Source organism: Gobio gobio (assembly GCF_949357685.1).
Source record: "Gobio gobio genome assembly, chromosome: 17".
Lineage (NCBI taxonomy): Eukaryota > Metazoa > Chordata > Actinopteri > Cypriniformes > Gobionidae > Gobio > Gobio gobio.
Window position 1 is genome coordinate 20,185,439 of NC_137110.1, and position 144,179 is coordinate 20,329,617.

The following is a 144,179-nucleotide window of genomic DNA, read 5'->3' on the forward strand; positions in this document are numbered from 1 at the left end:
CTTTCTGTGGCCTCTGATAGCTTGAACACACTCTGGAATGTTGACACACATGTGCAACTGCCATACTATCACCCTCTGAGTCCCACTTCAAAGGAAGTGGAAACACAGACATACCACTTTCACATACACACATTCCTAATGACATTCATTGTAAAAAAAACATCTATATTTCTTTGGATGTTTTGACATTAAGTTGGATTTTGTTAACAATTTAATCAATGAATGGGATACCAAAACCAAGTTTGCCTTTTTACGAGCATGTTTTACTCTTTGGCTAGCAAGTTATCGTAAACGTACTAAAAATGTCACTTTTCTTTTTTTGTGCATGTTTGTTTTTGCAAGCTTCCTTGTCTAGAATGTCTCAGTGTGATCTCGAGGCATCGCTGGGGGAGTTCTCAGCCAGTCAGCTTCATTATACCCACTAATTACAGCAAGAGCAGTTTCCAGAGCAGCTGTTCCACTCGTTCCTCCCTATCTCCCCCCAGCCCTCCGTTCAGCTATGTATCCAACCATCCATCCATCACACTTATGCTCTCTTTATCTCTTTCATTCTCCCATCTGAGTGTACCAAAGTCTCCCCTACAGCTCCTTCCTCCCCCTGCTTTTATGAGATTGGTGCTTGTGCTGAACAGAATTGAATCAGCAATTATCTCTAAGCAATACCGTGCAGTTGTCTGAGTTGCGTCATAAGGCTGTGCTCTATGATACAGGCCTTTTGGATAAACAACTTAACAACAATCACATGCCCTATCTTTTCCACTCCACAGTCCACATATATACTAGTGGTCAGTGTAGTTGGTGTAATATATCTATAGTTGTTGAAACCAACCCGATCTCACGAGAAAACATAACTATTTTACAAGTTGGCGATTTAGTATAAATTTATATAATGTGATTCACAGTGCACACAATTGTGAGATATAAACTCGCAATTCTGAGAGAAAAAAAATCAGTTTTCCTTCAGAATTGGACTTTATATCATGCAATTCTGACTTTATAACTCACAATTGCAAGTTTATATCTCAATTCTGAGAAAATAAGTCAGAATTGTGAGTTATAAAGTCAGAATTGCATGATATAAAGTCAGAATTGCGAGTTGTAAAGTCCAATTCTGAGGGAAGACAGACTTTTTTTCTCAGAATTGCGAGTTATAAAGTCAGAATTGCATGATATAAAGTCAGAATTGCGAGTTATAAAATCACAATTGTGATATATATATAGATATATATATTGTTGATCTGTATTTTTTATTAACTCAGCATAAACAAACCTTTGATTGTCTGAAGTGAATATGAGATTATAGTCTCTCTCCTCCCTTCCTCTTTCCTCTCCCTGTTTGTGTTGGACAGTATAAAATCCACAGGAATTGATTCCACACACACATATATCACGCTGACTTCATACCTCACAATTCTGACTTTATATCTCGCAATTCTGAGAAAAACATCAGAATTGCGAGATGTAAACTCAATTATGAGATAAAAAGTCGCAATTATCTTTTAAAATATTTTATTCCGTGGCGGAAACAAGCTAGAAATCTATGAGACATTAAAATGTCCGTTGTTGAAGAAACACACAAAGCTGCGCTTACTTTTTAGCTTGATATCATTTCTTTACCCGTGTCTTCGTGTCTTGGTTAGCAGATTAGTCTGAGTCTGAACTCACTTTCACTAGTGAGGAAAATTGCACATGAGTGAACTGTTACCTAGTTTGATTGAATGCCTCATAAACTCAACTGGATTAAGCAGAAACTAAATTCTCACTTGCATCTAAACCCTTTTTTTTTCCAGATCTGATGATGTTTTGAAAAACTGCAGCAGTTTTCCAGTGAACCTGTTTACCATCCAGCACTGCTGCTGATCGACGGATATAATAGCATCAGTGCTCCAGACAAAATGGCTTCCACAGTGAGAAAATGTCAGCACCTGTTTTTAGCGCTCATCCTTATCCCTTTGGTAAGCTATGTGAATATTTTATCTTATATAAACAAGGCAGATCCATTGAATTAATAGACCTGAATTGCATGGAAGTAAACGTGATGGAATTGAAAAGCACAATACATTCCTACTTGTAAAATGGAGACATGACTAGCCTAAGAGATATACAAGGCTTCAGGGAAGAAATATTCTGAAGAGCAGGATAGGAAAGGTTTGAAGGAAACAGAGACCGTGTGGGAGAAGGAGGAAGAGAGAGACTGAGCGTGAGTGAGATTTATAGCAGGGTGGGGTCTGGGGGAGAAAAAGAGACCCCTGCACATCCTTTTCTTCATCTTTCTCGTGTTATTGCTTTCTCTAAATAATCCACATGCAATCTGTCAAATTTAGCTGCATTTGTTGTTTCCTGGATGACTGCTCGTTTCATACACATGGTGTCCTCTTGTAACTGAGGGGAGAAGTGCCATCTTTGTTTACATGAAGAACCATTCTCTCTTTAGTCTACTGTCTGCGCCTCCAGCTGAGGAGAAACAAATGTCCAAGGGCAATTTACGTCACATACACACTGGCACTTAGAAGCTTCCTGGCATCCAATGATCATTGGCACCAGACAGGCCAAATGTAAACTGTCCAAGGGCCAAAGCAGTTATGGGACAGTGAGTACTTCAAGCGACAAAGGCCATGCTGTTTTATTTCACTTTATGTTAACACTAAAAGCTGCCAGTGGCATTGCAATGGAACATTTACAAAAGGTTATACTCCTGTTCTGTCTCAGTTATCAGTTTTAAAAATGACCATTACAGGATGAACAATGTTACTTATGATAACAAAAACTGCTGAAAACATATTTGCCAGTTTGTCAACACTTTTTATTAGTGTTGAAAGAAAGTCTAAAACAGATTTGAAAACATTCAAAATGCAAAATGATCCTTCATTATCATTAACAAATGAGTAAAGACAAAAAGATATAGTAGTTATTTTAGTTGATAAAGTTTTGCCGATAACTCGGTTCCTGCAATGCAGCTGTAACAAAATAATTTGTAGTTAAAGAGGCGTATTAAATGTGGAAAGCTTTTAAAATAGACAGGGTAATTTAGAGTTTCTCAAGGTGATTATTGTAGATCCTTGAGCAAGTAACGTGATAAATCAGAATTTAATATATATATATATTTAAACAAAATTCTAAAATACAGATTTAGAAGGTTTAGGTTTGATTTCGATTCCCTTGTTTATGTTATTAGTCATGGTAATAATCGAAGATTAAAAGAAAGGAGTTTCCCTAAAGACATTAACTAATCCCACATTACAGTTAGTTTTTCCCTTCCGATTCAACTAATCTGGGATTACTGAAGTGATACAATGTATGGGATTATTGTTATAGGAGAAAAATAAATAAAACTCACAGTATCTCCTCTTCTCTCCAATTTCCATCTACATTTTCCCAGCATGAAAAGGCATGTGGTGTTTCATTAAAGCTGATGTACGTATGTTAAAACACCTCCTATCAACTTAATTAATTAATTCATTGATTAATTTGTTTGTTTGTGACATTCCCATGCAGCGACATGGAAAAATAAGTTAATTTCACACTTTCAAAAAAAAAAAAAAAAAAAGTCACTGCCAAAGCATAAACAAATTTCAGTTCTATAATAATGAATGTATTCATCTTTTGTAGTGAATGATAGAGGGGACAAAAAGGGAAAGAAAAAATATAGCTTGGCAACAAAAAGAGCTGGAAGAAAAAAAGACAGAAAGAAACATGAACAAGTTTAATGGATTTGCTTATTTGTATTGAATTTTTGTGTTGCTGTCATGATGTAGGAGTGAATTACGTAGTCTCTTTATGATGGAAATCAGCTCTGTGTTGCAGCCAGGGTGAGGGGTGAGAACTTACACAGTCCTCATGAATATTAATGCAGGTGCTCAAGTTTATTAAATTTTGCTCATGTTTGCAAGGCAACACACAAGGAGCATGGTGCTCTGAGACCAGTTATCACACTAACTACAATCTCAGGGGTTTAAAATCAGCAGTAATAGGGAGGGTTTCAACAGTGATTATTTAATTATATATTTATTATAACTTGATTTCATATTCTGTTAAATCCATTGTGTATTTTAGGCAGTTGTTGATGAAGGATATTTTAACATGGGGATTTGTTACGGTTTTTCATAAATACAAAAATCCTTTTGAGAATAAAAAAATTGGGGTCATGCATGCATGATGAAAATTACGTATGAACACTTTTTAGGGTGCTTTCACACTGGCAGTTTAGTCCGAAACAGCACACGGTTCGCAAAAAAATTGGTAATGTGAAGCCTGTCATGCGACCCAGGGTACTGAATCCGAGACCTGTAAGAGGTGGTCTGAGATCAGACTAAATACAGTACTAAATTGTGGTGTAATTCACGTGAATGTGAAAGAAACTCAGACTTGGGTGTGCATTTGTGCAGAAAATAAAGTAACAAGCACATGCATTTTAGCTGATGATGACATCACTTGTTAAAAAAAACACATGTAAGGGATGACAGCAATGATGGTTTATTTTGGATACGAGCGAGAGTGAGCTTGCAATGTAATTGTGAGTGCATAGTGAGTGGACGAAAAAAAGACCATATATTGACCCACATCCTGTATTCTATCATGCGCTGGCAATATCACTAAACGTTCTTTAAATCAACCACTACAATACTCAGGAGAATAACAGGGAACCACAAATACAACTGAAAAAAAAAAAAACAGGGAGTATATATATATATATACAGAGAAGGGTGCAGCCGGAGGCACGGAAGTCTGCTGCGAAACTAGGATGACAAGAGTCCATGGTGGAGCCGAAGGGTTGAGGGAGCCCGGTGGAGCCAGCATGATGGCAGACCACTGGGGAACTGAGGGAGTCCAGAGCCAAGGCAGAGTAGAAGGACTGACAGGCTAAGGTAGAGCAATGGGTCTGGAGGCCCAAGATGAAGTCAGGGGATTCACTTCACAGAGCCATGCTGGTGGTGAAGGGGCCCGAGGCAGAGCCAAAGAGTTGTATGGAGTCAGCGGTGAAGGCAGAGCCGAGGAGCTAGAGCAACAGAGGATCAGGTGGAGGGGACGTGGATGGAGCCAGCAGAGAGGACGGGGACAACAGGGTGGGGAGAGCATCAGGTGGGACCAGATCATCATAAGCATTGACTGAAACTTAGGAGACTTAGGAGGAGAGGTTGGGGACATGGGTTTGAGTTGGCTCCGCAGTGAAATCAATGAGTCAGTGCTCCTCACCTAGCTCTGGGGAAGACTTTGTCTCTGTGGATGAAGGGGACTCTAGCTCTTGGTCTGTGGGGGGAGCTGGCTCAGGCTCTGGGTTCATGGCGGGCATGGGCATCGTCTCTGGGTCTGCTTTGGAAGATCTCTCAGACGTTCTGAGACACTCCAGGCTGAGATGATGTGTGTGGTCTGGAGTGGGCAGAGAGATGCCTGCTGGAGGTGTTGAGTATCCCGGGGAGTCGGAGATGATGGCGTCATCCTTGACGACTCCTACGGTGAGGGAGGATCTGCACACCCACATGGTGAAATCGCCTTGTGGTGTAGCTCCACTCATTCAGCTCTTCAGAGTCTTTTAAAACAACTGACTCAGCTGGGAATGAAACAAGTGACTGATGCTGCATCCGAAATAGCATACTCTCTAAGTAGGCAAGTATAAGTATTTATAAGTACTATGAATTTGGACATACTAGTCTTCTCACATACTATTTTTCGCATACAATATAGTAGGGAAGTAAGTGATTTTGGATGCAGCCTGTGTTCATAAATGGGTTATTGAATCACTGAACCGTTCAAAACCCCGGATTCGTTCACTAACTATGGTTTTCTCGGAGATACTTAAAGGTCCCATGGAATGGATTTTTTTATTTGACAGGGACAATGCAGAAAAGACATTACTATAATTTCAAGCAGCCGATGCTCCACATATAGGCTTCTAGCCAAAATTTGCAGCCCCAGTCCCTGGTTAGGCTTTTTTGAGTTTATATAACTGATATTAGCCCTCTGGCTTGAATGCTCTGTTTGAAGGGGCGTGTCTGCTGTGAGACTTCAGTGAAAACGGCCACTGTTGTGATTGGCTGACATCTTTGCATTTGAAATGAGTATTAGATTATGTGGCGGAGGGGGCGTGGTTTAGCGAGGTCTGCTGCAAGCGCTGCCAGAGGCAGAGAGAGACGGACTGGGCACTTGTGGACCAGAAAGACTGAAAGCTGGGGAAAGATAGCAGGGAGAGTTGTTGAGAGCGCAAGTTTATTTCGCTTGTATCTGAGAGTTCTGAATAAACACGAGTCCCAGTCACGTGACCCTGTCTTCTTCCTCCTTATTCTATGAACTTTGTAACAGGTGGAACCCCTCTTAACCCACTAAACTACGTTTTTTTACCATCTCAGCCGTCGAGATGAAGGAATCGTCAAAGTGTTGATTATAGCATAATTTTTTAGATCTTTTCCCGTCACATGAACGGCTGCAGTGATGAGCAGTCTTGTTGATCGCGTGAATGCAGTGATCTCGTCATTGCAACGTTATTTCTCTCACAAAATGCTTTCACCACAACTAACAGCAAACACGACATCGACAGGAATACAGTAAGAGCTTTGTTGTGCAGCATAACAGCGTCATTCGTTATTATGGCAGTTTGGACAAGTGTGCAGATACACTCGCGACGTGTGATTGACAGATCCGAGCATTATAAGGAGTGTTCTTTGATCGCTCTCTGTAATCATTTAAATAACAGATTTGTTTCAAGCTACTAACAGAAACCATGTGAAGTTTAGTCACTGGCTTGATTCACTGATGCATTACGCTTAGGGCATCAAGACGGCCAGCGGCAGGACTGACAGTATTAAACGATTTATAAAGAAAGTCTGTGTGAACTTGAATGATTAGCTACACATCAGAAATCACTGATCACAGATAAGGCATTAATGAACACTGTCACTCACTGTTTGTGGCGGTGCTATCGAATCCATATGGTAAAAGTCTGTTTGTAAAGCCTGTGCTGACATCGCGACTGATAAACGGAATCCATTTTCTCCAAATTCTCTAGGCGGGCAAAGCAGAGGGGAGGTAACCATAGAGGTAACAGTTCCCTGTATGACGACATAAAGGGAAGATTCCAGATCGGCTCGTCTGAGCTCTCATTTTCTCAATGGCAGAGCAGGACAGCCAGAACTCGGTTTACACCTATCGAAATTTCTAGCCACTTGGGGACCATATACAGGCTAGGGGAACTCATATTAATATTAAAAAACCTCATAAAATTAAAATTGCATGCCATGGGACCTTTAACTCTTTTGTTTTGTTTGGACTTTCTTACGTTGGAGATTGTATGCTCAATTTTGAAGTGTTTATTGTCACAGTTCAGGGTGCATTATCAGCTTCCTCTGGGCAATCAGTGCTGACTTAGCAGTGCAGGTGCATGTGGACCACAGGATGATTGGCCTCACCTGTTGCTTGTTCACTTTTCCCTTATATTCCCTGCTGTGTCTGCCCCTTGTTGTCAGTAGATAATTTGTGCTTCGTCAATGTGTTGTTCGGACTGTTCCCTGTGTGATTTGTGTCTTACTTTTATTTGCTACTGTGCCCAGGACACTTAGACTAGAGCCCTATACGGACGGTAATTGTTTCTCACGTAAAAATACATTTGCATGCCATCTCAGTGATAAAACTCGTGCATTCTGATGGTGATTTATTCACGGTGGAGGAGCGAGTTTTGTGATCCTGCGCACCTGGGAACGCGCTGCTCGTGTGGTCATAATTGTATGCTGTAAATAAAATGTCATATGCTTGACATAATAAGAATAAATGCATATTACATTTAAAAACAGGAAAATAATATAATTATAGCGGAAATTAGTCAATGCAGCCTCTTATTTACAGGAGGTAAACATAATGCTGCTTGGTTATTTTAACATATATAATTGCTGCCATAATAACAGGTTATTTCAAATGTTTACATGCTTTTCTTCTTTTTATTTTTTGAGCGGTGATGAAATATATTGCTCTTGTAAATACTTGCCAGCATTTCAGTAATAAAAGTCTAGATGTTTAAAATGCATCCAAATTACAGCGAAGCGCAACCGTACGGTGCTCTGCAGTGGTCAAAAAGGATACAAAAAGTGAATTCTGAAGCGATATATTCTTGAAAACTCAGAGATGTGGATTCGGACGGCTAAATTATCACACGACCTTGGTGTTTGTCAAAAAAAAACAGTAGGTAATTTGGCCAGGGATTTTTACGTGGGTGGTGGGAGAAAAACACTGACATTCTGGATTTGGACGGCAATAAAATCACTGACTAACCCCTGTCAATGATGAAAATACCTTATGACCCCACGAGAAGCAATTACCGTCCGAATAGGGCTTAGGAGTAACTCAGCAGGTCGCTCTCTCTCTGTTCTCTGTCTTGTCTCTTGCGCCTGGGCGCTGCATCTTGGGTGGCATCCACAGCCTGTGTGTCCACTGGTGGTTGTACACACAGCTCTGAATCTCCCATACTATCCTTTATATTTTTTTCCCACGCGTGTCACTTCGCTTTGAGTGTGTCACTTTGCTCGCTTTTCTAATAAACTTTCTGCATTTGAGTCCTCTGTTCACATACCCTGACAGTTTCTATCAAAAAGAAACAATCTTACTCTGAGAAGAAAAGGTTATAGAACCTTAATGGGACTCATTTTATGAATTTAGTTTTGATTAACTAATTTTGCTAAGATAATGATTTAATTACAGTTGTTATAAAGTCATTGTTGAGTCATGCTGTTTAAGTCTAAGTAGAGTCTTGAGTATTGGTTCTCAAGTAAAAGTCAAGACATTTTCTTCATTTAGTCAAGCAAGTCACAAGTTAGACTTGAGTCAAGTCATATAACTCGAGTCCCTACCTCTGATTACTGCTCGCATTTTGCTTTGACCTTCAATGTTCTCTCAAATTTTGGGTCCAATTCTCGCTATTAACTAGTTGCTTATAAGCATGCATATTACTAGAATATTGGCTGTTTATTAGTACTTATAAAGCACATATTAATGCCTTATTCTGCATGAACATATTTCTGCATCCCTTAATCCTACCGCATACCTAAACTTAAAAACTACCTTACTAGCTTAGACTGGGTAAACACTGCCCAATCTGCCGGCGATTTGATTTGGCCCTGCCGCTCAGACCGGAAACCTGTACATATTTCTATCCTGCTTCTGTTACAATTTTGCGGGGACCAATCACAAACCGGCTTATCCACCTGGCACGCTATTGGCGGGTTTAACACAATGATGGATAGAGAAGTGATGGATCGTTGGTCTGATTGGTTGAAGGACTATTCACTTGCGTACAGAGTCATTTGAACAATTCCCATACATCATGCCTCTTGTGGTCTCATTGGTTGAAGGACTATCCAATTTCGTACAGAGTCATCTAATCAATGCCATTGATCATGCCTCTTGTGCAGTAGAAAATACAGAGCAGACTCCCCAGACCAATGTTCCATCTTAAAAGATTGAGCTTGGTCTGGTGATAGCCAGACAATTACTAGCTATTAATAAGGAGTAATTTGACAGGGTTTTTTGAGTCGTAGTTGATAGTTAGTTAATAGTGAGAAATGAACCCTAAACAAAAGTGTGACCCAAAGTTGTCAAACAATACCTCTAATACATAAACATTTCTAAACGTAGGCCTTAACTACGGTTGCAAACACACAACTGTAACCTAGTTGACAACAACAAACAATGCTGCACACATATCCATCAGCAATGTTTGGATACATGTGTGCGTCAAGATGCACTAAATTAATTTGTATTTGTTGCAAATGTTCAACTGGATGGAGACACTACCTCCTGTGAGAAGAAAAGTATGTAGCCTACTGTAGAACATTACTCAATTTTGTTTTTCTACAAGGATATAAGATGAATGGCCGGGTAATACATGAAGCAGGAAGGAGTGATTTCTTAAAGCATACACTGAGTGGGAGAGATAAGAAGAAGCACACGTTTGGATTGGCTCAGAATGTCATTCGACCCTGGACTGAAGATATTTAATGTCTTGTGTGCTGTGTGTGGGTGTGTGTAATATTGTCTCTATTTGAAAATTGTTTAACTTTAAGATAAGCAATATTCAAGAACTGCTAGGTGTGGGCAGCAGTTTATCTGAATATAATTATAGAATAGTGGTGAGAAAACTGCATCAGCAGCAGCAATGGGAGATTAATCATTATATTAAAATATTTGCAGTTATTTTTTATTTTCCCTCTGAGTTCTTCTAAAAAATCTAGAAATTAAACTGTTTATAATGAATGCTGTCTCTTAAATGCATTTAACTCATTGGGTAGAATAATGTTTATTGTCTGAAATTTTGAAGCATATGTTAAAACATATGGTAATTGAATTAATAACTGCATTTAATTTATTAATTGTGTTTGGCTGCCGTCATTGTTTATTTAGTAACCTTATTGACCTTATATTTATTTGGAACTCTTGACGGATGAAGTGTTGCTTTACAGAGATTTAGACATTAATATGACGAGTCAGGGGCCCGCAAGGTGTGCACTGTGGAAATATATATATATATATCTCCCACGACATACTAGAGGTGTAATGTTGTCGAAATACCTCCGTATAGACGGCTGTCAAGTCTAATTTTGATCCAGTGTAATAAGTCAATGATGAGCTCATCAAACTACAATCCAACACAGTCAGAATCCTTAAACTTTATCTGTTCAGTTGACAAGGGCAAGTGAGCGACTGCCAGGCAAAATTATCATTTAAATGTGCATTTAACAGTTTTTTAATAACAATGGGACTGTAGGATGTAGGAGTTTTCCATCATCTCTAGTAACCATACTACAAGTTGTAGATTTATGCTCTCAAAGAGCCTAAACACTGGCCATGATTACGCAGCAGCAGAATACAGTTGTCAATCCTGTATTTGAGTGCTTAATATTATGTTCACACACACACAAGTCAGTTATGATAGTGATAACCACATTCTTATAAGCAAACTCCCACCCATACATTTTTCAACTCAATCACAACCGTACTATATTTCTTGGCGGTCCCCTGCTGTGTGAACGGAACCATACTGGAAAACTACATCTGAAAGAGTATGCTTCTTTTGAATAAGTACTTACTTTGTTGTGTCTAATATTTCACTCACTCACTCGCATTTCACTTGTGATTTAATCATCTTTCAGATCTACTGCATGCATCCAGACTGTGTCATTCAGTTAGAGAAAGAGAAGTGCATGGAAAGGATGGCCATGGATGACCCCAGCAATGAACCTGAATTCGGTAAGTTTTTGTTTAACCTAATGTTTAACCTAATTGTACAATATATGTATGTGCATTTACTTAGGACAAGCGGCAACCTCCACTAGTTTCTCTTGAAGCCAATAAGGAAGTGACTTAAACTGCAATTCATCGACTGGCCGCTAGAGACAGGCTCAAAAAGGGAGCAGAATCTCATTGAGCTCCATGTTAAAATCAAGCCTGTAGCACTCCTCTCAGAAACTGAAGCCTCCGCGCCATGATCGCCCATCAGTGGTTGGTCCCAGTATAGCTCCTAAACCCCACCTCTCCATGTATTAGAAAGGACGCGAGACACACTAAACAATTCCATTACACTTCAAATAATTGTTTCCTAAAGATGGTTTCTGTCATTTTAGGCAGTTTTTATTATGATGATTTCATTTCAAGTGTTTGTTTTTTAAATAAGTTTAGTTTTAGTTAGTTATTTGATGCTATAAAAAGGGGGGGGGGGGGTTGACGCCATGATTGACAGCTGAGATTGACGTCTTCTCTGAGTGAAGTTGTCACTGAGACACTAACAGACTTTTTTCGGGATTTTTGGAAGGAGATTGGAGCTTTAGCTTTAACTTCTACATTTGTATATCTGTTTATTTCACACCAACATAATGAATTGTTTTGCATGCACGAGAGCGGGCTTTTGATAATCGCGCCTCTACTTCCTGCTCTCTACTGCGCAACTCCGGTCCCGACATCGCTACTGCGCAGACTCGGTCCCAAGATGTCAGCGCCGTGTGCGCGCCTACGAAAGCTTCAACTCTGGTCAGCGGAAGTCAATGAAGTCGCGTCGTCCATATTTTTTTTACGGTCTATGGTTAAAATGGCCAACTTTACAGCAGAAATAAAACATGTTTACAGCCTGGTACAAATTGTGGTTTTGGTCTATACAGCTAATTTTGCCCTTCATGACAACTGTGAGAGGGGTGATTTTTTTTTAATAACTCACTCGTTTACATTATATAAAGCCTTAAAGTTCTGCATAATTAAGGGCGTGGCCACTTTGAGTGACAGGGGAATTGCCGTTTGTCTGCTGTCTGTTAGTCATCACATCACCTCAGCTCCAGCCACGTCCCACCTCATTGCCCATTTTCTGTGGCGCGCGGTGACGCTCTGCCAAGATGGCAACGGCCGACTTTGAGGCTTCAAAAACTGCTCTTCAGAAACCTATGGGTGACGTCACGGACTACGTCCATATTTTTTTTTACAGTTTATGGTTTAGAGACACATTTGTCTCAATATGTCACCCAGGGACATTTTTTGTTAGAAAAATAAAGAAAACTTTTGTTAGCAACATTTCCGTCTACCAAATGTAAAAATTATTCGGGATGAGTCTATTATCTTGAGTGAACTAAACAAGAATGTTCTAAACATGTTGCTAACAAAAGTTGTTTTGTTGACCTTACTTAGATTCTCATGTACAAAACTTGTCCAAATGTTGTCCCAACTATACAAATGATCTGAATTTTACATTCAACAATGTTGTGCCAGTTCCCAGCCAGCATGCATTGCAGCTTGAAAATTGCATTAACTTGGGCATGTTCAACGTTTTGCTACCGTTTCCAGGTTGAACGACATGTTTCCTGGAAACGGTGTGCAACGGGTTTGAGATACGTTTTCTCTTGTCTGGTGGGTGTGTCAAAAATGTCAGCCCAATCAGCAGCAACAAATATATAAACCATGTGGTATTAAAGAGACAGCTCGCACAATGGGTCCATAAAAATACTATACATATTTATATATTTTGCTCTTGCATTGTGGAGTGACACTTTCATAAACTTTTCTATACTCCCCTGATTATATAATGGTAAATATTACAATATCATAGCACAACAGTGATCAGCAATAATGATTAGCCTAATACTTACAATAAAAATATCATAACACAGTCTCGGAGGTAGGAAGTGGATTATCCTCAACCTGAAATCTTTCTTTTCATCCTAAAATGCGAGGCAAATGTTGGATCACAATAATTAGGGATCACAATTTCCACAAATCCCTTCACTCGATTGGGATGTTCTCTTTTATTCTGGATGGAGAGTGCAGTGACTGTAACATCGAGTGTATTTTGCAGTATTAAACACGTATTTATACCGATTTCATCAGGCTCCGAAAATTCTTCAAAAAGAACACAAAAAATGGCCTTCTCAGCTGCCATAGTTACAACTCTTGCGCCATCAGAACAGGGTGTTCAACGCAGCACCGTTTCCGTTTAAAAGAAAACGTTTTGCAACGTTTTGTCAGGGCTAAACGCAGCCCTGGCTTGATTTATGCTGCTGTTGTTGTTGTCAGTTATTTAGCTGTCGTATGGTTCAGAGTTCACATTTTTACTAAATTACAATTGTTGATCATCACCATGTTTGAGATTTGTGTGTGCAAATGCATCTTTTGCTTATTTGCCCGGGTGAAATGGTATGTGTACCTCTAGTTTTAAAAGGGAAATGATGTTCATGTTGTGTAGCTAACTTTGAAAATGATACATAGAGATGAAAAAACAAGGATTGTAGCGGCTTGCATTGCTAAACATTGTTTGGTTGCCTTGACAAAAAGTTCATAAGATTATCTGCTACTCATTTCATGAACAAAAGTGTTCAAGTTGAATTTAACTTGAGAAAATTAGTTGAGTTAACTTAAAAAGTTGAGTGGGATAGGTTGCCTTATTTTTTCAAGTTGGCTCAACATGTTTTTTTTGTGTCTTGACAATAATTTTTTTATTCAGATTACCTGGTACTCGCTAGATGAACAAAAGTATATAAGTTGATTTTATCTGGAGTCATTAGTTGAGTTAACTTAAAAAATTGATAAGTTGCCTTATTTTTTTAAAGTTGGCTTTACAGTACATTATGCATATTTACTATTTCAATCGAAACATTTTTCAATTGTTTTTAAGAGCCACACATAAATGCTGCCTGTTTTGCTAATGCAAAGCTATTAGTGTTTAGCTGTAAATTTAAGCAATCAGAAATCCAGTCATCTAAATATAGCATTCTTGCAGTTATAATAAGAAACCTTAAAATATGTTTTAAAATGAGTTTCAGTTTAGATTATGTAGTTCGCAAGTGTTCTGAAATAAATGGATGACGGAATTAAACCTAATGCTGTCTGACTAAGCTGAAGAATTTAAGACACTGTGACAGTTTGCAGGGATTGGGGGGGAAGATCATAAGCTCAGAGCTCTTCCAGAACTGACTCTGACACCCCTCCAGTGCTGTCTGCATGTGGCATTGATCATAATCCTTTGGACGGTCACAATCACAGTCAGTAATGAAATACTGACATTTTGATTTGACAAGGAGGTGTCCTTAGGGAATGGACTCGTGTGTTAATATGTAACTAGAGCTGCCCACAGTTTTAGGCTATAAGCTGAAACTTAGGGTGCTGAGCACATAATACACAAGATTATAGAGTATTGGGTGGATTGTATAAACTACAGCTTATTTCATCTTTATCCCATTATTTTACCTATAATTTACTCATTTATTTTACCTATTTTAAGCTCCTGAATTGGATCATTGGCTCTTTGAATCATGTATTTCATAAAGCCAAAAATGATCCTACAATATGGAATACGTGCGAAGTGTTGTATTTCTGGAAGATTCTGGAGAACAAAGACAAACAGCCCTGTCTTTTATCTAATCACGCATCTGTGTCTAATTTACGCAAGTAATTAAAGCTGTCCTCAGGAGAGAAATCTTGATTTGTCATTTTGCGTGAGCGTTGCAATGTATTCCTGGAAGAAAAATGTCCTCATTGCATCCCTAAAGAGTTGAACTTGTTTGTGTTCACATAGATATAATGTTTAAATACATTAATTTCTTATAAATAATATAAATATAATATAAACTATAAATAATATATATGTTTGCAGGATTATCTCCCAACAGTATCTTACATCAAACTCTTTACTTGTTAGTCTTGGGACTGTTCTATAGCCAACTAAACATACAAATCATTGGAATATAATTTTGGGCCATTTTTCCATCAATTTCTTTTATTCAGCCATTTTATATGGGCTTTATCCAGTTTCTGGAGCTTGCTCAAGCACAAGCTCCTCTTTTGGGTCTGTGTTTGGCACTGCTACAAAGAAAATGAGATTGATGCTGTTTAAATGCCTAACATGACAGACAATAAAGAGTGTTTTGGACAGTTGTCTGTCTTTAATGGCTTCTCAGTGCCAGATACTGAGTGATGCATGTCAATTTGTTTTTAGCGATGAGATGATAGTGCTGCTGGGGGTCCATAAATTATTTGTCTCAAACAGTTTTCAATTTTTTTTTAATATGCATTAAACAAAAACTCATTTTTAATATAACATCTATCACAAATAAACTAAATAAATAATGCATTTCTTAATTATTTTAATGGATCTGCAATGTAAATAGCATGACAAAGTATAAAGATACAATAATATGATACTAGGCGGTGCCTAGTTTAATACCATATCTAACAGGGGGTCAGTCTTTCTATCCACTAAAGCAGTGATTCTCAAAGATGGGGCTGAGACACACTAGAGCCGGAGCACAGTTCCACAGTGGTCACAAGATAGCTTAAAATAATTTAAAATAATTTCTGTCAACGTGAATGCTATTTTTTTTTTCAGTTTTAACGCGTTAACAATATTTAATCCTCTCGAGTAGGCTGTCGCACCGGCGTGATTGGCTTGCTTTTTTTCTTATCAGTGCCAAAGAGACTCAAATAACTCTGTCGTTTTTTTAACATTCAGGCAAGTGTTATACATGATTATAATCTGTTAAGTTTCAATTTTTTTGGTGTACAGTCACAATAAAAACCAATAGTTGTGCTTTTTGCAAAATAAAGAAATCAAACATGATGCGTGATCTGCAGCCTCTCTGTCAAAGACGTTCATTCAGATAGTCTTCAGAAAATGACTTTTAGCTTAGTGAATACTTGTCTCACAAACATGAGACATATATCTAAAGAAACACTGAAATGTCAGGTTTTAAACACTGTAAACTAAATCAAAAACAAATATTCTGTGTTTATGTAATCTGGTTGAAAGCAGAGCGATGTTAGTTGTTCCTGAGCGGCTCATTAAACACTAATGCGACCACGCCCGCGAAGCGCGCTCTCTATTGAGATTCAAAGACTGAGGCTCCGGGGACGACGCCCACACACACATCATCTCAAACTAACGCATCAAGGACTGCATTTTCCTACTTCAACTGCATTGTTTTGAGACGCGTTTAATAATCCTGGAATAATTTTCCATTACAAGCTGTTCACTTCTGAAAGAAATGATCCACCGCTGTGTGTAAGTAGGCAAAGTTTACTCTGTAAGCATCTGTGAAATGCAAAAACCTGCACGAGGATGCACTGAAGCTTTCTTTGTTTAAATTAGCACAAAATTACTGTCAGATGTAAGTAATTACCTTGACAAACTATACATCATTTAAGACTCAAGCTTCCATTTTTGACCTCTGTTTTATTCTCAAAGTCCTATAGTGACCGTAATTTGTTAATATGTGTCTGGAGTTATGAATATGAAAACCGCGTCGGTACCTTTGATTGTATGAGCGTCAGCTGATCTCATTCATAAAAAACTCCTCTATAGCAATTGACGCAGCATTTGTTTTTTCTATTGTTTTTTTTTTATATGATCACACTCTTATGCATGCAAATGCTTTTAAACCATTCAAGTCAAAAGATGGGCTATCGTGCCCCCACAGACGGCGCGCCAGAATAGAGTTCTCTTTCGCGCTTGAATGAACAACAACACACACAATTATGCCAAAGATTAATGTAAAGAGTTGTGAGAAAATTAGATGCCTGTGAGATCCGCGTCATGAGCAGCAGGCAGGTCTTAAAGTGACAGCAGCCACAAATTCTCTCATTAGTGATAGTTCACCCAAAAATGAAAATAAGCCCAAGATTTACTCACCCTCAAGCCATCCTAGGTGCATATGACATTCTTCTTTCAGACGAATACAATCGAAGTTACATTAAAAAATGTCCTGGCTAATCCAAGCATTATAATGGCAGTAAATGGCAGCCCAAAAAGTGCATCCATCCATTATAAAAGTAATCCATACGGCTCCAGGGTTAATAAAGGCCTTCTGAAGTGAATTGTTGGGTTTTTGTAAGAAAAATATCCATATTTAATACCTTTTAATGTAAAATATCTAGCTTCCAGTGGACTGCCTTCCGTACTCAACTTACGGAAAAAGCGTAACTGCCGCAACGATGACGTCGGAGGTAGTATAAGCGTTTTGAACTGTTAGAGACATTACACTTTCTTCGTAAGTTGAATAGTGAGGGGAAAAAAAGAAATTAATAAAATAAAACCCTGTAATCACAAATTACTAGAAAAGTCATGTAAATTCATTGGTAATAAACCTTGAAAAACGTTCTGTTAAAACGCCCAGAATTAAGAAAGTTTTGAATACTAAATATTAGTATTATAAATATAATATATAACTTTTATATACATATTTAAATATTTATTTTTAACTAATTCTAATTTCTGTAAATAAAAAATTGAGCAAATTAATTATACAGTAGAAATACCAGAAATATATTGAGGGGCCTTCAAATATCATCTTTTACAATAAAGGCCCTCAGAGTCAGAAAGGTTAAGAACCGCTGCACCAAAAGGTCCCATCTCTGAAAAAGATTGAAGACCCGTGTTTTAAATACAAGGACGCTACAGCATCCTTAAAATTGTAGAATTTTCCTTTTATGGAACTACAAAAAACGGAAGAAATAAACTCCACAATTAATTCTGTGAGTGTTGTAAGTATTGTTGGGTTCCTTTGTTGCAGATTGTTATAATTCATGAGACAAAATGTTTGAGAGCTTGGCTTGAAAAGCAGAGTATTTAAAACACTTGCGTGACCTTTTGTTATTATAAATGTTTGACATTTACGCAGACCACCAAGAAGCAAATGTCAACCTTGCGTTGTTTGAATTTATGCATGTAATTTAGAGTAAACACTTAGGCAGTTTATTAGGTTGCAGTGAAGGCTGTTGTGTGGAAGCTTTACTAAAAAGAATGTAAATACTGTAAATAACGGTAACGTTTTTGCAAGAATGTCTGGGTAATATTTTAAAAGCACTGTAAAAACAGTCTAATATTTGCAGCAGAGGAAAAAAACACAGCTGGCAGATGCTGTCCCGCCCAAGTAAATCAAGATCAGCAGTCAAACACACACGCGCGCACACACACACAGACACACACAAACACACACACACACACACACACACACACACACACACACACACACACACACACACACACACACACACACACACACACACACACACACACACACACACACACACACACACACACACACACACACACACACACACACACACACACACACACACACACACACACACACACACACACACACACACACACACTCTCTCTCTCTCTCTTTACTATTCCTCTTGGTGTCCTTAATCCTTGATGGAAAGTAACGATAAGATGCTTTAGCATCACATGATTAGTTTACTGCGAAACTGTCTTTTGTCATTTCTCAATGGAGAGGGATTTATTGAAGAGCATTGGCAAAATAAAAATAGATAAAGGGATAAATAAATAAGCTAGGATGTTCTGCATGCTCATATACACATACACACAATAAAAAAGGCATCACAGAGCGATGCTGACGCTATGAGATTATGTGCAAAGAAAGAAAGAAAGAAAGAAAGAAAGAAAGAAAGAAAGAAAGAAAGAAAGAGAAAAACAAAAATAACAAGATCAAGTTTCAAATTATTCTAATATTTAATTAGATTTTTTTTTATAAATGATTAATTTAATCATTGAAAAAAAAAAACTCTACTTAAAGTGATGGCCAAAATTATTAGAACACCTGACTTTTTGGCTCCAAAACATGATTTAATTTCATAATGTTCATGAAACATGCAGATGGTTGCTCTGAGCATCAAATATCAGATGAAGTGAGTCGTACTGTTTTAATCCACTTTTAAAGCTACACTGTGTAAATTTTTTAGTTTATTCTTAGCTAAAAACACTTAGTTCTTTCAAAAATATATGTGCTCATTAATGTATATTTACTTCTTTCAAGTAATAAAGTATTCTCGTAAGTTTATAATATGCCATTGAAAATACATACGGGTAAGGGGTTCGTATGCGGGTCGCCATGTTGCCCCTCCATCTTGAAAGTACATTAGCCAAAGAGGGACATACCCGTAAATTCAAGCTTCGCCTTTCGCGTTTTAACACTCGATGGCACCGTGTCGAATGTGGACGAGGTCGAACTGGAAGCCATATTAATCTTGGACTAAATCGGCCACCGTAGGAGTTAAAACGAAATCGGAATTGAGAGGAAGAGAAACTAATATTCACTGGATGGTCATATACCTTTTAACCACTAGATGGGGGAAAATATCACACAGTGTAGCTTTAATGTCCACCTTTTGCAGCAATTACAGCAGCACATCGCTCTGACATAGTGTCAATTATTTCCTCTGAGAACTTCAACACTAATGTTATCCCATGCCTTCTGCAACTGAAGCCAAAGGCTTTTCTTTGAATATACAATAGATCTGTCCAGTTTATTTTCCAACTCACCCCAAATGTGCTCGATGGGGGTTGTGGTCCAGGCTTTGAGGTTGTCAGTCCATCATTTTCAATGTTCCAGCAGATTCCTTCTGTCGCAGGTAGTTCCGGCAATAGAATGTTAGTAGAATGTTTCGGGTCATTGTCCTCTTGGAAAATAAATCCAGGCCCAATAAGACGACTTCCATGCAGATGCCAAGTGTTCTAATCATTTTGGTCACCACTGTAATACAGTGACTGTATATGTATTTACTGAATTTGAGCATTTTCTTTAGCATTATAGACCATTTATACATATATTTTTTAATTGTATGCGTGCTAAAATGCTGTGGCATTGTTTTGATTGAATTCCTACAATGTATTTCCTCATTGGAGCAGATGAAAGTCTATTTTTGTCGCTTGTCATTTGCACTGATTTTCACTGAATCATAAGAATGGCTGTCAAGTAGCACGCCTAAATATATCTTAAATAGGCTGTTCTATTCTCAGGTGCCGTAAATACCCCAATAAAAACTGGTTCAGAAGCAGAGTTACCAGAGATTTCAACTAGTTATGATATTCAATGTCTTCTTTTTTAGTCTGCCGAAGGATGTGGGACAACCTTACTTGCTGGGAGCCAGCAAAAATTGGTCAAGTGGTCTGGATGCCCTGTTCTGAGCTATTTGAAGTCATGGATGAAGAAAATAATGGTGAGCATATGAAGGAAACCTCAAATTGTGGGGCTTATTGAGAAGAGTTGTGCTTTTAAATAATCAGGCAGGTTTTTTTAGACTGTTGGAAAATATAATGGGACATGAAATCATACACTGAAGGAGGGAATCAGACCTTATAGAGAACAGAATATCATAAAGACTGGGGGTTGGCCTCTTTTGACTCTTTTGTCTAGTAAGAAACCACCCTAGCAACTCCGTAATGCACAACAAACCGCTTAGAATACCGCTTAACAACCACATTGTCACACTTTGGAAATCATCTACAGTACCACATTTATATATATATATATTTTTTTTGTCATGAAATTAAAATTCTATCATCAATTGCTCACCCTCATATTGTTCCAAACCTTTCTTTATTCTGCTGAACACATGATTGGATATTTTGAAGAATGTTGATAAACAAGGTTTCAGCTCCAATTGACATTGTATTTTTTGTCCATAAAATGGAAGTCAATGGGAACAGAAAATGTTGAGATACCAACATTCTTCAAATTCTCTACTTCATATCCCACAGAAGAAAGAAAGTCATACAGGTTTGGAATGACGTGAGGGTGAGAGAATGATGACAGATTTTTTTGGGGGGTGGACTACCCCTTAAATAGTGTTATTTTAGTTATTTAGTATTCATTGTTTTGAATTAAATAAATATATACTTTTTATATGATCATTTTTAATTTTAGTTAAAGTTTTTGTCCTTTTCTTATGTGCTTTTGACATTTTTATTTGCTTTTTTTTATTTCTATTTAGCTATTCCTAATTTTTTTTTTTCAGTTTGAGTAATTTTAGTACTTCAACTTACAGTAAACTTATTCCATTTCAGTTAGTTGTTTAAGTTTTTAAGTTTAAGTTCCCCTTCGAGGGAACTCGAACTGCGTCGTCGAGTGACAACACTCTGGGAACGCCCACAGCGTTACGCATCTGAAGTATGAATGAAATCAAGCCAATCTGATTGGTGGTGCGTCGTGACGTAGTAGATGACGGCATACCCGGAAGATACAAAAAGGAAGCTGATGCACACACACATTAGCTTTTTTGCTCTTCAGCGAAGCGCTATATGTAAAATTGTCTGTCTATTTGGTGTTGTTTGTCAAATATATATCCAAGTTCAAGATGGCTAGTGAGCAACAGTTCACAAGGTGTGTGCACCCGTGTCCGCGATTCATTTCGGGCACGGACACACACCTTTTGTGTGTACAATGCCTGGGCGTGCAGCACGCTAAGGCAGCTCTCGAGGGAGCCGCCTGTAGCGAGTGTGAGAAGCTGCCGCTCAGGGTGTTGCGCTCACGGCTGGCTGTGTTCGGCGAGACCGGCCAAGCCCGCGAGCCCCAGGGTTCTGGGCCCGCTGTTGCTGAGGCACGGCGGCGCCGTAGATCATGGGGCTCGCAGCGGGACCTCGTGACGGGATATGGGACTGCTGAGGCACCTTCCCTATCCTCGTCCGAGGATTCCGATGTTCTCCCGCCCCGTGCGGAAGCCCGCGATGCGGCTTCTTCCCGCGGGGTGGAGAACCCGATGCTTCAGCTATCTGGCTCTGAGGAGTCGGATGTGCTGAGCGTCGAGGCGGGTACTGTGGAGCCTGAGCCATCGCTTCACGCACCCGCTCAAGAGGAGCTAGTGGAGGTTTTGTCTCGCGCCGTGGCCAAGTTAAACATCCATTGGCCACAGGAAGAACCGGAAATCCAGCCGCCCAGTAAGCTGGATGAACGGTTCTTCAGGCGCAAGCCTCAACCTCCACGCCGGGGTCTGCCTTTTTTCCCGGACCTACACAATGAGTTGTGTAGGTCTTGGGATAAACCCTATTCGGCCAGATTAACCAGCCCTCCAGTACTCGACTTCGGTAACGTGCTGGGGGCGGCCGAACAGGGTTATGGGACACTGCCTAGGGTAGAGGAGGCTCTCGCGAGCTACCTCTCTCCCGAGGCCGCTTCGTCCCTGAAGACCCCGGTATTGCCCGCCAAACCAGCGCGCGATACATCAGCGCTGGTTGGGAGGGCATATATGGCGGCTGGGCGGGCTGGTAGTTGCCTGCACACTATGGCGGTGTTGCAGGCCTACCAGGCCGACCTCCTCAGGGAGCTCGACGAGGGCGGGGGCCCGTCTCCGGACGATATCCTCGAACTCAGGAAGGCCACCGATTTGTCTCTCCGCATCGCCAAGGAGACGGCCCGTTCCATCGGCCGCTCCATGGCAGGTATGGTGTGTGTGGAGAGGCATCTCTGGTTAAACCTGTCGGGGATGAAGGAGAGAGAGAAACACTTTCTCCTGGATTCCCCGGTCTCGCCTTCTGGGCTTTTCGGCGGTGCGGTTAACACGTCGTCGAGAGGTTCCAGGAGGTGAGAAAACAGGCGGCGGCCTTCCAGCAGTATCTCCCTCGACGATCCAGCTCTTCGGGGAAGGCTGTCTCAAAGGGACAGCCTCGGCCGTCTGCTAGCTCCTCGCACCGGCAGGTGCAGAAAGAGAGCGTTGCTTCTCGCGCCCCTCCTGAGGGAGCTTGGCAAAAGAGGCGGCGCTCTCGTGGCAAGCCTTCAGAGCCTAAGGTCGATCTGAGGACCGTCCTTCAGGCGAAGAAGGCTGCCACTAAGCGGTCCTAGCTGCGGCTGGACCGCTCAGAGCTGCCCCCCCCGGGTTGGAACGACCGAGGTCGTCTTCCCCCCGGAGCTCTCGGGAGATCAGTGCTGTGTTCCCGCCGTCACAGACGCTTCGGGCCTCACTGATCTCCCGCACACGCGCGCTGTCTTCGCTGCCTCCAACAGGACTTGCGGCTGGACAGCAAACGTGTGCACCCACCGAAAATCGTTCCCGACTTCTCCCTGCCGGTCAGCCGCTTCAGGGGATCGGGAACGAGGCTCGGTTGACACCCGTGGCCAGCCTCGAGAGGCTGGTTCCCTTAGTAGATTATCTTGGCGCATGGACATGCCTTCCGAGTGTATCTACATGGGTCCTGCAGACTGTAGAGCTGGGTTACAGACTGCAGTTCGGTTCTCCTCCCCCGAAGTTCAACGGGGTGGTCCGGACTGTGGTCGGCCCAGAGCAGGTTCGGGTTATGGAACAAGAAGTACAGGCCCTGTTAGCCAAGGAAGCCATAGAGCGGGTTCCGTTGGCGAACAGGGACTCCGGGTTCTACAGCCGGTACTTCATAGTTCCCAAGAAGGATGGTGGGTTGCGTCCAATAATAGATCTCAGGCTTCTGAATCGGTCTCTGAGGAGATTCAGGTTCAGGATGCTCACTATTCCAGCCATCGTGAGTCAGATCCAGTCCGAGGACTGGTTCGTCACGATAGATCTAAAGGACGCATACTTCCATATTTCCATCCTTCCAACCCACAGGAGGTTCCTGAGGTTCGCTTTCGGGGGCGAAGCGTACCAATATCGGGTTCTTCCCTTCGGCCTGGCACTCTCCCCTCGCACCTTCACCAAGTGTATGGATGCAGCACTGGCTCCGCTGAGACTCCAGGGCATCCGTATACTAAATTACATCGACGACTGGCTCATATTGGCCAGATCGCGCGAGATGGCGGTTCGGCATCGAGATGTCGTTCTGGCCCACATAAGGTGCTTGGGGCTGAGACTCAACACGAAGAAAAGCGTGTTGACGCCCTCCCAGAGGACCACGTTCCTGGGAGTCGTATGGGATTCCACGTCGATGCGGGCACGTATGTCTCCCGCACGCGTGGAATCCATACTGGCGAACGTCTCCAGAGTGAAGTCAGGCCGCAGCCTCACTGTGAAGCAGTTCCAGAGACTGCTGGGGCTCATGGCAGCAGCGTCCAACGTGATACCTTTTGGCCTGCTGCATATGAGACCCCTACAGTGGTGGCTGAGGGCCAAGGGGTTTTCCCCGAGGGGAAATCCGTTTCGTATGATCAGGGTAACGCGCAGATGCCTTCGTTCCCTCGTCATATGGCGGAAACCTTGGTTCCTGTCCCAGGGGCCAGTGCTGGGAGCATCATGTTGCCGGAAGGCCGTTTCAACAGATGCCTCCCTCACTGGTTGGGGCGCGGTCATGGAAGGCCGCTTTGCGAGAGGTCTGTGGGAGACCCGGCATTCTTCATGGCACATCAACTGCCTGGAGATGCTGGCGGTCTACAAGGCTCTGAGGAGCTTTTACCTGGACCTCCGTGGCCACCATGTCCTGATACGCTCAGACAACACTTCGGTTGTCGCGTATCTCAATCACCAGGGGGGTTTGAGGTCGCGCCCTCTATGCAGACTGGCGCATCAAATCCTCCTGTGGTCCCAGGGGAAGTTATCGTCCCTCAGGGCGATTTACATTCCCGGGGACCAAAACCAGGGAGCAGACATCCTGTCGAGGCAGGGGCTGAGGCCCGGGGAGTGGCGACTCCACCCAGAGGTGGTGGAGGCCATGTGCGAGAGATTCGGCCCAGTGGAAGTGGACTTGTTCGCGTCTCGAGAGACGTCCCACTGTCCACTGTGGTTCTCTCTCAGGCATCCAGCCCCGTTGGGACTGGACGCCATGATGCAGACGTGGCCGAGGCTGCGTCTGTACGCATTTCCCCCGATCACTCTGCTCCCGGGAGTTCTGGAGCGGGTCCGCCGGGAGGGCATCAGCCTGCTCTTAGTAGCACCCCGGTGGCCCACTCGAGTATGGTTCTCGGACATCATAGCTCTGCTAGACGGCTCTCCGTGGCAGGTTCCTCTGAGGAGGGATCTGCTCTCTCAGGCAGGGGGCACAATATTTCACCCCCGGCCGGAGTTGTGGAGCCTCTGGGTCTGGCCCCTGAGGGGGCTCGGTACCTAGAGGCAGGCCTGTCAGCAGAGGTAGTCGAGACCTTACTCAGCTCCAGGGCTCCTTCTACCAGGAGACTGTACAGCCTCAAGTGGAATGTATTTTCCACTTGGTGTAGAGAGCGTGAGGTGGATCCAGTTAACTGCCCAGTGGCTTCAGTGCTGGAGTTCCTCCAAGATCGCTTCTCCGCTGGTCTTACCCCGTCCACCCTGAAGGTGTACGTGGCTGCCCTTGGGGCTTTCCACGCACCTCTAGGTGATGGACCTTTGGGGAAGCACCACCTGGTTGTACAGTTCCTCCGTGGGGCTCGGAGGATGAGGCCGGTAGCTCGCTCCAGAGTCCCAACCTGGGACCTGGCGGTGGTTCTGGAAGGGCTGGCTGAGGCCCCCTTCGAGCCACTGGAGCTGGCTGAGCCTAAGAACCTGACCTTGAAGGTGGCCTTTCTACTCGCCATTACCTCTCTGAGGAGAGTGGGAGATCTCCAGGCTTTGGCGGTCACGCCAACCTGCCTGGAGTTTGCCCCTGGCAGAGTAAGGGCCATTCTTCACCCTAGACCGGGTTACATTCCCAAGGTTCCATCTCAGGGAGCCCGGTCTCTGGTTCTTCAGGCTTTCCATCCCCCTCCCCACCTGACGGCGGAAGAGGGGAGACTTCATCTGCTCTGCCCGGTCAGAGCTCTGGGTATTTATCTAGAGAAGTCTTCCCATTGGAGGAGGTCAGACCAGTTGTTGGTGTGCTTTGGCTCACCCAAGAAGGGGCTGCCTGCGTCAACTCAGACGATCAGTAACTGGATCGTCCAGGCTATAGCCACGGCTTATAGGGTGCGCAATTTGCCTTCACCCATGGCCGTGAGGGCCCATTCCACCAGGAGCATGGCTTCTTCAGTGGCCCTCCTTTCTGGCGTCTCGCTTCAAGAGGTATGCGAGGCGGCCGGGTGGGCCACCCCGCACACCTTCATACGTTTTTACAGTCTGCACCTCCCGGTGACGCCTGGTGCTCGAGTTCTTGCGTCCTGAGTGTGCCTGGGTCTCCAGCTTCACACTGGGACGTGGGGTGATTTCGGTGTGGCCTAGTGGGTATTAACGTTCCCAGAGTGTTGTCACTCGACGACGCAGTTCGAGTTCCCTCGAAGGGGAACGTCTCGGGTTATGACTATAACCCTTGTTCCCCGAGAAGGGAACGAGACACTGCGTCTCGTCGCCACACCTATCACGATTAGAGCGCTTGCTTCATCGCAAAAGAGCTAATGTGTGTGTGCATCAGCTTCCTTTTTGTATCTTCCGGGTATGCCGTCATCTACTACGTCACGACGCACCACCAATCAGATTGGCTTGATTTCATTCATACTTCAGATGCGTAACGCTGTGGGCGTTCCCAGAGTGTTGTCACTCGACGACGCAGTGTCTCGTTCCCTTCTCGGGGAACAAGGGTTATAGTCATAACCCGAGACGTTTTCCATATATTTATTTAAGTGTCAATTAACTAAAATGATTTTCATTCATTTTAGCTAACCATAACAACACTGCTTATTAATGTTTGTTTGATTTATTATTATTTGGCATAATTTTCATCCAAAAATGTATTGGATTTTTTTTTTTCACCTTTAGAGTTTGGAAAGGTGAGTCGTAACTGCACTGAGGATGGCTGGTCGGAGATGTTCCCTCACTACCTTGATGTTTGCCCTTTTAATGAAAATGGAACAAGTCTAGTAAGCATCCTTCACCTTTCCTGCTTTCTGCTACTTCTTCTTCTGTATCTCCTCAGTAGATTCCTAACCCTCTCAGCCTCTAAAAAAAATCTCTAAAGAATGTTTTACTGTATTTAGTGTAAAGTATATTCATTATACACTCACCTAAAGGATTATTAGGAACACCTGTTCAATTTCTCATTAATGCAATTATCTAATCAACCAATCACATGGCAGTTGCTTCAATGCATTTAGGAGTGTGGTCCTGGTCAAGACAATCTCCTGAACTCCAAACTGAATGTCAGAATGGGAAAGAAAGGTGATTTAAGAAATTTTGAGCATGGTATGGTTGTTGGTGCCAGACGGGCCGGTCTGAGTATTTCACAATCTGCTCAGTTACTGGGATTTTCACGCACAACCATTTCTAGGGTTTACAAAGAATGGTGTGAAAAGGGAAAACATCCAGTATGCGGCAGTCCTGTGGGCGAAAATGCCTTGTTGATGCTAGAGGTCAGAGGAGAATGGGCCGACTGATTCAAGCTGATAGAAGAGCAACTTTGACTGAAATAACCACTCGTTACAACCGAGGTATGCAGCAAAGCATTTGTTAAGCCACAACACGCACAACCTTGAGGCGGATGGGCTACAACAGTAGAAGACCCCACCGGGTACAACTCATCTCCACTACAAATAGGAAAAAGAGGCTACAATTTCCACGAGCTCACCAAAATTGGACAGTTGAAGACTGGAAAAATGTTGCCTGGTCTGATGAGTCTCGATTTCTGTTGAGACATTCAGATGGTCAGAAGTCAGAATTTGGCGTAAACAGAATGAGAACATGGATCCATCATGCCTTGTTACCACTGTGCAGGCTGGTGGTGGTGGTGTAATGGTGTGGGGGATGTTTTCTTGGCACACTTTAGGCCCCTTAGTGCCAATTGGGCATCGTTTAAATGCCACGGCCTACCTGGGCATTGTTTCTGACCATTTCCATCCCTTTATGACCACCATGTACCCATCCTCTGATGGCTACTTCCAGCAGGATAATGCACCATGTCACAAAGCTCGAATCATTTCAAATTGGTTTCTTGAACATGACAATGAGTTCACTGTACTAAAATGGCCCCCACAGTCACCAGATCTCAACCCAATAGAGCATCTTTGGGATGTGGTGGAACGGGAGCTTCGTGCCCTGGATGTGCATCCAACAAATCTCCATGCAAGATGCTATCCTATCAATATGGGCCAACATTTCTAAAGAATGCTTTCAGCACCTTGTTAAATCAATGCCACGTAGAATTAAGGCAGTTCTGAAGGTGAAAGGGGGTCAGACACAGCATTAGTATGGTGTTCCTAATAATCCTTTAGGTGAGTGTAGAGAGGTTGGCTTTATCATTTACTGTATGATGTTTGAAATAGCTGACAGTACTTCTTCTCTTTGTTTGCAGGACATGTACTATGTGTCTGTAAAGGCTCTGTACACTGTGGGCTACAGCACCTCGCTGGTGTCTCTCACCACTGCCATGGTCATTCTCTGCAGGTTCAGGTGAGAGGTTAGAAAGTGGTCATGAGCTTTCATTCTATTCTTAAAATCGCCAGTTTTTTGGCTTTTAGTATGACTATGTTAGCCTTGCTATTATCTATAAGCTAGTGTGCTCCCAAACAATGACAAAATTCACATTTAGAAGACATAAGCATTCGAAAATTACAGTCTCTCACTTCCGCCAATATCATGGATCAATAATTTTGTTTACATCACTCAGAACTTCAGCTTCTCATCAGATTTTCTGTCCAATCAAATGCTCTCTAGAATCGAAAGCGTCCCACCCCCTACATTATAAATAGACGCTGAAGCTGCAGCTAAAACTGGTCACTTGTTCACACATTTACTATTTTCTACATGGTGAATGGGTGCACTATATAGGGGATAGGGAACGATTCAGACAGTGAAGTCTGGTTCCACGTTAGTGTCTTGCGATCCGCCACAGCAACGCGTTCTCATGAAATGCGTATATATAGCACAAATTGTAGTTATCATGCATGCGATTTATATGCCAAAATTAGTTTTTACGTGCATATGATATGCATTGTCACCCCATTGGGTATGTTTAGTGGTGTGGGGAATGTGCATATAACACGTTATAAAGTGCGTATCGTATGCACGCGAAAACTGCGTAACATATGCACGTAAAAACTCATTTTGGCTTATAAATCGCACGATAATTACAATTTGTGCTATAGATACGCATTTTCATGAGATCAGGATGGCCACAGAGACACGATAGCATAGAGCATATGTGCGAGTCAGCACAGACCACAAAACGAATCGGATCCTTTGAATTCTGCACAGAATTATATATTTTAAAGCAATATGGAGGAGATTAGGAGGAAACTGTGGCTTTACCGAGCTCAACTGCTCTGGCTGAGCTGAACGCCAAAATAAACGCTATTGGCTATTTTAAAAAAGGGGAGGAGCTGTTCAATATGTCCCGCTCTGTCTTCCTGTTTCAGTGGAAATTACATCAGCACATTGAATAATGCTGCTCGTTTCAATGCGCTTCAGTAGGCCTAATTAGTATGCAATTTTTTTGAATATTTCAATAAGTATGTCATAACAAGATATTGAAATAATATACCAAGAAGCACTTAAATCCATACTTTGTTTTTGTTGATAAATCATAGTTAGCAAATTATATTTACATTCTTTTATTTCAAATAGATGCTGTTCTTTTGAACTTTCTTTATATCAAAGAATCCTAAATAAAAGTATTATGGTTTCCACAAAAAGATATTAAGCAGCACGTCTGTTTTTAACTTTGACAATAATAAATCAGCATATTAGAATGATTTCTGAAGGATCATGTGACATCGAAGAATGGAGTAATGATGCTGAAAATTAAACTTTGCAATCACAGGATAAATTATAAAATATACTAAATACATTTTTTGATCAGCCATAAATGCAGCCTTGGTGAGCTTAAGAGATTTCTTTCAAAAACATTAAAAAAAAAACACTTGCCAACCCCAAACATTTGAATGGCAGTGTACATATAGGATGCATTTTTATTACATTTGAATGTAATATTTATTTCTTGCGATCGTCTTTACCCTCAGGAAGCTACATTGCACCAGGAATTTCATTCATATGAACTTGTTTGTGTCCTTCATCCTGAGGGCCGTCTCAGTCTTCATTAAAGACGGCATTTTATATGCAGAGGAGGACAGCGACCATTGCTTTACACACACCGTGAGTCTCAGTCTCTCTCCCCTTCACATCGCACACAAATACCCAAGCAGTCATGGTGATGGGCCCATTAACATCCCGGGTCGCCCATGTCATTTCTTTGTGGAAGGAATTAGTCTCAGAATGACACGTTTGTGTTGCTGTTATGTGCTTTAATTTGCTTCAGATAATGAGGTCTCTGTAGTCACCTCACAGTTGCTTTTTGCATGGCCAACTAGCTAAATGTTCTTTGACTGTTTTCCCTGTGCAAAAGTAGGCTATAGCTCTTCTGTTTTTAAAGGGATAGTTTGATAATGTGGTATTCATCCTGTTTTTCTTTCTGCAGGTGGAGTGTAAAGCGGTGGTGGTATTTTTTCATTACTGTGTTTTGTCAAACTACTTCTGGCTGTTCATCGAGGGCTTATATCTCTTTACTTTGCTCGTTGAGACCTTCTTTCCTGAGAAAAGATACTTCTACTGGTACACCATTATTGGATGGGGTACGACCCAAAATGACACCCGTTAACACCCATTAATAGTGTTGGGTCCGAGTCCACCTTTGTCGAGTTCGAGTCAAGTCCAAGTCTTAAACAATCAAGTCCGAGTCCAAGTCCGAGTCCAAAAGGGGCCGAGTTGGACTCAAGTCCGAGTTCTTATCGACCGAGTCCGAGTCGAGTCCGCCCGAGTCCAGAGTGTAATTAAATTGAAAAAAGATTAGAAATTGCTATTGTAAATTTGTATCTTCTATTAATATTTTAAACTTTCAACCCATTAAACCAATGGCAATATAAAATTAAACAAAAAATACCTCTATAACATCTAGCCATTGCCATTTAACATTTTTATTTTGTCAACAGATCAACTAGTTTCCAATCAAAAATGGTTTCAAACCATTAGAATGGACATAGATATACTGTATGTAGAACTTTTATAATTACAAGTGCAAGAAAAACACAAATTAACCTGTTTTATTGTATTTTAATTGTTTAATGCCTCTGGTATCACCAAATTCTTATGTTTAGGGGTGGGCGATATTAAAATCTTATTTCACGATAATGATATATTTTCTCAAGTAGGATTATTCAAGTAAGAATAAATACTATATAAATTGAATTAAACAATTACATTTAAAATAAAACAAACTTCACTGTATTACATGTACAGTGATTCTTATTAAATTTACTAAAGGGAGTGAGTGAGTGAGTGAGTGAGTGAGTGAGTGAGTGAGTGAGTGAGTGAGTGAGTGAGTGAGTGAGTGAGTGAGTGAGTGAGTGAGTGAGTGATTTTCTCTTTGTCTTTTGTTGTTTTATTAACATTAAAGGGATAGTTCACTCAAAAATTAAAATTCTGTCATCGATTACTCGCGCTCAAGTTGTTTTACACATATTTTGGAGAATGTCGGAAACCAACCAGTTGGTCCCATTGTAGGAAATAATAATATGGATGTCAATGACTACCATTCAACTGTTTGTGTTCAACAGAAGAAATGAATACAGGTTTGGAACAATATTAGAGTGAGTAAATAATGACATAATTTTAGAGGTGAACTGTCCCTTTAAGGACAAGCGACAGCGTGTTCACTGTAGGCTGCGCTGCTGTTAATTTAAGACCTCTACACATCTAATATACAGACACGCCGATTTTACTTTCACTTTAGACATAACTGACTGTGTTTATGTTAACCTTGTGTGTATTTGACAGTATTAGTGCAGTAAGACTACTTAGTCCAGTAATCACGTGTGTTTGACAGGCTTTTAGTGCGCGCGCTCAGCGCATGTTAACACAGTGCACAAGCACGCGAATGAAACGTTTAACCAGCAAGGCTCATATCAGCGCGTAGACTCACAGGCACACTCAAACAGAGCCAAAATAAACTGAGAGAAATATTTCAAAAATGTATTTATTCGAAATTAATTAAATCGAAAACGAAAAGAAAAAAAACGCAATTCCCAAGCGTGTATTCAAGATATTCAACTGTGCCGAACGGTTTAATATTATATTAAGAATTGTGACGTCCATAGTATGCACAGAAGAATCCGATATATATCGTCATATCACCCAGCCCTAAGTTATTTGGATTTAAGTTGGTATTAAAAGTTATAATAAGCAACTTACATTTCTCTAGGTTTTCATTGAACATGTCGGTAGAAAGTCGTGCCAGACACATCAGTTGATTTGCTATCCGCAGAGTGCTTCTTTTTACTGGATTTCTTGCAAAAAATTCTTTATGATTTTCAAAAGCAAAACAAATTATTGCTGACTCTGAAGACATTGTCCTAGCCACGCATTGCATCCGTGTGATGTGTGTATTGTCTGCAAGCATATGATGCTACTGCTGCCTGCCGGTGTGGTGCAGTAAAATCACAAGCGGGGAGACGTTCATTAATTTCTTATCTTAGTTTTATAGCGGTTTTGTTGTTACACATGACTCGGACTCGACTGCACTCGGGATATTTTCCGAGTCCAAAATGTCCAAGTCCGAGTCAAGTCCGAGTACAAATTCACCCGAGTGGGTGACAAGTCCGAGTTCATTCAAAATTGGACTCGAGTCCGGACTCGAGTCCGAGTCCAAGTCCGAGTACCCCAACTCTACCCATTAACATCTACATACTAGTGTTTGCAAGTGAAATGACTGAAGTTTATTTTGTTTGCCCATGTTTTCCCAGGTACTCCAACAATATGTGTGGCTGTCTGGGCAGTCTTAAGAGCTCATTTTGATAACATTGGGTAAGATGAAGGATTTATTTATAATATATATAATAATGTTATTTAATAAATCAATGGGGGAAAACTGGTCAAATTGGATAAACATCTGACATTGCCTGCAGTTGCTGGGATATTCATGACAATGCTGCCATCTGGTGGGTGATCAAGGGTCCTGTTCTCGCCTCTATCATGGTACGGCTAGTAAATATTCCATCTGTAAAGACTGTTGGCTGTAATGTTAAGCTAATGCATTATTGTATTGATGATTCATCATATCTCTTGTCTTTTTTTACTCTCAGATCAACTTTATACTCTTTATTGGCATCATTATAATCCTGGTGCAGAAGCTGCAGTCTCCAGATATTGGAGGGAATGAGTCCAGCATTTATCTGTAAGTCATATACATATTGTTTTTTTATATATATTCCCATTCCTAAGATTAGCACAATTACATTCAGTTGTGGAGTCACATGATTGGTGTGTTGTGTGATTGACAGGCGTCTGGCCCGCTCCACTCTTCTCCTCATTCCTCTATTTGGAATCCACTATACCATATTTGCGTTCACACCGGAAGATGTCAGCAAGAGAGAAAGACTCGTGTTTGAACTTGGACTCGGTTCTTTCCAGGTATAAGCCCCCTTCTACAGACAAGGCTTAAGCCTAGACTGAAATGCATGTTTGAGCTGTTTTAACTGAACGCAACTTGCATTGACATATCTTAAAATGTGTCAGCACCATTGTTTTGTCTCAAGATGCACACCAGTAATGTTTGTTTCTAAGGCACGTTTATAAAAGCTACTTAATTGTCCAAATTAAACGAATCCTGGCTTAATCTAAACCCTGTCAGTGAAACCAGGGGCCTATACCACGAAGCCGGTTTAGCTAGCTAGCTAGATATGTTTAAGCTTAGTTTGTGCCAATCCTGGGTTTTAGGTACCATTAAAGTGGTTTGGCTTTTAGCAGTGCTCATCTCCATAGTAACTCACTCTCCATGGAAAACCTGCTCCAGGGCAGGTTATGTTCTGGATAAGAGATCAAACTGAAATTGGACCAATCAGCTGTGAGCAAAGTGACACACCTCTGATGCAATAAAGTCACTCCCCCTGTTTCTACTCCAAATTAAAGGTCACTAAATAGCAAATGGCTATTAAAGACTAAAGCGTATGGCTTTTAACTATGCTTATTTATAATAATAATAATTTTGAATGATTTAGATATCATTCATGTAATTATTATACCCGTAATCAATTACACATGTATCATTTTAGTTAATCAATCATTAATAGGCACTTAGTTGAAATGAATATAAATACCCTATACAAAGGTAATACAAATAAGCTTTAAAATAAATAAATAAATAAAGCTATAAAAATTACTCCATGCAAGCTCAAATGTTCAATTCTCTATATATCAACTAAACTAACTTTATAACTTTTATTAATTTTACATAATTTTCTTTAAGTTGTACTCTTTTATAGACAGCTCTTTTCTTCTTGCTGTGTAAATGTGTTTAAATTCTTAATATTTTTCAATCATGTAATATTCTGCAGAAGAGAGAAGTGAATCTCAGTTTTACTGATTCACAGCGTGTTATTGGCTGTTCACTACTGATGTCACAGCTAAACTCCTAAACTCAGGATCAAAGCCTGAGTTGACAGAGAAAGCTGATGATCAGCATCATGGGACCAACAAAGCCTGAATAGATTGGTTTGGTTTTGTCAACTCGGAACTAATCCTGTACCCTGAGTTTGTTAAACTACCATCATGGTACAGGCCCCAGGCCTCCAAATAGTGGCCCTGACCGACAACATTATATATTTTGATTTCATGTATATTCTGTACACTGCTGTGTATAGTCTGTTGGTTCATTTTTCTACTTTAATTTATCTGATGTTATATTATTAGATTAAACAAGAATATAATAATTTCAACTTTTGTGTTCACTCTTTTTTCTTTTTTTAAAAACACATTTTAATTTTTCTTTTCAGGGTTTTGTTGTAGCTGTTCTTTACTGCTTTCTCAATGGAGAGGTAAGTCCTTTACAAATGCTATTGAAAAACAATCTATTTCTAATTCTGGTTTAGCACGGGGGATAATTCTGGTTACCACAGTTAGTTCATGTAAATTAAGGTACATTACCAATACATTTTTTGAAAGAAATAACTACAATATGTTCTAATTATTGGAAGTGAGAAATGTTAAATAAATAAATGAATGGAATATTTTCAATAACTACAAAAATAAAAACAATGTTTTCCTCTGTTATAAGCTGCTTTGGATATAAGCATCTGTGAAATGCATAAATGTATATTTTGTGTATTGTGTACACCGATCAGGCATAACATTATGACCTAATATTGTGTTAGTCCCCCTTTTGCTGCCAAAACAGCCCTGACCCATCGAGGCATGGACTCCACTAGACCCCTGAAGGTGTGCTCTGGTATCTGGCATTACCAAGACATTAGCAGCAGACCCTTTAAGTCCTGTGAATTGCAAGGTGGGGCCTCCATGGATCGGACTTGTTTGTTCAGCACACCCCACAGACGCTCGATTGGATTGAGATCTGGGGAATTTCGAGGCCAAGTCAAGGAGGCATGTACGTTGTTGTGCTCCTCTAACCATTCCTGAACCATTTTGCTTTGTGGCAGTGCGCATTATCCTGCTGAAAGAGGCCACAGCCACCAGGGAATACCTTTTCCATGAAAGGGTGTACATGGTCTGCAACAATGCTTAGGTAGGTGGTACGTGTCAAAGTAACATCCACATGGATGGCAGGACCCAAGGTTTCCCAGCAGAACATTGCTCAAAGCATCACACTGTCTCCGCCGGCTTGCCTTCTTTCCAGTACATTCTGGTGCCATGTGTTCCCCAGGTAAGCGACACACACACACACACACACACACACACACACCCGGCCATCCAAGTGATGTAAAAGAAAACGTGATGCATCAGACCAGGCCACCTTCTTCCATTGCTCCATGGCGCTTTTGGCAGTGGACAGGGGTCAGCATGGGCACCCTGACTGGTTTGCGGCTATGTAGCCCCGTACGCAACAAACTGCGATGCACTGTGTATTCTGACACTTTTCTATCAGAACCAGCATTAACTTCTTGAGCAATTTGAGCTACAGTAGCTCATCTATTTGATCGGACCACACGGGCCAGCCTTCACTCCCCACGTGCATTAATGAGCCTTGGCCGTCCATGACCCTGTCACCGGTTCACCACTGTTCCTTCCTTGGACCACTTTTGATAGATACTGACCCCTGCAGACAGGAACACCCCACAAGAGCTGCAGTTTTGGATTAGCCATCACAATTTGGCCCTTGTCAAACCCGCTCAAATCCTCACGTTTGCCCATTTTTCCTGCTTGTGACACATCAACTTTGAGGACAAAATGTTCTCTTGCTGCCTAATATATCCCACCCACTAATAGGTGCCGTGATGAAGAGACAATCAGCATTATTCACTTCACCTGTCAGTGGTCATAATATTATGCCTGATCTGTGTATAATTGTATAAATGCATATTGCAAAATCGAAATATTTTATTATAAAATTATTATTGATTCTAAAATCAGATTTTGTTACAAATTCTAATAAAAAAAGGTATTCTGTTTTCATTAAGAAAGGTCTGTGGAGGCCCTTTCTCGCTGCGGTGCTCATTACACCAGCCTTGCGTGTAAATTATTAACCAGATGATTTAAAATTCAGGCTTGTCCATGACCAGCATGGAAATAGATCTGCAGATGTCCTCCTGTAGGATCCAATCAGTTTCATAACCCACTGAAGTTTCTCCCCAAAGGTGCAGTCAGAAATCAAGCGAAAATGGCGCAGCTGGACGGTGAACCGGTATTTTGCCGTGGATATGAAGCACAGGCATCCGTCCCTGGCCAGCAGTGGTGTGAATGGGGGCACGCAGCTCTCAATCCTCAGCAAGAGCAGCTCACAGATCCGCATGTCCAGCCTGCAGGCTGAAACACCAGCCACATGAGCGCTCACAGGAACACACCGAAGACCAAACTCCTCAGAACTACAGCTACACAATAATCTACGTCAACATCCAAGTCCTGTTTCATCTTCTTTGAAGTCTGTATTGTGTCGGTTGAAGCTGTAATGCCCGTCAACCGTCCCTAGATGACAGGCTTTTGCTATGGCACTCTGAGGAGCTCACAACCAATGATCTATTGTGTGCCAAGCAAACAAGGACGTATTGGATTTGATCTGAACCGAAAGGAATTACCGGCCAAGAAGAGGTCACGAATCCATAGCAATCCAGTGTTTAGGAGTGTCTCCATCCAGCAAGCTGAAGGTCTGGGTGGATATATTTGTACATATCAACATTACAAGAGTCTCATGTTTTCTTATCTCTGTCTGTGAAGATTTGTGACAGTTCGAGATGCTCACTAATTCATCGTCAATAAATAACACAGAAAGACGTCAGTAGCCGGCGTCATCGTAATGGGATGTGCGATATGAAAAAGTCATTTTTGAAGGAGAAGAAACCACTTATTTCCTACAGGAGCTTAATCCGTGACTGATTCCCAGTTTCTAATACTAATTTAATATGTAAATACTTTCATAAGTTGTAATTGTAGAATGAAGGACTGCAGGAAAATCAAGTTTAAAGACAAACGTCGACACATTATTTGCATCGTGGACGCTTCTGTCAATGTCAATTAGAATATAAGAATGAAACAAAGCTCATGCCACAATGTTTGGCATATTAAAATATTACTGGGTAATATGGGTATAATTGTTCTGTCATATACATATTCACCCCCACCCACCCCAAATCCCCCCCAAGTCTCTAATTATTAGCTGTCATAGTGAATTTACAGCAACGAATTATGAATCTTTACACTCATATCAATGAATAAATTAATTTGAACTATGCTAAATTTCTCTTACATCACATTTGAAAGTTGATTATTGTCTTATATATTTTCTGCCTCATAATTTTTGATATTTTGCTCATTTTGTAATTTAATCTCAACCGCATTTACAAATAGAGCACTTTTAAGATTCCAAAGATACATTTTTGGATATTTGACCCCTTAAGACTACTAGTTTGCAATTCTTTGCAACTGATGTCACTGCATACGAAGATGTTTTTTCTTCTTCTTCAAAGTGCCTTTTTTTGCACAAAAGAGACAAAACTGCAAAACATAACTGTATCCATCTGTCAAAGTGCTTTTATTATGCTTCACCAAACCAAGAGGCCTTCAGAGAATTTAAGCTAGGTTTTTCCCTTAGGCGTCACTTTCTACGGGGCTTCAATTTTCTTTTTGTAATGCTAAAACACAAAAGTTTGTGTCCTGTAATTTGATATGAAAAAGCAATTCCAAAAACCGAGAAAAGCTGATTTGGGGAATTTGGGAAAGAAACAAACATCTTGCATATACATGATCATGATACATTACAGATACATTCTCCCCAATTTAAGAAACTGTTTACATTTATATATTCTCCCTTTGTGAAGCATTTTTATTAGTGTTTAAACAGATCTAATGCCTTGTTTTTCAAATGATAACTGCAAAAAGAAAATGCACACAAGGTCAAAAATAATTTAAATGTTTTATATGATCAATATTTATTTATATACAACATAACATTGTATTATAGATTATAATTATTGAACATTTACGTTTAAGTGGGAATTTCAGTGTTTACAATTATTATTATTTTAAATGTGATAGGTTGAATTCTAACCTGACATCATTTAGATCTAGGTGAGATCGGTTATTGTATATCGGTTATTGTATATATCCAAGATGGATTGATTCCAATAAATGTATTTTTAGCATATGACAAAGAATTGTGAGTAGCCAATAATAAACGGTTTACTAATAATTGTTGAATATTCTTTATATTCAAATTAAACACAGTCTCTTTAAAAGGTACACTATGTAAATGTTAACAAAACTGCATGCATTTTGAATATGACCCTTCGCAATAGATAATGCTTTACAATGAACTCTGTTAGAGATATAGCAATTTATGTGTTCAATAAAATACCTTACTCACCTGTTGAGTAATAAAAACGCCATCTCCAAGTCGGTTTTATAACATTTCAAATCCCTCAGTTCTCGCTGGTCTCCGAGCCAATGTTGATTCTTATTTTATTACGAGCGCTGTCGCGTTCTCTTACGGATATGACGAGACACCATGGCCAATGATGTATGTACGCAATTTCCTGTGAAAACCATCCCGACAGGTCTAAAATATAAACATTTAAAATACGCTTACCGTAGTGCATCAGTGTAAGACAAAAACACATTTTGGAAGAAGAATTGATGATGTATTGACATTTAGGGCCCTATGATCTAAGCGCATGGTCTGAAGCACATGGCGCAAGTGCATTTAGTACGCACTGAAACGTGTTTAGCTGTACACGTAAAAATGTTGAATCGTATCAACGTTTCAGGAGCCTGAAACCGCAATTTTGAAACCGGGTTCCAGAGTGGATAAATCTGAAAACGACACCCTTGCGTTTTCGTGTGTACAGCCAATCTGTATACATCCCACGTCTCGCGCATTCTCCAAGTCTTCTTCTCTGTTTTTAGTGTATCTCTGTGTCAGAAGTACAGCGCCACATACTGGTCTGGCATGTATACTACATAGTTGGTTTCGTGTGTGATTTCTTGAGACGAGGGAAGAAAAAAAAAGATTGGATAGGGAAAGCTCTGGCTTTGTGTGGATGTGGCCTTAGGGCATGTCCGAATCCACTTTTGCTAGTTTAACGACAGGAAAAATGGTTTGCGCGCTGCCGCATGGTCTAAAAGCGTTGTTACTATAATCTCTTAATGAGTCATGGGTGTGTTTTGGCCGTAACGTGCAATAAACCAATCAGAGTCTAATCTCCCATTCCCTTTAAAAGCCAGTTGCGCTTGGACCATGCGGATTCGCCGGATGCATGATAGGGCCCTATAATGTTGTTAGTTTTGAAAAAAAAAATGAAAAAAAAAGTAGCCTAGCCTACATAGTGTACCTTTATTTCAGTGACTTGATCAGTGTTTGTTAGCATTACACTCTGTTCAGTGTTGTCACATTGAGTAAACAAGCTTTAGCAATACTGTACATTGTGGACACTTTAAAGCTGATAAATAATTTGTAATACTTTTTAGTGTAAATGTCAAAATAACACAACCTAAATACCGTTTACCTATGTCATTTCACAGAACGTACGCATACGTTTTATTTAAGAAAATTTGCATTTCGATTTTTTTTTAAGTTGAATTGTAAATAGAGCTCTTGCTTATAATGTTGTTTAAATGTGTAGTTCTCAGCATCGCTGCCTATTCTTCTTAAACGATGCATGCCTTTCCTGTGATCTAGTGGCCCCTAAAGCATACAAAGAAAGTGGGTGGCTTATGATATTGATGTACAGCAATATTGTTGTTTCAAGAGAAAATATCACAATTACAAAAATAAGTGAGTCTTACTGTACATATAGGGCCAACAAGCATGTGCACTTTGAAAAGACATCATGGCTATTTTTAATATATCCTGATAATTATTACAGTGATTTTTGTATGATAGATTAAGACCATTTTAAAATTACATACTCAAACAGCTCTCTAATACCTCTCATTTAAAGTAGTGGGATTGCAGTGCTGGCACAGATTCTTCACAAACTTACCCAGAACTAAAATCTGCACATTTTATACCTCTTCCAACATTCAACAGAATCCATTGAGCTTTCAGCACATGTGCCTGCAATTACCACTGCGGATTTTTCTCTACCGATGACCAGAATATACGGGCTGATGGGAAATGAACGGGTATAGAGATGAAAATGGGTGGGTTTTATATTTTACGACACAGAAATGACATTTGATTTTTTTTCTTTCTTGTACATTTAAATTGTGTGAAAATGTATAACTAATTCTGTACGTAGAATAAGCTATGGATTTAGATGTAATATATAAAATGTTGTTTTAAGATATTTTTGATTGAGGGTTATAGTACATTTAATGTCACTTCAGTGTTTCTTACTTTAAACTGGAGCGTATCAGAAAAGAACAATACAGTATTTAGAATACTAATATTAAAGTGGTTTGGGAGCCTTGTAATGACAGTAGATTCATTTGAGTGTTCTACACGATGTTAAATGCAGCTAAACTTATTGCTTTTGTGGAGAGTTGATGGCTTTTTATGTTTTTCTTTTTCATCGTGCATATTCTATGTCACTGATTGTGATGTAAAAATGTCCTTTTTGTTGTTGGATGTATGTATGGTTAATGTTTTGTACATTATAGACTATTGATTTTGAAACATTAAATGTTTTTGACAAGTAAAGTTGACGTTGCAATTATCCCGATCCATAAAGACACAAGTAAATATGTTGAAGGAAGTAGATGTTAAAAATGTATTAATGTGTCTTTAAGATGATTGAGATTTTTTTTAATACAATGCCAACATTGAGGAAAATTACAAGAAGTACACCTGCTTTGATCAAATACAGAAATGCTGCAAAAATGTTAACGTTTAAGTGGGCGTTTACACAATAACGTTTTCAACTAAAATGGAAAACTTGAATGCTTTTATGCATCTTCGGTCGAAAAGAAATTAAGGTTTTTGAGGAAAACATTCCAGGATTTTTCTCCATATAGTGGACTTGGGGTACAACACGTGACCAAACCATGAACATCTTGAAATGATGTGGAGGTGAGTAAATTATCAGGAAATTTTAATTCTGAAGTGAACTACTCCTTTAAAGGGTTAGTTTACCCAAAAATGAAAATAATGTCATTTATCGGAAGGCAAATTAAGATATTTTTGTTGAAATCCGATGGCTCAGTGAGGCCTGCATAGCCAGCAATGACATTTCCCCTCTCAAGATCCATTAATATTCTAAAAACATATTTAAATCAGTTCATGTGAGTACAGTGGTTCAATATTAATATTATGAAGCGACAATAATATTTTTGCTGTGCCAAAAAAACGAAATAACGACTTATATAGTGATGGCCGATTTCAAAACACTATTTCATGAAGCTTCGGAGTGTTATGAATCAGCGGTTCGGAGCACCAAAGTCACATGATTTCAGCAGTTTGGCGGTATGACACGCGACCCGAATCATGATTCGATACACTGATTCATTGGAACCATCGGATTTCAACAAAAATATCTTAATTTGTGTCTTACGGGTGTGGAATGGCAAGGGTGAGTAATAAAATACATTATTTTCATTTTTGGGTGAACTAACCCTTTAACAACGCAGTTTTTATGCGTTCATTTACACGACAATGGTGTGTGTTTAGTGTTTCTTTCAACCCGATCGCACAGCAATTCGTACGTATTTTGCGTACGAATTTGTACGACCTCACTCATACCAATTTGTATGTTTTTTTGCTAAATCGTACGTATTTGACAAGTTGCCCAATTCATATGATTTGGTTTTCTGAATGACCTACCCCTAACCCTCCCTGTCACTGCAGTTTGGACAAATCATACGAATTCATACGATTGAGGTTGTATGAATTCATACGAATTAGCCACCTCGTACAAATACGTCCGAATTGGTCATGAGATTGGCCAACTACTGGCCTGGCATGCATATTACAGTGTTTTAGTGGTTTTCACAGATCAGTGTGAACAGGATCGTTTTAACAATGCTGGTGTCTGCACGCGAAAAATGCAAAGGAAAAACTTTTCCTTTTTTAGTATATCGTTGTTGTGTAAACGTACCCTAAATTTCAAATCAAAGTTCCATTACCACTGCCTATGGTATTTGGTGCCCATTTACATAAAATATATATTTACATATAATGATACAATGTCACAAAGCACAAAATAAAGATTTACTTCACACATTTAACAAAACTAATACACATCTGATAACTGAATATGTTAAGGCAGGTTGGTGAATGTAGCAACAACGATTAGGCCTACATTTAACACTTTCCCCGCCACTGATGGAAATTTCCAGCTTTCCGTGTTTTCACTGTTATAGCCTATGGTAGGATGCACTATGATGCATCTTCTGAAAGAGAATTGAATCTCTTAAACAAAAGGAGATGGACGCTATCTACCTGTACTCCATCTATGTTTTGATCATCTTTCTGAATCCGATCTGGATGTTGTCTTTGACAAAAATGCAATTTTCTCAGCTTTTTGTTTACAATGTTGATTTTTTTTATGTTTATGAAACGTACAGACATTCAAGTGTTTATAAAAAAATTAATGAAGCTAGAATAAAACAGAATATTCTGGGGGCCATGAAAATTTTGTGTGGATTTTGTGAAAATTAAAATGATGCCGGTGGTTGGCAATTTATTTATTTAAATAAAATTTTAAAAACGCTGGCGGGGAAAGAGTTAAGACAACAGAACTTAGAGAAGTTATCAGAATGGGAATCCGTAATGTTTTGACAAGCAGAAAAAGACATTATAGCCACAACCCAATATTGAAAAAACAATCAGAGAATAAATACATTTTAGCATAGCATATGCTATAACCATAATGTCAGAAAGTGACAGGCCTGTTCCTGATTCACAGTCTTTGTAATTGGATGGTTTTGAATTCATGGTCCCTGTATAATGTGCTCTTATCTGAAATCATGACTGAGCAACAATAAATGCTGTGATAGAAAACAAAAAACCATTTGGGTTGTTCTGAGATAACACTATTGCACATTTCTATAGCACTGACATTACAGTAGTATATTCAAACTTTTTACAGCCTATACATATATACTATATACAGTATACTGTCTGTATGTGTGCGTGTATAGCCTACATATGTTCTATCCAGACTTACAAAAGACTGAAAATGAACAAACTTTCACATAAACTCATGTTGCAAAATAAATAAAAAATATTAAATGAATGATGTAAGAATTATTATTAATGAAAATGAACACTAATATTAATTAAACTATTTATAAACCAAACCACCAAATAACTGATCACAAATGTCGACAAACAGTTTACATCACCTAAAACGACGTACAGCAAGAATATTTATAAATACATTTTGCAACACAAAACATGTTGAAACCAGATAACATTTTTAACAAACATGAAACTTTACAGTCTAGTGCTCCTGATGTGTGCACTGCAAAGGATTCTTAAATAGGCCATTTTCAAAACACTATTATTCATTATAACACTTATAACTACTCATATCATGACTATTAATCATCTTTATGATTAGTATCTACTTTGTAAGGTCTCTTTGTACTAAGATTGATTACTGTTTTATTAATATTTTTTCCTTTTCAATAAATCCTAATGATTTATTTAATTAAAACAAATAAATTTGATTTATAATGAATACAATATTTTGAAAATACCTGCTATTTAAGAAAAATACTTTGTAAGCCCAGGAAAATATGTTATATTTCTTTACACATACAGGGCCAGCGCACTGTGCAATATGGTGCCTTGAAACACAATTTACAAAATAAAAGATTAAGAATATGAATGCCTTTATGAATACAAAAATACCTTCCTTTTTTTTAATTGATAGCTATTATTTGTGAAGATTTCAAAATGAGGTCTGTTTACTGTAAGGCAATTAGCTGTATTTAACATCTATACATTATGCAATCTCAACTTTCAAGTGACAAACGGAGTGATAAATACAAACTACAGAGCAACACGTTTAACAAAGTTGAATCACTGTCATCATTTTCTTCTTCAAAAAAAAAAAGGCAAGCTGTTCTTATCCACATATAATGTCAATGGAGATCACAAAACGAGCTAATGATTTTTTGGGTGAACTGTCTTGTATTGGAATTTGTTCTGTAAATAGTCAGTGTCTACCATCTCATTTAAATGAGTATAGTCAGGGAAACTGAACAATATGATTTGGGCTTTTGGGGTTATGAATAATTATTTTATCAGTATAAATTCAAGTTTAATGCCCGTCTCAGCGATGTGTAGAAAAAAAGTAGTATATCTTTTCTTTATAATGTATCACAATGCTTGAATTTGCATGAATTTGAACATTTTCAATACATTTTTACCTTGGGCGCGTCTCAATAAGCTCCCCAGTTCAGTTGTCAGGGCACTGATCAGGGAGTCGGCCATTTTAAGGGCTGTCTCAATCCCAGAATACTTCCAGAGCACTGAAACTTTCGCTCCCTAAAAAAGTCCCCCAATGCACCATGAAAACCAGGGAGCATCGATGCTCACTTCGATGTTCTTTTAAAGAAAGTTCTGAAGCGTGAAACTTAAATCATGTGAGCCAACTCACTACACGCGACAGATGTTTTTAAAAATAGAAACCATTATTTTATTATATTTCAGCATAAACAAACATTGCTAGGCGGGTAATGAACATAATCTAGCTAACATTCATATTTATTTATGGCTGAAATGTTGCATGTATATGTAAAAAAGCAAAGTATTTATCATAATGTACTTTAAATAACATTACAAGTAATGTCAGAAATATATGTGATGTTGTACAATGAAGACACATTGTCGCGTTGGCGGAAATCAGTGACCCAATGTGTAGTGAGCCAGCGTCTTTTACGGTCCTTACCAGAGCCTAAATTCATGTAGACTAGATGATATACTGATTCACAAGCTAGGGAGCTGATTGAGACGCACCCCTTGTGTCTTATGGCCTAGAGAAGGGTTCTTCAAATCTGGCCTTCCTGTCCTTTAGCTCCAAACACACCTGGTCAGGTTAATCGAGATTTTCAGGATTACTGGAAAATTACAGGCATGCGAGTTTGATTTAAATATTTTTAGGTTTGAAAACTAAACCCTGCAGGACAGTAAACCTCGACAAGCAGAGTTGAAGAACCCTGGTTAAGAGGTTTCATGGAAGAGAAAGAGAGGAAAAGAAAAAGGGAATGAGATGAATTGTAAAGATTTGGTTTCAGACGGGTGACACACTGTTGTGGGACTCGGTTAAGGGCAGCTCTTTAGGGCTGGATTTCTCTAAAACTGAGATTTGTGTGACTGTGCTGCTCTCAGTTAAGAGGGTTCGTCTTCTCTTACTGTATCTCAGATAATGTTGTGTCTGCCATTTCCACATTCTCTTCTTTAGTTCCGCTTGTACCTGAAATGAAAACACATGCTGCTTTCAAAAACGCACATGAATTTGTTTGCCTGTTTTACACACATTTCCAATTAGGAAAAACATGTGGCTTACCTCTCCGTTGAGAAAACAGTATAACAGAGCCACAACAAAACCCTGAGATATACAGAAACACAATATTACAGTCAGTCAGTAAGGGTACATTCATTTTTTTAAATATTATATTATATTCAATATTTATAGGCTCTCAGAAAGAGAGATGTGTCTCATTTTGGCTGCATACTTCATTGAGGTTGCCTCATTTCAGTAAAGTAACCATTATATTCCAGAGTCATAAAGAAATTACAACCATTTCTACGCTTCACAAGAAATAAAGGTCAAATGAATAATGGTTACTTTTATGAAATGAAACACCGGCTGCATTTAAGTCCAACTTTTTATGCCCTTCCCTAGCTAACTTCCCTCCGTCTCGTTCACTCAGATGTTCGTCATTGCTTACATTGCACTGGTGCCAACTACTAGCGGAACCCTTGCAATATGTTTAAATGGAACTAAGCCCTTGATCACTTGGAATCTGCTATATTTACAGTTTTTCCCCCTTATGAATTTGTTTATGCACTATTCTATAAGCCTGTACACTCTAAAAATAAAAAGGTTCTATATGTCATCAAAAATGGTTCTTGCCTCGTAATCATAAGGGAACCTTTTAAAGTGCTATAGCACCAATGTTGGTGCTTCAGTGGTTCTTCAGCGGTTCTTCAGAGGTTCTTCACCGTTTCTTTGCCTAAGGTGCTATATACTGCTAACTAAGGTGCTATATAGCACAACTACCATATACAGAACATGTTAAGATATGGTGCTGTATAGCACCAAAAGTGGTTCCTTTATGATTACGACGAAGAACCATTTTTGGTGCCATATAGAACCTTTTTTTTTAGAGTGTATGTATGCTTGGGCTGAATAAAATATTTAAAAAAATTACACAAACGGAAATTATAACAATACAATGAACTATGATTATGTAAAAAAAAGCTTAAGATAGCTAAAAATATATATTTAATGCGGTTAAAAGTCAAAATAATGCCAATATCATACACTAGAGTTGTGTGGGTTGATAGTAAATTAAGCGAGGCATTCACAATCATGGTGCATTGTGGTCTATGCATCTGCCTAAAGTGTACATGTTGAGTAGACTCGCTCGCTCTGTCAAAATCGAGTGTTCGAGGGTCTGTCCAAATAAACTTCCCTCATCCACTTGACGAAGTTGAACGGACTTCAAAATGGAGGCGGGCATTGTGCTACGGGAAGTTTGCGAGTGTATGTCTAGAAGTGGAGTTAAACGCAGCCCAAGCCCTCAGATGAATGTGTCAGATACACAAAGAGACATCCAAAATGAGTGTTTTTTGACCTTGGATGCATGTAAACCTTGTGTAAAAGGTTTTGGTTGGTTGGACACACCTGAAACGGGCCCAGGCCAAGCTCAAGAAAGTGGCGAGCATTTTCTCCAGTGTTCTCTGGCAGAAAGGCAAATACCATGTAGTGCATGCCAAACAGAGGGATCATAAAAAGAGTAGACTTGGCCAGTCTCCTACAAGTATACATAAAGATCAGCATTACTTCAGAATAATAACAAACAATGCAATTTAATTTCGAAAAAAAAAAAACCTGTTCATGCTTTAAAAGGAAATAGATACTTGCAACTCATGAATTTCAACATGACAATAACACATTAATTCAGTGTGCAGCTGATCCACAAGTATTGGGCAATTGTCTGTGAATCAAACATTAACCCTTTTATATTAAATGGCTGCTCTTTGCTTTGAGTGTGCATTTCAGGCCTTACATGAAGTGGTTTGTATCATTGCCACCTATTCCTGGAGACTTCAGCTTCTGCACAAGAATCCGGATCACATTTACGAAGATGAAGAAATTGATCTAGATAAAAAAAAAAAAAGCAAGATTGTGTGTCTGTATAATAGATGAAAGAAGAAGCACATATAAGGTACGCATAAACACTGTCTTCAAATTGATACTTGTATCCGAAAAGAAACAATCACGGTGACTAGAACACGGTGTAATTTTGATATCATATGTAATTGTACTGTAGTGCACATGAAAAATATATCATATTATATGTTGTAAAATACTATTGCAACCAATGTTTTCCACTGTATTCCAGATGGAGCCTCATATACAGTATAAGATCAAATCAGCTGTGTTTTACTGTAACGCATACCAGGAGAGATACTGTGATTGGTCCTTTGATAATCCACCAAAAGTAAGCAACATCTGTGTCATCCCAGCACCTGCAATAATTATTGATGAGTACACCCTGTATGGAATCTGCACTTTCGGAATCAGCACAGAAATGTATGCAGTATAAAGGAGTAAATAGTATATGTTACGGTCAGAAATATGAAGACTGTCTATACGAGATTAATCTGGACTTACCCTTTGTTATCAAAAAAATTCCTTGCTAGAACCCAGATGGTCAGTATTAGGGTTGGTAGACCTAGAGGATACAAATAAAATGTCATCAAATTATAAAACATATTTGTTACTCTGCTGAAATGTTATCGAGAATAGGTTCAATATCTTCTGTAAGAGCAATAATAATTTTGTGACCGGGATTTCCTATGAAAAAATCTTTAGAAATGTAGAGCTTTTTTTTCCATCTGATGCCTACAGGTGTCAGCAATGGAACATAATACACATTATAAGGCCACACTATCGTGCAACTACACTACATTACAAAATATATTATATAATAATATACAATACCAGTCAAAAGTTTGGATTTTTAAAATGTTTTTGAAAGAAAAATCTTATTCACACCAAGGCTGTATTTATTTATTTGATTAAATACAGTAAAAACAGTGATACTGTGAATATGATAAATTCAAATAAATATTTTCTATTTTAATATATTTTCAAAAGTAATGCATTACATCATGGCAATTTTCAGCATCATTACTCCAGTTTTCAGTGTCACATGATCCTTCAGTAATCAATTTGGTGCTCAGTTATGATCAATTATTATTGGTGCTTGATTGTTAACAATGTTCTTATTATCACTGTTGAAAACAGTTTTGCTGTTTAAAATAATATACCTTTTTTCAGGATTCTTTTATTTGAACAGAATTTATTTAAAATAGACATCTTTTACTGTCACTTTGATCAATTGAATGCATCCTTGCTTAATACAAAATTATCATTATTATTATTTTTCATTTTAAATCTTACCCAAACTTTTGAATGGTACATTCAACATTAAACAGCAAAAAATAGTATTCAACACGGATAAGAAATGTTTTTTTTTAGCACAAAATCAGCATATTAGAATGATTTCTGAAGGATCAAGAGATGCTGAAGACTGGAGTAATGCTGAAAATTCAGCTTTGCCATAACAAGAAAGTGACCCTGTAGTCAATAATTTTATCCCATAAAACTCATCTTTGATCACCAAAATGACATACTTGTGAAAAAAAACTTCATCCCTTGAAATAGCTTGAATGTAACTGTACACCCTTGCTACATTTAGTATATTTAATATATAATTAGTATGCAAAGCCCCGCCTCCACTCGCTCACACCAGCTCAGAATACCTGATCCACTCAATCAACTTTACTGTAGTAAATGCTGCACAATGGCAAGTGGAAACACTTGTTTATTTCAGCCATAAATGTTTAAACCAGAAAGAAGTGAAAGAGTGAATTATACAGGCTCTGGCTCGTATACAAGTCGACGTATCAGAATGGTAATGAGTTTTATGCATTGCTTTTTACAATGTCGGACATTGGTAATTAATATGATTAGCCTTTTATTTGACTACGTTATTAAACAGTAATGTGTTGCTAATGTTACACAAACCATGTTCCCTTTTGCCATCTCAGAGTCAGACAGCTGTCTTCTAAAAATCAGGATCCTTAGAAATTCTTTGAACAACTTAGATCTTCAGTGGAGAAAGACCTATAGTTCATAACAACATCGTAATATAAATCATATACATAATTCACCCGTTACTAAATGTACCCAATTTTTCATATCAACAGAAAATTATACCTCGATGACCTGGCTTTTCTTGAGACTCCACTACTTCACAGCCATAGTTAATGATATGCTAAAGCCTGCCTGCACATTGAAGGGATAGGTTACTTACAACATATGTGATGTAGAGAACAACAACAACTTCAAACCGCGTTTTTGAGAGTTTTTTCAATGCAGGTTTATAAAATACTTATGGGGGTTGACTTATGAATTCACACATGGTTTGTCTTAGCATATTAAAAACATCACATAGACATATAAACAACATTAAAAACTTGATTTTCACCACAGGGGGTCTTTAAAATATATTAAAATAGAAAACAGTTGTAGCATTTGAGGGCGCACCAGACAAATGAATCTTCCGGAACACCAGGTCCTTGGATGCAAGTCTATCGCAATTTTAATACCTTTTCTATGTAAAGCACTTTGAATTGTGTATGAAATGTGCTATATAAATAAACTTGCCTTGCCTTCCAGAGGATTTGTTCAAACATAATTCCACACATAAAACAACACCCAACTAAACACTCCAGGCCCCGAATCAACAATCTATGACCATAAATGAAATCCACTAACGGAACCCCCAGCTAAGTACTTTTATGGCCTTGCAAGCTCGAAAAAGATGAGCCTTGCAAAGGAAGACCGTTGTCAACCATAGTCAGTTTGTATGATTTGAAGACAGATTGGTTTGGAGAGGGCACAGCTCGAGGATAACGGCTGAGGTTGTTTGATCTCAAAGAAAAAAGATCCAAAACAGATCTTCTTCTCAACAACCTTTGAAGGGACTATGAGTGACAAAGAGTTGACATTCACAGAGACTGTTTTTACATAAAACTGCATCAAATCATTCAAAAGGGATGGTAGCCGGACTTTTAAATCAAACATCCTTCTACTGCATAATTCTATTTCATGTCTACAACCAATATACCTGACCATTATGCTTCAACTCACAACTCATGTAATTGTTATAACTATTAAATGGTTGACTGAAAGTGTGCCTTGCTTGGTATCAGTATAATTGTATGCTCATAATTCAGAAGATGGCTTGATTGAAATCTGTGTAAAAATGTATTGTATTCTTATAATATAAATTGTGTCTAAACTGTACTCTCTTCTTAGAGCGGGAAGTTAAGAGGAAAGTCACCTCTGAACCAAAGATGATACCTAATTGGTCAGAAGAACTCATCCAGGAGGATGGGCAGACATTTGAGTTTAAAATCTCAAACAAACAACGAATTAGATGGTGAATTAGACAGAGTTAGAAAAAGAGGATGAGATGATTAGATGATCAGACGATCGAGAAAATTGGTTTATTTCTTTCAAGCCATCTATACTCTTGTCTCACTCACTTTTCTTTCTTTTACTTAAGTTATTTTCTTTCTGCTGAGTCTCGTGTTCATGTTAAGTTTTACCGCCAAGTTTCGGTCAACGATTCTACAGCCTTCAACCGCCTCAAAACGTCAAACTTCTTCCACAAAACTTCCCATCCATCTGGCAACACGCCACGTGATTGGCTTCCCAAGAAGTCGATCAAAGGCACGACAAGACCGTCAGCGGATCAAAGAACCAGGGAAACCCCTCCAGCCAGGACCGAAAAGGGAATCCCCATTCAAAGAAGATACGAGACACAAATGCAAGTAACCTCCAGATTCAAACTGAACTGGTGCATTGATATCAAACTTAATAACCCCCGATATTAAAGGTTAAAGGAGGAGGGTTAAATTAATGATTGATAATTCGTTCAGGCCATGTCTTATAAGTCCATATATTGCCAGAAACTTGGGATTTCATCATTTCACTCTCTTAAAACTCATTCTTTCCTCACTTTCCTTATTTCTGCAACTTGTGTGAATGTGTGTGTGTTTGTGTTAAGTATTATTTTTATGTGTTAATATAATCAATAAAGTCTTGTTTGTCTTTAAAGATATGTTTTCTTGTGTTATGTGCTTACGAATTTAATGTCGTAAACTGCTGATCTATGTTACCTTGCTAATAAATAGTGTTTTGACTATAGTTTGGATATTAATATCCGCTGCAGAGTTGATCGTTACGGCCTGTTCAAATGAATGAGTAATTTGCTCGGCTGTAAAATTAGGTACTCTTTCAAAATTACCTATAAATTAATACATTTCCTTTGAGCTAAATTGACCTGTTTCCCTTATACACGTCTTACTGTACTTTTGGTTAAATAAATGCAGCCTTGGTGAGCATAAGAGGCTTCTTTCAAATACATAAAAAAATTGAATTATTCCAAACTTAGTAGAGTAAATTAGTAATATTTAATCATATTATATAACAATATGTTCTCAAGTCTGCTACAGTATCCACTTACCCCAGCCAATAAGTATGTACCACCAGAAATACTTCTTCTGCGAGACAAAAGTTAGAGCTAGAAGAGTCTGTAGATACATCCCCTCTACTAGCAGCCAGAAGTAGTTAGCCAGGATACTGAACTGGAAGAAAGCCACCGCTGCCTTACAAGAGGTCTGAAGAGGAAGAGGACAGTAATTATTCTGTCAAGACGTACTGTATGTTCTTAGAAGACATATATTTCCACAGAAAATATAAGACCACAGAAATGTGCCACAGCATGTAGCAAATTTCAAGACCTCTGCACTGCAAATTAAAGTATGATATTGGTGCAGTTCTCAGACATATCAACACAGCATAATGTTAGGGATGATAAATTAAATAGTGTTGATAAGAAACAGCAAAAATACCATTGCAGAGCAGGGGGGGAAGAAGAGAGTTAGCTACGCAAGAAGAGTTTTTTATACTTCAAAGAAGGTGTTTGAGTTCTAGCGGAGGCAGATCTTGAAAAGTGTGCCTTTAAGGCACCGATGAGTCGGCTGATACTGACAGGGGTGGAAAAATGGATGCAAAAAATGTGAAGTTAGTGTCACTATGCTGACAGAAACTGATGTAAAGCTTTGAAAGTTCTCTACTGTTCCAGATGGATGCTGCAGTCAGCATCATGCATTGTGACCTAATACGTTCACTGACTGAAAGGCTGATGGGGATCATGAGCTTTGACATGTTGGATAGCATGCATTAGCTTATTCATTTAAATGATGTGTATAACAAAAACAAACTCTGCATGCATGAGCCTGTGACAGTTGGCGAGTCTCACTGTTGACATGGAGCAGTGGTCCAGATTCTCGTCGGCAAAGAGAACTGCATCTTTGATGAAGATTGCACTGGCTCGCAGGATGAAGGAGGCGAAAAGATTCATGTGAATGTAGTTTCTGGTGCAGTGGAACTTCCTGAGTAAAATTGATTGGTAGATTATTCAACAAATCGTCACAAAACTCTTATTGATTAAAACTGCTACTGATATTCGTGATGTTACATGATTCTTGCAGTACCTGAAGGCAGTAAACACAAAGATGGCAGTGATGAGGGAAATCAGAGAGGTAGCATAGCCCGCAGTGTACACCTGCTTGAAAGTGTAGTAATAACTGGTCTGGAATAGAGGGGAAAAATAAAACATAAAAAGAACAATTATACAATTATTTTCAGAGAAATGTCTCTAAAAAGTATTTTCAATTTGATTGGTGCATATTTTCCCTCACAAAGTTCATTTTTGTTGTTATTGGGCCATATTCTTGACACACAAGTAGAACAAATTTCTATGTAGATTGTTCATAAATCCATTCTTACATACATTTCCTAATTCTAAAAATTTCAATTCAAATTTAATAATTTTAAATGTGTAGATTTCATGAATCATATAGGGTATGAAGCTGGATGGAGCAACGATGAGTGTCACTATAAGGTCTGAAATATGGATGTTTATATCCACTCACCTAAAGGATTATTAGGAACACCTGTTCAATTTCTCATTAATGCAATTATCTAATCAACTAATCACATGGCAGTTGCTTCAATGCATTTAGGGGTGTGGTCCTGGTCTCCAAACTGAATGTCAGAATGGGAAAGAAAGGTGATTTAAGCAATTTTGAGCGAGGCATGGTTGTTGGTGCCAGACGCGCCGGTCAGAGTATTTCACAATCTGCTCAGTTACTGGTTACTGGTACAGTTTTCACGCACAACCATTTCTAGGGTTTACAAAGAATGGTGTGAAAAGGGAAAAACATCCAGTATGCGGCAGTCCTGTGGGCAAAAATGCCTTGTTGATGCTAGAGGTCAGAGGAGAATGGGCCGACTGATTCAAGCTGATAGAAGAGCAACTTTGACTGAAATAACCACTCGTTACAACCGAGGTATGCAGCAAAGCATTTGTGAAGCCACAACACGCACAACCTTGAGGCGGATGGGCTACAACAGCAGAAGACCCCACCGAGTACTCATTTCCACTACAAATAGGAAAAAGAGGCTACAATTTGCACAAGCTCACCAAAATTGGACAGTTGAAGACTGGAAAAATGTTGCCTGGTCTGATGAGTCTCGATTTCTGTTGAGACATTCAGATGGTAGAGTCAGAATTTGGCGTAAACAGAATGAGAACATGGATCCATCATGCCTTGTTACCACTGTGCAGGCTGGTGGTGGTGGTGTAATGGTGTGGGGGATGTTCCCTTTCAGTCGGTCACGTTCGACGTACGTCGGAACTGACCGACGAATTGGGATCTGATCTCAGAGACCAATCTACTTCGAGTGTATTAAAAACGAGCCAATGGAGATTGGCATGCGATCCACGCATTCCACGCACCGCCCCGCAGCGCGGGTATAAATAAGGAAGTGGAATGCTTGATCATTGCCTTTTTTTTCGGAGCCGAACAGCGTCATTGCTGTGTCTACGAAGAGTGTTATTCGAGTCTCGTGAGAAGGATTGCTGTTCCAGTGCGGGTGTGACGGCGCTTTTCAGCGGGTGGCCGCTTCAGAGGAGATAAAGAGCTGGTTTTGTTGGTTGGCTGGGCGTTTCCATTTCTGAGTGCTCACGCAGGCTTGCACTATCTGAACTGCGTGAGCCGCGGTCATCTCCCTGAGTGCTTCAGCACTGAAAGAGCGGTTTTCCTTTTCTAAAAGAGCAACACGGTTTGACCCTGCGTCTTTTTCAAGATGTCATTCAAACCGTGTGTTTCTGGATGCGGTTGTTTCCTGTCCTCATTTGACGGCCACGATCTCTCTCACATATAAACATATGTGATTGCGTTCGTGGGTGATCCATGCTCTCTCAGGAGAGCATGGTCACGTCGGCGCGTTGTTCGTCTCACCTTTCTCGTAAGGGCTCGAGCGTTCAGCGCGCCGTGTGCCGTCGAGCGCCGGCTGACAGCGGGGGTTGCCACGGCAACCCAGCGCGTCACTCGGCACTCTCTAGATGCGCGGTCCAGACTATGAAACCTCAAATGGGGTTGAGTCCCTTTCCTTATTCCCTGATCTAGTTTCTTTTCTGGTGCATCAGAAAAGGACTACTTTAGTTAATAAGCTTTGGTGGACCTGAGGATTACAGTGGGGCATCCCCGCCGGGTACATCTCTTCGGGCCCCCACTCCTCTATCGCATCATGAGCATGCCGAGACTTTGTTCGTGGGTGGTTCATGTTCTCTCATGAGAACATGACCACGTCGGTGCGGTGTTCGTCTTGCCTTTTCATAGGGCTTGAGCGTTCAGCGCACCGTGTGCCGTCGAGTTTGACGGCCACGTTCACTGTTTCACATGCCTGCTGGTAGCTTACAGATGGGATTGCTGGTCCTTTTAAAACAAGGAGACCTAATGTTTCATTTGTGGCTCTGGCAGAGGACAGATGTCAATTGCAGCATCGGAGAGAGGGCTGTTATGCACTGGAAATGATGAGGCTGAGTTTCCCACTATAATGGTGTGTGCTTTTGCTGAATCAGATTCAGAGTTGGCAGCCATGCTTTCCCGGGTGGCTGAGGCGTAGTGCAACGCTTAAATCGCCTTGCCTACCCCCGTGCCTTTTTTCCCGGATGGGCATTGGAAAAATTAGCAGTATGGAACTATTTGGTGTCAAAATATGGAACACCAAAAGGGCCGAAATCTGTATAAATTTTTCCCTCTCTCACTACCCTCTGTCCTGCATGTACGAGGGTAGTCCCGACCCAGGGGTTATGCAGGAACTGCGTGCGGTGGTGGACCTCGCTCTCTGGGCGACGGAAGTCACTGCACGCTCCCTGGGTCAGGCGATGTCCACACTAGTGGTCCAGGAACCTGGGGCTAAACCTGGCAGATATGCGTGAGTCCGACTAAGTTCGGTTCCTTAACGCCCCTGTCTGTCAGGCTGGCCTCTTCGGCGACGCCGTCGAGTACTTTGCCCAGCAGTTCTCGATGGCCTAGAAGCAGACAGAGGTGGTTTAAAAAAAAAAAAAAATCCTAATTCGCAGCACCTCTGCCTGCTTGTCGCCGAGGGCGCCCCCCCCCTGCGTCCGCCTCTGCCCCTGCGAAACCCAGGCAGCAGCCTCCATCTGGGAGGCAGGGTGCCGGACGTAAGGGAGGCGCCCAACCCACTCAGGGCTTGCTAGTCTACAAGCAAGCGTAAGGGCAAGCGGCCCTGAGAAGGGCAGCCCAGGGAGAACAGGAGCTGCTCCGAGGGAGTTGGTGTCCGCACCCCTCCCTCACCCCCCCGGAGGAGGACCGGGGGCCCTGACTGGTGTCAATACTCTGCCGCTGGCTCTCCGGAGTCCAGCGGTACCCACATTTTCAGAGCAGTTTCCTCTCTCCCTGGGCCCCAAGAGGGCCAGGTTGGCAGTGTGCGACGCCCCCGGGCCTTGTCACTTCTTTCCTCCCCCTCCCTTCGCCAGGGGGCAGCAGTGTGGGCACCGAGAACGCCCCCGGGCCTTCTCACCCACACTCTGCCCCACCCTGGAATACTCAGACAACACTCCGGGCCGCCTCCGGGCCTCCCGAGTCGGGTCTGTCTATTCCGCCTCGCTGCCCCACCGCGGGTATGTCTGTGGTGCCGTTGGTCCCGCTTGTGCGGTCTCTGGGCTTCGGCCCCCAGGCCGTCTCGCTGGCTCATCCGTACCAACAGACTCGGCTACGCGATTCAGTTCGCTCACCGGCCTCCCAAGTACAAGGGCATCCTCTTCACCTCCGTGCGAAGCAGCGATGCTCAGGTCTTGCGGTCAGAGATCGATGTCCTACTGGCGAAGGACGCGGTCGAGCCGGTTCCTCCAGCCGATATGAAGGCGGGGTTCTACAGCCCCTACTTCATTGTACCCAAGAAAGGGGGTGGGTTACGGCCAATCTTGGACCTGCGTATCCTGAATCGGGCCCTGCACAAGCTCCCGTTCCGGATGCTAACGCAGAAACGCATCTTCGAATGCATCCGTCCCCAAGATTGGTTCGCAGCGATCGACCTGAAGGATGCGTACTTTCATGTCTCTATCCTTCCTCGACACAGACGTTCCTACGTTTTGCGCTCGAGGGGAAGGCATATCAGTACAAAGTCCTGCCCTTCGGGCTGTCCCTGTCGCCTCGCGTCTTCACGAAAGTCGCAGAGGCAGCCATTGTTCCGCTCAGAGAACGCGGCGTTCGTATCCTCAACTATCTCGACGACTGGCTCATACTCGCCCAGTCTCGGGAGCAGTTGTGCGAACACAGGGACATGGTGCTCAGTCACCTCAGCCTGTTGGGCCTTCGGGTCAACCGAGAGAAGAGCAAACTCTGTCCCACGCAGAGGATCTCTTATCTCGGTATGGAGCTTGATTCGGTCTGCCAGACTGCGCGCCTCACGGAAGAGCGGGTCCGGTCGGTGTTGAACTGCTTGAATTCGTTCAAGAACAGGACAGCGGTCCCACTGAAATTTTTTCAGAGGCTCCTGGGGCATATGGCATCTGCAGCCGCGGTAACGCCGCTCGGATTGCTTCATATGAGACCGCTTCAACACTGGCTCCATGGTCGAGTCCCGAGGTGGGCGTGGCAGAGCGGCCAGTACCGGGTCCCCGTGACTCCTTACTGCCGCCAAACTTTCAGCCCATGGTCCGACGCTTCGTTTCTCCGGGCCGGGGTGCCCTTAGAACAAGTGTCCAGGCATGCTGTGCTCTTCACGGATGCCTCCTCCATGGGCTAGGGGGCCACGTACAACGGGCATGCAGTTTCAGGTCTGTGGACGGGACCTCAATTGCATTGGCATATCAATTGCCTCGAGTTGTTAGCGGTACACTTGGCACTGCGCCGCCTCAAGGGGCCGCTACGTGGCAAGCATGTACTGGTCCGTACGGACAGCACTGCGGCCGTTGCGTACATCAACCGTCAGGGTGGTCTACGCTCCCGTTGCATGTTCCAACTCGCCCGCCACCTCCTCCTTTGGAGTCAGAAGCATCTGAGGTCGCTTCGTGCCATTCACATCCCAGGTCCGCTGAACCAGACAGCCGACGAGCTCTCTCGCCAGTCGACACCTCCGGGGGAGTGGCGACTCCATCCCCAGGCGGTCCAGCTAATATGGGACCTCTTCGGAGCCGCACAGGTAGACCTGTTTGCCTCTCCGGACTCGACCCATTGCCAGTGGTACTATTCCCTGACCGGGGGCACCCTCGGCACGGATGCACTGGCGCACAGCTGGCCCCGGGACCTGCGCAAATATGCGTTTCCCCCCCCAGTGAGCCTTCTTGCACAGACCCTGTGCAAGGTCAGGGAGGACGAGGAGCAGGTCTTGTTAGTTGCGCCCTACTGGCCCAACCGGACCTGGTTCCCAGAACTAACTCTCCTCGCGACAGCCCCTCCTTGGCCGATCCCCCTGAGGAGGGACCTTCTTTCTCAGGGACGGGGCACTCTATGGCACCCGCGTCCAGACCTCTGGAAACTCCATGTCTGGTCCCTGGATGGGACGCGGAGGTTCTAGGTGGTCTACCACAGGCAGTGGTGGACACCATCTCTTCTGCTAGAGCCCCCTCTACGAGGCGCCTCTACGCTTTGAAGTGGAACCTGTTCGTTGAATGGTGCTCTTCCCACCGGGAAGACCCCCGAAGGTGTTCGGTTAGTGTCGTGCTTTCTTTCCTGCAAGATGGGCTGGAGCGAAGGCTGTCTCCCTCCACCCTCAAAGTGTACGTCGCAGCAATAGCGGCGTATCACGATGCAGTCGAAGGTAAGTACATAGGAAAGCACGACTTAATCGTCAGGTTCCTCAGAGGTGCGAGGAGGCTAAATCCTCCTCGTCCAAACTCGTTACCCTCTTGGGACTTAGCTCTAGTGCTCAGAGCACTTCAGAGCCCTCCCTTTGAGCCTTTGCAGTCTGTGGAGCTTAAAATCCTGTCAATGAAGACAGTGCTTCTGACGGCATTGGCCTCCATCAAGAGGGTAGGGGACCTGCATGCACTTTCGGTCAACGAATCGTGCCTAGAATTCGGGCCGGCCAACTCTCACGTTGTCCTGAGACCCCGGCCTGGATACGTGCCCAAGGTTCCTACCACTCCCTTCCGGGACCAGGTAGTGAACCTGCAAGCGCTGCCCTCGGAGGAGGCAGACCCAGCCCAGGCTTTGTTATGTCCCGTCCGCGCTCTTCGCGCTTACGACGACCGGACTCAAAGCTTTCGGACCTCAGAGCAACTCTTTGTCTGTTACGGAGGCCAGCAGAAGGGAAAGGCTGTCTCCAAGCAGAGGTTAGCCCACTGGATAGTGGATGCTATCGTCTTGGCTTACCAGTCCCAAGACGTGCCTTGCCCGTTCGGGTTGCGAGCACACTCAACAAGGAGTGTTGCTTCTTCCTGGGCGCTGGCTCAAGGCGCCTCGCTGACAGATATATGTAGAGCTGCGGGCTGGGCGACACCTAACACGTTCGCTAGATTCTATAGCCTCCGTGTAGAGCCGGTATCTTCCCGCATCATCGCCCCCAGTGGCCAGTAGCGCTAAGTGCCCGTTCTAAGTGTCGGCTTGCAACGCCACTCCCGCCCTCTGGGCCGGATACGTGCGTCTATTTTCTCCAGTTGTGTTCCCCGGAAACGGCTAACCCTGTCGAGCTCCTCCGTCACCCCTGCGGTGCCAGACGTTGCGGCCGTCTGACGCCAGGCCTGCACCCGTATGCTTGTGAAACGTGTTTGTAGGCTGGGTTCCATATGTAGCGGTCCCCTCACGGCTACCCCATATGTGTATTCTTCCACGGTACCAGCTGCCCTACTCGGCTAGCCCCGTGTCTTTCCCTTGACAGAGCCCGCTCTGTCGTCTCTGGGCGTGTTCTTTCCCCCCTGGGACCAGGCTGGAACCACCCCAGAGACTGCCATATGTTGCACTACCCTGCCAGGTTAGTCCTTATGTGTATTCTGCCACCTAGCCTTCTACGAAGGACGTGGCTCCGCAGCGTACCATCTCCCGAGACGGGCACGCTTTCCCAGCGCTATCCAATAGTCACACTGAGTGGGTCTTGCAGAAACAGCAGTGACTGACCTCCCTGCTTGGAGCCCTGACTTCCGTACCATCTAAGACGGTCCAGTGCGCTCAAGCAGGACGCTGGAAGGGCAAGCGCCCTGGCGTTTTGGTAGGGATCCCAATTCGTCGGTCAGTTCCGACGTACGTCGAACGTGACCGACTGAAAGGGAACGTCTCGGTTACGTATGTAACCCTCGTTCCCTGAAGGAGGGAACGGAGACGTACGTCCCGTCGCCAGGTGCTGTGCTTCCGCTAGGGGGCCGAGTCACTAGTTCGGCTCCTCAGCAGAAAAAGGCAATGATCAAGCATTCCACTTCCTTATTTATACCCGCGCTGCGGGGCGGTGCGTGGAATGCGTGGATCGCATGCCAATCTCCATTGGCTCGTTTTTAATACACTCGAAGTAGATTGGTCTCTGAGATCAGATCCCAATTCGTCGGTCAGTTCCGACGTACGTCTCCGTTCCCTCCTTCAGGGAACGAGGGTTACATACGTAACCGAGACGTTTTCTTGGCACACTTTAGGCCCCTTAGTGCCAATTGGGCATCGTTTAAATGCCACGGCCTACCTGAGCATTGTTTCTGACCATGTCCATCCCTTTATGACCACCATGTACCCATCCTCTGATGGCTACTTCCAGCAGGATAATGCACCATGTCACAAAGCTCGAATCATTTCAAATTGGTTTCTTGAACATGACAATGAGTTCACTGTACTAAAATGGCCTCCACAGTCACCAGATCTCAACCCAATAGAGCATCTTTGGGATGTGGTGGAACGGGAGCTTCGTGCCCTGGATGTGCATCCCACAAATCTCCATCAACTGCAAGATGCTATCCTATCAATATGGGCCAACATTTCTAAAAAATGCTTTCAGCACCTTGTTGAATCAATGCCACGTAGAATTAAGGCAGTTCTGAAGGCGAAAGTGGGTCAAACATAGTATTAGTAGTGTGTTCCTAATAATCCTTTAGGTGAGTGTATGATATACACCAATCAGGCATAGCATTATGACCACTGACAGTTGAAGTGAATAACACTGATTATCTCTTCATCACGGCACTTGTTAGTGGGTGGGATATAATAGGCAGCAAGTGAACATTTTGTCCTCAAAGTCGATGTGTTAGAAGCAGGAATAATGGGCAAGTGTAAGGATTTGAGCGAGTTTGACAAGGGCCAAATTGTGATTGCTTGACGACTGGGTCAGATCATCTCCAAAGCTGCGAAAACTGGCCTGTGTGGACCTATAAAATAGACGAGCTAGAAGTTAATGCTGGTTCTGATAGAAAGATGTCAGAATACACAGTACATCGCAGTTTGTTGCGTATGAGGCTGCAGACCAGTCAGGGTGCCCATGTCGACCCTTGTCCACCGCCGAAAGCGCCAACAGTGGGCACGTGAGTATCAGAACTGGACCACGGAGCAATGGAAGAAGGTGGCCTGGTCTGATGAATCACATTTTCTTTTACATCACGTGGATGGCAGGGTGCGTGTGCATCGCTTACCTGGGGAACACAAGGCACGAGGATGCACTATGGGAAGAAGGCAAGCCAGCAGTGTGATGCTTTGTGCAATGTTCTGCTGGGAAACCTTGGGTCCTGTGGATGTTACTTTGACACGTACCACCTAAGCATTGTTGCAGACAATGCACACCCTTTCATGTAAACGCTATTCCCTGGTGGTTGTGGCCTCTTTCAGCAGAATAATGCGCCCTACCACAAAGCAAAAATGGTTCAGGAATGGTTTGAGGAGCACATCGAGTTTGAGGTGTTGACTTGGCCTCCAAATTCCCCAGATCTCAATCCAATCGAGCATCTGTGGGATGTGCTGAACAAACAAGTCCGATCCATGGAGGCACCACCTCGCAACTTACAGGACTTCTGCTAACATCTTTGTGCCAGATACGACAGCACACCTTCAGGGGTCTAGTGGATTCCATGCCTTGACAGGTCAGGGCTGTTTTGGCAGCAAAAGGGGGACCAACACAATATTAGGAATTGGTCATAATGTTATATCTGATCAGTGTTTTAAAGCAATGATACTGTACAGCAAAATGAATAAAACATGAATGAATTAATTTTATATTTATGTCACAACCTCATAGGCAGTTGCTAAGCAATGTTGTCATAAATAAAAAGGTATACAAATTTACATTTTATTCTTATTTTAAATTATTTAATCATGTTACAACATAAGGTAGCAAAGACCCAGCTAACAAAGAACATTCCCAGAACCTTAGCTAACGTTCTGGCAATGTTCTCTCAAAGTCACGATCAAGCATTCTCCCAGTAACATTAATAGAACATTTGTTCAGAGTCATCAAGTTTTTAATAATAGTAGCGTTCTTATAATGTTTACAAAATGTAATTTTAAAAACATTTAAAAACTGGATGTTTTGAATTTTGAGAGAACATTCAGAGATATTGGTTTTATAACTTAATGGGAGTGTTAGCAAAATGTTCTTAGAACATATTTTTGTTAGCTGGGGGAATACTTACAATGCTGTCTTAAATTCAAAAACATCTAAACAGGCATCTTAACAGACAGGATGATATGCCTACCAAACATTCCTTCCTCTGCATCCTGCATTTTTTTGTCTTTAGACAAAGTCAATATTAAAAGCAGGTCAGCTTGTTTTGGGATTACAGTGTATGCAACTAATTATATTTCAGGTACATCTATAACCCCATTGCTACTTCCCCAGATGCAGGCACAGCTGAAAGTCATTATGATTATAGAGTTAAAGAAGTAGAGATTAAATTTAGCACTCAGGAGAGAGCGTATTATGTTCTTGTCTGACTGATTCAACTACTGTTAATTGGTTTGTTCACATTAGGAACACACTAATCTATTTTATTCAAAGTATTGTCTCTTTTCTCATTACATTTCACAGTGGTCTTCTGGCACAAAAAAAGGAGAAAAAAGAAAGAGATAATATAAAGGAATTGCCCGGGAGACGAGAGGATTTATGCTTTGAGGCAAGTAAATAATTTTTAATTCGCTCCCATCAACTCTTAACAAAAGCAAAGTGGGAGCAAAAAAGTGAGAGATGTTTTCGAAAAAGTGCTAAAGAGATTAACAAATAAGCTTGACTGAACGTGTCCAAGTGTGGCGCGAGGTGAGCAGGTGTTTTCAATTCATTCTCTATGGGATCTGCATAAATTCTCGCGTGGCAGAATATGGGCCTGACAGCATAGCAGAGGAAGCCGTGACAGTCCCTTTAGACAATGTTTTAAAAGCTAAAAAACCCTCAACACTATGCAAACAAAAGGCGAAATAAAAATTAAGTAACAACGCCCCTGCTTGCTTCTGTGCAAGTGAACATAAACTGAAATTAGGGTAAAAATAACTACGGTACATACTGTATATAAACATATTGGATGGAAAACTTAAGCAAACCAAAACTCAGTGGCTCCGTTTAATTTCAAGATCACAGCATTTGTTTTGTATTTCTACATTTTACCAAGTACAAATACAGAACGGTTATGGGGAAGATTATTTGAGGAACACTGAAAAAATAAACATTGGTATAGAAATAATTTTTACTCAGAAATTGATAGAAAGATTCACAAACAATAACAAAGAAATGGCAAGTAACACATTGAATTAAAAGTGAAATTTGGAAAAAAAAACAAAAACAAAGAAAGAATAGTTTTACTTTTTGTAAAATCTACTCCAAAAATCTTTGAAAAATATATATATTTTACAGTGAAGAAGGTAATAAACAGCATAACATAAAGTGAAGTTTTCACCTCGGTTTCCAAATCCACAATCTCACAAGCATTCTCATAGGATGGGTAGATTTCTGTCCAGCCATCCTTGGTGCAATTCCTAAGTATGAAACCTGCATTAAAATAATATTAAACATAATGATCAGCGTATAACATTGTATAGGCAAAAAAACATCAAAAAGAAACCGATACAACTCCAAATGCTGACAGCTGCTCATTACATTGCCTGTGTGTGACAAATAAACCTATTCGTTTTGTGTGGATTAATTGACAAAAACAAACCTTTTTTTTCCCTTTTTCCTAAATTGCATGCCCCATTATGAAATATTATATGAAGCTACTGTATAAACTCAACTCAAATAACAAACAAAATGTATTTAAAATACATTTATTTCACACTAAGTAGTACAAACCCATCCATTATCATATTTACTGACATATCGCTTGAGACTTACTGATAAAAATATTATAATCAAACTTTATTTGGAGTACTCATAGCACAATGCACATTTCTTAATATTACGCCTAAAATATGTTTTAATATCACTATTGGTAAGGATAATATGATTACTGTAATACTATAATATCAGTGTTTAAATACAAGATATTTAAAGTGTACCTAAAGCATATTCTTGCGATAGTTCGACTTACATGTAATTAAGAAAATCTTTAGTTGGACCTCAGCACTACTTCCAGATAACTAAAGTGCATTAAGCACAAAATCAGTTGTTCCAATTTAGCTGACTTTAAGTATATCAGTATACCAAAAGTACAATTCCAGGGTATTTATTGCTACAACTGGATTGTAAAAAAAAAAAAAAAACATTCACAGGAAGATGAAGAACAGGGTCAAAAGGCTTTAATATTCCATAAGGCTGCCCCTTAATAGTCGACTAAATGTTAGTTTACTATAAGAGGCTTAGTCGACCAAGATTTTATTAGTCAGTTAGTCGCAGAAAAAAAAAACTCCACAGAAAGTGGCAAAGTCACACAGTTCGTGAGGGACAGGTCAGGTCCTTGTGGTTTACAGTATGTCGGGCAGGTAATCCAAATGTTCGCCTACCATCCATCAACCTCAAATATGGCTTCTCATTTGAAACATGCAAGTACCAACTTTACATGACCAGTTGCTAGATAAATGTGTGCTATTATTAGGCGCATACCCAAGTGTTTGTGCGGAGTGTGGAAGCTAAGAATAGCGCGCTTACTGTGGTGCAATCACTGCTTTGCTTTTTTTAAACTTAAAATAATTTTTTTCTGCCATACAGACATCATTCCAAACTGTAAAGGGTCGACTTTTATTTGTAACACAATAACAAGAAAATGTTGTGCTTTTGTAAAATGAAGAAAACAAACAGCATGCACTTTCTGCCATCTCGGTCTCCCTGAACTGCAGCGTCACATAAATGTATCGAAACTTATTGTATACTTGCCTCATAGACATGAGAAATGTATCTATAGAAAGCTTAAAATTAAAATGTCTCCTTGCTATTTACAGACGCATTCATAATCATTACTTTTGCCAGTGCTTTGAGGCAAGCTTTATGCGTGCGCTTGAGCACAGAATAGGCTTGCACCCCCCCAGTACACATATACATTAAGTAATTAAATTAATATAAATCTGCGATTAGTCAACTAATGGCTTAAATGAATGACTACTAGTCGACTAGAAAACTCTTTAGTCGGGGGCAGCCCTAAAATTCAACACAGAAGTTAATCCAAACAAGGCAGGCAAGCAAACACAATCGCTATGCATTGACCTGACCAGACAAATGAGAACTGAAAGGACTGCAATTTAAATACAAAGCAAATGAGGGTAATTAATGACAAACACCTGTGATGAATCAATGAATCTCCATGACAACTCATAAGTGGTGGGAAACTCAACAGAGGAAAACAGGAACTAAAGAATAAAATCTAAAAGTCCATGAAAGTGACACTAAGACAAAGATAACTGAATGTCTATATATGAGGCCCCGAGCACAGTACAGGGGCTGACCTACTGAACTGAATCTGGCATCAGACTCCGAGTGCAGAAGGGTCCTGGAGGATTAAGTTAAGGTGCATTCACACTACCAGCGACTTTGTCGCTGCATGTCGCCAGTGGCTGACGATGATGATGTCACTAGTGGCCGTTCCCACTACTGGTTGCCTAGTAACATTTGTGAATGACATTCACAGATGTTACTCCATATTGTAGACAACTCATTTGTTTGTAGTGGCAAGAAAACTATGTTGAAAGGAAAAGTCTAAATATAAATGGAATCAGTACATAAAATACCTAATATTAAAAATGAACCAGAAACAGTGAGTGCTCTTTGCCATCGCAGGTATTTGTCTGCAGCAAAAGGGCAAAATGCCAGTCTATCTCGGCTCACAAAACCACGTATGGTCATACCACTGTATGTGCACAGAGACATATCATAAATGATAGGACAGTTGCTGCCTCCTAAAATGAGCTTCTCCATCTCTCCTCGGCACTGAAGAGCGACCGATCACGTGCACTCAACTGACTTCACTCCAATTGGTTGTCGCTCCCGAAAGTCGCTCTTCATTTGCATAAAGTTTGTTGTTAACTTTGTTGCATCACTACACACGCCTCATCCGGATTGTGTCACTGCGTGTCACTGGTAGTGTGAATGCGCTTTTAGGGGAACTTGCATGGAGAGAAGAATGAGGCACCTTCATCCCCTCCCAGAGGAATGGCACTCAGGAGGAATGCCGCTGCAAGCAAGACACTGACGTCTTCCCTGCACTTACCTATTCATACCCGACAAATCAAGTCGTCAAGTCATCTACATTTATATAGCGCTTTTCACAATATAGATTGTTTCAAAGCAGTTTTAGAGTGATAATAGGAAATTAATGGAAGACAGATTGTTTTGGCTGTACATAAAAGTTATTGTCCAGTTAAAGTTTTCTGATTGATTAATTTCTATGGTGGTATGCAAATCTCACACACCAATGTTCATTGGCCAGTTTTCTTACTACTTGAAAGTGATTGAGCTCCCAAGTAAAGGGTCCTGCACAGTGCAATTTTTCAAAATCCTCTGCGAATGTTGCTTGTCAGACTGTACGAACATGATCCCCGATGTAATACATGTCACACTGTAGGATCTCAGTTGTCAGACGTCAGTTGTGTGTACGACAGTCAGACGCGAAAAATGGACGCAAGCAAGAGACTCGTACGGACTGAGTTTTACGTCATCAATCAGTGACACGTTCGGTAACGGTGAGCCACATTCACAGACACAATGGTAGCGTTCAGCAAACAACAAAAACAAGCAGTGGCATTTTTCATTCACCAGACTCTTTTCGACATGTTCCCTGTTGTGATTTGATGTTGTCGCACGAAATGCGTCATCAGGTTCTGCGCTCCTATTGGTTCTTGATTTGACGGTCGTCCTAGGAGAAGTCACACTGCAGGATTGCGCCTCAAATCTTCTGACACTGCCAGAATTTTGTCCGAGGTCAAATTTGATCGCAACGGTCATTAATCGGTTGTCGGTGCACATGTCAAACTAAGGAACAAAGACTTCAGATTTTAGCCTAGGATCAGAGAAATCTTGTAGGATTTCAAAATTTGTCTCAAACGGCCAAATCGTGGCCAAAATCACACAGTGTGTACCCGGCTTTAGACCCCAATAGGCCAGTATCGACACAACATTGACTGACTGAAAGAGAACAGCACTCTCTTAGACCAAAGCGCTTAAACCCAAATCGGTTAGGGAGCACTAGAAATTGTTTTTGTTCACAAAAACAAATAGGGTTCAATGATTCAATGTAAGCAGTTAATCAAAGACCTCTTTCTCTTGAGAACCTTGTGATTGCACATTACAGCTTCTGGTTTCTAAGGCCCACTCAAACCCTAATGCACTGTGTGCCTAAGGGAGTTAATCATGTGCTCCAAAGACAAATGCTCTCTTCTTTCCTATCATTTTCGGTAGGAGATGGTCAATTTTGAGCAAAATGGTCCATTTGAGCATTGAGCATCTCTGAAAATCAGATGCTCCCTCTCTGATTGCAAAATAAACTAGCATGAGCAGTTTTTTAGGGGATATTTGATTATCAAGCTGTGTTCACAGTATTAAAAACAGGACTTGAAGTAGTGAGACAACCTGCCACTAGGAGACGTTAGGGGTGTAACGATACACCTATGCCACGGTTCGGTGCATTTCGCGGTTTCGGAGCCAAGGAACAAAACGCTAGATTCACTTTTAACTTAATACACTCTAAAAAAAAAAAGGTTCTATATGGCACCAAAAATGGTTCTTGGCTCGTAATCATAGGGGAACCTTTTTTAGTGCTATATAGCACCAATTTTGGTGCTTCAGTGGTTCTTCAGCGGTTCTTCAGAGGTGCTATATAGCACCTTAGTCAAAGAACCGGTGAAGAACCTCTGAAGAACCGCTGAAGAACCACTGAAGCACCAAAATTGGTGCTATATAGCACTAAAAAAGGTTCCCCTATGATTACGAGCCAAGAACCATTTTTGGTGCCATATAGAACCTTTTTTTTTTTAGAGTGTGAAAACAGCAATAATTTAACTTATTAACTTTATCTTTATTAACTTTATACATTGGCTTCACGTTTCTTTTAGAGCAGTGAGCATACCTGAGTAAACTAAAATGAAATAAATGCCTCCACTGTAGACTAGACAGAAATAATCTACTCATTTTACCATTTGCAATAATGTTTAAAAAAAAAACACACAAAAACAAGCACATTTACTTCATAAAAATGTATGACACACACAGGTAAATGCCCCACTTTAGCCTTTAGACTTAACAAACACAAATTGTATGAAAATGACTAATACTGATAAATAAATAGGCCTATAAGTTAAAGCTATTAAATAGCAATTTGTGTTAATACTATAAAGGAGCCACCACACTAATTAAAAAAATAAACAAAAGAAGTGAAAATAAAGTGGCATTTTGTGGTAATGGAAACAACCGTTACCTTGGCGAATACACAATACGCCATGAAGTGTTAATGAAACATGAAAACTGCTCCTAATGAACAGAATGAACATCATACCTGAATGCAAATCCTTCCCAGCTAACACGCATCAAATGCATTACGTGATTTATTGGTACTTTGTTTTTATTTCACGACTTACAAATTGACATCGTAACGTTACATGCTCATAGTTTCTCTTGCGCTTTATATACGGCGCGATATACAGCGCTCACCGCGGCATGCGCGCGTGTAACCAAGAGTGTGCGCTACGAGTGCAGTATAATGGCTGACAGGACAGGAAAGCAGTTTGGTGAGAGAGATTTTTTATTTCGTAAAAGCTAGGAAAATGACAATGTTGCTGGGACTCCAAGGTAGCATTTTGCCTACCTGGCTAAATGGGGAAACTGGCTTTCTTTGTCCTTCCACCATGCAACTTGAGCGATCACCCAAGTCAGGTGACATGCACTTGGAAAACAAAAGTTAGTGTATATTTAGTAAATAATGTTATTATAATAATATTTAGTAAGAAAATACAGCTCTTATTAGTTGTTAAGTGTACTAATTACTATTTAATCAAATGTCAAGGAAGAAAAAAAATATTTTGTGGCATAAGGTGAAGTGAGAGCTGGGCATTCGGTTCGACATGAGAGTATCGCGGTTCGAACTGTGGGTGGTGTATTGCGGTTTTTCGGTTCGGTTTGAATATCGTTACATCTCTAGGAGACACACTCTAAAAACCTGGTCAACCATATGAATCTGACTCCATTAAGTCTCCATTTAGTTTGAGGTTATGTCATTGTTTAAGTTGTATAAATGCCCAGTCATCCATGATTCATCAATTCAGTGAGTGCAGTGTCCAATTACAGAGGGGTCACAGAGAAGTGAAACATTTTTTAGGCTCGTCATGCAATATCAACTCCTCGGCTAACATGAGGTCATTACTGATTTGTGAGAATATGATTTTACATGATTTAAAAAATAGGACTTTTTATTGAGAGAGCAATTACTACATGCACCTTAAATTAACCCAAAAATTAATAGTATCATTTAAATTACCTCAATGTAGTAGAAGAGAGCAGGAATAATCTAAACACATTTTGGTTTTTGCTCATTTATTCAGAAAACATTTGGCCTTCAAGTAAACTCCACACAGAAAGAACTCCTGACTCAGCCAGGGGTCAAACCAGGGACCTTCTTGCTGTGAGGAAACAGTGCTACCCACTGTTATTTTATAGAATTTACATTTATTTCTTTAGATAACTATGCTTTCAAAGATCCTAAATTAAGGATATGACACTAATATGATATGGACAAACTGCCCCACTCTAAAAAAAAAGTCTCGTAATCATTAGGGAACCTTTTTTAGTGCTATATAGCACCAATTTTGGTGCTTCAGTGGTTCTTCAGCGGTGCTATATAGCACCTTAGTCAAAGAACCGGTGAAGAACCTCTGAAGAACCGGTGAAGAACCGCTGAAGAACCACTGAAGCACCACTGAAGCACCAAAAATGGTGCTATATAGCACTAAAAAAGGTTCCCCTATGATTACGAGCCAAGAACTATTTTTGGTGCCATATAGAACCTTTTTTTTTTTAGAGTGTACAAGACAAATAAACTACATCATCTTGCTTTAAAAAAAAATTTAAAACTATAAATCAATACTTATAGTAACTTCAATAAGTTTGCGTGAGAAGTAATGCAGAAGAGGAAAGGACCACCACTTCTCACGCGAACTTCACCTTGCACTTCTTACATCACAACATCCCTCTCATGAACGCTTTCTTACACACACACACACATGCTGGGTTTGTATGGTTTAATTTTTAATTTTATAGTTCACAATCACTGCGTGTGGTTTTTTAAACATCAACCGAGCGGCAGCCATTCAATGTCATTATATGGACTCACAGATAAAATCTTTGTATTTATCTGAAGAAAGAAAATCACATAAATCAGAGATGGCATGAGGGTGAGTAAATGATGAGAGAATACAATTTTGTGGGGGGTGAACTATCCCTTTAAAAAGGTTTGCAAGAAATAAAGAAAAGTTTCATGAGGATTGATAGAAAGGATAGAAAATTAATAAAATAGCCTAAAATAAGCTCATATTTCTGTATGCATTTGCATTTAATTCATTTAGACTAAGCCTTAGTTAGCTCTGTAAGACTTGACATTACAGCTAAACTGTAACTTTCGGTCTCCTCACCTACACTTATCTCGGCCATTCTGAAGGCCTGCTAAGTGGGTGGTTCAGTGTTAGCTCGCCAATGGGATTTCTTTCCACCCGCTGTTTCTAGCATTACCATAAAGCAGAGTTCATCATGTACTGCAAGTCTCTCTCCCTGAAGCCACAGTGGGGGAAGACAGAGTAGTGAGGACCTGACCCGCTGATGCTTTCTGTGGTGGAGATGTCAGGCACTGGCCTAAGGGGATTGAAGAGATGGAACAACCAGCGCTAACAGCCACTGCTATAATGCCTGCTTTAACCCTCTTTGATTTTTAATATTTTTATTATTTCCTTGGCACATTTTCAGCAAGATTTGGAGCAGAGCAAAGTAGATATCTTCAGGTCCATTGTGTACTTATGTATTCACAGAGGTGTGTGGGGGGATGGAAAAACAGCATGATGCAGATAGCTGTTGTGTCATAAGTGTGTTGATTTTCTTAGCCTCCACATTGATTTCTTAAAAGCCCTGGAGTAGTTTTTCTGGGTTCATGATTTTTAAATGTTTTTCAATGCCAATTGTGTAACTCATTTCCTATGCTGCACTGAAAAATACTCAAATTTGTTATAGCCAAATGTACTAGTTTTTCCTTATGGTTTGGCTTAAACCTTAAATTTTGATCTTCAACTAGTCAGCTTGAGATCCTTTCCATCTAAACTGGTTATCTAGCAGTGAATGTTTTATGAGCAGTAGGATAACTATATTCATCGGCACAGTCACGCAGAGCCGAAGCACAACAAAAGCAATGTTCTTCCGCACAATGCATGCACAAAACAAAGGTAGTATGAGCTGTTAGCGAGCAATAGCATATATTAGCATGCTAAATGCTAAGCCTGGTCCTGTTATTTGCTTGTTATTTGCTTTTGGACAAACTGAACAAAACAGGTTTAAACTGGAAACCCTGATTTTCGATTAGATCATAAATAAATGTGTGTCCTTACAGATGCAACCAAATAAGATTTAAAAAAGTTAACTTTATTGTCCTCTGGTTAGCCCTGCCCACCATGAAATCTCATTTACATCAACAATCTTTAGATTGGTCGTGACTGTGTAAAGTTTTGTGTTCAGGATGGGAAAATTATGTCATCTTTTGACTGATTATAACCTCCAGCATGAAACATAAGTTAATAATTGTAATGTATAAAAAATTGGTAACAATTCCGTGAAGACAACTCTTAAAATCCATCATGAGTACAATTCGCTTGCTCACATGTTGCTAAGACATTGAGAAATAACTGTAATCTACTCAACCCGTGAAAACAAATACACTCAGTGTCCCTAAGCAACTATTAACAGAGTTTATGATATCCGGATATTCAGAGCTCTAGCTATGAATTTACAGAGCAATCATGATGTTTATTTGTGTATGTTTGCCTTGTCACTTTTATTGCCCTGGGTTGGTGTGTCAGTAAAGACTATTTTCTATGCTTGGGTGCACACAAGAGACCAACCAAAGGGTATGATCTGGCATGAAAAGTACATGATTTTTGGCAGTGGTTTAAAATTACATAGCTGTCTATGTATTTGTCAGACTTCTTAAGGTACTGATCATAATACACAGATAAAAAGCTCCAGCAATTCACCTAATCCTCGTCATTTTATTCAATACATTCAGAAATGAGCTTTGTTCATCCAAAATCTTTTCCTCATTGATATTTGATAACAGTAATACAAAATAATAATAATGAAAAGGCTGCCTGGGATAAGAGTAGCTTACCATGATTGGTTGCAAACAGCTGAGACACATCAGAACAGGAGACGTTGACTACCTGTCCAACTTCTGCCCTGTACCAGCACCAAAATGCATCCCAGTTGGTACGACACCCTGAGATACACAATAAATAAATAATTAATAAGCAGACATTACTATGTTTTGACAAATATGTTATCTCAAAATTGTGTTCTGGGGGATGGATGGATGTTTTGAAATGATGAAATTTTCTATTCCAAGTGCGCACATCTAAAGTGATCAACATGGTCTAAATGTAAAACAAATGACTTATTTAATGTATATATTTGCAGAAAATATGCATGAAATATGAAGGCAAATATTGTAAAAAAGTATCTTAAACATATATACTATAAATAATAATATAAGAAAAATGCTAAATATTTCTTAGCCAAAAAGTAATAGCAATAAATAACAGCAGTAATAGGCTATTATTAACAGCAAATGTTTTGTAAAAACAGAAAATAACAACATCATGTAAACATGCAGTAGTAGTACAGGTTTTTCCATTTAGCTATTTTATCCTGTTTCATGTTTGGCAAATGTGTTTGGACACCTCTGTTGCACTCGTGTCTCACGTCTTTAGCAGCATCTAACTCATTAAACAACATTCTAAAAATGCAGCGCTCAAGTTATTATATAAAATATAAATTATATTTATATAAAATTTGCTGACGTCTAATGTCTTTGCTTTCTTTTCCCCATTCCATTGCCGCGTCTTGTTTTTTCAAAGCAATATAGCATTCTGTGTGAACAGCTTGATATGTTCTACTTTCACGAGAGCAGTTCATCAGGCGCACCGTGATGTGATCGGATCATTTTCTTTTGTCATTTGTCAAACATGCACATTGGCTAACATTTTTATTCAAACGCGATTTCTCGATTTAAAAATTAATAAAATTGCGGCAAAACATTAAATTCGAATAATAAAAAAAAATCTGAAAAATCGTCCCGCCCTACTCCGAAGAGTCTTAAGTTTTTTTTTTTTGAGTCTTTAGTTTTATCATATTTTATAAAAGACAGATACCTTGTACTGATTCTTTATGAAAACAGCCGAACTCGTGGAGGCGTGCGGTGGGGGGAGTCACAAGAACACACACGATACATCATGCCATTATCCCAGGATAACTTTCAATTCACTATATGTTCGTGCGTGTTGTTTACATTATATGCGCTTACGATTGCCAACAAAACAGACATTTGATGCTGTTTCACTCACTGCCTGTGGTTTCGACTCATGACCAGGAACAAACAAACGCACTTGCAGAACTCTGTTGCTGCTCCGGGATACAAACTGCCTCCACTGTTTCCTTAACACTGGGTTATTTGGGAATCTGAACAAGGATATCTTCCTCTCAGAAACACACTTCTTTAGTGACATTGTTGATATCATGGTCTAAAAACAAAATGACAGCACTGCCGAAGGCTTCCGTTGATGCTCTCGCTCTGGTTGATGTGCACACATGCTCATTCGGGAGAAGTGCCCATACAAGGAATTCTGCCCTTTATGGCATCATACAGGGCCATACTCAAAAAACACTTTCCGAAAATTGTTTGAATCCTGAAGGAGTGTATTTGCCACAGAAATGCTCGGTCATTCGACCAACTCGTATTTTGAAATTTTGTCCATGTTTAGCATAAGAATCCAACTCTTGTGTAAATAAGTCAGAATGCATGAAAAAGTGTCAGACCCCCCCTTTAAGAGAACATTCTATTTGATCATTTTGCTAACATTAAGGGTGTCATGTCGCAGTCAAAGGAAGATGAAGAAGTGGATTCACTTAACAAGAAGAAGATAATCCAAAGGTTCAAAGTAAATGAAACAGCTAGCGCATAGACAACAACTGACAACTCCAAAAACAAACAGAGGGCCATATACAGGTGCTGGTCATATAATTAGAATATCATCAAAAAGTTGATTAATTTCACGAATTCCATTCAAAAAGTGAAACTTGTATATTATATTCATTCATTACACATAGACTGATATATTTCAAATGTTTATGTCTTTTAATTTTGATGATTATAACTGACAACTAAGGAAAATCCCAAATTCAGTATCTCAGAAAATTAGAATATTACTTAAGACCAATACAGAGAAAGGATTTTTTGAAATCTTGGCCAACTGAAAAGTATGAACATGAAAAGTATGAGCATGTCCAGCACTCAATACTTAGTTGGGGCTCGTTTTGCCTGAATTACTGCAGCAACGCGGCGTGGCATGGAGTTGATCAGTCTGTGGCACTGCTCAGGTGTTATGAGAGCCCAGGTTGCTCTGAAAGTGGCCTTCAGCTCTACTGCATATCGCATCTTGCCCTCCACAATAAGGTCATGCGAGTTTGCTGGCCAATTAAGAACAGGGATACCATGGTCCTTAAACCAGGTACTGGTTGCTTTGGCACTGTGTGCAGGTGCCAAGTCCTGTTGGAAAATTAAATCTGCATCTCCATAAAGTTGGTCAGCAGCAGGAAGCATGACGTGCTCTAAAACTTCCTGGTATACGGCTGCGTTGACCTTGGACCTCAGAAAACACAGTGGACCAACACCAGATGATGACATGGCACCCCAAACCATCACTGACTGTGGAAACTTTACACTGGACCTCAAGCAACGTGGAATGTGTGCCTCTCCTCTCTTCCTCCAGACTCTGGGACCCTGATTTCCAAAGGAAATGCAAAATTTACTTTCATCAGAGAACATAACTTTGGACCACTCAGCAGCAGTCCAGTCCTTTTTGTCTTCTGACGCTGTCTGTTGTTCAAGAGTGGCTTGACATCTCGCGCTCCGCCCCCCACTGCGGGTATAAACAGGAAGCGAGAGCAGCGCACTATTGTCATTCACTTCGGAGCCGAATGGCGTTGATGAACCACTGCTGATAACAAACTGCTGTTCTCACAGCAACTGTCGGTTTGGTGAGCGCGTTTGTCTCATCTCCTGTGTGCTGCCGCGGTCTTCCCCTGGGTGCTTCAGCACTGTTGAAAGAGCGTTTCCTCACAAAAGAGCAAAACGGGTGTGACACTGCATCTTTTTCAAGATGTCATTCCACCCGTGCGTTTCTGGATGCGGTTGTTTCCTGTCCTGATGGCCACGATCCCTCTCGCATAAACATGTTGAGACTGCGTTCGTGGGTGATCCGTGTTCTCTCAGGGGAAATGGATCATGTCGACGCGCTGTTCGTCTTGCCTTCCGCGTGAGGGTTTGAGTGTTCAGGGCGCCGTGTGCCGTCTATAGCTGCCGGGTGACAGCGCGGGTTGCCACGGCAACTCAGCGCGCGTCGCTCGGCGCAGCAGATGCGTGGTCGAGACTATGAAACCTCAAACGGGGTTGAGTCCCTTCGCTTATACCCCGATCTAGTTTCTTTTCTGGTGCACCAGAAAAGGGGCTACTTTGGCTGATAAGCCTGGGTGACCTGAGGTTTAGAGTGAGGCTTCCTCCGCCGAGTACATCTCCGTGGGCCCCCCACTCCTCTATCGCATCGCAAGCATGTTGAGACTGTGTTCGTGGGTGGTCTATGCTCTCTCATGAGAGCATAGCCACGTCAGCGCGTTGTTCATCTTGCCTTTTTCATAAGGGCTTGAGTGTTCAGCGCGTCGTGTGCCGTCTCACGGCCACGCCCACGCCCACTATCTCACATGCCTGCTGGTAGCTTACAGATGGGATTGCTGGTCCTTAAAAAAAAAAAAGGATCTAGCGTTTCATTTGGGGCTCTAGCAAAGGACAGATGTCAATTGCTGCATCGGAGAGAGGGCTGTTATATGTTGGAAATGGTGATGCTGAGATTCCCACTATAATAGTGCGCGCTCGTGCTGAATCAGATTCATACTTGACAGCAATGCTTTCCCAGGTGGCTGAGGCGTAGTGCAATGCGTAAATCGCCTTGTCCTCCCCTTGCCTTTTCCCGGATGTGCATTGGAAGGTTTTGGCATTGTGGGACTATTTGGTGCCAAAATATGGAACACCAAAAGGGCCATAATCTGTATAAAGTTTTCCTCTCTCTCACTACCCTCATGGGTGGGGTGGCAGTGCCACTGGCAGGCCACCTCCGCCCTAAAAAAAAAAAAAAAAAAAAGCTTAGGGCACGAGGGTAGTTCTGAGCCGAGGTTGAGCTGCGCACAGCGCTGGCCCTTGGCCAGACAATGTCCACCCTGGTCCAGAAACACCCTTGACCTGGATTTGGTCAGGAGCTGCTCTTCCCCCGGAGGAGGGCCGGGTGTAAAACCATTGGTAATTCTGTTCTGCCACTGGTGTTAAAAACAGCCAGTGATACCCAAATTCTTAAGAGCAGTTCCAATACCTCTGGGTCTCGGGAGTTCGGGAATGGCAGCATGTGACGCTACAAAGCCTTGCCGCTCTCATTCCCCTCCCCACAAGAGTCAGGGAGAAACTCATGCCCCATGCTCCCATGAGAGAGCATGGGGCACCTCAGCCGGTTGGAGTTTCAGGTCAAGGGAGAAAATAGCAAACTCTGCCCCACGCAGAGGATCTCTTTTCTCTGTACGGAGCTGGACTCGGTCGGTCTGACAGCGCGCCTCACCAAGGAGCGCATCCAGTCTGTGTTGAACTACTTGAACTCATTCAAACGCAGGACAGCGGTCCCGCTGAAACATTTTCAGAGGCTCCTGGGGCATTTGGCATCCGCAGCCGCAGTAACGCCGCTGGAATTGCTTCATATGAGACCGCTTCAACGCTGGCTACTCGGCCGAGTCCCGAGATGGGTGTGGCACAGCGGAACCCTCCGTGTCCAAGTGACGCCGAGATGCCGCCAAACCTTCAGCCCGTGGTCGGACCCTTCGTTTTTACGGGCAAGAGTGCCTCTAGAACAAGTGTCCAGGCATGCTGTAATCACCACGGTTGCTTCATCCACTGGCTGGGGTGCCACGTACAACGGGCTTGCAGTTTCGGGTCTGTGGACGGGGCCTCAACTGCAATGGCATATCAATTGCCAGGAGTTGTTAGCAGTTCGTCTTGCACTCAGCCGCTTCAAGGAGCCGCTCAGAGGCAAGCACGTTCTGGTCCATACGGGCAGCACGGCGGCCGTTGCGTACTTCAAAGAAAACAGGGTGGTCTACGCTCCCGTCGCATGTCACAACTCGCCCGCCGTCTCCTCCTCCTCTGGAGTCAGAAGCATCTGAGGTTGCTTCATGCCATTCACATTACGGGCCTGCTCAATCATGCAGCCGACGAGCTCTCATGACAGCCAGTGCTACCGGGAGAGTGGAGACTCCATCCCCAGGTGGTCCAGCTGATCTGCAGTCGCTTCGGGACCACACGGGTAGACCTGTTTGCCGCCCCGGACATGACCCACTGCCAGTTGTTTTATTCCCTGACCGAGGGGACCCTCGGCTCGGATGCTCTGGCACACAGCTGGCCCCGGGGCCTACGCAAATATGCGTTTTCCCCAGTGAGCCTTCTTGCACAGACACTGTGCAATGTCAGGGAGGATGAGGAGCAAGTCCTGTTGGTTGCCCTGTATTTGCCCAACCGGACTTGGTTCCCGGAACTAGTGCTCCTCGTGACAGCATCTCCTTGGCCCATTCCTTTGAGGAAGGACCTCCTGACTCAGATACAGGGCACCCTTTGGCACACGCGTCCAGACCTCTGGAAACTCAGATGTCTGGTCCCTGGACGGGACGCGGTGGTTCTAGGTGGCCTGCCACAGAATGTGGTAGACACCACCACTTCCGCTAGAGCTCCCTCTACGAGGCACCTGTACGCGTTGAAGTGGAACCTGTTCGTCGATTGGTGTTCTTCTCCTTCCTACAAGATGGGTTGGAGCGAAGGCTGTCTCCCTCCACCCTCAAAGTTTATGTTGCCGCAAACCATGACATGGTAGATGGTAAGTCTGTTGGGAAGCACGATCTGATCGTCAGGTTCCTGAGGGGGGCGAGGAGACTAAATCCACCTCGCCCTCCCTCTATACTCTCTTGGGACTTAACTCTGGTGCTCACAACATTACAGAGAGCGCCCTTTGAGCCTTTGCAGTCGGCAGAGTTGAAAATCCTGTCTCTAAAGACTACTCCTGACTGCATTGGCCTCTATCAAGAGGGTAGGGGACCTACAGGCATTTTCGGTCGACGGATCGTGCTTGGAGTTCGGGCCTGGTAACTCTCATGTAATCCTGAGACCCCGGCCTGGATATGTGCCCAAGGTTCCCACCACTCCCTTCCGGGACCAGGTGGTGAGCCTGCAAGCACTGCCTTCGGAGGAGGCAGACCCAGCCCTAGCTTTACTCTGTCCGGTCCGTGCCCTGCGGACTTACGTCAACAGAACGCAAAGCTTCAGGACCTTCAGAGCAGCTCTTCGTCTGTTACGGAGGACAGCAGAAGGGAAAGGCTGTCTCCAAGCAGAGGATGGCCCACTGGATAGTGGATATCGTATGAAACCCAAGACGTACCCTGCCCGCTCGGGTTAAGAGCCCACTCCACTAGGGGTGTTGCTTCTTCCTGGGCGTTGGCTCGTGGCGCCTCGCTGACAGATATTGTAGAGCTGTGGGCTGGGCAACACCTAACACGTTCGCTAGATTCTATAGCCTGTGTGTAGAGCCGGTAGCTTCCAGTGTGCTCGGTTCCCATAGTCAGTAACATCGGAGTGCCCGTTCTAGTGTCGGCTTGCTGCGCCATTCTCTTCCCCATGGAACGGATACGTGCGCTTATCTGCTCCAGTCGAGTTCCCCAAAGGATAGGCGAACCCTGTTGAGTCATCCACAACCCGCGGCAGTCGGATGTGGCGGAGCATCCGACGCCAGGTTTAACACTTGTATGCATTGGTGGAACTTGTGTTAGGCTGGGTTCCATATGTTGTAACCCCCACGGTGGTCCCATATGTGTATTCTTCCACGGTACAGCTCCCTACGGCGAGCTTGTGTCTTTCCCTCGGCAGAGCTCCTCTGCCGTCCCATTAAGGTGTTGTTCTCCTGCCGTAATTGGCCGGAGCCACCCCTGGGACTTCCGTATGTTGCACTGCCCAAGGCCAGTCCATACGTGTATTCTCCACATGTTAACTCCCTCCGGGCATGCTTCCCGACGTTATCCAATAGTCTGCTGAGTGGGTCTTGCAGAACAGCAGTGTGACTCTCCCTGAATGAGTTTTCCCGCCCGGAACAGACGGGGTCTGAGGGGCTCTTCTCTGGGCGCTGGAAGTGGTAGTAACTGTGGCGTTTTCCAGAGGGATCCCAATTCGTTGGTGACATCCGACGTACAGCGAACGTGACCGACTGAAAGATATTTCAAATGTTTATTTCTTTCAACTTTGATGATTATATCTGACAACTAAGGAAAACGTCTCGGTTACGTATGGTAACCCTCATTCCCTGAAGGAGAGAACTGAGACGTACGTCCCGTCGACACAGTTGCTGTACCATCACTGCATGACCGAGTAACTAGTTCGGCTCCTCAGTGAAAAACAATAGTGCGCTGCTCTCGCTTCCTGTTTATACCCGCAGTGCGGGGCAGAGCGCGAGATGCAAATCTCGCACGCCAATGGCCCATTGGCCTGTTCTCTGTATCTCGAAACTGATAGGGGCTCAAGTGATCCCAATTCGTCTGTGACGTCCGACGTACGTCTCCGTTCCCTCCTTCAGGGAACGAGGGTTACCATACGTAACCGAGACGTTTTCCTTAGTTGTCAGATATAATCATCAAAGTTAAAATAAATAAACATTTGAAATATATCAGTCTGTGTGTAATGAATGAATATAATATACAAGTTTCACTTTTTGAATGGAATTAGTGAAATAAATCAACTTTTTGATGATATTCTATTTATATGACCAGCACCTGTATACACAGGTATAAACAAGCAACTAAAGAAGACACAGGTAAACTAATGGTAACTATATGACTATAGCAACAAACGAGCACATATATAGGAACCAATAAAACAAACTCAAGGGAATTTACACAACACAGTTTCAACTAAAACACTTTATGCGTTTTGTCCCTTCATTTAAATGACAATGGCGTTTTAGGGGCCTGAAAACTCAAACTTTTGAAATACACCGTTATTGTAAACTACAAAAACGCAAATTTACATAAACGGTGACGTCATGTGCATACGTGTTACGAGTTCAGTCTATGGGCATGTAGTGTTACCTTACGAAGTGACATCGCCAACTACTGCCCTGGCCTAAATAATATAGTGTTTTAGTAATTTTCGGGGAAAAGCACAAGTAACTTTTCACAAATGCAATGGAAAAAACTCTGTTTTTAGTATGCAAGAATGGAAAGGCTTGCTATGCCAGAATTTCTGATTGAGGAACAAGGACTATCTGAGAAAATTGTTCATTTATAATTTAAATGCTTTTCCTTTTACCTGAATCTTCCCCCATCCTCCATCTCGAATTCACAAAATCTATATGGTTTAATGTCAATTCTCATTATACATGTTTGATATCGTTATAAAGGTCTCAGTGCGACTGGTACAAAGATCTCATCCCCACAGAAGTAAACCAAAAAATAATAAAAGGTTTTAAGAGTTTAGAGATATTTTGCAAATATTACGTTGGGTGTGGCTTCAGCCATTTGGTCTCTTGACAATACAGGCCTATGGATAGTGATAATGTAAATTCCCATTATTAACACGTTTCCATTTGAAAGAGATTTCTGTCTGGTCTGAGTACTTAAAGCGATGTGGCAGAAAGGTCAGGGGGCGATAACCAGTTCGGCCCGTAACGTTGAGTGTCCTCTAGATACTCAGCGTTATGTAATATTCAGAAGTCAGGTATGCATCTTTCACTCTTTACTTCAGAGTATTTGATGCTTTGTATGGATTATCTTTGAATTGATTATGTAATTGGCATTATACATACCTGACTGTTAATAAATGGTTATAAATCTATTCTGACCTACTCTGGAATTATTAACTATTTCTAGTAGATTATGAACGGCTATAATTTCAACAAAGGGTTAAACAAAATAATTAAATGTGTGATTAACTATTAAAAATAAATGACCAAACAACCAATTGGCATTCTAACCTAAATTCGAGATTATGATAAATGGAGTCAGATAAAGAAGAATTGGAATTTAAATCCTTTTGCCCAGCTGAAAAGACCGAATGCGCAGCGACCTTCACCCGCGATCGTTAGCCTCCATTGGAACGATTTTAGTGGGCCTTAAAGTACATCGTCTTATAAACATACCCTAAGTAGGCAGGAAACAAAAAATGGAAACGAATATCAAAGTAAGAGTCCTTGAAACAGAAGTCTAAACATGACAGTGGGACTGTTACTTTTGAATGTTCTCTGAACATTCTGAAACACGTAGTAACATTTAAAAAAACTACGTTAAATTAATGTCCAACTGAAATGTTTCAAGAAAAAAAGTCCCATATATAATGTATAAATAACCTTTCCAGGATTATGAGAATGTTCCCTGCTAGACAGACAGACAGACATAGGGCATAGACACTCTCTCACATAGAATTGCTAAAAAGGGTTAGATAAGCATCTCCACTGTTCATGGGTGAGCATCTGTCTGAGGAATCAAGAACAGTGGAAACCGAAGCTGAATAAACGAAGAAGACTCTGAGCATAATGAGAGCCACAGGGATCATATTTGGTCATAAATATGACTGCCACGTCTAAGCCACGGATCTTATTTCTACTGCTTGTAGATCTATATACTCAGTACATGTACACCAGTGTTATTGTTAACTAAAAGTAAAAATCATTAAAAATCGTTAATAGCAGAAAAAAAATTAGGAATGAAATGAACAAACATAATAAAATCACTAAAACTGAAATAAAAATAAATATTTTTAAAACGTGAATAACAAGACAAAAATCACATAAAATTACTCAAACTTAAACTAAAAATTTAAAAATAAATGTTTATTTAAATAATACTAAAATAACACTGACTTAGAGAGGTATTTAATTGAAGAGCAGATTTAAGCACATTGAAAATATAAATTCATCTGGAAAACTGTTATTGAGTAAACAATTCTGACAGAATGTTATTCAGAGAGAGAGACAGAGAGATAAGACTGATTGAGTGTGAAATGAATGTGAAACTCTCTGGCATACACAGACATTTATGGAATCGTCGGCTGGTCCCTACAGGAATGAGAAAGACTTTGAAGGCCTGATGCCACCTCATTAAATGTAAGCATTATCAAAGCACCACTGGAAAAAAGCTACACATTTATTTTTTATGGGCAGGCCATCTGACTGCCTGTGTTGTATCCGACAGGACAGTAGAGATTTATCAAATATGACTCATGAAATATAACATTTTGACTCACTTTTTGAGTACAGTTGTAAGATGATTGTTAAGTGCATGAAGCACATAAGCACAAAAAACACATTCTTTAATATAGATTCTGCGGTTTCAGAAGGTTCTGGGTATCTATACTGTATATCTGAAGCTCCAACAGGTACAGATTGGATACATCAATGTCATCTCGCATTATTTTGACTCTAAATCTGCATTATACTGTATTGATCCTTATATAAATATGACATTTTCGCTGACTTTACCTTTAAGACGATTCATCGCTATTGATCAGAAATCCTTCCGTTTTTTTCAGTATTAATTTGACCAGATTGAACAAAAGGACATTAAAACTATTCTAATGATTCAAGTATGCTTGTTCACTGCAAGTTGAAGATAGATATTACAGTTACACTTTTATTGTTATGATCACTTTGATCATAAGTATTATGAAATCAACAAGTATTCTAAATTGTCTTTAAGAGCTTGAAAGAATGATATTAGCAATGACCAGTCACCAGTCATAGAAGTAATATTTAAATACGAATGATAAATCAAGGAGAAGGATGTGATCTTTGGAGAAATATACCACAACAGGATCACTGAACCGATCACTCACTAGCCTTAACATCAATCAGCAGAATGATTTTTGGTATTTTATAACATGCAGCCTAATACCCATTTTATTTTTACCATATATGCCTCTCCCAGTGATGATGGCAAGGAGGAAAGGGCAAGAGATGCATTGTGTGTAATGTGGTGTGTAAATACCAAGGGCAAGATGTAATAACCATCCAATGTAATTGTAAATTCAGTGAGGGGCTCCTCTTTCATTTCCTGTTGATCTTGACATGCTATAAATACTATAATTTTAATGTATTTTTTTTATATAAGAGAAATGTCTTAAATGATTGCATAATACTGTCATATTTTAATGGTTTATTAAAAAAAATTCTAGTGATAAAGTAAGTTTCAGGTTGCATATGCCACCCAGTTCCCTGAGAAGGGGAGTTGACGCAATGGAGAACGGCATCAGCATAACCCGTGTATAGAGCACATGTAACCGCACACGAATATTCATTGGCGACAACAGTCCATGACGCCACAAGTGGAGCGCCTGTGAGTATAAGGGTGCTTTCACACTAGCACTTTTGGTGCGCACCCGGGTTCGATTGACGTCAGAGTTCGGTTGGTTTGGATGATGTGAACGCTGTCTTCCGAACTCGGGTGCCGCTTAGGTAAGCCCTAGGAATGGCAAGGAGATGCAGCATCTTGTTCCTTTTTTCAGGGATCTGGGTTGCATACACAACCTGAGATATTCCCTTTTGAAATGGAACTTCAATGCTGCATCATGGAGTTGACATTATGGGGAACCAATACCCACTACACCATGCTGAGGGAATGCCTGCCTCACTAAACTGCACAAACATAGTGGACATAGCATACATTGGCACTACGGATTACTTAACTGGAGTCAGAAGCATGTCAACCCCATAGGTGCATCCCATGTGAGTCATAGGCTGTTAGGGAGCAGAGGAAGTCTTGTGAGTTGCCAATAAACTTCCTCTACTTATTAGCATTGTCGAATCAGGCCATTGTAGCACCAGTCAAAGAGGAGTGATATCCCTACTTGAAGATCCAACAATAGTTGGGGAGGAGGGAAGTAAACAAAGGGGGAATCTATACAGCCCTACATAACTCCATTCACCTTGCATCAACCCTAAAGGGGTACCTACAGTACCAAGCAACCCATTCACAGGAGAGCATAATTCTACTTTTGACCTTAGGATAGGGGAGAATATAGCTCAACCTAGGAAAAAGATACTTTTAGCATATCAGAATGAAGCACAATAGATTCCAGAGACAAACAACCTCTGCCCACAGCCACTGATCAATGCACCTGTCAAGTTGTAGTTTGTAAGATGTCTTCCTACAAACATGGGCGTCACAAAGCCCTTTTTAGGGGGGTTTCAGCTCCCTAAACTTCTGTCCAGCCCCGCTAAAAAATGTGTGATTAATTTTTATAACATATGAAACTGGCGGGAGGCTTCGGCTTCGTCCTGTCTTTTAATCAGCATGTTCTTCAATCCGTAGTGGCGCCGAGCATAGCACACGTCTGAAACAGAGGTGTGTGCGTTGATCTGAGCCTCATTGGTCTGTCACCGCTCGTCAATGTCAAAATATTTGAGAAAACCAATCAAATCAGAGTAGGCGGACTTTATGTACTCACAGCTGCTGCTGAGGCTGAGTGCGAATTTTAGCAGCAGGACTCAATGTCAAGTGCAAGATATGTAAGTAGCTAAACTACACATTTCATATTTGACAGCTGCTTCTTTAAGTCAGAAATGTTAAACAAATGACAAAAATATTCAGGCAAATTAATAAACTTTTGTCTAATTTCGCCATTTTGAATTGAAATAGGCCTATGTAATGTCATTTATAATATAATTAACAAACAAGAAATATTGACAAAGCCGTTTTCTTCAGATTAGTCATAAGATTAATAGTAATGAATGTGTGAATATTGTAAATGTATATAATTCCTTTTGTAGCATTCAGTAAATAAAAAGCTCAGCTTTTTTCAGCCTGTATTGGGCATAGTAGGCCTAATGAATGTGTGCATTTTGTGAATTAATTTAATAAATTTAGTTAACTAGCTTTCCTGGTAGCCTTCAGTAAATGAACATGTCTACTTTATGTCTAATTATTCATAAAACATAAATATCAGTTAAACATATGTTTTACTGTCTTCACTGACGAAAATGGAAAAACTTAATCAGTCATATCTGCCCACTGACATGGTTTTCAAGCTATTGTTATCTATTTTTTTGGCGTTCAGAACATCTTAAAATGGATATACACTCACCTAAAGGATTATTAGGAACACCTGTTCAATTTCTCATTAATGCAATTATCTAATCAACCAATCACATGGCAGTTGCTTCAATGCATTTAGGGGTGTGGTCCTGGTCAAGACAATCTCCTGAACTCCAAACTGAATGTCAGAATGGGAAAGAAAGGTGATTTAAGCAATTTTGAGCGTGGCATGGTTGTTGGTGCCAGACGGGCCGGTCTGAGTATTTCACAATCTGCTCAGTTACTGGAATTTTCACGCACAACCATTTCTAAGGTTTACAAAGAATGGTGTGAAAAGGGAAAAACATCCAGTATGCGGCAGTCCTGTGGGCGAAAATGCCTTGTTGATGCTAGAGGTCAGAGGAGAATGGGCCGACTGATTCGAGTTGATAGAAGAGCAACTTTGACTGAAATAACCACTCGTTACAACCGAGGTATGCAGCAAAGCATTTGTGATGCCACAACACGCACAACCTTGAGGCGGATGGGCTACAACCGCAGAAGACCCCACCGGGTACCACTCATCTCCACTACAAATAGGAAAAAGAGGCTATAATTTGCACGAGCACACCAAAATTCAGACAGTTGAAGACTGGAAAAATGTTGCCTGGGCTGATGAGTCTCGCTTTCTGTTGAGACATTCAGATGGTAGAGTCAGAATTTGGCGTAAACAGAATAAGAACATGGATCCATCATGCCTTGTTACCACTGTGCAGGCTGGTGGTGGTGGTGTAATGGTGTGGGGGATGTTTTCTTGGCACACTTAAGGCCCCTTAGTGCAAATTGGGCATCGTTTAAATGTCACGGCCTGCCTGAGCATTGTTTCTGACCATGTCCATCCCTTTATGACTACCATGTACCCATCCTCTGATGGCTACTTCCAGCAGGATAATGCACCATGTCACAAAGCTCGAATCATTTCAAATTGGTTTCTTGAACATGACAATGAGTTCACTGTACTAAAATGGCCCCCACAGTCACCAGATCTCAACCCAATAGAGCATTTTGGGATGTGGTGGAACGGGAGCTTCGGGCCCTGGATGTGCATCCCACAAATCTCCATCAACTGCAAGATGCTATCCTTTCAATATGGGCCAAAGAATGCTTTCAGCACCTTGTTGAATCAATGACACGTAGAATTAAGGCAGTTCTGAAGGCGAAAGGGGGTCAAACACAGTATTAGTATGGTGTTCCTAATAATCCTTTAGGTGAGTGTATGTAGATTATGGAAATCAAAATTTTCTTAACACCCATGGGGTTGAACCCCCCTGACTACCTCACATTTGGGATCTATGATTATAAACCTGCCTACATTGTATGATTAAGGGATGTACAATATGGTCATGCAGAATAAGGCATTAATATTTGCTTTATAAGTAATAATAAACAGCCAATATCCTAATATGCATACTAATAAGCTACTAGTTAATAGTGAGAATTGGACCCTAAACTAAAGTGTTACCAAATTTTTTTATACCCTCACTGGGGGCTGAGCCCCCCTAAAATGAAAATCCTAGAATCGCCCCTGCCTACAAAGAAGATATCCTTCCTTTCTTTCCCTGAAAACGTGCCAGCATGCATAAGTAATCAAGCACTGCTTAGCCCGCAATATGAAACAAGCAAAGGAAAGAATGGTTTTCAGATTTTTTTCTTTTAACCAGAAACCAAAATCCTTTGCCAATTCAGTACTACGAGGTGCAATAACCAGACTTTTATCTCACAAGAATAAGTCAAGTGAGAGTGGAGCTTCCTCACCACAACTCATGAGTGCATTAACCCCTTCGAAAGCTGAATGCACTAGCTCAGTTGTCAAGGTGGGAGCCTTCACAGAGGATGCAGCACCACGGGTAAGACAGGGATCTCAAGCAAGGGCAGAGTTCTCCACTTCTAATGCATTACACAAAGCACATTCAACTCCCAGTGGCAGTGGCCACTGAATTTTCTTCCCTCTGAATAGAGTTCAGAGTGTAAACAGACTATGGACAGAACGCAGCAGAGAGGGAGACAATTTATATTCAGCGGGAAAAAACATTAATTTAGCTGAAATATCTGCTGTTGGACGCTAATTCTAGGATTAAAGGTCAACATATAATTCAAGTATTTTATGAGAGTAGTAACTGTAAAGGGATAACAGCATGTAATTGAATATAAATGTAAGACGTTTCTTATAGCCTATTTACAGGATAAAGAAATAACAGTAACAGGTTAATTTGTCCAAGGCTAATGTGTGTGTGTTCCTGCAGAACATTCCTCTAATCTGGTAACACTGAGTTTGTTTTTTTTGTTTTTCATTAATATAATTTTACTGTAGGGATTTAAAGCTGGTTCTGTATAGAACCTTTTCTTCCAAGAGTGTAGAAAATTGAGTTAAGAGGTCTGAATTATTTTTTATCAGCATCTCAAACATTTTCTTGGTATAATTTTTTTCATTATTTTTATTCTGTTTTATTTTCTATAGACAGTCATTTCATACAGGGGAACATATTGTACTAAACACCCACCTGACACTTAAGTTGAGCCCTGCCCTGCCTCTTTCTTCTCTAACTTAGTGTCAAGACCAGTCCACTCTTTAATACATCAAAAGAGGGACATGGCGCCTCCCCTCCTCCCCTCTGTAAGCTCAGTGTTAATTAAAGTCTATGTAGAGCAGGAAGCAGAGCAATGTGGGTTCCTATTAAGAACTCACTTACAGCACTTAGGACAGCACTTACACCTGCACTGATTCCGTTACTGACTTCTAAAAACCTGTCAATATGTCTGAACCACCCGCCAATGCTCTACAAACTTAGTCAAGATAAACGAGATGCCCATACTAGCATATCAGCCCAGGGAGGTTAAATACCTGGAGAAAGCCATCCATTTGTATTCAAATTCATCTCATTGTGATCAGTTCTGCACCCAGCTTGTTTTGAGCCAATCGCCGGAGCCATAGATTTGATTAATTACACTGCCGCAGGAAATTACGTAATCACAACGCTAATTGGCTGATGGCCTCTAAAGCAAATTGCATACTTTTAAAATAGTATAAAAGCTAATATTAATATTATATAAAATGTATACAATTTTTCAAATTCCTATACAGTATGTGTTTGTTTAAATCATTAAATCATTTATTTCTTTAGAATAAACAGATACTTTTGAATTACCATCAATGGAAAATATGTTTTTTTTAACCACTTAAAGTCTGCAGACCCTGTACAAGGTTCAGAATGACATCATCATGTATATACTTTCAATTTTAATTGTTTGTGGAGGAGCTCTGACCTCATATGTGGTACCATTTGAAAGCTTAGAGTCTACTTTCTGGGAGATATGCATCACTTTGGCATTTGTTTTACACAAAGTAAAGTATTTACACTAGATTACTCTGGTACCACTTCCGCCTGTATTTGGCCCACCCAATTTGAAAAGCTTCCCATACACACATACAGTGGTCTAAGTTCAAAATGTTGGTGTCATTTTACAGGAAACCCTTTGAAGTTACATAAAACACTGCTAAAAGTGATAAACAAATATAGGTTGTCTGAGCTGTAATAACCCCATTTTTTTTGTTTGTTATAAATTCATTTTTGAAAGTGTGTAACTCAGGCCCTGTGAGCTCTAGCACCCTTCAGACAGTTTGGGCTGTTTCCAGCGTATTCAATTAATTTAATGACACTGGGATATTGCATTTATACAACTGGATATGGGGGGGGGGGGGGTCCACCCTTCAGACCCATTTGAATAAATCTTGCATACAACATGACAAAATTCTTTTTTCCACTATTTTCCGGAATTTAGTGTAAACAGCCCAAACTGTCTGCAGGGTGCTAGAGCACACAGGGCCTGAGTTACACACTTGCAAAACTTAATTTATAAATAAAAAGAATAAAAAAGCATCTCTTTTTTGGGGGGGGGGGGGGGGGGGGGTTATTACAGCTTAGACAACATATACTTACATGTTTATCACTTTTAGCAGTGTTTTATGTAACTTCAAAGGGTTTTCTGTAAAATGACACCAACATTTTGAACCTAGATCACTGTATGTGTGTATGGGAAGCTTTTCAATTTGGGTAGGCCAAATCCAGGCGGAAATCCCAAAAATGGTCCCAGATCTTAAGAGGTTAAAACATAACAGCATCAACTCCACACTACACAGCGTCAACATTTTGAAAGGGAACTAAATCCATAAAATGATCCCCTGATGGGAACCCTAAAAAGATATGTATTTTTTTATTTACAACAGTTCCTTCTGGTCCTCAAGGACTGGCTCAGAGGTGTTTCCAGCCATGCGCTATTATACCTGTATCACCACGGGAACCATTCACCATTTGTATTACCCTGCTTGCAGCATTTCTCACAGCGAGTATCATGGCGGAGGAGCAAACCCACTATAATTTGAAAAATAATAAGAGTATTTTTAGGTGAAAATATAGTTGTTTAAACTTCAAATATTAGTTGTTGTTTTCTTTATTGACAGGGTATCGTTTTAGTGAATCCATAATGATTTCCATTTAAATTGTTTATATTATGTTTGCTCCACTAACTTAAATTAAGAAAGGAATTGATCTCATCGACATTAGTCATTCCTACAGAGGCTGCTTTTTTATTTGTTCACTTTTATTTGCAAGTATGAGACAGCTCCTAAGTCACGTATACTTTGCCAAATGGAGTCTCTTGAGAAACTGGACGATACACAGTTGAATTTTTTGAAAATCATTTTGTTGCATTAAAATGATAAGATCCTCTTTATAGACAGTTTGTGGTAGTGAAAATTACTGGAAAGACATTCATTATGCAGGCACATCGGTTTTCAGAGCAATTCAGAATCTCTTATATGAGACTATATGCTAAATATAGTTGAAATGCCAACAGAGACAAATGATAATGAAATTCTGCTTGAAGTCACCACAATTACTCTGAGCATACAAATGCAGCATGTAGCTTATATTAGGATTTATAATGGTTTAGCACTACTTTAGTTACTCCTGTCAGTCACAAATCCTTCCAGACCATGGATCCACTCAGCTAGAAAGAGTTTTATTTACATACAATAGAAGGCTGTGTCCAGTGGGTTTACAGTGTTTATATTTAATAAACAAATATAAATATTAAATCACCATTGAATATTCATGTGCCTCAGCTTTCCAGCTGTTGTGATGTGTGTGTTTAGTTAAGAGAATTTGGGCGTCCAACACTGTTAGACATTTATAAGAGATTTTACAGTAACTTACTGGCAACACTGTTGCCAGTAAGTTACTGTATTTGAGATTTACAGTACAAGAACCGCATTTCAGTTTACAGTAACTGCATGTTACTGTAATTTTGTAATACAGTACCGTTACTGTAAACCTTGTTAACAGTGCATTAATCCTAATCCTATTCAATCATTAATACTTACTGAATTACATTAATTCTTACATTAATCTATCCTACAGAAGTAATCCAAACAGACAATTATTATGAAATATAAAATTCTTTATTTAAAACATTTTAAGTGCTTTAACTTAAACATTTAAATGTGTGGAAAAAGTTCACTTTAAAACATCCTCGAATCAAATCTTATTTTCAGAAAATTATGTATAAAAGTAATCAGATTGCATTCAATATCACTTATTATTTAAATTTACATTTATGCATTTGGCAGACGACTTGCATTGCATTCAAGATACACATTTTACATTTTGTCAGTTCTTGCTTTCCCTGGGAATTGAACCCATGACCTTGCTAGCACCACACACTATTGTTTGAGCTACAATTTTAAAAACTCTGCAGAAAATAGTTGGTAGAATACTGTAAATAGTTGGTTGAAGAATACTGTAACTTTGGTGCAAAATACACATATACATGAATAAAATATAAACAAAGAGCAAATTAATTCTGAAACAAGTTATCACAACACAACACAACACAAACACAAGTTTCATGTCTGTACCGATCTGTGCCATCTTCCACATTGGATGATTTCAAACAGGAACCAGGATTCTGCTCCATTATGGCAAGAAGTCCCTCTAGATAAGAATGATATGAAGTTAGTCATACAATTTGAGTAAACACAAACTTTTTACACTGTTGGAATTTAATAAAAAATAATAATCCCATTACAATTCATCATAATGGTAAAATACTATTTTATAGACAGTTAACACTTTGAGGTACACCTAGCTCAACGTATGCTGTCTAGTCTAATCCAGTCCTGCAATGCCTTCATGAAGATGTGAAATGAAATGTTCAGTTTTTGTTTTAGCTGGTGATTCAATGTAATGAATATTTTGAAGAATGTACTTTGTAGTGATGCTGAACCTGATTGCATATTAGAGAGGTGTCTGTTATTTAGCTTAACAAAACTGATATTGAGTAAAAAACTAAAGAAAACTGTTAGTACATAATAGTAGCAGCAGCACAAACTATATGCTCCAAAAAAGTAATATTACTGAATCACCTCAACATGATTTCACAAACTATTTAATCAAAAACAACAATGTAACCTTTTATTGCAGGATGGATTACATGTATACTGCATTAGCTTTAGTAAGGTATCCTCAAACTTAATGCTGCATTCACACGGGACGCTTCTCATTTACTTTGAATGGTTGACGTCATGCGTTGCTAAACTGAATTGTGGGTTCCGTCGCGTCGCTTCACTCACGTTGCAAGCGGCAGAAGTTGAAAGGTGTGTTGGACATCAGCTGTGGCTGGATGCAACCAATCGGCGAGAGTAGCCGCGTGCAGGCGAGGAGGAGCTGCAAACACAGACGTGAAGTCGGACACTTTCTGCTTCCCGCAGTGATGCTCGCGCGGTGTTTGCACACTTTATCAGCTGAAGTGAAATAAATGCAATATTTGTCAATACACAGATGTTTCAGAGACATTTTTTGTCATGTAATACTTTATGCACTGATTAATACAGCGTGTGTTTGTACAAGAATAAAGTTAACATACAAGCCTAAACTATCAATGAAGTGGGGGTCTACATTTTTCATTTATTTTATTTTGATAAACATGACAATATAACATCGCAACTACATGAAAAGAGGTTTAACTGTTATAAAAAAGAGATTTGTGCACATTAGAGGAACTGAAGGTTTTAGAATAAACACGAAACACATGTGATCGCTGTCATGCGGAGAATCTGGCCAATCGTGGAACAGCTGTGTCCTCATCAAAGTCTGTGCAGTCGCTCTGGAGAAACTGCACCGGCTGTATTAGCCGACTGCTCTCGAATCGCTCTCGCGGTGCTTTGATGCCATACGTCACTGTCACGTGGCGTCGGCGCTGTGTCAGGTCAGACAAAATTTCTAACCGGCATGACGCCCTGTGTGAATGCAGCGTAAGTGTCTGTGTACATTACATATCCTATTAAAAAAGTGTCTCACCTAGTCCAAGTTTTTCCATTCAAACTCCATTAGGTGGCGAAGGAAGGATGACACTCTGTTGTTGATTACAGTTGTCTTCCTGTTCACAACTTCCCCGGTCTTCCGACTCACTCCGGTTTAGGTGGTGCATCTTGTTCCCACCTCTGGGTTTTTCCTCACGAAAAAAACTTAAAGCAAGAGAAAATTAAGAGAATAAAGATATTTTAAATTTCATCACCCTTAGTGCCTTTGCTTTAAATGTTTTTGGTAACACTTTAGAATAATGGTCTGTCATTAAAGGGATAGTTCACAAAAAAAAAAAAAAGTAAATTCTGTCATTTACTCGCCCTGTAGTTCTAAACCTTTTAAAGAATGTTTGTAACCAGATAATTTTGAGGCACCATTCACTTCCATAGTAGGAAAAAATTACTATAGAAGTGAATGGTGCCTCAATCTGTTAGGTTACAAACATTCTTCATCTTCTTTTGTGTTCAGAAATGTATTCAGGTTTGCACTTGAGCAACATTATTCTAAAGTTTTGCCATGTTTTTTTCATAAATTATATTTCATCTGCCAAAATCATCCAAAAATTGTCCAGGACTGCTTAAATTCCAGAAAATAAAATTATAATCTGTCAGTCCTGGACAAACACAGTTTTGGATTATTTTAGTATAATATAATTTATGAAAAAAAAACATGGTACATGGCTAGTTACAGCTAAAAAGAGGTGGAAAAACTAAATAATTTTGTGATTCAGTTAAACAGACCCGACTAAAACATACAAGAAAAACTTTGAATTATCAGTAATATGTGGAGAAACAAAGAGGAGTAACGTTACTTACCGTTGTATGAGTTCCAGTGTCGCACAGCACAAGCAGGCTCCTGGTATTCTTATCTAAAATGTTAAATAAATAATGTCAATCCAAATGTAAACTTTGCTTGTTAACGACATTATTTTTTGCAACTAGTGGCCAACGTTAATTTACTAACTAACGTCGTCCTAATGTACGCTTAATATGCTCGATAAACAAAATCTTCATTGTATTGGTAAAGTTAATTCAATAAACTCACTAACGTTAAGTCTTTTTAAAAATAAAACGTTAGGTTTATGTTACCTCAGTTTTAGTACCAAAGCTGAAGCAAATGATAACCTAACGTTATGTAAAGTATGTTGTCCGGGCCGTGAGCTCTCTCCTCGGGCAGTAACGTTACACACGACGCTGGCTGCACTGGTTCTTAATCTAATTCAATAAACTCATTTTTTTTTTTAAGAAAACGTTAGGTTTACCTCAGTTTTTAGCAGCAAAGTTTAAGCAAATGATAACCTAACGTTATAAAGTATGTAGTCCGGGCCGTGAGCTCTCTCCTCGGGCAGTAACGTTACACACGACGCTGGCTGCACTGGTTCCTAATCTAATTCAATATACTCATTTTTTTTAAAGAAAACGTTAGGTTTACCTCAGTTTTAGCAGCAAAGTTTAAGCAAATGATAACCTAACGTTATGTAAAGTATGTTGTCCGGACTGTGAGCTCTCTCCTCGGGCAAAACTTACAACGCTGCACCGGTTCCTAATCTAATTCAATAAATTCATAAAACGTTAGGTTTACCTCAGTTTTTAGCACCAATGCTGACAAGCTAAAATTGGGGTGCAGACAACCGCGGATAGTACAAATCACACTTACCTTGCTTGTTTGCCGTTCTCACGGGGGATGAAAAAATCTTCGCAGGGTGTCCGGACACAGCTCATATGTTCTCTGGAACCGTGAGCTCTCTCCTCGGGTGAAACTTTCAACGCTGCACTGATGGTTCCTAATATAAATCTCAAGCAAATCCTGTCGATCCCAATTGTGCCAAATAGGCCGTTGTGGTAAATACAGTATTATACTTTATTTTTTAAAAATACAGGAAATCACTGTATTTGGTGTTTGACGTCATAGAAAATACCCATGATGCAACGGGAATTACAGTTATTTACTGTAAAGAGAATTTACAGTATTATACTGGGTGATATATAGTAAATAACTGTACAAATTACAGAAATGTCTAACAGTGAAACTAGTCTATAGAAATAATGTCATTATTTTCCTAAGGGTGGTACAGACGACAGGTTTTGGTGCAGTGAGTCGGAGCTAAAGAATCACAAGCAAACACACACACACACACACACACACACACACACACACACACATCATGGCATTATCCCTGGATAACTTTCAATTCACTATATGTTCGTGTTGTTTAGATTATATGCATAACATGGACAGACATTTGGTGCAGTTTCACTCACTGCCTGCAGTTTCGACTCATGAACGGGAACAAACACACACTTGAGGAACTCCGAAAACACAAACTGCATCTACGGTTTACTTAACACTGGGTTATTTGGGAAGCTGAACAAGGTTATCTTTCCCTCACAACGGTAAAACTACATGCTGGCAAATTAAAAGAGTTTGGTAAAATGACAAAACAAATGAGTATGTTTATCCATGAAGTACAAAAATGACAAAGGTGACTAGTTAGGAAAAGACAAAAACTCAATACCACTGAAAAAAAAGTAAGCCTCTATCTAAAAGTATTGCACATGATCCATCGCAAAACCTCAGTGAAGAGATGCTTAATGCTTAAAATATGATTCGTTATCCTTTGATCTCTGACAACGGAAGTACAATGAAAGAAGTTGTATTGATCTGCACCCTTCATCAGCAGCCAGAATCGAACCGCTTCTGTTTGAGTAAATGCCTGTAATCTCCTAAATCTCTACACTTGATTGCATCCTATAATTACCTTGCCTAACCTGACCTATATATGAAAGTGTGATACTTAAAATTGTAAACCTAGTTTTCAGCATGCCATCCGATCAGAAACACTGAGAATCTTTTGAATCATGTTCACCTCAAAAAGTGTCATTACCAATCAGCAAATGGGTAGACATTAAGGACAGAAAGAGATAGTAAGGATTGAAGTAGTTCAGATGGGTGAGCTCACCAGTGGTATTGTTTCTGTTGCGGGCCTCTTGTCTTTTTGTGTGAATGCATTGCTCTTGAGCCTTCATATGCTCAGCCACCAGAGCACATGCTGGATGAATCGTTTCCACCTGTGAATGATGATTAAAAAAATGTGTGAGGCAAATGAAATTAAAAAGTGCAGCACATACTAAGAAAATGCATAAACATGCTGAGCCCATTATGGAAAGATGGTGAAAGAGCAATTTCACAATTTTAGTCACTTGCCATTAAGTCAAATTGACAATGAAATCAGGAAGAATTGTTAATTTTTTCAAGAATTATTTGCTAACAGCTTGGACACATGTTTAACTCCATTTGTGTTCCACAGAAGAAAGCTCACATGCATTTGAAAAGACAAAAGGAGAATAGATATTTTGGGGGGTTAAAAGATTCAAAATACATTGTATATCTATTTATCAGACTGAGCCTTAGGAACATCTTGTCAATAAGCCCCAGCCACGCACCAAAATTAGTCTGCACAATTTCATTATCTCTGAAGCAGCCGTTGAACCCATTTGAGCATCTCTTGCCATCATTTACTACAATTAAATGCATTAGAGATAGAGAGATAAATAAAGAGAGAATAACTAGTATATAACAAGATGTGTGGGATGTTGTCTCATCGACAACATAAAAAGGAAAAGTTGCTTCTGTTTCACCTCTTTGCTGCATAAAAAGACCTGTAATGGCCACCCACTTATTCCTGAGAGGAATGAGAGAGAGTCAGAGGTGGGTGAATGCTAATGATCCGATTAAGCCTGAGGTTACGGTGGAATGAGCAGTAGAAACAGATTCAGGAGTTCCTGAAACAGACCTACGTATCTCCAAAGGAAAATAAGATGGTGAATCATAAGAATACTAGAAAAAGTGAATTGTTGTATTTATTCTAGATGGATGCCTCGGGGGTCTATGTGTCATATCAGTCATCTCCTGTGTAAATCAAATCAATAGTATGACGTCAGTGTGGAAATCGAAGTAAACGTTCCCAGCAATGTTATTCATCCAGTGGTTGACATTGCGCATGTCCCTTTCACTGGGCTTAGTGGGATAATAGGCAGAAATTAATGTTATCAGGACACAAGTTGACGCAATAAGTGAGAGCGCTAGTGTGAGTGTGTTTATGGCTGTTTGTGTTTAGAAAAGTCTGCATTTTTGCTTGTCTATTTGTATGCGAGTGTTTAGTGCTTATGTTTTCTTCAAAATCAAAACCAGAACAGATGGTTGCGCTGTTGGTTTCAGTGACCTCTGTCGCCTGCTGGCAGTCGAGATAAGAGAGGAGGGATTGTGGATGAGTTCAGGAAGTTTTCTCAGGTTTAGATACAGTGCATTTGTACAACAAAAGAAAAGACTCTCACAAACATGTCAAGCTGAATCTGAATCTTCAGGATGGAAAATGCTTTCAAATACCTAGCCTAAAACACCCATCTTATAAAGCAGAAAAAATATTTAATAATAACAGGATACATGTTAGTGCTGTTAAAGGGATAGTTCACCCAAAAATTTAAATTCTGGCTGCCGAGATCTGCTTGGTAGTAAAAGTAGTCCATTCCATTCCTATTCATAGTCATTTGAAGGCAAAATGAAAGCACATTCAAACACTATCGGTCACAATATATTGTACATGACATGTCAAAGAAATTTTATGTAATTCATTAACAACGAACCTGGCGACAGCTTTTAAATGTGAATGAGATTTGAATGCTATGTCAGTAAGGAACATTTAACAACTTAAATTTCTTTAAATGTAGTGCACGTTAAAATTGACTGCTTTTGTTATTTTAGATCCTTTCGTGTTCTATGGAAGACAGTGTTTAAACCAACATGAGGGTGAGTAAATGATAAACCCTAAAAGTTTATTCTTGGCTAATGATAAACCCAAAAAAGTTTATACGTGGGTAAACAAATTGATTACTCTGAATACAGAACTAGAGTTTTGGTGATAGAACATTTTGGTGGTACTGTATAGGATGAAAAAAAAGCTAGATTTAGATGTATTGCTCATATATAATACAGAAAAATATAATTTTGAATTTATACAATTTACCTTTATGTTTTATATATAGCATTCTATAAAAATATAATTTGCATTAAAAAAATACTTGGTACACTCAAAAAAAAAGGTTCTATATAGCACTAAAAGTGGCTTTTCGTCGTAATCATAGAGGAACCACTGTTGGTGCTATATAGCACCATATCTTAACATGTTCTGTATATGGCAGCGGTGCTATATAGCACCTAGTCAGTGGTGCTATATAGCACCTTAACCGCTGAAGAATGATGAAGAACCACTGAAGAACCACTGAAGTACCAAAATTGGTGCTATACAGCACTTAAAAAGGTTTCCCTATGATAACGTGCCAAGAACCAATTTTAGTGCCAAATAGAACCTTTTTTTTTTTTAGAGTGTAAGGTTGTAATTTTGGCTGTTGGGGAATAAAATGCGAGTTTTTGCATTGAAACACCACACAGTAAAGTTGCACTTTCAATTTAATCAATTCCCAAATCTCTCTTTAAAATGAGACTGTTTGTCTGTATATATGTGCGGTTGAGTATTTATAAAAGAAGAAATCGAAAAGCAATGGTTTGAAAAAAAAATAAAGAAGATGCATATCGTGTCAAGTTTGCCTATGCGTGAGTATCTATAAAAAGAGAGTGAATATTGAAAAGACATTTGTGTGGGAAAATTTGGCAAGATCAACAGCTGCGTTTAGTGAAAATTGTACGCCACTGAATGCATAATAACCTTTTTACTTATACATAAGAATTGCATGTAATACACATATTAAACCCAAGCAGATACTACAAATCATTTCCTCAAGCCATAGCTCATCTTAGACATACAGAATCTGTGAGGGGAATAGTAACGAGGAAAGACCTCTATGCATATACAACAAATTTCATTTGAGTGTCAGGGTGGGTGAGAGAGAAGCATTGGTGACAAACCTGGGCAATAAAGCACTTTATTTCAATTAAACTATTATCCAAATGACTTTTGACTGCATCCATGTGGCACTAAATGTCCCCAAAAAGTCAAGTCTCCTATCTTGCCAAAACCTATTACGGCACATCTGCTGATAAAGGGTGTTCAAGGCCGCCTCCATATGTCTCCCCACAAATTTACATGACAATGCACTGATAAAATGTATGTCATTAGTCTAAAAAAATGCTGCAACAATGAGCTAAAAAATACCTTTTTTTATCTTGCTGTCTTTATAGCTGCATATCTAAATATCTTAAGTAAATAGACGCATGTTGTCTACAATCACTTTAACCTAAATGCTCTGGTCACCTGATCTTAAATGTTAAACATGTTGAGAGGACAAATAAAGAAGAAAAATTACTGACAGATAAGGATCCTGTTATCAGTCAAATAGCATCCAGTGGCCCCGGGGAAGAGGCTCATGAACACATGGGATCATTATTATAGGAAATGAACATCCATTCAGGGAAGGAAAGCCATAACATTAGAGGGAGTACCAAACAACAACTACATTTAATTACAACATTGATTTGCGCTCTTCTTAGTGGCCTCCTCTTAAATTGGAATGGTAATCCACCTTTGTATTAGCTGAACAGAATGGTTTGGTAAACCTGACTTTTTTTTCCTTTTTTTTATGAAGGCCAATAAGTCGCATAAATTGCATGCTTGATTTTCATGACAGGAACCTGATTTAGCCACTGGATTTAAAATATGTCGGTGTTCCTGTACTGGAAATGGCCATCAAAACATCATTAAAAGGAGACCAGGATCTCAGGTCAGTACAGCTAATCAAATCAACATCTGTGACACATCAGCACATTAAATATAGCACTGGACTGATCCCTAGAGAAAATAGTGGCAATCAAACGGCATGGATTACACTTGAGCTACATCATTAGCTCAGTATGCTGCCTTTTAAAATTAATGTATATTCTGTGTATATCTATATATATTTATATTTCTCAAGGAAATCTCACATAAATCTAAAAGCTGTAAAAACACTTTTAAATTTTATGACGTGCAACTCAAACAGCATACGATATACTTTTGGTGCAGTGCCATGCCTTTTAAAATAAATATGTCATTCTCTCTCAGAAAATCTTACATGAATTAAGTGGCAAATGTCAATAAACTTTATTATCAGGGCCATTATAAAACACTTTTAACTTGTATGACGTGTCATTCAAACAGCATACACTATACTTTGTCTACATCAGTGGTGGCTTCTAAAATAAATATGCAAATATCTCTCAAGGAAATCTCACCTGAATGAACCAAGAGGCAAATTCTTAAATTTGCCATTGAATACTTTAGGAAAGCCAACATGGTCCTGTGGTTTATCATGATATAAACATTTGTTAATTATTTTATAGTTATGCATGCAGCATTAATGACTTCATATTAATTATGAATACTCATACTTTTAAAATTCATTTGTCACACAAAAGGTGATTAAAGATCAACAATGAGGCTGGTTAAACAAAACAACAACAAAACAAAACAAAAATCAATGGACATGTTATGCAACTAGCCAAACACATTTTAATGTCAAGGTCAGGGACATGACACACTTTTAACATCTATCATTTCATTTCTGACATGGAAGTATTTTTTTCTATTCTATAGCCCAAAACAAAATTCACTGACCAATAGGCTAAACAAATTGCAATGACTTCTTGATTTCAAAAGCACACAGAACAGCAACATTTTGGAACTCTGAAATCTCAATTCAAAAAGCACAATGCACATTTGTTAACAGTAACAATATAGTATTTTATAAAAATATTACAACATTTGGTATAAACGTAGGCTACAAAGCACAGGATCTCACATAGACAACTTACTGCTTTCCAGATGCTCTGGTGAATCCCCAAACTCAATAAAACGGCGACCAGTCTTACAGTTGACCAAGTTCTGAAGGGAAACATAATTAGGACTCCGGTATAATTGGAAAGAATGAAGTTTGTTACTGTCTGACCAAATTACGCAGAAGCCTCTGTTAGATCTCTGGATGTTTTCCAGAAGTCTCGATGTCTTCAACCATACTGTGCGTGCACTGTCGTTCAGCTCAAACACTCAGTTCTACATGTCTTATAAAGCTCGCAATATTTGTAATTGAATGAATCGTGTGCCTCTTCCTCATAACATCCCGTGAACAACCTGTCGCTGTGAGTTCCCAGCCCAAACTAGGTATGAGAGTGGCGCGCGTGGCGAAATGAAGGCATGGTGCGCCTCCCCTTTACGCACAAAATGAGCTCGCCAGCTCACTAAACAGCCAGTGACTTCACTCATTGGATAAACGTTGATTTCCAGTGGTTATTATTATAAACAGTTTGAGGGAAACAAAAGGTTTTCAACCGAAAACTAGCCAAACTGGTGGCGAGAGTGACACCACCAGGCGTAGACCAACGGTTACTTACAGCAGGTCTACAAAAAAAAAAAAAAGTCTTCCAGTTAAAATGATGAGTTCCTCAAATACAATTAAATGGTAACATATTATTACTTATATTGTTCAATATATTTCCTAGACATTGATGCAATTTATCGATTTTCTACTGCTAATTTATTGCTTGCAGAAATACCACGATATCAGGGTACAACGATGTAAACGTGATGTAGACTAACATTTGATTGTATTCTCCTCTAAACAGATGGAACAAAAACTCAATTGCAGCACTTCCCTAAACATTCACATTTCATTCACACGGAAATGTGGCTGATATTGATGCGATAAAGCCGAGCTATAGGATTTTGTGCCAATTCTAATATTGTAATATTTAATGTTTTTTAAATGCTATATAGCTATCTATCAAATGAGAATCGATACCATTTACTACTATATTTTGAGAAAGGTCTTGTCAATGATTTTGTTCAAGGCAATTAAATCAACAGTTTTTCAATAACTGAAGAATATGTATAAGCATGATATGGGGTAAAAAGAGCCCCTTCTTTTGGGTCTAAAGGCACTACTTTGGTGTGATAAAAATAGTTGGCTGACTTTTCTATTTGTTGGCATGACATGGTCAATATTATTGTACACCTTAGACCTTAGACCTTATAGTCAACCTTAGAGATAATCACCCTATTTATAATGAAATGATCATATATATATATATATATATATATATATATATATATATATATATATATATATATATATATATATATATATATATATATATATATATATATATATATATATCTGTAGATCTAGCCTTCCAGTCGGTGTAATTGTACAGTAAAAAAACTAAGAATTAAAACAAATTAACTTAAAATTTACAGTGACAAAACATAAACTGACATTCTATGATACTTCACAGTTGATGTTTTTTATTTTTATTATTATTAATTATGTACAGGTTTTCTGTTACATCTTATGTTGTTACATTAATGTGTATTGCATTATTTTAGAGTCGTTTGTGTTGGACACCATGATGGTGTTTTGTAGGCTATTTGTGTGCATGACACTGTGCAGCTTCTACAGTTTATACCAGTACATACTTCAGCTTGTGATGAACTTTGATTCATCATGGATTTTCTCTTTATCACCAGTGTTATTAATATGGTGGATGTCAAAACAGACTTTAGTAGCAGCGTGTGGCCTTGCTAATTCAGCAGAAAAGGGTTGGATTTACCAGTTACATTTTTTTGTTTGTTGTAAATTACAGTTTTAAATTGTAAAATATATATGTTGTTCTGTAAATATGTTTACACTTTTACAATTTTACTGAATACTCCCAGGTCTAAGGATCAAAGGTTTTTTATCCATATGTATCCCAAATTCAAAATTCATGAACAATGAGTGACCCAATGAGAGCACAATTTATTTATTTATCTTTTTTTTTTTTTGTGAGGTGAGGTGAGGTGGAACAAGAAAGATGAAAGATTAGTCCTTCACCTCATCTCAGTAATTGTTCAGTTAATTATATAATATCACATTGTGATAAATTATGCATGCCTCTCACAGTTTTAGTCCTAACGATAGTCCTTATTGTTTTTTCCCCATACCCAAATTATATTTCTTTTTAGTTCCCAGGTCTTTTCATTACCCTCATTTAGCCTTTTTAAATTTCATTGTGAAACTGTTATTGTCTTGTTTGACTGATCATTGTGCATATTTAATGAACTGCAGGGACTATATCAAGTCAACCTATGGTCACAATTGAGCATCTGTGTTTCTTTGGCTGTCCCTAAGGGAAATAATTTGCATGTATTTGATGTTTTTATCCAGCTAGGGAAAACATTTTCTTAGCTGGACAGCAGACCCCCGCAATGGTTACAGCTGCCTCGTCATGCTGAGAGAAAGAATGAGGGATAGAATTAGGGTGAATTCAGGGTGATTGGGACACTTTTTCCAAGTCATCTCAATAGCAAAAAGTGTCCCAATAATCCTGAATTCACCCTAGTTAAGGACAGACATTAATTTCCTCAATAGCTATCCTCAAAGATGACCTTCTTTAAACATACTGACCAATCATTTGTGGTAAACACTCATTGTGCTGTGTGATAAATACTCAGTTCTCTGACTAATGGCCAGATGCAATTTTCAGACTTTTTCATCGAAAAATAGAGCATTATTCTACTTCTCTATCTCTCTCCCACTCTCACTCACTTGTTCTCTACTCTATAGTGAACAACAAAACATCTCAGTCTATTAAATTGACATTTATTTGTATAGTGCTTTTCACAATACATATTAGCTGTGTCCCAAAGTGAAGACTGCGCACTTCGAAGGCCTGGCATGAATGGGCTTTCGAAGTGCAAGAAGGTCGAACCGAGGGACTACAAAAACCCTCCAATTGCTAATCGAAAGTAGTGGAATCACGGCCAAAGCGCAGGGGGTGGCCGATAGAACTATTGCTAAAGTAAAGACAACTTAAACCTGTGGACTAATAGGCTACAAACAACCCACAGCAACAGTGTAAAAGTTGCCCAATTTCAGACTTGGCAACACTGAACTGAGCATCGTTAAATGGCCTATAGCAGGTGTGTGACAACTGACAGCGGACGTTTGTGAGGGGATTTTAAAAAGGGAAATGGTGGCAGACTTGTTTTTTTGTTTTGTTTCGAATTTGCTTTGTATGAGTTTTATTGGATTTTGACATGCAAAGCCTGCAATGATTGGAGATGGACCACAACCAGGTAAATATGTATCCTATGTCACAAAGGTAACTCAGAATAAGTGCACGAAGATCCAATTGCGAGTGAAAGACAATTTATTGTCGGAATAACAAGTAGATCGCACGTCAAGTCCCACACTGGGCACAGAACCAGAGTTCAGAGCAGGAAGAGACAGGCAGCAGATACGATCCCGGAGACAGGTGCCTGTTGACGCAGGGACGCAATGGGCAAACCTCCTCGAAGGGTGAAGCCAGGACCGGGAACCGAAACCTCAATGAACTTCCAGGGAAGCGAACGACACACACACACACACGCGCACGCGCACGCGCACGCGCACGCGCACGCGCACGCGCACGCGCACGCGCACACGCACACGCACACGCACACGCACACGCACACGCACACGCACACGCACACGCACACGCACACGCACACGCACACGCACACGCACACACACACACACACACACACACACACACACACACACACACACACACACACACACACACACACACACACACACACACACACACACACACACACACACACACACACACACACACACACACACAGAACTGACAACAGAGTGTGGGTGAGGAGACATTAAATAAGCAGGTGAAATGAGGTGCAGCTGTTGGTGATGATGAGATTGGCAGTAATCAATGACCACGCCTCCAACACAACCAAACACACACAGAGACAGAATGAGTCAGTGAATAGATGAACCGTGACATCCTATGGTTAACTGTTTAAAATGCAAAACAATAAACTATAGGAAAAATAGATGCCCCAATAGATGTGATTGATTGATGTGATTGATTGATTAATTGATCAAGTGATCAATTGACCAAGTGATTAATTGATTGATTTATCGAGTAATTGATTGATTGCTTGATTGTTTGATTAATTGCCTGATTGACCCTTAACCCTGATGTACTCTAATTTTCCATTCAGTTCCCATTCAAAGGGAAAAAACGATAATAGGAAGTTAAATATTTGAACTTTTACATTGTATTTTGAAAATAAGGATACATTTTACATGGTCATTTGAATAATGATTAGTTATTACTGAAGTTACTGAAGAGTAATTAATAACAGAATTCTGAGTGAACTAACCCTTTAAATACACAGAGGTAAATGAGGGAACAGGTGAACGTAATCAGTAACTAAGGGAACAAACTGGCACATATTAGGAAACTAGGTCAATGACTGGGCAAACAGGAACAGTTGAAAACAGAACCAAAACACAAACTAATTCAGAGCATAAACGTTACAGTTTGAGTTATGGTGAACCTGATGCTTATTAGTAGGCCTAATGGTTAACCTGATCAGAGATGGAAAATAAGGAAATCATCCAAAATATCCAATGCTGTGAAGGCTTCTTGAACAGAAACCCCCCTAAGATGAGACTGATGTATTCTGACTCTAAAAAGCATAGTCCAAAAGAAACAATTCTTCCATTGACGTCCTTGATCTGTTCTCATCATTGTCAATTTAAACTCATTTTCAAAAAACGAAAATATGTGGAATGTGCTACCTATAAAAACCTTCTCAAATTTCTCACTTTGTTAACAGTTCAAACATGTACTGAGTGCTATTAACATAAAATCAGCACTTTTCTGTTAGAAGGTGTCAGCATTTATTGGGATGTGTGCAACAAACTGACGCATGTGCTCCTTTTATTAGACTCTTGACTTTCATCTTCCTTCATCTGTGGAGTTATTCTTCATGCACATTAATGGAGGATGTGTTTGATGTCCGTTAGGTATCTCAGCTTATGATCAGCAAATTCAGTGACCTTTGCTGTGCTCAGAGAAATTGTGATGTACAATAAAAGGCATTACGTTATGCAGGCTTCACTGGAGTAAGAACTGATACGGGAATGTCATGGCAATAATTAGAATCATATATACTTAGACTTTAGAATCAATCATTTAATCAACGTCATAAAAATTATATATACATATATATCCTTAACTCATACATTTCTGAATTGTTTTTTTTTGTTTTTTTAAATAATATACACAGAAGAATTGATATCCACCAAAGGGCACTTCTCCCTAGTACATTGCAATATCATTATGAACTGCATTTCCCAGAACCCTTTGCCCGGACTTATGGTGCGTTCAAGTCATGTCTTAAAGATCGTATTTACGAGTTGAACACACATGAACGCCACCACGAAGTCGTAAATACCAGTGGGAAGTTCGGGATTTTCTTTAAGCCCCGATCTGTACGAGTTGGGGGCATGTCAGTGATAAAAATGGCGGAATCAATGGATGCAACGTCTGTAGTTGAATATAACGGGTATTTAGCAGTGACACTGTCAGGCTTTGTCATTTACAACAAAGTAAGCTAGCATTGTAATATGACAATTAGCCTAATATAACGATACCGTTTACAGTGGCTTCATAGATTAATTAAAAATGTAAAAGATTATAATTCACCTGATGCACATTCTTTGTTCTTCATTTTCTATTAGCAGAGTTAACAAACCTTGCTGTATTTTCGTAAAATTCAAAAAAAGAAGGTGCACCGCCATCTTGCACCGACCAAAGAGAACGCACATGATGTCATAAACACAACTTCTTGTAAATACGACATCCCAGGAGGACTTGAATGCACCATTATGCCTGATCATTGTCAGCTGTTGCTCATTATTTTGTTAAAGGAACAGTAAGTAAGTTTCGCTGCTAGAGGTCACTTATGGAGGGTATGCATTGATGTCACTTTTTCGCCAGAACACACCCCGTCAGCTGGACTGAGTGCCAAAAGAGCCCACTGCATGACTGGAGTTAATAGGGGTGTAGCGAGTTAGCTCAAAGGGAAAATATGAATAATTATTCATAACTCATTATGATTAATTATGAAAATTGAATCAGTTAATGAGATTAACTTGACGTAGCTACACTAACATTACAATGAAACAATCAATTCATCCTGTGAACACCAGTATTGATTATTAATTAATTCTAAGAGAAGGGTATTTTTCATGGCCACAGAAAAATTATACTTCCTTAGCATTTACAGCACTTACAGTGTGTAACAAAATTTATCATTTAAGTGACAATTTGTTTGCAGGCAGGAAGTCAGAACCAGATACATATTGTGCACAATTTTTATTAACTAAATCCCGAACTCAACTAAACTAACGGAAACGTACATACAATCACACATACTGTACATGAGTAGGATGGAAAGTGACAGAATGAAACCAGAAAACGGGAATGAAGCTATGGAAAAGAGTCATTAACCATGTAAAGAACCATCAGTTTATCTTCAAAGCACCTTTGTCAGGAGGATTTTACTGCTTATCGTAAACCTCTGGTTCAAATTAACTAAACTTGCAGTTGAAGCAGTTTCGTAAAGTTCCTAAATTGATGGTTCTGTGAGTCGATGGTGTCGAAGTTGCAACCGATTTCTTCTGCGTTGACTGAAGAAAATATGATGAGCTTGCACGGTTAGTTCAACTCCATCATGGTCGAGGAAGTTGCACATGGCTTCAGGTGTTGGTACTGCTGGCCCGCGACCGTGTGGTCCCACATACGCACAAACAACCAGGAGAAGCAGGAAGAAACGCTGATGGTTTCTCAGTTCAGTGGCGAGTTGGAATGAGGAAATTTCAGACTCTGTTTGAAGAGTTTTCTCTCTCGGCGTGGAGAATGAAGACCTAACAGGCCGTGGTGGAGGCCTGCCAGCAGGAGCCAGCAGATGTCATGTGTCGGTCGTCGGTCAAGAGAGAGAGAGGTGGATCTAAGTGTCTCCTTTTAAGGTCTGGGAGAAGTCACACCTCTTAGGGTCAACTTGACCAATGATATAGTTGGGATTTCCAAGTGGGAAATTCCTTGTGGGGGAGTTTATGGCTCTTGTTTTTGACATGATTAAACTGGGTTTGTGCCCATTTATACTCCAATTAATACAACAAATGCACACTGTAACCTATGAGGAAGTGACATACATTAAATTGTAAGTCGTGAAAAGAGCATTAATTTGATAGGAGACACATGAACTAGTAGTTTGCTCATAAGATATGCATAAAACAGAAATACCTGTAACACCACTCCAGCAGAGGGAGCCATCTCCCGAATACTGACTGGGATCTGCTCCCTCTTCCGCTTCTACTTTCACTTCCTGTTTTGTGACTATTTAGCCAGAGAAGCTGTATCCATACTTTGCAAAGTATTGCCAGCCACCCTGTCATACAGAGCGTTTTCCTTGTTTACTCGATTCCCTTCCACGTGTATGTTTCTGCCTGCTAATGTTTGATTATCTGGATTATCCCTTTTTGTCTTGATTGCCTGGTTGGACTGATATCTGTTTTGGACCTACTGCCTGCCTGCCACTCTGCCTTTAGATTTTCCCTTCCGTATGTTCACGGATTGGACTGATTGTATTGATCCATAGCCTGTCTAACGATATTTGTTTGTTCCTGCTGCTGCTCAATAAACACTCTGCAGATGGATTCTACTTCGGACTCTGCATCCTCATTACAGAATACTTCGCCAAACATGTACCCAACAGAAGCAGCCAACTTGCAAGTGGCATTGGCTTACCAGGCCGACACCTTGCATGGCTTTCAAGAGCAGCTCGTTCAACTCTGATCAGTCAATAAACATCTGACTCACTACATCCGCTCTCTTCCTCCACCCTCGCTAAACATGCTCGCAAGCCTTGCTCTCCCAGACAAGTTTGATGGTTCGTTGTAGAGGCTTTATTCGCCAAGTCAGAATATACTTCGATCATCAAAGAGAGAAGTTTGAGTCAGATGAAAAGAAGTGTGCATTTTTAATGGCATTATTGACTGGCAGAACGATCGACTGGGCTTCTGCTGTGTGGGATAGTGACATGTGAATTACAACCTCTGCGGATTATTTCATTTAACAATTGTGAGAAGTGTTTGAATATCCTGCGGGGGGCAAGGATATATCAACACAACTTCGTCACCTCTCCCAAAACAACCGCACAGCAGCTGACAATGCAGTAGAGTTTAGAACGCTGGCAGCCCAGAGCTGTTGGGATGATATCTCTCTTAAAGCCGTATTTCAGCGAAGTCTCAGCCCCTAACTACAAATGGAGTTGGCATACAAAGGAGATGATTTATCGTTTTCTGAGCATGTAAATCTGGCCATATATATTCACAACCTTATGAGACAATCTCCTTGTAACCCCTGCATTCACTGTAACAACCACTGAAACCAAGGTCAGCAATGAACCTATGCAACTAAACTTCTCAAAGCTTTCTGAAGAAAAGAGTATGAGACGTTGACAGCTCTTCCTGTGCTTATACTGTGGCGAGGCAAGTCACCGCAGCTCGGGATGTCAACAGAAGAGCCAAACTGTCTCTAGGGTAAAGATCGAACACTTTGCATTACTTAGCAATGAGTCCTTCACACTTCCTGTTACCCTAAGAACTGAGAATCTTTCTGTTAATTTGACAGCGATGGTTGATAGATTTTGGAGCTGCCTTCAACCTGATCAACAAGGACCTCGCCCAAAAATATAACATCACGGTTCACTCTGCCAATCAGGATTAAGGCAATCGACGATACACCCATCGGAGAAGGAATAACTTATCAAACTAAAACTCTAACTCTTAATGTGGGACTGTTTCATCAAGAATCCATTTCTCTGTACCTCATGGACTCTTCCCAAGCATTACATCGTTCTTGGATTTCCGTGGCTGAACACTGAGGACTCAAGCATTTCCTGGCAGCACGTTGAGCTAACTCATTGGTCTGATTTCTGCATGAACCATTGTTTTACCGCAAACCCCCTTCCATGTCTCAAAACCAGTGTGGAAAGCCCTGAAATGAACCTGAAAGTTGAAATTCCAGCATGCTACCATGACTCAATGGAGGTATTCAGTAAAGTCAAGGCAACCCAATTACCTCCTCATTGTCCTCCCTAATGGCATGCCTCCTAAGAGTAAGGATTACCCTCTGTCCCGAAATGAAAGTCAAGCATGTATCTCAGTCATTCTTTGCAAAGTCTTGCTTAGTGACACTGCAATTCTGAGCTGTCTTTGGTTTCCAGTGTTTATGGTTTTGATTCTCGTGCCTGGTTTCCTGGATTTTCTTGTTTTCTGTCCTGTGATTGTTTGCCCCGTGGTTCTGCCCCTTGTCTGGGTTTACAATTCTGGATTATCCTAAAATAAAGCTGCATTTGGATCCTCAACCCTGTGGGCCCTATTTTAACGATCTGAAACGCAAGTGTCAAAGCGCGAACCGCAAGTAACTTTGTGGGCGGGTCTCGGCGCTGTTGCTATTTTCCCGGCGGGATAAATGGCTCTTGCGCCCGGCGCAAATCTAAAATGGGTTGGTCTGAAGTAGCTTCATTATTCATAGGTGTGGTTTGGGCGTAACGTGAATAAACCAATCCGAGCGTCATCCAACATTCCCTTTAAAAGCAGGTGCGCAAGTTCCATTATGGATTGCTATTATTATGGCGTATTTACCAGGCGCACGCCAGGAGCGGTTCACAGCCGAGGAGACTGATGTGCTTGTAAGAGCAGTGAAAGACAGAGAAGTGAAGTTGTAATGTTGTACATTATGGTAAAGGTGATTTCACAGTCTTTTTTTTTTCAGTGTTTCAGTTTTTTCAGTTTTTCAGTCGATTTTTTTTCCTGGTTCTTGACGGACAAACCAATTTGTCAGATGTCCTTATATACATATATGTCTTGCCACTATTGGGCAAACAGGTCTTATCCTTAATTATTACAATTAGCCTGAATCATTTGTAAGCTAGATTTATGCCTATTTTTTCACATCTTCGTGGCACACCACAATGATTTCCGTCATCTCATGTGTTAATATTTTTTTAGTGTAACAATTTATGATTTGCAAAAATAACTGTTGCATCTGTGTAGATTACATGAGCAAAGTGTATGCGCGTTGTGCACGCTATACATTATGGTCAAGCATGCGCCCTTAAAATAGCATAATGAACAACGCGCAACGCGCCACTGACTTTAGACTAGGTTTTTTCTGGTCAGTGGCGCAATTGTTTAATGGAACAGCAAAATAGCACCAGGGATTGTTTGCGCCGGAACACGCCTCCTTTTTTGCGCTGAACCGCCCAGGGAGCGCAAGTTCATTCACTAGTTTAGCGACGTGCTTCTTCTTCACGGGTGCAAAATAGGAATGACACATGCGTCGGTGTACAAAGTCAATTGCGCTGGGTGCAAGATAGGGCCCTGTGTCTTCAAGCAGTATGTGACAATACCATTCAAACATTTGTGGTAAGATAAAATAAAAATAAAAATTAAGACATCAAGGATGCATTAAATTGATCAAGAGTCACAGTGAAGACATTAAATGTTATAAAAGATTTCTATTTAAATAAGTGCAAATGAATGCTGGTCATTGAACTTTCTCAGCTTTCTTTTCGGGGTGGCCTTGGGTGACACCAGCTTTTTTACGGCTTTAACAGCAGATTTTTCTCAGTTAAAAAGAACTGACACTGGCACAAAGGCCATGTACACAATCCATCTGAACTAAGTTATCACTTTACCTATTAATATGGGACATGCCAAGGCTGCAAATCTATATATTAGGCTATACATGGTTATACACGCTCACTCACACCGCCTATGTTACTCACATATTCTGTGATAGCACAAAGAAAGCACAGTTTGCACTTTGCAACGAACATATTAATGAACACGTCCTTGCAATGAAAATATTAATGAACACGCCCTTGCATTTAACAACAATATTTTTTTTTTTTAAATGTGCGATGTTTACTGACAACTATAAGCCGTTTGATCCGATATAGGCTACTCAAAGAGCTCTAGTGGTATACAGAGACTCATTTGGAAGAGAATGTATGCCAGTTTGTTGAGCTGCAGTTACATGAAATTTCGTTTTATGTGTGTTCCACATCCCTTTTAAGTTATTCCACGCAGGATATAGGCCTATATTTTCTGTAGATTTGTAGCAGGATTTTTTTTGGCCATCCCAATAAAATCACTGGGTCTTACCTGGCCACCCCTGAAAAAAAGTTCTGGCTACGCCCCTGTTCAACATTGATATTAAGAAAAGTTACCTGAGAACAAAATCTGAATATTAGAATGATTTCTGAAGCACGTGACTGTCACAGTCAGAAGAAAAGATTCAAAGATACAAGTTATTTATTGAAACGTGCAAATACCAGGAATGAATCCAATAATTCAACAGCTTTAGAAAAAGTCACCACTTAGCGGGTAATGTAAAGTCTCTTTGTCCTTTGCAAGTAGGCCCTATGGATGAGTGAAGATTGTCAATGCAAGATGATTACAAAAGGTAAGTATCCACAAGGCAGGTAAGAAGGTAATACACACAAGAGTAACAAGACTAGACAATGTGAGAGTGTGGGTGGTGTGCTTAATGCTGCCTGAAATTCTGTACTTCCCACTTCTGAAGTCGTGATTAAAAGCCCATCGCAAGTTTTGAGTTGAGTTGAGAGGGTGTTCATGTCCAATTTTTTAACTAGGAAACTAGAATTTACAATAATTCCGATAGCATGTGAAGGCTGCATGCATTAATGTGGTGCTGCTGATGAGGGTGATTGATGGCATGTGCGGGTGATGATTGAGTGTGTGCAAGTGGGAGCCAGGAGGGATACTGGGAAACATGATGCAGTGCCTGGAGATTGTGACAGTGACACTGAAGAGAAATAATGCTGAAAATATAGCCTTGCCATCACAGGAATAAATTACATTTTATAAAAACAATTTTGATTTTATAATAATATTTCACAATATTACTGTTATCACTAATTGCATATTGTTCAACTTCAGGTAGATATTTATATCCTACATGTCATTATATCAAGGATGACAAAAAAGATCTCCTGTACTGTACTAAAACATGCATCCAAAACCAATAAGGCCAAATGTCAATTAATGTGTAAGCCATTCACTAGGTAAAATTTTATTATATTTTGTGTTTAATTATTAAATGCATGATTGAAAGGGCATTAATTATGTCTCATGCATGTAGTGCAAATGGTGTCATAAGGTATTTGTCCATAAATAACATGTTCTTGTGGAGTTGCAGAGAAGTTTGTGTAGACAAGTTGGGTGCATACAAAAGCAAGATGCATAAACTGAAAAAAGCAAGCTACCAAATACTTGACAATCATTGGAAACTCTCAAATGTCTATCTTTGCTTAAAATAATTAGACAAATATATACAGCAATTGTAGAAAATGCACTTACCTTTGGTAAGCATATGTGTATGTGTGCCTTTGTAAATCATCCTGTTGTTAACCTCTTTGTCCTGTGCTGCATAAAAATTACCATAGAACAGATGATGATGTTAACGACTGTGCATCTGCTGCATTCACTTAATTAAAATAACTATGCTGATTGAAGTTTATGGAATGCATTTAATATTACTTTCCTTGGTTCTGCTTTGTAGCTACTGTTTGGCAAAATTACATATATTATATGTTCAACAGCAGATGTTTTTGTTAACTAAATTAATTACAAGAATTCAAGAAGCTGAGAATACATAATGCTTGCATCTGTTTGCTTCACCAACAAAAATAGTTTTTTTTAACCCTTTCAAGCGTGAGTTTAAAATATTCTAGCTTTTCTAGCTATTTTCTAGCTATTCTAGTGTATTTCTGTATTTGGTTGTGTTGTGAACCTTTGCAGCGTGTTTCTTTATTTGGTTGTGTTGTGAACGATTGCAGCACGTTTCTGTATTTGTGTTGTGAACGTTTGCAGCACGTTTCTGTATTTGTGTTGTGAGTGTTTGCAGTGCGTTTCTGTATTTGGTTGTGTTGTGAACGTTTGCAGCACATGTGTTGTCAAACCGATGAAGATGTTTTCTTTATTTGCTGGTGTTTTTTCTATTTGCATGTGTTTTCTTCAGTTGCAGCGCATTGAGCTCTCTCAGCCACCGTAGTCTTACCATGTCATCAACTACAGTATTCCGATTCTCAAATATGTGTGAGTGTGTTTTGTCGTTTAAAAACCTTTATAAATGATCTTGATCTATAAAGCTTTCCTATAGCTTAAACAGTAGAGCATGGCGCTGGCAACGCCAAGGTCATGGGTTCGATTTCCAGGGAAAGCAAGAATTGACAAAATGTAAAATGTGTACCTTGAATGCAATGTAAGTCGCTTTGGATAAAAACGTCTGCCAAATGCATAAATGTAAATGTAAATGTATAACGTGAGATAATAAATCACGGTTCCTCAAATCTTACCCTGGAGGTCCAATGCGCTGCAGAGTTTAGCTCCAACCCTAATCAAACTCACCTACCTGTAGTTTTCTAATTAACCTGAAGACATTGATTAGCATGTTCAGGTGTGTTTGATTAGGGTTGGAGCTAAACTCTGCAGCGCATTGGACCTCCAGGGTAAGATTTGAGGAACCCTGGTCTAAATGATCTGTCTAAATCTGTGTTAGTGAGCACTTCTCCTTTGCCGAGATAATCCATCCACCTCACAGGTGTGGCATATCAAGATGCTGATAGACAGCATGATTATTGCACAGGTGTGCCTTAGGCTGGCCACAATAAAAGGCCACTCTAAAATGTGAGCACCTTGCTGTTGTTACATAGTGACTACTAAACCAGATTTAGACTACTAACAACATGCGCCAGCACAAACCCTCTTTTACCGTTAAAAAACTACTGTCATGATTTACTAAAGACACACAGTGGAAAAATTTGCGCTAAAAAGGTGTGGACATGCGGTCATTATTCTGGCTGACTTATTACATATGCATTTGTAGTTTCCCTTTCAGACGCAAAATGTATGGGAGGAGAGGGAATCATGCACGGTTATTTACACAAATTTGCGCTCGTCAATGTACTGGTGTTTGCTTTGCACCATTATTGACTGCCTAAAAAAAGCACGTCCTAAACCAGATGCTAACTGGTAGATTGCTGAATGATCCGGCTGCATCTGTGTTCATTAATGTGTGCATCATCAGTAGATCACGAGCAGAACTTTCCACTCCCATCAGCGCTCTTGTGGAATTGCGTTCTCACGCTAATTTGCCCTGTTTAGTAAATCTGGCCATTTGATGTTTAAGTACAAAGTAGGCCTATAGAAAATCAAGATGTGTAAATAAAGCTCCGTAAAAACTATACTTGCCTTTTTGCAACACTATCTTGTAAGTGTGCCCCATTAAGTAATCAAAAGTTCAACACGCACTGGTGGTCTTCACACACACTTGAACACCTGAGTCAAATAAAGGAAATGTCATGTAAGTAGGCAAGTGGCCAAATACCGCAATTGTGGGTATTGGTAGTGTTGTAGTCAAGACCACCTAAACCGAGACCAAGTCGAGACCAAGACCAGCGTGTGCTGAGACCAAGACAAGACCAAGACTTTGTGGGGTTGAGACCAAGACAAGACCAAGACCAGACCAGCACTCCTTAAATTCATCTAAAAGATCCATATCTACTGTCTGAGAAATGACTTATATTTAATGGATAAATACAATTAGAATAGTAAGACACTATAATGCTGTTACCAATCAAATCACTGATAATGAAATTCATGGCACAGAAGTTGCATCTGAATTGGTACAATTACACCTGCATAAATAATGTCCAGATTAATTTAACATTAAAACATTTTATTTAACAGTCACGTAATCCTTTATTCAACCGATTTGTTCAAAGCAGCACATTCGTTTAATAACGAAATGTTGCCGAATTATAGCAAAGACACAGTTTAAAATGTCTTTTAATATTAACTTCTTGTTTATTGAACGTTTCTATAAATCCATATAATTTGCAATCACGCTTATATTCATGAAAATAGCTCTCTTGCGATATTGTTTAATTATAATCTGTTATATAAAAAAAACGAAATCTCAGAATTTTGTGGGCATTTATATTAATTTTGGGCATTTTTGAGACAATGCTGCATTGATTTTGAACCCGGCAGCACAGTAACACAAGAAATCACATTACAAAGAAGTTATTGATTTCATTTTAAGCTGTAAGTTTTACATCAAATAACAATAATGATGTTAAATCAGAAAATTACACCGGCAATTTAATGATATCCTTGCAGTTGTGGTCTTGACTGGTCTTGAGATAAAATCCTGAGTCCTCTAAGTCCGAGAACAAGACAAGACCAAGGAGAAATCCAGTCGATTCCGAGACAAGACCAAGACCATCAAAAAATGGTCTTAAGACCGGTCTCGAGACCAAGATAATTGCTTTACAATAATCACTTTTTAAGTATTTAAGCATTTTTAAGTATTAGTATCAGTATTATTAGTATTATTGATCCTTATGACTTTAAATGCAGAAATACAAGACAGAAGATCTCACAAGATTGTCACACCAGACTTTCGTTTGCACCATTTCTCCCTGTCTTGTTTGTTGTCATAGTGATTAATTTGATTTAGTCATTTTGTTCAAGTGTGTGTCATATCTCCCCTATTCAAGTTCAGATCAGTTTGAGTGTCTTTGTCGGGTCTCGTCTATGTGTAATTGTATTTGGATATACCTTGTTGGATTACCCATTTGGATCATTAAAGCCTGTTAACTTTCATCCTCATCTTCGTCTTCCTTGTGTGTTTACTATTTCACTCACAACCCGTGACAAAGATATGTATAAATAAATCTTGCAACACTTTTTATATTTATTTTTATTATTATAGATAATATAACAAAAGTTCAGTCACCAAATACCACATTCTGCGTCTTATTAGATAAAAGGTTTCACCCATAAATCACATATAGCTAAATATATTGCTAAACACTAATGATTATTAATGGATTTTTTTATATTAGAACTGATTATTACATATTAAAGTGATTGACACAATACAATTATATTTACTACTTTCTTTCACTCCATTTCTGCCTCCCTATGAATGGATTTATTTCTTCTACTGTTGATCAGGGTAAAAAGACAGAAGCTAATGACTTGCATGGCCAAGAATAAGAATTGAAACATGCACATCACACCTTCTTATCCTCCCTCCTACACACAATTTTATTCCACACACAAAGGCAAGATCCTGTTTCTGTGTGTAGCACACTCAATTACACCAACACAGTGGCCATGGTCTGAAGCAGCACTTTGAACATCAGTATTTGCACACTAGGTGTGCGATGTAGAACGTGTCATGCTCATTAAGGATAGCTTTCTCCATATAACCTTTATTATGAAAACTCCTTGGTTCTAAAGATCTCATTTGAGAGGAGGTACTGTAGCCAACTGACCACAACAGTGCCTTGGCAAATAATAAGGGAGAGTTGTGTTCAACATATTGAGGGTTTAATGAGGTTCCCTTTCGAGGGAACTCGCACTGCGTCGGAACGACGAATATGGGGACGCTCCCTAAGCAACAGCGTATCTGAAGTCTGAATGAAACTATTCCAATCCTGATTGGTGTTGCGTCATGACGTAGCTGTGACGGCATACCCGGAAGGTACATAAGGGGAGCCGGCGCATAGTAACGGCAGTTATCGCTCTTCAGCATAGCGCTCTCTGTCAAATTGTCTGTCTATTTATTTGTCAAAAAGCAAATGTCAAAGTGTGTGAATGGCGACTCAAAGAGAGTTTAAGCAGTGTGTGCATCTGTGTCCCCGTTTCATGTCGGGCTCGGACACACACTCGCTTTGTGTGGAGTGTCTGGGTGTTCAGCATGCTAGGGCGGCTCTCGAGGGAGCCGCCTGTGAGCATTGTGAAAGGCTGACACTCAGGCTGCTTCGCTCTCGGCTGGCCGTGTTCGATGAGGCCGGCCAGCCTCGTGAGCCCCATGGTTCTGGACCCGCGGTCGCTGAGGCGGCTTGGCGTCGCAGATCATGGGGTTCACAAAGGGACTTGTCAGATAGGTTTGGGACTGCCGAGGCACTTTCCCACTCTTCATCTGACAGTTCTGATATTCTCCCTCCACGTGTGGAAGCCCGCGCTGCGGCTTCTTCCCCCGGGGTGGAGAATCCTATGTTCACTCTCTCTGGTTCCGAGGAACCGGATGAGTTGGACATCGAGGCGGGTGGTGAAGCACTAAGTGCGTCGCCACTTCATCCACCCATAATTGCCGTTACTATGCGCCGGCTCCCCTTATGTATCTTCCGGGTATGCCGTCACAGCTACGTCATGACGCAACACCAATCAGGATTGGAATAGTTTCATTCAGACATCAGATACGCTGTTGCTTAGGGAGCGTCCCCAAATTCGTCGTTCTGACGCAGTGCTCGTTCCCTTTTTCAGGGAAAAAGGGTTGTATACATAACCCGAGCCGTTTTCTTCCTGGGTTTTTCTCGGAGACCTTGAAGCAGGTTATTAACTAAATCACAGTCTTGTATAGCCAGACGTTTGTATTGTGGTCCTCCAATGCTGGTCAAGAACCGTCTCATTTTACAAAAGGAGACTTTCCAGACCATCTGAAGCCAGAAATGAGGCTTTGTATACACGACAACAATGTACTAGAAACAATAGAAAAAAGTCATCCTTTGCGTTTTTTCGTGTACAGATGACAACTTTGTCAAAACAATCCACGTTCACACAGAACCACGAAAAACGACAAACACTGTATTGCATGCCATGCCAGTAGTTGGCGATGTCACTTTGTAAAGGAACAATACGCCTCTATAGCTGAACCAAACTGAACACGTTTCTGGAGAGCATTTTTTACAAGGGGGTAATCCAGCAGCCGGAAAGCATACCTTCCATAGGGGCATTGCTAACCAAGCCATCACCTGCTGTTAGCATTCCATTGACTCCCATTCATTTTGGCGTCACTTTGACAGCGAATAACTTTACATCTGAGGCGTTTAAAGACTCAATTTGTCCATTTTTTATTTCTAAAGAAACACGACAATGTATAAAAGGCTCCATTACCTTGTATCTTACACTATCCCCCGTAGAAGCCGATTTTGTAAAAATAGGCTAACGATTGTGTCGTAACCAGGCGACTCTCTGTCGCACAGTAGAGAAATTACCGTATAGACCCGTATAGACCGGAGGAGAAGCTTGCAGGCAATCTTTTACTGTCAATAAGGCAATTTATTAAAATAAATAAATACTATGCAAAATGACAAAATAATTAATCAGAATTATACTTACCAAAAGTTGCTCCTGCTCAAGCTCTCCACTGTCAGACAGGTTGCTCACGTCACATCTATGTCGTCAAGCTCAGTCTGAGGCTGCGCAGTACGCTCAGCCATCAGGACGTGAGTGCTTCTAATTGACTTCACTTTCCTCCGTTGAAGTCTATGGGGTCGCTGTGTCCATTTCTTTTACTGTCTATGATTTTATAAACCTAAAGTCAGCCGTTGCCATCTTGGCACCGCATCACTACCGGATAACAGAAAATGGGCAAAGAGGCGGGATGTGGTTGGAGCTGAGGTGACGCAATGACTAACAGATAGCAGACAAACGGCAAGTAGTGACGGCAACGACAATCCACCTGTCACTCAAGTGGCCATGTCCTTAATTATGCAGAACTTTAAGGCTTAATATAATTTAAACGGATGAGTTATAAAAAAAATTCACCCCCTCATGAAGGGCAAAATTAGCTGTATAGACAAAATGTAAATGAACAGCCAAAATGCATAAAAAGTTTGCTGTATTTAGTTGAAAATGGTGTAATGGTTATTTTACTTTAAAAAATGGTTTTAAAGTAAAATTTAAAAAAAGTAAACGCCCCCTGACTCTTTTAGGATTGCCTGAGTGTATTCATGTTCCAGCTCAGGTTTTTATGCTGTTTATTTAAAATAAATGATGCTTTCATGCATTTGTTGGATTGATGTTTTAAATTGACAAAATGTTCTATTTTCCGAGACTCATAATTCCCTCTGGGTTCCCTAGAGCCCTCAAGCCATAGATCTCTTGTCTAAACAGAATTAGCCCTAGAAAATCTACCGTGTTGTCCATGAGTTGTGTGATAGAATCAGAAACATCCATATCAGATTTTACTCATAACTATTGATTTAGTGTCCCAGCAGCTGTGCATATAGGAACCTAACTGACAGTGATATGTGAATGGAATATCTTCTAATGGCCCAACGCAACCTTGGTTTCCCTGGTGACTTCTTTTTATGAAGCAGCATTCAGAAACCTTTTATGACTTGAGAAGCATGTTGCTGAAAAGCATTCCGTCACTTTTTAATTACAATTATTGTTTTTGCTTTGCCATCCCATCACATGCTTAATGCTCCTTTCTAACTCTGGAAAGGTTTAAAAGCAAGGACCAGTGCTCTCCATAATGCATTAAAAACAAAATTGTGTGTAAAAGTACTTCTGATTCAATTAAGGCAAATGATGTCACAACACATGCATTTACAATGAACCGATGACATAAATGAGAATTTTTAAAACCCTGGCACTATTCTTAAAAGGTAATTCTATTTAACAGATCGACCAGATTTGTCAGGTCAAAACAGTTGACATTGACTCCATCCACAGTGCTGAGCTTTGTCAGCATAATGAGGTCATCACGCAGGCAGCACTTTATTGATTTAGAGTCAAGCATTAGAACATTTCCTGTGCCTGTAAACCAGTGCTTGCTGATGACAGGTCTGCTCTTCTCTGTGTCTTTGACAATGCTTTGTGAATTCAGCATATGTTGGCTGTGTATTCACACATTCGCTTTGTTCTAAATCAATGAAAGGGGGCTAACAATGACAGCATGTATATAAAAGAAAAAAAGGAATGCATTCCTTCAAAGGATACAGTAAGAAAGAGAAAGGAAGTGAATATAAGGGCATGGTGGGTGCTTTGAGAGGACAGAAGAGGATATAGTTTGAAAGTGACAATATAATTTGTTATTAGTTGTTTAACTGAAATTAATTTCTTATCTTGCAGATATTACAGCTGCACACCAATTAAACGGGTATTCACAAACATTTAGGCTTCCGTAACAAGACGCATTTTAGAACATACCTTAGTGCTTAACCAGTATTAGAGATTTTTTAATGTATCATATTGGATCATTTTTGCTTAAGGCATCTAAATGCCAAAGTATACTTCACTTTTTACACGTATGCAGGGGTCAGCGTACAGTGTGCGTGATGCAAATTTCCGTCATCAGAAGAATATGCGCACCGCCAGATTTTTGTACGCGCAGGCTGCACATGCGCATTTAATTTTTTGTCAGTATTTACATGGGTTGTAGATTGCTCAAAACATGCGTAGAACACCTGTGTACGCGTATGAGTCAAAAGTATACTTTGCAAGGCTGTGTTCGACTGTGCCTATACGCTCGGGTACACGTAAAAAAACTAAGTATACTTTCGGCTTTAAGTAACGAAATCCAAGTGTATTAGCAGTATGACAGCACAGATTTGTCCCAAATCACTTTTACTTTTCCAGTCTTAAAGGCCAACTGAAGTGACTTGAAATGCGCTGCATTATTCAATGTGTTGACGTAATTTCCACTGAAACATGAAGACAGAGCGGGACCACAGACGGTAAAAAAAATATGGACGTAGTGTCCGTGACGTCACCCATAGGATTCTGAAGAGCAGTTTTGAAGTGTAAAGTAGCTGCGTCACTCCTGTATAATAGAAAATGTGCAAAGAGGCGGGACATGGGTGGAGCTGAGTTGACGCAATGACTAACAGACAGCAGATAAATGGCTATTCACCTGTCACTCAAAGTGGCGCCACCCTTAATTATGCAGAACTTTAAGGCTTTATATAATGTAAACGAATTAATGGACTGCATTTATAAAGCGCTTTTAACAGACCAATGGCCATCCAAAGCGCTTTACACATTGCCTCACATTCACCCATTCACACACCGACGGCGGTGTCAGCCATGCAAGGTGCCATTCAGCTCGTCGGGAGCAGCTGGGGTTAGGTATCTTGCTCATGGACACCTCGACACTTGGTCAGGTGGAACCGGGGATCGAACCACCAACCTTCCGGTTTGTAGACAACCTACATGAACCACTGAACCACTGCCGCCCCATTTTATATTAGTTATAAAAAAAATTCACCCCCCTCACAGTTGTCATGAAGGCCAAAATTAGCCGTATAGACCAAAACCACAATTTGTACCAGACTGTAAACACGTTTTATTCTGCTGTAAAGTTGGGCATTTAAACATGGGGCTCAATGAGATTCTGCTCCCTTCTGGAGCCTGTCCCTAGCAGCCAGTCGATGAATTGCAGTTTAAGTCACTTCCGTATTGGCTTCAAGAGAAACTGCGGGAGGTTGCCACTTGGGGGGGACATATCGAACAGCTCCTCCCCTTTTTAAAATAGCCAATAGCGTTTAGTTTATATCACAGTTCGGTAATTTTTCTCCTAATCTGTAACTGTTTCTCCTCCTACTACCCTCCATATAGCATTCTGTGCAGAATTCAAATGGGTCCGATATGGTTTGTGGTCTGCATCGACTCGTGCAAATGATCCGCTCTGTGCTACATTATTGTGTCTCTAGCCCTCCTATTATTTTTGGGGTCAATTTGACCCCATTCAATGTTTAACGTCTGTAAAAACACGATTGACATCATTTTTTTTTTATTTCGATTGAATTACTTTTCCTAATTTAATGGGGACAACTCTGTAAACATAAAATTAACATCATGATATTTTTCCAATGTCCTGTACACATTTTATAGCATCTGTGTTCTTTGGGGTCAATTTGACCCCAGGCTCTTTTAGCTGTATAAAACATAAGAAATATCAAAATTGTACACCCATTTGTTTAGGTTGTTTTATTGAGGTCACTATAACATGCTATAATTGTATATATTCAATGTAACATTCAAACAACTTCCCTCTGATTTAGGGCTCTAATCTAACCTAACCAAACATATCTGTAGTATTGCGAGAACCACTAGTAGTTCACGTTATTATGGTCCTGCCTCCCCACGTGAATGACAGGGTAGCCATAGTGCTGCTAATGTCATCAAAATTGTTCCAGGGCCCACCAGATATGCTGTCAGACATAAATGACCTGAGACATAAACTTTTGTAAAAAAAAAAAAAAAAAATCATATTCTGGAGGTTTAAATTGCTGGGGTCAAATTGTCTAACAGGAGGGCTAGACCAGGGCAGACTGTGTGTGCGCTGAATTTGCGTGACACTAGTGAAACCAGACTTCATTCGCCCTAAGGGAAAGCATATTTACACGGTCTGAATCATTCCCTATATAGTGCACTATGCGCCATTCACCATGTAGAAAATAGTAAGTGTGAACAAGTGACCAATTTTAGCTGCAGCTCCAGCGCCTATTTTATAATGGGCGTGAGGCTTTAGATTCTAGAGAGCATTTGATTGGACAGAAAATCTGATGAGAAGCTGAAGTGCTGATCTCAACTGATATCATCAAAACCATAAAATCCATATTGGTGGAAGTGAGAAACTGTTTGTTTTGAATGATTCCAAATGCAAATTTTGTCATTGTTTTGGAGCTCACTAGCTTATAGATTACAGTAAGACTAACATATTCATATAAAAATAATTTTGATTTCATGGAAATTTCAGTGGAATCCCTGTTTAATTTTTTTCCCACCTCTTGCTGTCTAAACAACTACTGTTCCTTCAGTTATGGTTATGATGATGTAGTGAAAGACAAAAACAAGAAGACCGTTTGATAAAGGGAGAAATTTAATGAGCTGAGGTCTATGGCTCACGCACAAGCACACACAAGGGAGAGAAAAAGAAAACGTAGAGGATACAGTTCCTGTTCCAAGATATATTTATTTATTGGTTGATCTTTTTCATTGAAATGAAATCATACAGTAGAGAAACACAAGAGCAAGCATGTATAATGAATAGATGTCCAATGAAATTAATCAAAATATTTTGACCTAACGTATGACATTGTGAGCCATACTGTATGTAATCACAATGTCATTCAGCTTTATACAGAATGGACCTCAAAAACCAATAACAACTGAAAATTAGCAATTCATCAATGTTTTATCGAAACAACATCTTGTCAGTATTAAATATCTTGACCCCCTTTTCTATTAACAAGAATAAGGCAGCAGGCTACAGTAGGTCTGCTCAAAGTTAAAAAATAAAATTAAAAATCTTTTCATGATTTTAAAGAGTAGAACATCATTTTAATACTATTTCTTATATACATACAAGGCACTTTGAGAATTTTTTTCAAATTATATCAAGCTGCATCATTCTCATCCAGTTTAAAGAGTGAGTACCACCCACTCAGGCAATACCATATGGGAAACTAATTTACCAGAAAGTGGAAATATTTGACTGATAAATGCTCAAATACAGAGCAGAAGCATATGGTTTCATAAATTCCCTTGAATAGAACATATTATTATTATTATAATCCATTACTAAGCAGACCTAGTCATAAGTAATAAGATTGCACACGCATTTATTGATGTGTACATGTTGATTTAATCAGCGATACAGAGACATGCTCTTGCTCTGATAAAGGTACATGTAACCGTCACAAAAGAGTCGCTTCGCCACACCTTCCATCTCTCGAGGCACTTGATTTGCCAGCTGAGCCAGAGACATATGTAGGTACTGGCCAACCTCTGGACATGCACGCACTTCTGGGATATTATAGCCATTGCTTTCACCTACAAACAGGTAAGTGTATGATATAATGTGCAAACTCAGCAGAAAATGTTGAGTCAAAACGGCCACACATTCCACACACATTCACTTACCAATGCGGTCAGCCATACTATCAAAGAAGATCCAGTCAGTATCCTGAGGTCCGTGTTTTACGAAAGAAACATAGTGGCTGGTCTCTATGCACAGCACAGCAAACAGCTCCAGTTTCTCCCGTGGAGGAGTGCGTGGATCAGACCCTGAACTCTGTGAGTGAGAGAATCCCTGAGGAAGATGCAGGCTTATGGGTGTGTGCCATCGACGCTGCTGGTGAGAGTGAACCTACATAAACAATACATCAAGACAGTTTATGATTATGCTGCATTAAAATGTAAGAAAATTATTTATTGTGAAATTAACAGGTCAGGGGGCACTTTTTAGCATTATTTTTGTCTATGAAGGTGCACCTAAAAAGGACTGCATCAATATAAATGGAAAAGAATATTCAGATTAATGAAAAATGTTTAACACCCTACCTGAGTGGAACATTTCAGACAGAAATATTTGAATCCTGTATCACTAAACAATGTGTCTCTGAAGCACTCGGCACACTCTTCCTTTGCTAGCTGGCCACACAACACACACGGCTGAGGACCTAATGAACAAATGTACATAAACACACACCTCAGATACCTTAATAGAACATGTAGAAACCGGGAAATGCATCAAGAGGAAAGCCCTGAGATATTAATAATTGTATGAGGGGTTAAGACAAGTTACCATCAGCGAGAAGACCTGTGATGTCTAGTTCAGTAGAAGGAATGATTTTTGGAAACATTTTGAAACTCTTCCCTGAGCGAGGCATAGTAAGAATCAGACAGGCAGGCACCTGGAGGAGTAAGTAACAGCCTGATCACACAATAACTTATACATCTAGATTGTGAATCCATTTCAAGAAGATACTGTATCAAGAAAAACACACAAGTTGTATATCCAATTGGATTCACACCAGACATATTTATGCAGAGAGAAACAGCACCATCTGCAGGTCATGCATTGAAGGTCCGACCAAAATAGGACAAATAAAGAACTGAAAGCAGATTCTCAAACACAAAACATGCAAAGAGAAGAAAGATACCTCTGCTAGTTTCAGACTGTTGCTGAAAAACGAATGTTCCAGTAGCTGTTGAACAGTTGGCAGGACTAAATGGTGGTTGTAATCCATAAAGATTTGGTAGTAGTAACAGCTTTGCTCTTTATGTCCACCTTCTGATGGGGTGCTGAAGGTAGATAAAGTAATTCAAATATATGAATACATAAAATCAGACAATTTTGTAGAAACTACAAAGGCATTCTCTTAAGAAGCCTAGACATATTTTGCAGAAGTAATCTCTGAAAATTAGAAAGAAACAAGAACCTGTTTATAACAGCGATTCGGTGTAATAATATATGGATACTTAAGGGCATATTTACACTTGGTCACTTCAAGTGTTTTTACAGATCAGATAGCAAAGGGATAGTTCACCAAAAAATGTAAATGACCCCGTAATTTACTCACCCTCAAGCCATCCTAGGTGTATATGATATTCTTTTTTCTGACGAATACAATCGGAGTTATATTAAAAAAAGTCTTGGGTTATCCAAGCATTATAAGAAAAATATCCATATTTAAAACTTTATAAAGTAAAATATCTAGTCAAGTCAAGTCAACTTTATTTATATAGCGCTTTTAACAATGTAGATTGTTTCAAAGCAGCTTTACAGTGTTAAACAGGAAAATAATGCAGCATAATTTTATTCAGCTGTATAGCCATTCTGGAAAATTTTCAAGTATCATACAGTGACAGTGTGGGCTTTAGATCAATAATTTGATCAGTAATTTAGTTTAAATGGTTAATTTAGTTTATTATTTAGATGTATTTCGATGTTTAGTTGAAAAATTTTGTGTCCCCAACTGAGCACGCAAAGCCAGAGGCAACAGTGGCAAGGAAACCAAAACCCCATTAGGTGACCTAATGGAGAAAAATAAACCTTGGGAGAAACCAGGCTCAGTCGGGTGCCAGTTCTCCTCTGGCCAATTAACAAACAGTGTATTATTATTATTATTCTGGCAGTTTTACAGCTCGGAGGTCATAATAGATCAGAATATTCGAGGGACCGGGGGCAACATGCTGGAGACGGGTTTATTGAGGATGCATCTAGCTTACGGTGGACCGCCTATCACATTCAAGCTAGATATTTTTTCTTAAAAAAAAAAAAAAAAAAAAAAAAAAAATAAAAATAAAAATCGCTTCAGAAGGCCTTTATTAACCCCCCTGAGCTGTGTGGATTACTTTTATAATGGATGGATGCACTTTTTTGGACTTCAAATTTTGGGCTGCCATTTACTGCCATTATAATACTTGGAAGAGCCAGGACATATTTTAATATAATTCCGATTGTAATCGTCTGAAAGAAGAATGTCATATACACTTAGGATGGCTTGATGGTGAGTAAATCACAGGGTAATTTAACTATCCCCTTTAACTATTTCTTTTTACATTTGGCCACATACTCCTGTTACACCTGTTTTTTCACAATCAATAGTTATTTGATCACAGAAAACGATCACAAAACAAAAATGGTCATATTTTAGGGCCTATTTACAGGCCCTAAAATATGACCATTTTTGTTTTGTTTAGCATTGTCCTTTATAATATAAATACATATATAATAGTTGGGATCAATTATTTGGCACTATCTCAAAAAGTACAAAGAATAATGAATGAAATCATGAAGGGAACAAAATAGCTTAAGTCCCCTGAGTCCCCTGAAAAATATGATAAATTCAATGAAAATGTGCCCTACCAGAGTTTCAGTGGTGGATCTAGAGAGAGAATCTCTTGCATGATGAGAGAGAGGAATTCTTCGGGATCTGCACACATCAAGAAAAACACTATGCTTAGTCCAATTCCATAAAACAGCCAAGAGATCTTTTATAGATAATGAGATATAAATAATTTGTGGAAACAGCTGTGTAATATTTTGGATCTGCGTTTTGATGACTTGCAGAGAAATGTAAAGTTGGATATTTTCCTTCAATATTCTGTTTGAAATCTGACATAGTTAACAAAGATATGGCTTTGACATCAAGAAGATAGCGTACCCTTCTCATCTGTGGTGTAAGTGGGACAGCGTTCCCGATTTTGTAATTGCTTCCGAAGGTTCATCACACTGCGCTCTGATACAAAACCATGTCTGTAAATATGAGAGAAAATGTGGTTATTCGAGCTCTCCCATACATGTGCTGTAAGGGTGGCTGAAATTTATATTTTACAAAATAAAAAAAATATATCAATACAAAGTTGAAAGCTCACTTGCGGAGAGGATTGACAATGCTTTTCAGTAGAATGCTTTGAATGGTTTGATGTTGCGTGGACTTAAAAAGCAGAGAATCCAGAACTGATGAACAGGAAAACACACTGGATAAAAAAAAAAAAAACAGAAACGAGATCATGCCATATTATTCAACTGTTGAGAAATGAAAACTAATATACATTCAAATTGTGTGTTCATTTGTTGATTTTACTTTTCTAATTGCTATTTGGGCAATTCACATGAAATCTGTACATTATATATACTTTATTCATATATGTACTTTATGCAATATTCAGCAAAGTGTATAACTCTTTTCATCTTCAACCAAGGGTCTATGATAAGTTCTAACCTGAACAGGGCAGAGTCCATATAACAGGAGTTGCAGTGACCCTGAATGCCCTTCATCTGACCAATCAATCGCTTTGGTACATCTTCTGTTCTAATAGGTGGTACATTCTCCTCTTCCACGGATCCAAATGTCTTATCTGTTACAGAGAAAAAAGAATGAGGCACAAAAGTAAAGTTACAGTACAGTAGGTGGTGACGCATATTGTGGCCATTATCTACCAGTGCAGTCCTTGAGAAAGTTTCACTTTCTACTGCTAAACACCTGACACACCCGCTTCTGGAACATTGTCATTTAAAAAAAATCTATAGGTGAGGACTTATAACCAGGTCTTACCAGAGTGTCCATTAAACACTTTCTCCTTTGCAGCAGAGAAACGATCATCAGGTTGACAAGATGACAATTTCACAAATAAACCACTTTGTGGAGGACATTTAAAGTACTGTTTTCCTTTATATGTTCCATTACTCACTCCACTGCCTTCCTCCTAGGAACAAATACATATATTAATAATTACAGAACAATTGGCTGGGTGGTTTTAATATATTTCAGAACTACAGGAAATCCTGAAAGATGACAATTGATACATTATATAAAGAATATAGCCTACCACTTCCAGCAAAGCACTCTTCTCAGGATAATCAGGTAAATACCCAATCCAGCGTACAATTCCATAAGCTAGTTTTTCTTTCAAAATAAATTGCACAAGGGAGCCAACAGAAATGTCTCCAGAATCAGTAACACCCCCCATCTCTGCGCTCTGAGAAGTGTCCATTTTTTCAGTTTCATCTGGTTATGAACAAAAAAAAAAGTTGTTTTATGAAACTAACTCCATTACATTGAAAGGATAGAAATTATTGCTCATGTAAATGCTAATCCCCAAATACTTATACCCTGGTTGTACTAGGTGCTCTTCTGTGTAAGTACACATGCATATGTTACCTTTATTTAACAGTTCCTCTTTGATTACACAATCCAATGGGACTGTCATCTCTCCCCCTTGCTTCCCCTCTTCATCTTTATCCTGAGAAGAGGAATGTTTTAGGAAATCATCCTGACCTTTTCCCATAACACTGTACTAAAACTCATCTTTGTGTGACAGGTGAAAATGTCATGTGTAAATACTGTTTTGTTTTTCTTATACATACATCTTTATTTAATATTCAGTGTTTTATGCAATCTTCTTTTAACTTAAATTTAGTTGATCAGTAATGTTAAAGCTATTTTTATGCTGTTGTACGTATCAAAATATCCCTTATGGGAATAATAAAGTATAAAGTATATCTAAGTCCGAGTTTTAGTTTTATCTTCAGCTATTACAGGAATATTTCACCCCAAAATAAAAATTTTGCTCTTATTTAATCCCTCTCATTTTTTTTCCAAACCTGTATGCTGTTATTATCTTTGTAGTTTTTTTCTTCTGTGGAAAATTTCTTCAAAATTTCTCCTTTGGTATATGACTGAACAAAGCCAAACAGGCTTAGAACCACAGTAAACAATTCATTTTGGGTCAAACTATTCATTTGGATCTCTCTAATGAGAAAGTCAGTACTCACAGTAGATATGAGAACCATTTTACCATCTGGGTTGTCCTTTATAGCCATAACCATGCCATGGTGAACATTTTTGTCATCAAAAAAGGTTACTCTGTCTCCAACAATAAGAGGCTCAGTAGATGTCATGGACAGGGAAGACTGAGTTGGTAGTGACGGCGCCGAAGGTTTATCATCCACTGGTTTGATTCTTGAAAAAGGGGCAAAAATGCCTGAGTTTCTGGGACACGTGAAGTAAGTTTTTGAGAGGAAGGAACCATCATTTTGGCCTTTTCCTGCATCTTCACCCTAAGAACATAAGATAATACAGGACTTCCATAAATTCCATTCTCTTTCTCTCTCTCTCTCACTCTCTCTCTCACACACACACACAGGTTACTCACTTGCAGTTCCACCCCAAAGAAAACTCCGGCTATAGGATTAGAGGCACAAGACGTGATACTGCCAATATAACGAATCACACCTTTGAGCCACTGCTCTTTATATTCCACGTACACCTTACAGCCTTTGGACAGACTTGAAGCCTCCTTTAAAGATTTACAATCGTTCAGTGCCAACAGTCGTTCTTCATTTGATTCAACAGCAAGCAGTAATTCTGCTAATCCGGGTGACAATGGCTTCAGAAGAACTTTATCAAGATTTACATCCCATGTTGTACCCATACGAACAACAGGCAAAATGTTTGTGTCGTTCCTCTTTTGCTTTGCATCAAGTCGTTGTTTATCTATGAAGCATATTTCACCAGCCTTTATGTACCCATTTGGTGAAGGTGGTTGTGCAGTTATGATGAAGTATATCTTCTTGTCGGCTGAATCCATTTCTTGAAAATGTCACTTGGAGAACTGAGTTATGTCAGGCTTTCAAGTTGATATCAGTGTTTCCAATATGGGAAAAGGCCTAAGTTATAGCACTGGAGTCAGTTATTGTTCACTTCCTCTGAGCAATGCATATTCTTCCTCTACAGGCACGGTGCGTCATTCATATATTTCCAAGTTGACAATAGTAAATCATTTAAAACAACCGTGCTGGTAGATGCTGTGTAGACACTCTCTGCAAAACAGTCAATAGTTAGTGATAGCAAGGTTTGTTTGGTAATTGATATATTGACCTGGTAGACTGTCTATGGCTAAAATTAATGATGTTTAAATGAAACTTTAGGAAAGTTTTTAGGTTAACTACTCCGAAGCTACATCGTTAAATTAATTTCTCAAAACAACTGTGTAAACATTCGAACGTATTATGCTCATCATTACTTAACTTACCGATGTCAGTTAGTACTTTCGATTTCTGTAAGTTATCCAAAACCGAAACTCGTTAAAAACTGTCGACCTTCTTCCAAATAAGAAATACACAAGTTGCTAGAATAATGCTGTGATTGTCAGAGGTTTAAGTCTAAACGAAACTAATCTCCAAACATATTGTCGGTCTGTAAAGTTTCTTACAACAAGCGCAGATTATTTGAGCTCGAAAACAAAACTGTAGAATCATCTGTTGAGAGGCGTGTTGTGATTGGATGTTGCTTCTCTACGTAATCACCGGCGTCGTCGCGATTTTATGACAGCCTTGTTTTGGTGTGAAGATGGCTGAACGTGAAGCGCTTAAGAGAGAAATAGAGGAACTTCAAAGTAAGTGTGATTATTTTATTTATATATCGGATATTGTAATTCAACGGTGCTTTCAAACCATACGTTCGTTATTATCTACATTTAAAGAAGCGTTCAGAAACAATGTGGCTGACCTAACGGTTATTCACTTAAGCTAAGACAATACTGTACTGTGTCTGGAGTAACCCCTTTTGAGATATTTATTCATGTTATTTATTATTTCCCTCGCTGTTTGGTTACGTTAGTTATTTGCTGCGTGTTGCTGTAGAACAGGTTCAGAAAGTATGAGCAGTGGCAGAAACAACAGTGACAGAAATGCCCCATTTTAGTGGCGAATGTCTCTGTTCGTTTATCTGTTATTGATATTTCGTATGTTTAATAATATTCTATTCTATATAACATTCTCTTCAGGGTGCTGTCACATGTATTTGCTTTTTTGGTAACTGTTGAATATGTAGCTAATATAAAATGGTTTTGATTACAAATATATGAATGGTTGAAAACGATGATCTCCAAAATCTGCAAACTTTGAAACCACAATTACATAAAAATGTATTGTGACATTATAAGGTAATAGACTTTTATAGCAAAATAGCAAAATTTTGCATTTGATTTTGTAGTTATCAGGTATATTATGTCATTTTAGTTGAAAATCATTTGAAGTATTAGGCACATGGATAATAAAAAAAAAAAAATCTATTGAAAATGGAAAAATACCACATCAGTCCCAGGATTTATGGGATTATATATATATATATATATATATATATATATATATATATATATATATATATATATATATATATATATATATATATATATATATATATATATATATATATATATATATTAGTGTGTATGTATGTTACATCAAAAATGATTCAGACACAAAGATATCGTTTTTGATATTCTGTGCAGGTTCAGTGCAGGATACTATAGTTCATTTATTTAAGTTAGGATGGCAAAATACTGTGACATATTATTCCCAAATATTTCATACAGTGGACTACCAGTAAAATTGATAAACATTTGGGACCAAAACTATTCAGACAGACTTTGACCTGACCATGTTTTGCTTAAGTGTTTTTTCTTTAATTGCTAATAATGTGACCTTATACACCACAGATTGAACAAAATTAAAGGGTTAGTTCACCCAAAAATGAAAATAATGTAATTTATTACTCACCCTCATGCCGATCCACATCCGTAAGACTGTCATCTTCGGAACACAAATTAAGATATTTTTGTTAAAATCTGAAGGCTTAGTGAGGCCTGCACTCTCAAGATCCATTAATGTACTAAAAACATATTTAAATCAGTCCATGTGAGTATAGTGGTTCAATATTAATATTATAAAGCGACGAGAATATTTTTTGTGCGCCAAAAAAAACGAAATATTGACTCGTATAGTGATAACTGATTTCAAAACACTGCTTCATGAAGCTTTGGAGCGAAAACGAATCAGTGAGTCGGACAGACAGACTAAAATAGCGTCAAAGTCACATGATTTCAGCAGTTTGGTGGTTTGACACGCGATCCAAATCAGAATTCGACTTGCTGATTCGTTTCCGCTCCGAAGCTTCATGAAGCAGTGTTTTGAAATCGGTTATCACTATATAAGTTATTTCGTTTTTTTTGGCGCACAAAAAATATTCTTGTCGCTTTATAATATTAATAGTATACCACTGTACTCACATGGACTGATTTAAATACGTTTTTAGTACATTAATGGATCTTGAGAGTGTAAATTACATTGATGCCTATGCAGGCCTCACTGAGCCTTCAGATTTCAACAAAAATATCTTCATTTGTGTTCCGAAGATGAACGGAGGTCTTACGGGTGTGGAACGGCATGAGGGTGAGTAATAAATTACATTATTTTCATTTTTCGGTGAGCAAACCCTTTAAGCATTGCTTGGTAATTGGTTGACCTAAATTTATATTATCTAATTGTGTACTTAAATTTAACAGCTGGCAGCTGATTGGTTGATTGTATTCCATTACATACCTTTCTATCAAAGTTATCTGACATTATGACATTAAAGGGTTAGTTCACCCAAAAATGAAAATTCTGTCATTAATTACTCACCCTCATGTCGTTGGACACCCGTCAGACCTCCGTTCATATTCGGAACACAAATGAAGATATTTTAGTTGAAAGCTGATGGCTGAGAAAGGCTTCAGATGGGCCTCCATTGGCATTCAGTACATTGACACTTCCAAGATCCATAAAAGGCACTTAAAACGTCGTTACAAAGTCTATCTCACCACAGTGACTCTACAATAATTTTACGATGCGACGACAATAGTTTTTGTTCGCAAAAAAAAATCTAAATAACACCTTTATCTAACTTGTTCTCGACTTCCGTGTGTGCCTCCACGACGCATGCGTGAGAATATGACGTAGCGCCGGCGTTCGGGAATCCATGAAATACACACTTAAGCCCCATTTTGAGCACTACGCCGAGACCTAAAGCACGATCAATGTAGAATTCAACAGCTTAGACACGCGCGTCTTCCTCTGCTCGTAAACAAATCGCTTCTGGGTCATGTGTCCGAACGCCGGATCTGCGCCATATTCTCGCGCATGCATCGTGGAGGCATACACGGAAGTTGAGAACAAGTTAGATAAAGGTGTTATTTTTTTTTTTTTTTTTGCGCACAAAAACTATTGTCGTCGCATCGTAAAATTATTGTAGAGCCACTGTTGTGAGATGGACTTTGTAACAACGTTTTAAGTGCCTTTCATGGATCTTGGAAGTGTCAATGTACTGAATGCCAATGGAGGGCTGTCTGAAGCCTTTCTCAGCATCAGCTTTACACTAAAATATCTTCATTTGTGTTCCGAATATGAACAGGTCTTACGGGTGTCCAACGACATGAGGGTGAGTAATTAATGACAGAATTTTCATTTTTGGGTGAACTAACCCTTTAAGGTGAAAATGTTCTCAAACAGTTTAACTGTTCTTGTCATATTTTATTACCATTTTCTAAACTATAGCAAATAAACTGTGATAATGTGAGAAATGTTGAAGGTGTCTGAATACATTTTGTTTTGACTAATATATATATATATATATATATATATATATATATATATATATATATATATATATATATATATATATATATATATATATATATATATATATCTTGCATTGATTTAAGTTTATCTGACTCCTTTTTAATCTGGTCAGTTGAGCTTGCGTTTAGTCTCATGACTTTGAATGGTACCTAATTTCACACACTGTTTCTTGATTTTGCAGACCTCATTAATGACTATAAAAGCACTCATGGTGACATTCCCTCAAGCTCTGCCCAGTGGGGTAGTGCCAGACATGGTTCAAGGAGGGGCCAGAGTCAGGGTCATTCCTCACACAACACACAGTCATATTCATCACTGCCACAGCCGTATGTGCCTCATTCTTCTGGCTGCTGGAGGAAAACATACTCCCTTAACAATAAGACCAACAGGGCCAGTGGCAGTCATGTGTCTCCCCCAGATCTGGTGCAGCTGAATCAGCCTCCTCACCACATCACTTCATCTGGAGCCACTGCTACTAGGGATAATCTTGGACTTGTTGGAAATAACAGTGTTTTTCAGTTGACAGCTGAACAAACCAAGAGTAAATCTGCTACATATTCGCTCAGTGTCCAAAGTGAGACTTCAAAGGAGAGGAAAAGTGAAGCCAGTGGAAAAAGGACTGTGCTTTTACCTGCAACAGGAAAAACCAATCATGGCTGTTCATCTACCAATGAACTATCGGACTCTACTTCCTCATCAGAGCCTGAAAGGAAGAAGAAACCCACTTTGAAATCATCCTCCGCTATGGACAATCCCTCTATCCCGTCAACTGTCAGACTTCCAGCTCAACTTCAAGTCAAACCACACCTCCCCACTTCGGCCTTATCCAATAGGACTGTCGTAATGCCATCAGCCAATAAAGATTCTCCTCCTATGGCTTCCTCTGCTTCTAACCTTCAGTCTCAGGCATCCTTGAGTCCCACAAAGCCCCAGCTTAAGGTTGACTCAACTCCGACACCTATAGCCTCGCCATGCCATAAGAGATCTCGGTTTACTTGGGTGAAAAACCAAGAGACGGTAAACATAAAAAGCACATCTAAGCCAGTGACTTCTCTCTCCCCAGCCTCTGGATCCTCTCCTGGGACAGCCGCTGTCAGAAGAGTTTCGAGCTCCAATAAGAGGGTGTCTCGCAAGCCTTTGTCTCTTTCCCCTGGAGCTCCTAAGACCTCAAAGTACACCTGGGTGTCTTCATCTTGCTCCTCGTCAACAGCTGGGAAAGCAAACACTTCAACGAAAGTGCTACGCAAGCCTCCTTCACCCAAATCTCTTAAAGTCCTTGTAAGAACCTCTCAAGGTGGACTGGAGGGACCCAAGAAAGAAAAGACAACATCTTCATCCAAAAAATCTAGACCTGGGGATGCCCCTGCATCCAATGCTGGACATGCTAGCCGCTATCGCTGGAAGGCGGCTGGACAAAATGCAACAGCAAATGCATCGAGCGCAACTTCTAAGACTACCCATAAGAGCACAGTGTATCGATGGACAGCTAATAAGAATGGTCAAACGGGGGAAAAGGGCTCTGCTGTGTCCTCAAGCTCAGCCCGCATTAACCCTACTACTACTCTACTGTCAGCCGGTGCCTTCAAGCTCAGGAGCCGAACCAAGATCATCAGAAAATCTGTTTGCAAGTGAGAGTTCTGCTTTTTTAAGGCCAATTCACACTGTACCGACAGACGCCGACCAGCGGCAACAGTCACTTAGTCGGTTTTGTTGGATCAGTGTTTGCAGCTGTTGGTGCCTGTTGCCATTGGTTGTTTTGGGGGCCTAAAAACTCAACCTTTTGAAAACTGGTTTCAAGGTGCAAGTTTTTGAAAACGATACCGTTATAAACTACAAAAACGCAAATTTGTAAAAACAGTGACGTCTTTTGGCCGTCAATGACGTTTTTAGTCATTTTGTAATATACCATATGACAAGATCATAATGTACCATAATGTGGGAAGTTTTTAAAAATTTTAGAGATGCACTGATATTTACATTTTTGGCAGTCCAATACTATAAACAGGCGGTTATTTTAATGTTATGGCCAATATTGCTAAATGCCTGGTATTAAAATGTTATACTTTTTTTTTAAACTAAGTAAATTAAAAATAAAATGCTGAAAACTAAAATAAATTGTTTTAAATGCTACTGATACATTTGGATATTGCACCATTGCAATGTACAGTATGGACAATGGATATTATTTGACAGTATTATTCAACTTTGAACTATTTTAACTTTAACATTTAAAAACCTTGTATAATATAAATAAATAGATAAATAAATAAATAAATAAATAAATAAATAAATAAATAAATAAATAAATAAATAAATAAAACAAAATATTTCATAGGCTGCTCTTTGTGAGTACTGTCTTTATAATTAGATTTTTTTTTAAATGTTAAACATAGAAACATTTTGCAACATCTTTCATTAAAAATGTGCGGAAACCCTGTGTATTATATGACCCCTTTAAAGTGTAAAATTATAATTTTTTTTGCAAATGTCACAGCTTGTAGCAGTATTGTTCTTAAAATGTCCTCTAGATGGCAGCACATAGTGTTTTACATTTATTTTGCTCTTCCATTGAACAAACTAAGCATACTCTTACTTTTTTGACTCTTGTAACATGTTAAGAACCATATTTTATTTTTACAGGAATTCTTCCAGCATTTAATGCATGTTTGTCTTTATGCAGTCCCTCCTTAGAGAGAAGATACAGCCCCATTGTGCAGACTATAAGGAGCCGGTATTCTTTGTGGAGGCGGACACACGCTCAGGTGAAGTCTCCGACCAATGCCAGGCGAGCACAGCCCAAAGTGCTGGTTTCATTTGGCAGACACAAGCTCCGCCGCCTCTCTCTCACCGCCACCTCATTAGGGACCTCAAGATCAGGTCAGTTACTATGACTGCACATTCACAAAATGCTTTGCAACTCTCAAAACACAATGCAACTTTACCTCTGCCTTTTTAAACGAACAGATTGTTTTTACTCCCTCTGTGACTAATAGGCTTAATTAGTAATTAACCAAAACAATCTCTGGAAAATTAATTATCGCTGCTTTGTTTAGATTCCTCTGAGAGGGGTTGAGATGGGCTTTATGTACCCATGGAAACACAAACCTGCAGCAATGATGAACTGTATACTGGGTAGTGCTGTTGTGAAAATAGTCTTAATGTAGATGATATCATGGAAATCTAAGAGTCTTGCCTGCACTGTCTAGATCAGTGGTACACAGAGTGCCCTCATGTCGCAGCCTGACCCTAGAATATATATATATATATATATATATATATATATATATATATATATATATATATATATATATATATATATATATTATATATTATATATTAGGGCTGTCAAAAGATTAATTGCGATTAATCGCATCCAAAATAAAAGTTTGTGTTTACATAATATACGTGTGTGTACTCTGTTAATTATTATTTATAAATAAATACACACACATTCATGTATATATTTAAGAAATATTTGCATGTATATACTGTATGTACATTTATATAATCTATAATATATATATATAAATATAAATATTTTATATATAAAAATAATATATTTTTTTTAAATATATACATGCTTGTGTGTGTATTTATATATAAATAATAATTAACAGAGTACACACTCATATATTATGTAAACACAAACTTTTATTTTGGATGCAATTAATCGCGATTAATCTTTTGACAGCCCTAATATATAATATATAATATATATATATATATATATATATATTATATATTATATATTAGGGCTGTCAAAAGATTAATCGCGATTAATTGCATCCAAAATAAAAGTTTGTGTTTACATAATATATGAGTGTGTACTCTGTTAATTATTATTTATATATAAATACACACACAAGCATGTATATATTTAAAAAAAATATATTATTTTTATATATAAAATATTTATATTTATATATATATATTATAGATTATATAAATGTACATACAGTATATACATGCAAATATTTCTTAAATATATACATGAATGTGTGTGTATTTATTTATAAATAATAATTAACAGAGTACACACACGTATATTATGTAAACACAAACTTTTATTTTGGATGCGATTAATCGCAATTAATCTTTTGACAGCCCTAATATATATAAATATAAATATAAATATAAATAATGTTTTCCATGCTTTATTTCTAACTTGTCATTTTAATTAGTTTCATATATCCCTATAGATATACCAGGCATATGTTTACCCTTTTATTATTCTTAATACTATACATTTCTAATGTTGAAATACACTACTCAACTTTTGTCCAGATTTTGTTGCCAAAAGTCAGAGCCAGTCTGCAGATACATTTAGCAGAAAATTGCATGGTATATGATGGTCACAAACTTCAGTTCGTTCCACTATAATTCTGTTCAGTCAGAGGTTATCAAACATGTCCAATTTTATAATACATTTTTTTCATTGTTTTTGTCACGTGAGTTTGAATGAAAAGTAGTGTGTGATCCTCAATTGTTTATAGGGCTGGATATCGATACAGATGTTCTGATTCGATTCCAAATGATAAGATCTCAATTCGATTCTCAATTCTATTCAATTCTGGATATTCAATTCGATTCAATGATCTGGCCCCACCACAAAAAAAGTAATAAATGGATAAGTTATTGTTTTTGGGGTTTTTGACCCATATATCCTTGTATTGTAATAAATAAGGTTATAACACCAACATTTTAGAGACCAGTGAAATGATCAATTCTCTATTCCAGTTTCGATACCACTGCTAAAACTACTAACTAATATACATTTCAGAGATTATTAAAGACAAGTAAGCAGTCATTAATAAAAAAAGAACAAATAATTAATCTACAAGTAATAGGACGAATAAATAAATACAATAAAACAAAGATTCAAATGAAATAATCCGTTTTCAGGTAGGTCTAACAGTAGTTTTCGGCTACAGAAATTGAATAAAGTAATCAAATGTCGAATAACACTGCATATAATCTTCACTGTACTCTCTTTTGTAGTTTTATTAACATTTAAAACATAGTAGAGAAAGTATATTGGATCCGTGAATTAGTCTTAAAGTGACAGCAGCCTAATATTCCTGCTGCTGTCACTTTAAGACTAATGCACGTATCCAATATACTTTCTTTACTTACATTCACTTAAGCCATAACCGACTATGCTTGCTATACTCGCAAAGGCGGGCATTTTGAGATAAATTAGTGTGAATTTGTCCATTTAAGCGCAAAGAGATATGAATGAGAATTCATTTTATTATTTGCACGCTGTTTGAGACACACAAAAAACATCTCCCACAGTGCACGCAAATTCTTTCACGTCTTCTTGAGCTTGAATGATTAAATTGGCTTGGCTTGAAAACGCGTGCAAATGATGAACTTTCGTGACCATGCAGTTCTGGCCTGATCGGGATAGTGACAGTTGCTTCAACTGTCCGGAACGTCTTTCACGCTTAAAAGCGCACCGATATCCGCCGTGTTGCACTGAATGAATGACAGGGTCCCCACTGGGACATTACGCAAGCTAAATAAGAGGATGACATCTAGTGGAGAAGTTATCACCTGGCTTACATTGAATATTATGCATTATTGCTGCAAAATTCACTACTTCACAACTGCAAATGTATGGCTTTTAACAGACTTTAAAACTGTTTAAGACACGTGGCCATATTTAGTTCCTGCAGAGATATTTCTGTTGTCTGGCATCTCCTAAATGTGGAAGATCATGAATTAAGTCTATTGTCTAACCGTACACCTCCAACAGAGGGCAGCATGCTCTCAGCAGCCTGATTGGTTTAGGGAGTAGGTTTGGGTGTGATGGCCCGTATCCGCTGGGGATAGGAGGAGTTAATTAATTGCCCAATCGGGCCGTGATGGTGTACATGTGCCGATAGCGGGTAATTTGCAGCAGTGGCTCGCCGAATACGGCTACACTATCAAACCCTGCCAGCGCTCTCGCTCAGTAGATAAAAAGGAGCTAATGCGTAATTATCCCTTTGCAAATTGGATTGTTTTAACGAACTGGAGAATATAAGCCCAACCTGATGGAAAGCAATCACTGTTTTTACAGCCAACTCCACCCCCTCCACCCCATCCCTATGAAGGCAAGCCGACAATCTCACTGTAATCGCTCGCGGTCTGTTTCTGCGCACATTAGAGTGTCAGTATTACCATAGAACTGCCTTCCTTTTCCATACCTGTAAATTTGCCTGTCTCTCTTTGATATCATTGCCACCATGGTCTTGAAATAGGAAATTTTGTCTTGTTCCAGCCAGGTGATGCTTCTTTGGGTTAGATGTGAGAGAGGGGGCGAGCGGTAAAGACAGGGCGGGTGATGGAGGGGTTAGCCAGAGGGACTCTGTGCTGGAGATAAGAGTGGCTAATAAAGAGCAAATTGAATTACTAATGAGGAGAAAGAGGGCAGCCGCGTTAAAAACCGCCACTAACTGTCTCTCCTCACTGCCATGGCCACTGCCGCGTGACATCTCTTAATTCCTTCTCTGATGAGTGCCCACCACATGTCTCTCTTTCTCGCTCTCTCTCCCTCCCTCTCTATCTGTTTACCGAGGCTGGTTGGTTATCTGTTGGGGGATTTAAAGGGGCATAAACCTAAGTGAGCAGTTAGGAGCGTAATGAATTGCGGGCAGGGGAGAAGCGCCTCGATAATCCCATAAAATAGATAAATGACAGAACACAATAGTGAGGAGATGAGAGGGAGGGAGAAAAAGAGAAGAGAGGAAATGAAGCCGCCTGAAGCGTCTCAACAGAATTTTGGCTTTTACTCCTGAGGGTTCATACACAAATAAAGGCAACTTAGTGTGAACTGATTGGTCTTCACTCCCTAAAAAACAGCTTCATATATTTGTGGATACATCTACACCCTTACCAGGTCTTCCCATGGTTTGCTTTGGCTACATATTGTGCAGTTTTTCAGCTTTTCACTATCAAACAACAGTTTCATGATTTTCATTTTTCACTGACGAACATGGTATGAACATTTTGAGAGTTTTTGTAGTACTTTTCTATAACATTAAAAAGGTTGACACATGCATGAAATGTATATTTTGTCTAAATAAGCACAAGAGAAAAATCAATCATTGAAGTATCATTGGATAGTTTTTTTTTTTTTTTACTTGTTGACAAGTCGATTACTTGTACTCTACGATTCAAAATATTTTTTTTCAAAACAATAAACACATTTATTATGTTACCAAAGATTTCCATTTAAATTAAATGCTGTCTTTTTAACTTTCAAATTCTATAAAGAATCCTGTAAAAAAGTATCATTGTTTCCACAAATATTAGGCATCACATCTGATTTCAACATTGATAATAATAAGAAAATAAGCATGTTAGTATTTTCTTATTTACTTAATTATTAATAAATCAAAAGTGCTGCCCAGAGGAAGTTTGTTTAATATTAACAAAAAAATTTTCTCAATTAAAAAGCCCCCCCCCCCACCTCACCCCCCCCAAAAAAACAAAAACCCTGTAATGATCCCTTTATAGGAGCATTATATGGGCAATGCTTTATATGGGTAATTTGGTATCTGACTGTGGCTTCAGATCTCCTCCTCATGCGTGTTTGTGTGGGCAGCCTCTCCATGTGTTAAAGCAATTAACTTCTGGGTGAGTTGCCGTGGCTTTATTTGGTATGATGTATGTACACCTCCACCCTACCCCCTTCCATTCCACACACACAAATACACACTGTTCAGGTCAAAGTTTTAACATCTCCTCTGCAAATGATTGGGATTTTAATGTGTAAATCAGAGGGGCAGTGTGTATCTTGTTCAGGTGGCAATCTCGCATACTTTGCATGCACATCCTGACCTGCTTGAGTATCGATATGGAAGGTTTACGATTAAGTTGGAGTTGGAAACATCACTCTTCTCTTAAATGCATACTCGCATAGTCATGTTACCGCAATTCCACAAACACGCCCATATACACACCTTAGCCCTGACCACCTCCATAGGGGTCCTATTACTGTACAATATTCGCACCTTTTTATTTACCCATAAATCACTTGTCCTGTCTTTCACAGCCCTGATCTCGCTGTCATTTTATACTCGTTCTGATGGTGCCGTCCCTCACCAGCTCACGTAAAGTTTACACACATGCAGGCGGTGACCACACACAAAAATGTCAACAGCGCCTAAATATAGGCCTGTAACCTTAATACTTTAGTGTTTTTTTTTTTATATAGTTTTTGTATAAAAGAGCAATGCATGATTTATGATCTGTGATCATTTGCATCACGTTTTTACAATTTGGAGGAGGTATGCAGAGGTATTTTCATCTATTCATAGTTTCAGCCTAATTCACAGGGTCCCTACACAGTATTTATACCTCCGTATACAACAAACAAGGGATATAGTTCAGGTCATTCAACAAGTTTTGTTTGGTGGTGTAAGCATGTACTATGTTCGTTGTGTAGTGCAGTGTAAGGAAGGTAATGTTTTATGAAGGGTTTTTATTGTACCCTGTCTATTTTTTGCCCCCGATTTTTATCCTCATGCATTACATTCTGTCACATTTTATAGGCAGATAGTATCATTTCCATAGATTAACGCAATGCTTTACCCCTCATGGCACAACTACACACCCAGTCTACGTAAATAAACATGCACATATCCTGGCAACCAAGATTTTGCAATTGGGGGAACCCTAACATCAAGCTATGAAAGAGAATTTTAAAAGATGTCTCTTATGCTCACCAGGGCTGCATTTATTTGATTAAAAATACAATCGTAATATTGTGAAATATTATTACAATTTAAAATAGATATTTTCTATTTTACTGTACTTCAAAATTAAAATAAAAAAACATTTTATGTAACATTTTTACATGTTTTTGGCAGACGCTTTTATCCAACATTTTATAGACCCATACATATCAAGTAATATATAAAGTAATTTTATTTTATTTTTTGAGTGTGAGTGTGTTTACAAGACAACAATGGAATAAAAGATGTACGAAAATGACTAAAAAGGCTGTATTATGCATGCCAGGCCAGTAGTTAGAAATATCGCTTTGTCAAGAAACACCACACAAACACATAATATGCATGCGTGAGCATGTAGTACACATGTGCATGACGTCACCGTTTTCACAGATTCACATTTTTGTTATCTACATGGAGATGGTAAAGATATATCGCTTTCCAAAACTTGCACTTTGAAACCCGTTTTCAAAAGCTTGCATTTTCAGGCCCTCAAAAAGCCGTTGTCATGTAAATAAACGGCAAAAACGCATAAGTGTGTGTGTGTGTGTGTGTGTGTGTGTGTATGGAGTGGTATATGGAACGTACACACTGCAACAAAATTGGATAGAGCATACACGATATTAAATGGATAGCCAAACATACTCTTTCATAATACCGTTTTGTATTATTCCAGCCCAATTTAACCCCCTGCTGGCAACCATACACAGATTATAAAT

General features: G+C 39.7%; 4 protein-coding genes across 5 annotated transcripts in view; 2 read left to right on the forward strand and 2 right to left on the reverse strand.

Moving 5' to 3' along the window:
* Positions 1-1,895: 1,895 nt before the first annotated feature.
* adcyap1r1b (adenylate cyclase activating polypeptide 1b (pituitary) receptor type I) lies at positions 1,896-36,854 on the forward strand (the record flags this gene model as incomplete). The annotated part of the gene is made up of 13 exons (XM_079840676.1): positions 1,896-1,955; positions 11,130-11,226; positions 20,362-20,472; positions 26,854-26,954; positions 28,382-28,479; positions 30,048-30,180; positions 30,503-30,656; positions 32,823-32,883; positions 32,985-33,054; positions 33,162-33,253; positions 33,360-33,489; positions 34,851-34,892; positions 36,666-36,854. 13 exons carry the CDS (start codon positions 1,896-1,898, stop codon positions 36,852-36,854), a joined length of 1,338 nt encoding a protein of 445 aa, XP_079696802.1.
* Positions 36,855-43,735: 6,881 nt separating this feature from the next.
* Positions 43,736-101,412, reverse strand: ghrhrb (growth hormone releasing hormone receptor b). The gene is made up of 13 exons (XM_079841720.1): positions 101,069-101,412; positions 96,225-96,333; positions 72,826-72,933; positions 63,943-64,034; positions 53,273-53,370; positions 53,038-53,170; positions 52,240-52,393; positions 48,312-48,372; positions 48,097-48,166; positions 47,704-47,795; positions 47,319-47,448; positions 45,975-46,016; positions 43,736-45,881 (listed from the first exon to the last, which is right to left on the reverse strand). Exons 1-13 carry the CDS (start codon positions 101,150-101,152, stop codon positions 45,699-45,701), a joined length of 1,356 nt encoding a protein of 451 aa, XP_079697846.1. The 5' UTR covers positions 101,153-101,412; the 3' UTR covers positions 43,736-45,698.
* A 22,441-nt stretch (positions 101,413-123,853) lies between these two features.
* cyldl (cylindromatosis (turban tumor syndrome), like) lies at positions 123,854-131,581 on the reverse strand. Its single transcript, XM_079840965.1, has 15 exons — positions 131,314-131,581; positions 130,435-131,101; positions 130,055-130,339; positions 129,441-129,522; positions 129,109-129,287; positions 128,835-128,985; positions 128,502-128,637; positions 128,152-128,256; positions 127,941-128,032; positions 127,643-127,709; positions 125,934-126,075; positions 125,576-125,684; positions 125,332-125,450; positions 124,912-125,137; positions 123,854-124,821 (listed from the first exon to the last, which is right to left on the reverse strand). The coding sequence occupies exons 2-15, from the start codon at positions 130,867-130,869 to the stop codon at positions 124,637-124,639; spliced, it is 2,313 nt and encodes a 770-aa protein (XP_079697091.1). The 5' UTR covers positions 130,870-131,101; positions 131,314-131,581; the 3' UTR covers positions 123,854-124,636.
* Positions 131,582-131,611: 30 nt separating this feature from the next.
* Positions 131,612-144,179, forward strand: part of zc3h3 (zinc finger CCCH-type containing 3) — a 93,222-nt gene continuing 80,654 nt past the window's right edge. For both annotated transcript variants that reach the window (XM_079841589.1, XM_079841588.1), the window contains exons 1-3: positions 131,612-131,676; positions 134,922-136,368; positions 137,421-137,617. In XM_079841589.1, the coding sequence (XP_079697715.1) occupies positions 131,631-131,676; positions 134,922-136,368; positions 137,421-137,617 (1,690 nt within the window). In that variant the 5' untranslated portion in view covers positions 131,612-131,630. The remainder of the gene's footprint in view (positions 131,677-134,921; positions 136,369-137,420; positions 137,618-144,179) is intronic.

What these genes read in the sequence shown, in the direction of transcription:
- ghrhrb (XM_079841720.1), bottom strand. Translation starts at nt 101,152, where the DNA reads ATGTTTCCCTTCAGAACTTGGTCAACTGTAAGACTGGTCGCCGTTTTA. An exon ending in CAACAGAAACAATACCACTG is followed by an intron (nt 72,934 to 96,224) that starts GTGAGCTCACCC and finishes TGTGTATCTCAG; the next exon opens with GGTGTCGTACCAACTGGGAT. An exon ending in ACTGTTTTCTCAACGGAGAG is followed by an intron (nt 45,882 to 45,974) that starts GTAAGCCACATG and finishes TTTTCATTTCAG; the next exon opens with GTACAAGCGGAACTAAAGAA.
- cyldl (XM_079840965.1), bottom strand. Translation starts at nt 130,869, where the DNA reads ATGGATTCAGCCGACAAGAAGATATACTTCATCATAACTGCACAACCA. An exon ending in AGAGTGCTTTGCTGGAAGTG is followed by an intron (nt 128,986 to 129,108) that starts GTAGGCTATATT and finishes ATTTGTTCCTAG; the next exon opens with GAGGAAGGCAGTGGAGTGAG. An exon ending in GTCTGAAATGTTCCACTCAG is followed by an intron (nt 125,138 to 125,331) that starts GTAGGGTGTTAA and finishes TTGTTTATGTAG; the next exon opens with GTTCACTCTCACCAGCAGCG.